Here is a 144,179-nt window from a genome sequence, read left to right on the forward strand (position 1 = left end):
GTTTTTATTTCCTGATAATCAAGTGGCTACAAACCAACTCACCTGTTGTCCTGCGGAGAGGAGAATCAAAGCCGACCTCAGGTAAAACAAAAAAAAAAGATATAAATGCACTTGTGCTCTTGTCAAATTTGACCCGCTCCTCTTCTGTTATTGAAGAGAAGTTCCCCATGCAAGATAAAAATAAGTGTTCCTATGTTTGTTCTGAAGTCGTGCACTGTTCGCAGTTAGAGAGATATGGTATGTGGGGGTTAAATACCACTAAAGTGTTGCTTGATTTGTTACCCTTAAACCTCTAACCCTCAGCCGGCTCCCTTCTAGGCCTTGATCCCTCCATGAGGAGGCCACTGGGTCACCATGGGGTCGCCAGGCGGCCATGGCTTCCTCTGCAAGGCCCCCCTGCTCCATGTGGTACAAAACAACTGTCCCCATGTGTCCAGTTAAACTCGGCTCTACAGCCTGGCCGTGGTATGCTTAGACATCAGTTTATGGCTCCTGTTGGACACAAAAACAGAGCTATTTTACTCGGGGAGGGAAATTTCTCCATTGAATAAGAACAGAAAAAATGGAAAACAGCAGATTCAGTTCCTCTCAAGTTTCAAGCCTTCCTGCCATTGTTTTCCAAGATGGCTGTTGCACAAAAGAGGAGCCAGGGTCAGCGCCTATAAATTAGGTTCTGCACACAATGTGCACTAAATACAGCTTTTTTTTTCTTCTTTTTTTTTTTTTTTTTTTAACCTACTTCAAAGGCGAGTGCCGGCATCAGCGTCGGCTGACAAGATTTCCATGATGTGAGTGCAAATATAGAAGAAAAAAAAGAAAAAGCTTCCATCTGATGAATTTTAAGAGCCAGACGTCTTTATTTTGTGTTTTCCTTGCCCTTGTCTCTCATCCCGTTTAGATTCATTGTTCTTGTTGCAACAATGGGGCACTCGAGCACTTTCCAAATAAGGCTAGTTTGTAGAGGTCACTACCTGGGACTAGGGACGGCCGTGTTCAGGAGAAATTTGATCCTCAGCAGACATCCCGCACGAACAAATCTGCACATATTCTATATTTTAAGAAAATTGTGACTTCTAGTATTATATGATGACTACTAATTATCAGATGAGAGGAAGGATCGAGCATGTCATGTGTTACCTGTGGCAGTGTTACCAAGAAAAGGCATGCAATGAGATTTAGTTACACGTTTTATTTTGTAATACAGGTTATAGTGCTTAAATCTGTGACTCCCAGGTGTCAGATTTGTTTGACAAAGTTCACAGCATTTCCTTTGCCTGGCCTGGGCCTGCAGGCTATTGGAAGTCCACTATCCACTCAGATGTACATCTTGGCCCAATCACTTATAGACCCTGCTGTTTTATCTCTCTTCAGCCAAGTTGCTAGATAGACCACTGAGACACAGTGAATGAGAAAAGGACGGAACCAGAGACTGAGGGGTAGGTTCTATCCCTCCAGCAGACCACCAAACGGACTTCCTCCACGCTCCTGTGTTATTTATGTGGAGAGAGCTCTGGCCTGTTTCTGCCCCAGGCAGCATAGTGCTTTTAGTAGGGATCCGCTCAGCCTCCCCCAGCCAGCGAGACATCACAGGGTGGAAATAAATAAAGGTTCTCCTGGAAGAGTCAGAGCAGCCAGTTTGAAATTAAGAAAGGATTTTTTAGAGGGCTTGAATAACAGCACTGGGAAAAAGAGGCCTCTCCGCTCGGAGCTGCAGCAGATACGAAGATATTTCATTTTTATTTTTAGGAAGCCCTACCCGCTAATCAGAGACTGTTATTTAAAAACAACAATGGATCATGAGAAAAATGGTTGGGGGGATTTTAAATGGCAAAGCGGTGGATGTTTGATTGACAGGATGGAGGACAGATGGTATGTTTGAGGGAAACTGAACAACTATGACACATAAATTCATTCAAAGGGGTGGGGGGGAGAAGCTGCGGAGGATAGTTGAGTTTCCTATGATTCACTGGCAGTGTTGGACAAGCGGAGACATGGCCGAGAGCTTCAAAAACCAACAAGGTCGGAGTAGCGAACGCCCTGCAAAACGTCTCTTGTGACGCTGACGTGACATTGGATCATGTACCCAGGGTTAGTCATTGAATTGTCAGCTCAAAAAAAACCAAAACAACTCGAGTTGCTTTCCGTCAAAGTGAACAGCCTCGCAATGGAAACCTCATGGTATACTATGTTAAAGAGAAAGGTGTTGACTGGACTCCGTGCTAATTGAGGTATTCCATTTAAAGCTAAGCCCCCATTTGTAAAAACAGCGATGCTTGCTGCGCAACCCCATGCCTTTGAAAAATCCAGGAAGCATATCTGGAGTTCCTTCCAGTGAGACCTGATATACCACGTGTCAGCGGCCATCGCTGAGGCCTGTCACGGTCCTGAGTTTAGCCAAGGTGTGTCACACATCGGGCGTATTTTACAGGGGACTATTTTTGCTCAGGTTTAATTCATCCCCATTGTTCTAACATGTATTGTCACGACTGAAAAGGAGGAGGGGAGTACTGCGGAGAGTACCTTTGAGGTTGGAACCACAGGGGTGACAGCCTGCGCGGAGGCTGGCTGCTCTAGCATCGGCCACCGGAAAGGTCAGCCCCCCTGAGTGGCATTTGGTCTGTGACAGAAGTGACCCAGAAACTGTGCCTTCTCCTGTTCACAGCGAGGGTCCAGGGGAGGCCCGGTAACATCCACAGAATCAGGTATAGGCCAAGCATGCTGATGGGTAAGGGGTGAGGAGAACAAACGGGGGAGAGGAGAGGTGGAGGAGGCGAAGGAGACAGCAGAAAGGCAGCGGTAGACGCGTGATCACCAGTGACATTCTAAAAGATTAGAGCTGTGTCGTTGGAAAATATGACTTTAGTTAGGCGGGGGGAAAAAAAAGGTTAGTTGCAAGAGGCTGGAGAGAAAAAAATTGATCCGGTCAAAACAAACCTTGGCTCACCCTTCCCCTTGTCCTCCATTTGTAAGCATGATGGCCTGATGAGAGCTGTCACAAGCTTGTTATTATGAAATAAGTGCACTTAGGAGGAGGTGGGCTACTGTACATGCTGGCGGCAGCCATGGAGACGAGTGTAGCTATTATGGGATGCATGGACCACATGCTTTGATTGGTGCTCAGAGCAAAGCTTGAATCCGGGGCATAATCAGAGCCACTAATCCAGTTGATAACAGTGGGTCTGGCCCTGCGCAGTGTGCCAACGCTGCGCTCATTCAGAAGTACCCTTGCATTTGTCAAAACAAGCCTCATGATCATTTATCACGCTGCAATAAATCCTGGCTCGAAATCCTAACGCACAGATGAGACGGCTTCTCCATTATGTACAGACTCAGCTTAAATTTGGAAATATTTGAAAGAACAGATGTGATTGGGTATTTTATTGAATTGTTGCCACCGGCAACATAATATTTTTGCGCTGGGAAACTGTGAAGCGAGGGGATAGAGGCAGTCGTTTAGCCGTTGGTGTCGAGAAAGGGAAGGAGCAAAGATGGAGGAAAGAGGAAGAGGCGGACTGGACTTAACTTTTTTTTTTTTTTTTTTTTTAATTTATTTATTTATTTATTTTGTGATGCTTTACGAGTATTTTGCGGGGCCTTCTCTGTGCTGAGCAATTAACTGTTCGGCTGAGAGCTCGGTGCCAGCTCCAGGGCTCCTTTAGCTAGAGAAATGTGGGCCATTTGTCATTTTTACAACTCATTTTCACCCCAAAACACTCCACTATGTGGCTGGATACAACCTTGCTGCTGCCATGTCCTTGAGTTCCTGTTGACAGGTAAATATACACTTCCATCCAAACACATGTCCCACATCGTCCACATTTGAGTTATGGGAGGTCAGCCTGCGAGGGATCGATGTTGCAGTTCACTTTTAGAGGCCTGATGATGTCATGTTGCAGTGTACTGTGGGTTATGAGGCTATGAACCTGTTGCTGCAAGAAAGCAACAATCACCTGTCTTAACGCAACATCTGTGCCAGGGTGTTTTTTTTTTCTTTTCTTTTTTTACACACACACTCCGAGAGAGACTTGAAACGACCGAATCGCCCACACTCACTACTGTAACATCAGCACGTCAGCCCTCTGAAGACGTCCCAATCCCACAGGGATCATCATCAGGTCACACAAGAGGGAAGAATGAATGGAGCGATGTGATGTTGTCATTCAAATGCAATGGATCACTTGAACTCCATTGCCCTGTTGTAATGACCCTGTGTAAGGGCCTGTAATGTGGTTTTCCCATTGGGTTTGAGAGAAACCCTACGCCGGGCCATTCAGGTGCGCAATAAAGTGCTTTTCACTTTCGGAGGACTTCCTGTCTCCAGTGGCGTTCTCCATTAACTCCTCACAGACAGACAAGAGCCTTTCTATTGGCCCAGACGCTCTTTATCGCTGCAGTTATTCCCCCCAGGTATGGCGCTACCTGGCCTGCAGATAAGATAGGATGCCGGCTGCCTGTCATTATTGGCAGATGAAGGCTATCTGAATATTGACAACGGTTTACACTCCTTGTTGAGAAACAAAGTTGGACTTGTGAGACACAGTCGCACACAGGGCTTTTGTTGTGCAGGGGAGATATGAAAACCCAGCTTCCCCGTGGCCACACACCCAAATAGCCTTATGTCACAGGCTGCAAACCCCCTCCACCCCCTCCACCTCCTGCTCCTCTTCAGTTGGCTACTATTTATTCCCACCAGCTGTAGTGACATGCTAAAAAAGTTCTTGACACCCGCTATTGCTTTTCATCACTGGAGCTTCCGACTGCTAACAGGGGCCGAGCTAGCTCTTCCTGCCTGTCTCGTACGCTGGTGAAAATACTCACACACAAAAAAAAACAAAAAAAAACTGATCACTGCGATATTACAAGATATCGCGTTAAAATAAATAAATAAAATAAAAAATTAATTTGCACAAAATTAAATAAATATATGGAATAAATGACGCTGCTTTGAGTGGAAAAAAAAGTTTATATTTAGCATTATTTGATACCTGCGTTATGTATGTATGCGAATGAAACGCAACTTAAAACGTTTCAATTTATTTTATTTTACCGTTTTTGTTTAGGTTTAGAGATTTACACGACGTCAGATAAAAAAATAATAAATAAAATAAAAAAATAAAAAATACGGTTTTATTTTTATTTATTTACTCTTTTAATAAAACGTCATTTCAGACGTCTGATTTCTACTTCCGGGTGGACAAATTCAAATGATTAATTCCCCGAAGTCGTTATTCGCTATTGGAGATGATCACAGCTCCACACTCGGTGACATTTTGCTTTTTTTTTTTTTTTTTTTACGGATACGGATATTTATTTTTGTTCTAGTTTTATTCTATTTTTCGTAAGATATATTTTTAATAAAATAAAATCACGTTTAACTTAATCTCCAAACGAAAATATTGTAATTCTTCCTTTTTATTTTAATATTCATCTAATGCGGACGAATTATTTTAAAAAAAAATATGATATTTTCTAGGTTAAAAAAATAAATTAATAATCATTATTATTAATATATAATCATTAGCAGCTGTTTTTTGTTTTTCTCTTTTAGTCCGTTATTCTTTAAATAATATAATGATTATTAGAGCAGCCTGGGTATTGAAGTGGACCACCTCTGTCTCTCCTTGAAGCCTTAATGTGGAGCTCCATCCTAGTGACAGCAGTCTCCTCTTCTTCTTCTCTTGTCTTCGGTTCCTTCCCTGTGTGGACCTCTGCGCCATTACACTGTTTTGAAAAATAAGGAGAGGTTTTAACTGCCACCCGAGACGATAATGGTTACCGATTCCGTGCTTTCAGTCATAATCTTCAAGTGGGTCGTGATTAATGATGTCAGTCTTAGCCGGGTCCTTCAGGCCCCTGGCTGGATGACTCCAGCCCTGCTGCCCCGGCTCTTCAGACCTCTTTTCTTTAAACATGCACACACGCACGCACACACACAAACCCGGGCTGCAGAGATGTTGCGGTCGCATATTATGAATTGCTCATTTCTCTTTCTCTGTCACACGCATACACTCAGGAAGGGGAGCCGGGCAACAAGTCCCCAGGTGCAAAGCATAATATTGACCCTACAATCCATCTTTATTGATTTTACCATCAACGTGGCCTCCTAATACATGCATAAGGAGCTTTATACCTGTGAGTAAATATGAGATGAGAGTCTCTGGAGGTCAGATTTGCTGCAGCAGGTCGGAGTCCTATCACCGCAGATGCTGAAACGGGGTAAAAATGGTGGGTTGTCTCATGAGGTGAGGAGGAAATAGGCCACGGAAGAGCGCGGGATCTGAGCGCTTCTCGGTATTTAAAGCAGAAATGAGATGAATGAAAGCTCCCCCAGAGCTGGTGTCACAACAAGAAACTCAGACGACCCGCTTCTTCTTCTCCTTCTTCTCCTCCTCGCAGAAACACACTTACTCTGGCCTCCAGAAGGGGTCGCCATCATGTAATAACCGTGCGCCCAAGGGTGTGGTGGAGAGGGGGTCTCCAGCTTTCTCTCTCTGTGTGTCTCTCTCGCTTCATGAACATTGTATCAGAGTTATTAATGAATGCATCTGGCTTTTGGAAATGTGCGCATTAATCAATAACCCGGAGAAAATTTCACATTTTAGAAAATCAACTGTGTCCGCTGCGTCTCCCTACACCTCCTCCTCTCTCTCTCTCTCTCTCCTTCAGCCCTCTTCTGTTATTTACAGTTCTTGTGAAATGTCTCACTTTGCTGCCCTCGGCTACCCGCAAGATATTTCCAACCTTTTTTTTTTTTTTTTTGAAGCTCTCCAAAATAACCGAAGGAAATTAAGAATAAAAAAATAAAAAATCAACTTAGGACAACAACCCATAAATTAAAGGAATCGATATTTTCGCCGCTCACATGTGAGGACTTCCGTCTCATAATGGAATAATGCCGGATTTATTTGCTAAATCTTATGGCTTCCCAAGCCATAAAGCGTGATTATTTCACCGGAGAAAAAAAAAAAAAAAAAAAAGCCGGTCAAATGTTGACAACCTTGGAGAGGAGGGGTTGGAGGGGGGGAGGCATTGTAACACGGCACTGGAAAAAGCCAATATAATGAGGAAAAGGAGACAGGGCCGGGCCCGAGGCTCGCCTAATTAAATCTTAACTGATTGAAATAAAGGTTTGAGTACCTCAAGGCTTGACTAAACTCCGGCTATTTCCCTTTTTATTGCGCTTTATTTATTCCGCGCTCCTCGCGCTGCCCTCCTCTCCCGCCCCTCGCGACTGGCCACTGCAATTTTCACTTTCTGCTAATTCCAAACCCCTGTAGCTGTGTTATTTGACTAATTATAATTTTTTTTTTACATCATTAAGATTTATTTTTGTGGGCTGAGTGTGTGTGTGTTGGGGAGGGAGGAGGAGGAGGAGGAGGGGTGGAGAGGGTGACAGTCGCTCTCGTTTTTAAGAAGACAACCACCACTGAAGTGTGAAAAAGAAAATCGCCTCATGCAGTCTTAATCTGAAATATATATATATATATTTAAAAGTACAAAAAAATAAAAATATATTTAAAGCACAATTACGCGCCTTTAATAATATTCCAGTGGTTTATTTTTTTTTTCCAGATAAAATCCCAAATTTCCTGTTTATCAAAAGGCCATCGAGTAAACAACGAGCGTTTGTAAACAGCCAAGACCATCTGTAGGCGCGTTTCTCCCTCCATTGTCTGTGGAGAAAAAAAAAAAATACTATCATAAATGATAAATAGATAATGGAGCTGTCTCCTGCAGACACGTTCATCAGCGGTAAATGGGAGCTGGCGCGCAGCACCACGGAGAATTAAGGCGAAAGAGTTTGCAACATTCCTGCAGGGGATAAGTTGTTGACAATTAAAGAACACACATACACACACAGACAGAGAGGGAGGGAGAGAGAGGGGGAGAGAGAGATAGCGAGAGAGGAAGAGGTCAGAAATGCTTTTACTGGCCGCGTCTTTGTGGGTTATTTGGTTTATTTCGATGTTTTCTCTCTCTCTCTCTCTCTCTCTCTTTTTTTGCGTTTAATTTGAGGACTTCCTGCGGACAGCGCATCCGGTGTTGCTGCTGCCACCAGGACGCAGACCAAATACTTGGTGTAAATTTATATTTGTAGGTGACATCACGTGTTAGCTATGAGGTGCCTGGTCTTGACTCTGCTCACTTTGACTTTTGGTTATCAGAGGAAATTTGAATTTATGGAGCTCTGAGTCGTTCTCACTTTTAAACCGTGATTGTGATTGCCATTTTATCCATGTGAAGCAGACGGGGTATGAATGGTGTATTGTGGATATCTCGCCATAAACAAATAAAAAAAGAATTTAAAAAAAAAAGGGAATGATTCGAGCAGTAAACCACGAGGAAAAATGGGAGAATATTGAGGACAAAAATAAGGGGACACGTTAAGGTCACAGCATCCAAACTGCGTCCAGATGAAGTTTTAACCTCTCGCACATTGTCTTTGTGGAGTTTGCACAGACCAACCCTGCCTTTTATTTAAAAACAACAAAACAAAAAAAAAAGAAAACAGCCAGTCTTCTCTTCCAGAAAGCCTTTTCGGCGGTGCTATAATAAACCATTTTCCCTGGGCTTTATTGATCAGTCACTCTGAGCTAATGTAATTATCCTCATCAATAGGGGGACTGCAGGGAGAATCATTATGCGGTTGACATTGATAAATGATCAGCCAAATGCGGCCCTTTTCTCCCAGGGACCCCCGCCTCTGACCCGCTCTCACAGGCCTACATAACGTAGTCATAGAAACACCTTATGGCAAGAGGAGCGAAAAACTGCTGAAATGTTAAAAAGGAAAAAAAGAGAGAGAGAGAGAAAGGAGGGCATCGTGCACACTCACATACACAAAAACTAAAAACTGCCCCCCCTCCCTCCCCAAGAGCATGCCATTTTGGGGAGAGCCAGCTGCACAGCGAAGGACGCACAGCCCCTGCTTTATGACCACTATCCAAATCAGCAATTTGAAAGAAAAACAAAAACTTTTGTCTTTCTCCTCTTGCTGCTCTCTTGCAGATGCACTCTAAAAATATATATTTGCAGTCCCCTCTCTTAGATCATAAACCCCACTTAAACAGATGCTCCGCAGAAGAGAGAGAGAGAGAAAAAACAATAACATAAGCATTATTAACATGTCGCCTCTGTAACGCACACACGCGAGTGTTTCTAGCGGGAGAGAGCTGCATGTGTGTGTGTGTGGACTTTTAATATTGTTGCACGGGAGGAGAGTGTCTTCCAGAGGAACGGGCTGCATTGTGCAGCAGTGCAGAGGGAATATATTCCTTATTTTATTCCTGCAGCAGCAGCCCGGACTGGCTTTGACAGGGAGGAGATGAAGGGGAGGAGTTGTTTAGCTCGGCTGGATCATCCATCATCCCTGTCACACCGAATCGGCAAAAGGAAAGCAGCAGAGGCAATCTACCTTCTGTCTCATCGGGGAAGAGAGGGGGGGGAGTGGAAGGAGGGAGGGAGGAAGGGAGGGAAGGAGGAAGAGGGGGAGCGCGGGGAGTGAGGGAGGGGAGAAAGAAAAGAAAAAAACTATTAATATTAAAATCCTCTCCATCCACAGTAATCCTCACGTTTTCTCTCTTTTTCATCTGATAATCTCCGCACAAAACGGAGGGCTTCTTCCTTCCGTTTTATCCACACAGAATAATAGACCTCTAGAAAAACAAAAAAAAAAAAGGCAAAGCTTTTAAATAGTTGAGAGGAGAAGAGGCAGCATTAACCAGACTCCGCTGTAAAACCAATAAAAACAGGTTCCCCTCCCTTCTACCTGGTTAAGGCCTTAACATCCATTGAGCGAGTATATGGGACACAAACATGTCCGCGTTGTCTGCAAAACAGCCGTTCACACGCAACCTGGAAATCATTTCAACCAAATCTTAAAACACCCCTCAAAGGCCGGCCACCAGTCCTGAAACGATTAATCTTAAATAAACGTGCATTTTAGTTTTTAAAATATATTTTTTTTGGGGGAAGAAGGGGCCTTCCCATGAGGAGGTTTGTGGGAATATTTAGTGCGCAACAGTTTTTTTTTTTTTTTTTTTGTTTCTTTTAAAAAAAACATACAAAAAACCCCAAAAAAACAGGAACATAAAAAATCCCAATAGTTAAACATGTGATCAGGCCTGTGGCTACTTTGCAAATTAAAAAAAAAAAAAAAAAAGTGTTTGCAGAAATAATAAATATTACATAACAGATAGGCTGATATTTTTTTGAGTAGGTCATAAATATCAAACAAATAATAATATTAATAATAGTTTTAAAATAAAGGATTGATTCATATTTAAATGTCAATTAAAACTAAATAAAAATCAAGAAAATTCCACGTGGTTTAGAGCATTAAATACAATTAATAAAATCAACTTAAATTATTATTATAATTATTATTATTATAATTATTATTGCTGGGTTTTATTATATTTGTGCCACATGGGAATTAATCAGTGGTTTGCAGTAAAACACTTCAATAAAAAAATAAAAAAAACAGAAGCAATAATAGCAATAATAATAATGTTTTAAAGACTTGAACGCAACATAGAAAAAGTTTCCACTCCTCTGCGGAGGAGAGAAAAATATTTCAGCCAGAGCGATGTTGTCATTTCTGCTTTAAGGCTGTGACTTGGATGGCCGCGGGCAGACACAGGCGAAGAGATAGAGGAAGAGAGAGAGAGAGAGAGGAGATAGCCCATCAAAGCTCATCTGTGTGTGTACCCCCGGACGGCAGTGCCACATTGGGCCGACAGGCGGCGCTGCAAAACGGCAGAAACGAGCACACACAGAGAGAGAAAGGGGCCAGCCGTGGATCTCAGAGCAGGAGCAATTATTCTGGGGGAAATCATTGCTCTATTGTTTGAACGAGCAGAGATACAGTTAAGGATGATTATATATATATATATATTTATAGATATATATCAACTTAATATTCTGTCTTTAAATGTTTTATATGATACCTTTGAATAGTGGCATAACAATCTAAAATCTTTTTTGCTACTTAAATCATTTATTTTTAAACTCAACCAAATGAATCATCAAATATCAAATATATCCCCTTCAGAAAATTGAATTTATTTTTCTTTACTGTGCCAGTGGACCAGAGTCCTCAGTCAGCTGTTCCCATTTACCTCCACTTACACCATCTTTTGGTCTAAAACTGAGATGGGTCGCTGATGAATTTGCTGTGTAATTTGCACCCTTAATTTGCATCTCCTGCTTATTTATCATGTGGAGGATGCATTTGTGCGCCTAAATAAATTGCCTTGGCACGACGTATTTCAGCCATAATTTGTTATTGTCATTTTAAGAGGGCACTCAACACATCAACGGGCAGTCTGGTTTCAAACAAGCTTCTGCAAACAGAGTGCTGGAAGGAAAAGTGAGAGCTGGTGTGTTTTTTTTTTATGAGCATCGGCAAGAAAATGACTCGAACAGGCAACAACGTCCGTAAACAGCTTTTCAGATTGTTGTTATTGTTGTTAATAATGATACTTATTAGACCAGTCCGGTTGGTCAAAATGTGGAAAAGGTGAATTAAGACTTTGCATGTAACACAGTTAATCACACAAAAATCTAACAAAAATCAAAAATGAAATATTTATTACAGCATTTGTGACTGAACACCTTTTAAACATTACGTCACAGTCCTCATACAAGTATTTAATGTATTTTTGACAAAGCTTAAGGGAGACGGCATCTTATCATCTAGTGAGGAACACGTGCTGAAAAAGGAAGGAATTCATGGACATACAATATCAATGCCACAGCAGATCTGAAACTAGCAAAAACATTCTTTTTCAATTGAGGTAAACACATAGAATATCTAACATGAAACAATTAATAGACTGAACTCTGTACGAAGTTTGTTACAATATTCTCTCAGCTTTTTTTTCTTCCCGCCCCCCTGTCCCCCCCCTCCCGAAAAAAAGCATTGAGTTCATAATTTAAGTTTTTTTTCTTTCTTTTTTTTTTGTTTGTTTTTTTTTTTTAGTTTTTTTAGTTTTAGGTTTTTTGGTGCATCAACCATCAAAATGCTTCTCCAGTGCCACAGAATCAACGTTTGTGTCAGCATTGTCCTTATGGCAAGAGTGTTGATCCGCAGGTAAAGAAGCGCCGCAGGATGTTGCTTTTCCACTATTAAGCTTCCTTCAATAGGCTCTGAGCGATGAGAGTCCAGGGTACAAAAAAATAAAATAATATTAAAATAAAAATGTATAAAACCAACACAATCCAGTGCTTGGGCAAACAATTTTTTTTTCCTTTAAAACCTACAGGGCAACATTCATTCATGAACGAAAGAAAAAAGAAAAAGAAAAAGAGAGAGAGAGAGAAAGAGGGGCATGACAAATGTTCAAACTGAATCTTCTGGAGAGATCCGGTGTCATTTAGCAGCCTTTTCCCATCATGCCCTGTTCTTATGGGGGGGGAACAGGACCTGATTGCCCTCTGTGGTTTGGAGCCTTTTTGAGATGTTCCATCTTCTTATTGTTTTTTGTTTTTTTTCTTTTATAGTGCTGTGCTGCGAGACAGTTTCTCCTCCAGGAAGGAGCACACACAGTGTGAGAGAGAAAAGGTTAACCTTTAATTCTAAAACTAGCTCAGGAAACATAAACCATGTGATCAAAAAAAAAAAAAAAAAAAAAAAATGCACAAGTTTTAACTTATTTATCTATACTTTTTATACTACAGTAGTTATAACTCTTGGAGTCTTTCCGTTGTTTCTTCTTTTTTCTGGTATTATTTTTAGGAGCGTTTGAGCGCGTCACATGAAAGTGTACTCAACGCGTTGATGACGGCGCGCGGGTGGCTGTGCGAAGAGAGTGTGTGTGTGTGTGTGGCGTCTTTTCGAGCGTGTGCATCTGTCCGTTCTTTCGCACACGTGTACGTCAAAGCATCCTCTGTTGATCTTTACCAAAAGCCCAAGACTTTACAAAGTGTTCTTGTCAGCTTGGTCCTCCGTTCGGATGAAAGTAACAAAATTGACAAGTGTTTTTTTTTCTTTTAAAAAAAAAAAAAATAATAATAATAATAATTATCACAGCTCATCTGGAATTCTGTTTCTTTAGTGTCAAATTCTGGTCAAAAGGGTTTGCTTTTTATTCTTAAAAATAGTCTCAAAATAGGATTTATTGTGGGCTGCTGCTTTCTTTTTTTTTCTTCTTCTTCTTTTAGTGTTGTCTTGTAGTAGCTGCTGTTGTCTTGGTAGCAAAGTTCCCTTATACTATTGGGCATGGATGTCCAGGCCTTGTCCTCCAGTACTGGGGTCAATGGGAGTGAGCAAAGGGGGTCTCTGTGCAGACATGGCCATTCCCGGGTGCGACGAGGGTCCTCCGTGCATCAGCATGGCGTGGTGAGGGTGGTGGTGGTGGTGGTGGTGGTGGTGGTGAGGGTGGTGGGCGTGGGGGTGATCGGGCAGGTACGCGTGGAGAGGGGGTCCGTGTCGGAGCTGGGAAGGGTGAGATGTCATCTGGTGGGGGTTGGCGTAGGTGGATGGGGCCATGCTCATGCCCATAGGACCGCTCTGAGGTACGTACTCCCCTGGCATGCCTGGCAGACCTGAGAGAAAGAGAGACATTTATTTACACGGTCAATAAAACAGTTTTCCTCGCTGCAGCTCCAACATGCTCGTTCTCCATTAACAGGCCTTAATTCAATTTAAACTCAACTTCACCAACAAAGAGCTTAGCGGATTTTATGACACTGCGTCTGTGACTACAGAGCTTTTAGCCTCTAGAAGTAAAGAGAGACATTATTGCGCTGGGCTATTTTAGGCCATGGTGAGTGGTTTACAATGCCCAATAGCGTTGTGGTCAGGTCTCAGGTTGGAAAATGATCCTCAGTCATCCACAGACACTGTAGTCCTGGAGGATGTGAGGAAAACCAAGCAGGCGTATTGATGTGGAGAAGTGCTAATACTTTTACAAGTGGAACAGTCAATTCCCCAGCTGAATTTAGTGACAAACCGAACAGGCATTCTCTCATGGGGCCGTGGCTCTGTGAACATATTTGATTTAGAATCCCTTACAGAAGTTGTTAAATAATTTAGGACTCAGTTAGTTGTATCACCAAGACAGCGAACATTAAAGGCTTGTTTCCAGCCCTGAATGAGAGCATTTTAAGCAAAACAAAGTGCCGCTCATGGATGCACGGAGTGTGGGTTTTGCGAGAAGAAAGGGAGCGGGAAACAGCCGCAAAGACAGAGCAACAAAGATAAAAGGAAGCGGGAAGAGAAAGGAAAGGAAAAGGAGGTGCGGTATGTTGATGTCCCTTAAGATGGACTCTACTTCATATGTGTGGAGACCTCAGCAGGCTGGCATCTCTCACACTGTGACAGGACCCGGGACACAGAGCTGGCTCAGCAGTGCCACTGTTTGGCTTTTCGCATGGCTGTTTGTTGTAATCAGGAAGAAAAGAGTAAGAAGTGGGGGGGGGGTTTGTTCCTGGAGCCTGGGACTGGAGTATGGGAACATGGCTGGTCCAGAGGCCTGGACCTTGGGGAGAGACAAGTGAGCAGGAGGTCCCGCTGGAGCCAGGGGGCCTGGGTCTGGGATTGGGTCTGTGCTGGCCTGCTTTGTAATGTGAACCCCTGGGGGATTAGAAGCTGTAATAGGAGGGGAGAGGTCGCTGCAAGGTCACTAGGCATGCTCACTCTCTGCATTCCTCCACCTTAGTACACTGCAATTAAGAAATTACACTGGAGGGCCCCGGTAAGGGGAAGAGGAGGAGGACAGAAAGGAGAGAGGGACAGCAAAGGCCAAGATTAATGACCAGCCTCAGTGGTTTGAAAGCTGTGCCGTTTTCTTAAAAAAAAACTCCCTTTCCATGTCAGTTCATTTGAAATGCAAGTGTTTGTCAGGGCAGGTCTCTTAAAACCTCACTACCGGGGTCATAAAATAAATAAATCATTCAGTGGGTTAGGGTATGATGGGCGCCCTCACCTCCATATAACCTAGAGCAGCTCCTGTTAAAAGGCCCGGCAGATGTTTTTGACACTGTAAGCTGGTAATCTCTAGTCTTGTAAGCTGCAGTCATTCCGTTAAGTAGATCTGAGACCCCCCCCCTCTCCTTTATTAACAAGAGTGGTAAAACCATCCGAAGACAATAACTGAGGACACACCGGGCCGCTCTCTCTCCCCATCTCTCCCCATCTCTGCGCGCCTGCCTCCCTATAGCCGCCTGCGCACGTCTGTTATGGCGCAGCGCTCCTGCTCAATGGCTGGCCATAATTAAGTACCAAATATACCATATTGTGAGGCTGTGTAATCAAATCAAGAGAGGATAATATTCCTCTGTATTAAGCTATTAATGTAATTGGTCATGAAGCATAAAGTATGTTACGTAATTAAATAGTCTCAAAATTATATAGGCCTATATTAAGAATTAGCCAACCTGAGCAAATGTTGTCTCTGTGTGGCTGTTTTAGGGAACATTGCTTCCTGATTTGCCTTTTTTTTTTTTTTTCTTTCTCTCTCTCCCCCTCCTGCTGCCATTAGCAAAGACAGGAGGGGACGAGAGAGACAGAGGGAAACGGAGGAAGGGAGAGAGAGAGAGAGAGAGAGAGAGAGAGAGAGAGAGAGAGAGAGAGAGAGAGAGAGAGAGAGAGAGAGGGAGAGGAAGCGAGGACTAGAGGGGTGAAATGATCTTTGTCGGCAGAATTGCCGCTGTGACCCTTCGGAAAATCCAGCCTCCATTTCCATATAAAGGGTTCTTTTAATCAAGGTAAGTGTTATTATATTGTGCCTCATTGGGCAAGGGAGTTTAGGTGTTAAATAAAATCTCGTCTGCCCCGCCGCCTTTGGGATGTGATATGTCTTGATTTTTCAAATGTCAGCACTGTGGCATAACGGCCGGCTTAATCAGACCGCCGCCATTTAGCTGTGTAAGGTCTGCGCTGGTGTGTGAGAGAGAGAGAGAGAGAGAGATTGAGAGAGAGACAGCTAAACAGTGACACAGAGAGACGGTGTCTGTATGTGTGAAAGATGTCCACTCCGTTATAACACACACGGTGTGCATTGCTTGTGTGTCTAGAGCCTTATAAATTTATCCCAGTGTCTCACAGCTCTTGTCTGCGAGTCTCGGGTCAGGCTAGTCGCTGGCCCCCGCCCCCCCCTTAAATCGTCTCCCTCCAGTAAAAAATAATCAAAACACACGGCCAACCCCCCCGCCGCCACCACACCACTGCCGCCGCCGCCACGCACTCATTCCTCCCTTTACACAGCTCAAACCAAACCCCCAGTGAAGGATCGGCCGTGTCACCCACGGCCCGTATATCTCGCTCAGGGACCGTAATGTACTGCGGTGTTCCCGTCTTTGCATATAAGATAATTTGGGCATCAATCCTTCCCCAGACAGATTTATGTCACTCGGAGGACAGTTTCACTTCTCCTTCTTTATCGCTTCACTGGAGCCTGCTTAATTTCTCCCTGTCAGCCCCTTCCCCAGGAGATGTTATTTTTTCCCTAAATGTCCAACATTTGCATTGGCTGTCCAAGATGGGGAGAGCGATGGCGCTGTTGTGATAAATAAATTTGCGCACGCCATGCCAGGTTTGTTTCTCTCCCCCCTCATCCCCATCCTCCCCCCCCCCGCACTTCTTCTGTTGTTGTTCCCGTTGTCTGGCGCCACAAGTCGGGGTCCTCTCTGTCCCAGGATGGCTCCGTCTTTTCTCAAGTCTTCAATTCATTCTTGGCCCCTCTGTCTACTCTTAAAGCATCTTGCTACAACAGCCCCTCCTGTGTGCTAGCTGATAGTTGTTGCTGGGGAGTAGGAGGAGGAGGAGGAGGAAGGGGTGAGGTGGGGTGGGTGGTCAGAGCTTGCTGTAAAATCGCGGCCAGTGTGAGAAGCGGCTGTGCCGGTGAAGTGAAAGGGAATTGTGGGTGGAAAATAAAATAAAAACCCACAGCCCCAAAGTGTAAAAAAACAAACAAAAAAACAAAGAGAAGAGCCCAGTACTTACTTCCCCCTTTTTCTTTGCGTTACAAGATGGATGTTACATGTAGTGCCATTGCCCATCCATGCCCATATTCATCCCCATTCCACTCATAGGCCCTGGAAAGAGGAGATAAATGCCAGAAAAAAAGGGGTCAGCGGGAGTTTGAATCACAGAGAGGTCAGAGACCCACTGATAGAAAGGTCGAGGTTGGTTAGGTTCAGATGGAAAACGACGAAGGAGCAGAAAAGTGTGAAGACTTAGGAGTTTTTTATTTTGCATCCCATTGATCCCTTTGTTATGAACATTAGTGATTTACCCTGATGTGTGTGATTAGAGGTAAAAAAAACAAACAAAAAAAAACACAAGCAAGGCAGGCAGTAGACTGGTGAGGGAACTTTTAAAGGGAAGTGTTATCGTGGTTAGTATTAGGTTTGTGTGGCTGACTTGGGGACCTGCTCCATGCTGAGGTGACTAAATCTCATGCTTACAGGCAAGAGGATCAGTGTCGATCAGCTCCGCGATAACCAGCGGTTGAAAACTGTTGAAAAGTGTCTGGTAAAGCAGGCATGACGGGGCGGGGAGGTGGGACGAAGGTGAAGGGAGGTGGGGGGCGGACTTACCGGCTGGTCGGATCCCCATGTGTTGCTGACCGTCCAGCACGAAGCTGCCCATTGGCTGGCCCTCTGGACTGTACGCTGCTCCTTGGCTCACTGAAGGATCAAGAAGAAAACCTGATTGTAGTCAAAACGTGGACATGAAAAGGGGGAGGAGGGGGAGGGGAGAAGAAGAGAAAACACACCAGACAATCAGCAATTGTCTCAGCTCCAGCCCAAACATACTGTAAGACATTGTGCTCATGTTTGTGGACCGCATTGACTGACGCGTGGCATGCAAACACGCATACAGTAGGTCCTTACACGTGCAAGTGCACACACACACACGCACGCACACACAAGCACGCACTAGTGCGTACGCGCAGCCAGTGTCATTCAAAACCACACTCACAGGAGATACATTGTTCTCCGACCGAGAGAAGGAAGCATGCAGTTTGACAGGATGAGAGGAATTTCTGCCATGGCAGGCAATTCACCCGGAGTCTTCCTCTTAAGGAGAACATGACATACACTTCTAAACACGTAGATAATCCTCAAACGTCCAAATTATTCCACGCTATCAGCGATTCACCTGATTATCTGCCGAGATACAGAGGACACAGTAGCATTCGTTTTGCTTAGCTGCATCTTGTTTTGCTTATTATTAGCCTTAATGAACTAATGCTCTTTGGAGACTGCAGAAAACAGTTCATTCTGGTGGTATAACAGCATTATCTTGGATAATCTGTAATTCGCAAAGATTAGGGGGAGATGTTAGTCATGCTGCGTTTGTGCAGATTGCTGATCGGCGCACATTAGACGCACGCGTGTCAAATATTCACCACCAGAGGAAAGAGACGCCCACATTCGCGAGCGCATCTCATTTTTTTATTTTTTTATTTTTTTTTAATCACGGCTCATGTTGTTTGTTTGAGCGATCTCCACCCCAGCGCGTAGGAATCTTTACGAGACGGTGAGCTTGCTAATCAACAAAAACAGCTTTTCCCTCCCTGAGACAAATTGCTCGGCTTCTTCTTCTTTTTTTTTTTTTTTTGGTAATGCCACAGTCAATGAAGCTTACAGGGTGACTGAATCATTCCACGGGATCACTGAGTGACGTGTGTTTACTGCTCGGTTTGTGCTTTTTGCAATCTGACCACAATAGATATGGAAAATGAGTTTGTTATCAGCGAACAATATAAACCTTTTCTGTATCGGATAGATGGCAAATCAAAGCGCGAGATCAGATTTAGTCGAGGGATTAAAAGTCCTTCTCCTTCTTAAGGGTTGTTTACGTGACTATAAATGAGCCCAAAAATGCGATCTGCCTGAATGACCATTTAAGATCAACATTCAGATGAGGGTATTCTTGGGGGAACAAACTAAAAAAAAAATGCAGCAGAAATAGTAAGGGGAACCCCTCCTTAACCCCGGACTGAGGGGGGAAAAAAAAAATCAAAAACAAAGCAGACTGAAAAAGGAGATAACTCATAAATTGCTGCTAGCGTTTCTGGCACTCCTCTTGTGTCCAATTAGTAATTCACAGAGAGAGTGCTAATATACCTCTCTCTCCACTTAGACTGGGAAATCTCCAATTAGAGTCAATCAGCAAACGGCCCGCACCACTGCTGAACACATCTCATTGAGAAAATGGAAGAGGGAATGAACGGAGGGAGAGGAGAAGGAGGGAGTAGATTGGATTTTGGGGGGTAGAGTGGGTGTAGGACGCTCCCTTAAAAGAAATAAAAGAAATAAATAAAAACCCGGGCTCCAGGCATGATGCGCTTGCCAGTGAAGAATTTGGAAAAGGGTGTCTTCATGCAGGAGGAAAGAAGCAGCTACACTACTGCAGAGCAGCTGGACGGTTGCGTTTCTCTCTGTCTTTTTGTTTACCTGCTCGATTTGACTGGTCAATCATGGGTTGTACTATTCTTCTCCTGGCGTTAATAAACCTGGCACAGAGAGAGAGAAGAGAGAGAGAGAGAGAGAGAGAGAGAGAGGAAAAAAACACAAGAGAAGAGGGAAAACAAACGTTAAATCACTCCTGCATTCACACTCGGAAAGATTCATCACAAGCCTCCACAAAGACAAAACAGTTTTGCATGACTTAATGGCTACATTAGCCTCCGAGTCCTTGAGAGAGGCGCGCACAACAAAACAGCAACAAACAAAAGGGCAATTGTGTGCTGACTTGGGAACCCAGTGAGGGATACTTTTAATGTTCCTTATGATCTATTCCCCCCTCTTTTAATAAAGCTTTTGATTACGTTTGGTTGCTATGGGCACCTGGGAGACATTCCTCAAGTATTAAGTGCAACTTGGGCACAGAAGAACCCTCAACATGGCACATCTCTCTCTCCCTCTCTTTCTCAGTCACTCCTGCAGCCAGTTGCAAACAACACACTCCAACTTTACACACAGCGTACAGTATCCTGCCCACATGTCTTTCTCCAAAACGTAGCAGCGTTATCATGTATCGGCATTTCAAAGTAAGTAAGTCGGGTTAGCAAAGCGCAGGATACAAATGGTTCCTTTCATTGCGCCCCAGCGCTCCACCCTATAACCTCCACCTCCACCCTCCCCCTGTGGGACCCCCACTCTGGCCGCATTGTAGGGGGCTCCGCTCCCCTTCCAGCTGTCTAGAAATGAGGACCAGGCATGGGCCACTCCGTGCTTTCACAAGGTATTGTTATGTCAGTGAGCCCATCAATTAGGCTGTCTGAAGTTTTATCACCGCCACAGCAGCGAATAAGTGCAGCTCCACAAAGCCTCCCCGGCCAGCCTTGCTCCTGCGGCTTTTCCAGCGTAGAGCCGGAGGTCATCTGGAGGTGACTGCCAGCCAGGGGCAACCTTTTTAACTTAGAATGGGATGCCTTGGGCTGTGTCAAATCCAAGCCGGTCAGTCAGGCCAAGCAAACTTTCCACCTTTCTCTCTTTCTTTCTTCCTCTTTCGCCCGCTTTTCTAGTTCAGGCCCACTCTCATTCACTTTCATGAACTTAGTAATACATGGTTGACGTAGCGCTACATGTACCACCATGTGGTTGATATTAAAGAGGGGTTTCAAATCACGTCGGAGCCGTCCAGCATGAAGTCCTTTGCTGGATCCAAAAAAAAAAAAAAAAAAAAAGGCCTCACCGCCCTCTTCTAACATACGGGCCATGGCACCATCAATACAGCTGAAGAACTGGTCATTAGAAGGCAGGGAGAGCTGGAACCAATTTGGGCTCCTAATCCCCCATGAAGCCCTGATACCTGCCCTTACCTTCTCCAATGAACTTAAACGCCTGTAATCTGCCTGGCTCAAAGTGACATGGTTAAACGTACAAAATGCACGGTTGGGAAAAGAGAGACGCTGTGCTCATTTGCCAGGGGGCATCCAGAGTGCAGGTACGCAGGGGTGCTGCGGGCCCCCGAGAGAAAAAGATGAAACGCGTCCACATGAGAGTAAGGGAGAACGAAAAGAGGAGGAAGGAAGGAATGAGGCTGGAAATTATATGATTGTAATGCATGATTTAGGATTTAAGGGAGGACTGAGGATTATGTTTTATTAACTGTGAAAGTATTTTCTCATAGAACAAAGGGGACAAAGCATTGTTAGACAGCTATGCTGTCAGAAATGCCTACAGTGCTTAAAAGAGGAAGACGGTTCCAGCATCAAAACCAGCTGAGCAAGTAAACAGAGAGACATTCCTGGTATCATGCTCACTCTCGAAGCACAGAGTGCGAGGCTTGCCAAAATATATGTCCTGCTTTCTCCTTTTCTAGACGCACAAAATCACAACCATGTGCATTCTTACCTATTCTAGGTCATAACCATAAACACATAATATTAGGAACGTTCTTCCCAGGTGCTAAATTTGACCATATGGTTTCCAGTGACTGAGAAGGTATATCTGAACATACTGGAGGATCAAAGAGTCGTTTTCAGATTACTTTTACAGAAAACGTATGACTTAAAGTATACAGATCGTTTGTGCTCACAGTTCATTCCCGTATATACATATAATAACATAATATGGATATTCAAATATGTTCCCTACAGTCTGCTTCCAACAGGCTGTCTTCTTGTCTGCATTCCCTATTGGCTAACTACAACCGTATCACACCACACGGTCACAAAGGCTCTGTTTTTGCACGCTAAACAAGTTGCCACAGTAACCGGCAGGCGATGAGGTGCACTGAAGGGAGTGGGGGGGTGGTGGGGGTTGACCAAGGGCCCCTCTCGTGGCCTTAGAGCACCTTTTATCAGTCTGAGTAAAGCCAATTGAGATTATCAGAGCCAGGCCTGATAACACTGTTTTCCCTCGACCCGTGAGCTGCTAATGGAGTGTGCTTAGAACAACACACCAGGAATCCTCCAGAGATGACGGCCAGTAAACTTGGACGGACGGTCAGATGGATGGATCTGAGGACCCGAAGCCCTGGGAGAGACACAGAGGTTGACCGCAGGGACTCAGAATTCCTAAACCGCTCGCTAAAACATACGTGCACGCTGTAAATCCACACATCGACACCATGAACATGACCACAACTACCGCCAGTGTGTCCGTAGGCTAACCAGAACACAGGAGGCTCACAGGGGACACTAGCTGAAAACCTCCAACCCAAAGCCCATGTTTTATTATCTACATCTGGTGGCCTAGCTTATTATGGCCTGCCTCTGCTCAGTGTTAGAGCGCAGAAACACACACACACACACACACACAGTACACAGAGTACCTCTCAGCATGGGAACTCCATGCTGTCTTCAAACAAATAATTAAAGGCAAGGTTAGGGGGTCGTGTGGAGGTCATTCGTTGGGATACAGCTCAGAATGTGTACAATACCCCAGGAGAAAGTGGGCTAGTGGGGGCAGCAGTCCACTGCTGTTTAATGCGAGCAGCTGGTTTAAGCCAATGAGTCTTAAACACATTTTCAAGTTGCATATCAAAAACTACACTTGCAGTGCTAAGTACGCTTTGGAGCATGCATGTGAATATGTATTCACGTGTCAGTCAATATGTGTGTACGGTGCATGTCAGCACATTCTTCACACGCCACCGCCAACTGGCCCACAGTAGCACTTCCCGCTGACATGCCCTGAAATGGTGTGAGGGTTGCATGTGTACCAACACATGCATACGTGCAAATGCAACATGCGTCGCCGCCGGACGGCCGACGGCCGACGGCGACCGGCAAGTTCACCGGTGCGCCGAGCGTTGTCGCTGTGCAGGTCGCAGAGGAAAATAACAGGCAGCTATGAATGATGGAGCCATGGCAGCAGGAGGCCACTTGACACAGAGTCTCCACTAGGCTGAATCAACACAGCATCCCTGACTACTAATATGTGCTCTCTCTCGCAAGGGGGGAGCTTCAGAGAGTGCCTCTTTAGGTGTTAAATACCCTGGCTAGCATTCAATGTTATGCCATACCCAGTATGTACAGTATGCGAGTGTGCTGGGGGGTGAGGGTAAGACGTAGTAGGACACAGAAGATTTGATGGGGAACTTACATAATACTTAAACATACACTGTGCTTCGCTTTTATGAAGTCAAGTCCTTCAGCTTTATGAGACTTCCCTTCAATGCAGCAAACTCACTGCATCGCCATAAAAGAGAAGGGCTTTGCATGTTGACAAATGCTGCGGGAGACTGTAAGTTCGAAGATGTAATCACAGCAAACCAGTCCGTCTGACTCAGCGCTCGTCATTATTCTTTTTTTTTTTTTCTTACTTCCTCATCTCAATCTGTCAGAAAGGCCTTGTTTCTGGTTAACTGACTTGCAGCCACACCTGGTAACTCGCTCCTGTTGTCAGCATTCCTTCCCTGAGAAATTGTCATGCCAAACCACCCTAGCCTGGAGCACAGCCAAGAGACAGAGAGCGAGAGAGAGAGAGAGAGATAAAGAGAGCGAAAGAGAGAGAGAGGGAGGGCGGGAGACGAGACGGAGAGAGAGCCTCGCTGCTCGGCTAGCCAATTGCCATGGAGATCGTGAGGGGAAAACCCAGCCAATCAGGAGTGGGGTCACTCGTTTGACGAGTTTGTGATGAAAGAAAGAAACCGAGCCAGAGCCGGAGTGAGACAGGAGAGGGAAAGAGAGAAACACTGAACATATCTATTCCAAGAAGGCTGCTGCTCGAAACGTAGCGCCGTAGAGCGCGCAGCAGAGGAGAGGGCCGCTTTGAAATCGTGACACAGAAATCGTTGACAGTTTACTGCCTTCATGGCTGACCTGCACACACCCATTTTGAAAGCTCATATGCCAAGGAGAAGGGTGGGTGGAGGGGGGGGGGCAAGTTTCCGTTTGTCAGTCAAATTCCTGGGCCCCTGTCTGTCTGTCCATCTGTCTGTCTTTGCACGAAGCTTAGACGCAACACAATCTGAACAAGAACGTGCTGAACTCAATCCATGATCGCTGCCTGCAAACACGACTGTCCTCTGGTTCCTATTAAAGCTCATTGCTTCCATACTTCCGCTTCAGACAGAAATAAAGATTCCAAACCCCCAGCAATTGAGTCACAACTGAATGGAATCAAAGAAGGAAGGCTTTAGTTTGATCATCACCACCCCCCTGAAAAAGAACGACTGAGTGCAAGGAGTAAAAACTCTCAATGTCCTTTGACCAGGAAGTGCATGCAAATTAACCCCATGAGGTGGGTGTGTTTAGTATAAGCAAACACTAATTATGGTCCGGTCAGGCGGTGGGGCAGTCTGGGGCTACTGAACCTCCAACACTGATCTACTGTAGTGTCAACAACAGTGATTTAATCAGCTCACATGGTCCAGGCAGGCCCCTTTTAACAGTTTATACACAGTTTGCCACCAGACTGAACCCACAATATCTGTGGGTTTATCATAAACTATCTCAAAGGAGCTTTTCACGGGCTCCGATGCTCCGGGATGGAGATAGAGGACAGGGAGATAGGGAAGGAACGAGGAAGCTTCCTCAAGCTCATCCTATCAGAGACAGAGTTTCCCTTTTTCTATCCCTCCTTCCCTTCTTTAAGTTAAAACAGGAGTCAAGAGACATGCGCCGGCTGAACATTACCTCACCCCCGTGTTTGATTTAGTGCAGATGTGAAGCGAAGCGAAGCGAGGCAGGATCGTTTTTTAGGAACGTCAGAGAGGGCCCACGTTTAGGGCAGCCACTGTGTTTACATAGTTTTACCTCTGTCTATCTCTCCCTCGTTCTCTCATCCACCGTGCCTCCACAGCCCCCCCCCCCCAACCGCCCCCCCCACACTCACTCTTTTGTCTGCCTCTGAAAGGGGGACTGTTTCACCTCTCCTCCATGGACTTTCACTGACCTGTTTTTCTTTCCCTTTTTATTACTCCGCTCATTGCCCATTTGTGGCATCCCCCCCTCAGCCCTATATGACTAACATTTGCGTTGCTCTGTCAGTCTAGCTGCAGAAGTCATTTCTCTCTGAAACCCGGGGAGTACGAGTCATTAAGACTCCAGTGGAAAATCAGACAAAGAATTATATATTTGTGTTGCAAACTGACAAGATTTAACGAGGAGCTAATTAAAATAAATCAATAGCACTGCGGCACGCTCGCTCTCTGTCTCGCTTTTCTCGCTCCGATTCTCTGTCAGCACCAAAGAGGTGGAATACTGCAGTGTGGGGTGCAATGCTAGGCTAGTGATCGCTTAAAATCTCCAGCCTGTGCATTATGATGAATAAGTGGGAAACTCACTCACTTGTCACAAAAGAGTAAATATCTTATAGAAATATGGGGAAAAAATAATCCTGGCAGCAGCACCCTACTGAACTACAAACATAGACATCTCCCACTATTTACCCTCCCATCTAACACCTTCTCCCCTCTTCCCCCTGTCCAGTGAGGGCATGTCACCTCTGGGCCTAGCAGTCCAGCAGCCTGACCCCTACAGGGCGGGCTGTGCGGCCCCAGCTGCTGACTGTCCGTCAAACACCTCCAGAGCAGCGTTGGGCCAGGAAGACCACGCTTGTTGCCCCTTTGATCCGTCAAGCAGCAGCTGCTGCTCCACACAGCAGCACTTTGTTCCTCTGTCTCCTCACCACACTCTGTCCTACGGCACAAAATCCAGTACAGAAGCGGAGGGAGAGAAAGGAGAGGAGGGAAAAATGTGGGGGTTGCGAGGGTGGGGGTTTTTTAAAAAAGAAAAAAAAAAAAACATTTTTTCTTCCTCCCTACAACATCAACAAGCTCTGACAACGGCAGCGGGGGTTTTTCTTGGCCCCGACACAGCTTTCAGGCATCTCCGTCTTGACGCTTCACCCTCCCTTCTCTTTTTAAGAGATATGATAGTTATTGTTCAAATCAGCCAGGGTGAATGGAATGGACTGAGGCCAAGCCTGCCCCAGGCGTCAACACACCTGTATGAAAGAGACCTTATTGTAGCAACCCGGCATGGCTAACCTGCCCCAGCTCTACCAGTTTTCTAAAATTAAGTGGAACGATGGAAATATCTCTTCTTATGTTTAATTCTTCCAGACAGTCCCCTAATGTTTACCTTAATCGACCTCGTTTTCCCAGGAAGGTTGGCGCCTTTGCCCATGAATTCTGTATTATTATATTACTATCACCAATACACATGGGATTACAGAAAGAGTTGATCCAAATCTACCTTGTTAGCGAGGTCCTCCTTTCTTATCTCCCTTCAGACAACACCTTATTAACGTTAGCGTGGGTGCACAAAAGGTATTTTCTGCCAGCCCAGGACCTGAGGGACCAACAGCTGCGCTCTCGATTGTTTGAAGGGGTTCCTGAAAACAACCAGCATACCTGGGCCAATATTAACTTGCGTCAAATGCTTCAGCACACGGGACATGACAGAGGCCATCAGCGCTGGAAGGTAAAGCTCATTCCTCACAAGACAGCTTCTCACCTTGCGAGGGCTTCCTGCTTTCATACAGGGCCAGGAAGAAATTCAAAAAGAGACATACTAGCAGTTTAGCTGACTCACACGGATATGCAAGTAAGACACACGAGAGAGAGCAGGAGGATAAAGCGATAGAACCCTGCACTGCTATCACCCCAGCGTACTCATCGGTCCTCCTTCTCAGCTGAGAAGAGTGCCACTTTGACCAGATTTGCTGTCCCTTTGTAGGTCTTCTCGGGGAGGGATGGTGTGATCTCAGCTCCCTCCACATCTCCCACGCTATCATACAAATGCATGACTTTTTTAGCTTCTCTGCATTATCTTTCCATCTCCGTTCCTCTCACCCTCTCTTTGTCTCTTGCTCCGTCGTCTTCTGCTCCCTTTCATTCTCAAACCCCCTTTTTTTTTTTTCTCCTCTCGCTCTGCCTGGTAATCGAGTGAGAGATTCCATGACTCCGTGACTCCCCCTTATTGTCAGATATCAAACAGGGCGGCTTTGTGGATTACCAGGGGAAGCTGATAATGACATGATAGAGGCGTGATATTTCAAACAAAATTGAGTGTCAATTGCCTGCATCGTCTAGGCAACACAAGTGTCTGCGTTGCGGCAGCCAGGCAGGAAATAAGGCCAATCTATTTCCTTTGCTTCATATCAAACGTCTCTCTTCTCCCACTCCTTTATAAGACTGTAATGGGTTCGGCTCAAAGAGAAGAAGAGGGGGGCCCGCCATGAGCAACAGTTACATCCCCACGCAACACACACAAACATGCATGTGCCGTACACATGTGTGCGCACAGTTTCACGGTCCTGAATCTAAAAATGCAGAAAGCAGAGGCAATGGGAGGTTGCACGGAAGGTGCCCCCATTTTCTCCACCCCGCCCTCAAACATATATAAACATGCTCTCCCTAGTTTTTTCTATTAATGTGAATGTAGGGCAGTGGAAATGCACAGCGGTTTGAGCAATTAAAAAGTGACACCCAAACCTAGAGGATAGACTGTAGAGATTCTCTAATGCCTGGGTTTAGGTGCCTCTGCGCTTCTTTAAGAACCTGGGGAGCGGAGGACTCAGCGTGCATGTTTGGAAAGGATCCTCCGTCCCACTGGGATGTCATCATCTTCTCATCATTGTGTCCCCGGCATGTGACGGCAGTGTTTCCATCAGGCACGTTTCCATGATGTGTCTGAGTGAGCGTCTAGCACATATTAGTGACCACGAGAGTCATCGGTTAAATGTTGTCAGCTTGCCTCCGACTTCCCTGCTGAATAATTAATCGGAGTTTCAATTGCACATAATCGCTTTGACATACATACGTTTGAACACACGGGTGCGCAAGCAGACACACACACACACACACACACATACACACACATGCGCGGCCACGGTCAGAAGCAGGGTTTAGGGCCAAAAAGCCCAGCAGCAGGCGAGTGATATAAATAGCCGTTGTTTGTGGAGGGGACTGCTGGCAGAAACAGCCCTGACACTGTGGAGCAGACCACAGGGACTCTGATGTGCCTGGTGGCCTGAAGCGAGCCCTCTGCCTCTCAGATCAGCTCCACCACTGACTGTGTGCAGCTTTGACTGGTCTCCCTCATATGTGACAGCCTTAAACAAATACAACAAAGCTGTAGTCTATTCAGCCCGCACTGCAGAATCCGTTGCTCGAGTTTGAGCCTGTGAACTGTCAAGAGTGATTCGTTTGTATGAAGGGTCCAGAACAGAGAAGACTTAAAATCTCATTTCATTTTGTTAATATTAAAATATCCAGATCTGCCACAGTTGTCGAAATAAATGTGAATATTTTTACCAAATGGCAGATTTATCACTTTAGAGACTTGGTATTTTCTCCACCTCATACCTTTGACAAAGCTCTCTCATACGCCGTAACGAGAAGATGATAGAGCAGATATATCTTGGGGGGGTACAGGCAGACACCCTTTACCCTCACTACGAAAAAAGGCATTTCAAGCCGCCCTCCCTCCCACCTCACATGCTCGCAGACTCCCAATTGAAACATCATCGTCGGTAATGGGGGGAATAAATATTCATAAGGCTGGGAATAGAGAAACCCTAGATTAGGGTAATATACTCCACATTGTTCTCCCCCTGTTCTCCCTTCTCCGGCTTTTCCTCTGTATCTCTGCATCTTGTTATGCATGTTTTATACGGGTGGCTAATAGCGGCTAATTCCTCCTGCTACCTCTGATAACTTCATCAAAGTGCGCGCCCGCGTTTCCGTTTGCATGGAGGGAACGTGGCGGCAAGCTGCAGCGTTTATTTCTCACCTCTCCCAAATTGCAAATTACCGGGTTGGATGTGTTCGAGAGTTTGGGCCGCGTTCCAATTAAGGTTGGATTGTTTTTGCGGAGAGGCCCTCTGACTCCCTCCCTCCTCCTCTCCCTTCTCTTTTGTGCTTGGCACCAACTCTACCGATATCTCATCCATAACAGGCCTGAACTGGGGCAGAGCATGGCTTAAACCAACATAGGACTATATTGATTTATAGTGTCCTCCATGATGAGCTTATTGGCCTACACCTCAAAGCCACAGAGGGCACAGGGCCATGAATCACAGCTTCAAAAAATCCGCACACACAACAGGTAAGATTAATACGCTGTGGTGTTGTTCAGGATGTGATTACAACTCGCTCTCTCCGGTTCTGTATCCCAACACACACCTTGTGCTTTAAAGCGGAGGGACGGCGGGAGGGAGGTTAAGTTGAACGTGACACCGCGCAAACAAAGCTAAGATCAGGCTTATTTACACGGCGTTGCAGCACATCCAAACAGAGGGATGGAGGGAATGTGAAGTGTGTAAGAAGGAGGTAAAGAGAAACAGAAAGAGGGTGAGAGAATGAGCATGCCTGGACAAAGAGAAAATACCTTTTAGAGGTTCACGGAGTTTAAAGTGCTCAGCCAAAGAAGGAGCTCCTGTCCTCTGTGGCTCCGACACACACACACACACACACACACACACACACACACACACACACACACACACACACAAACACACACACACGCCCTCAAGGCCATTCTGTTACACCTGGTCACCTTTATCCCTTTTAGTCCTCCACACCCCACCCCTCCTTCCAAACACACACACACACCGCACACATGCACAACATCCAGTCGCCCGACTCACCACCATAGCAGCACCCTGTGGCTAACACACATCTCCTCTGGCCATCTCCCTCAGCAGATAAAACTAATTATTCCAAATCTACTCTGTCAGGTTGTCTGGTCCTCTGGGGGCCTCGGTTTAATTCTCTCCCTCTCTCTCTCTTTGCTCTGTGTGTGTGTGTCACTGGCTCTCACTCAGTCATAAACCACAAAAAGGCCAAGAATCTCTGCCAACTGACCTCCGGAGTAAAAACATAAACAGAGTGACGAGCCGTAAAGACACATATAGCATCGCCGTACAGCAGCTGAAGCACACGGCTTCCTTTGTTAAAACACACCATGCCAAAACTGATTTAGATTTTTCTTGAAATGCATGACCGCACTGAATCCTAATCAAATGCTCTATTAAAAAAAAAAGAAAAATAAAGGCAGCGATCAAGCCTGAACAACTTTGAAAAATCAGATGAGAAATCCATGACATCATCCAGCATACAATCCAAAGGACTTATGCACCTATTCAAATGCTTAGTCCTTCTGTTGGCACTTGCCGCTGGCAGCCGTGTTAGGTTTTAGAGCTAAATAACAGGCCAATATGCCAGGCTTTCCAACTGCACGCCCTGAAAGCCTGTGGAGGAACCATTCGTCCCAATGAGCTCTAAAGGCAAATGGAAGCTCATAAACAGAGACTTGACTGTATAGACTTTGCATTTTATCTTTCAGCAGTTTCCCCCCTTTTATGAGCCGGGGACCTCTATAACAAGGGGAGGAAGGGAGGCATGAGCAAGATGGGAGGATGGCAGAGAGAGAGAGGGGGAGAGAGAGAGAGTAAGGATGACAGTAAGCATGTTAAGAAAGAAGATGATGGCGGAAAGAGCGGAAGAATAAGAATGAGGCTCAGGTTGGGAGAATGAGACAGACGAGCGCGGGGGTCACAAATCTTGCTGCTATTCTAGTACGTGACATCTTCGCTCGTTTGCGGCTGCTCATTAACAAACAATACTGCTGTGAAATTGGTTTAATGACAAAGTAATAAAATTGCTATTCTGCTCACAGATGGCCTCAGGCGCAGGGAGATTCTAGCAAGCTTACTCCGGCTGCCCGTGTGCATTAAGCTGCTTGTTCATGAAAACAGCATCCTACACTTTCTTCCTCACTATCACTATTTTTTTTTTTTGTTTTAACTTCTCTTAGCACAAATGAAATAAATTAACCTACTTTCCTCCCTTGTATTCTCCTTGAATTCTCCCTCTCCCACACTCTCACCCTCTTGCTCTCCCTCGGAGTCTCTCTAGTGTATTCTCTCTCACCCCTAGTACAGAAATTACCATCTTAAAATAAAAAAAAAAAGAAGGGGAGGCCAGCCCACGCAAACGCAGCCCGACTTCATTTCAAACGCAGAGCCCTTGTTATTAAACGACCCACCAATAAAACCAAGCCGTTGAGGAATAAAAGAGCCAAAAGGAGCAGAGAAGTACAAAGACCTCCCTCCTCCCATCTCTCTCCATCTCTCTCTCTAATGCTTTCTCGGTAATGCCTCTTTCAGCTCTTTGCCTCTCTATCTCGCCGCGTCTGGCTTCGCTCTCCTCGCATGCCGTCTTTGCTGGGAGAATTCCACAGCCTTGGAGAGTCTTGGGCTTGTAATGGGAAAACAAGTAAAAAAAAAAAGGCGCTCGCATGATTGTGCATGATCGCCCGACATTGCCAGTTTTATTAAAGCGCCACCTGTTTTTCATAACTCTCGACTCGCACAGAGGTGGGCACCGGGGCTGCTGCGTAGCCTCAGTGGGCGTCCATGCCATGCTATGACCCAATGCGCCCCTTGTGCGAGCTAAAGCGGTGAGCGGGCCCCGTTAAATCACACTGAGCATTTCAACAGGGCTCATGTGCTCACACGCAGCACATATACCGTGAGTGCGCACATAAACACAGTGGCACACATTACCGTCAGCTGTTTAAGACTCCTGTGGCTTATCCTGTGAGTAAAGCATGTGTCTAGATTGCGCCGTGAACAGATATTTGGCTCGGCAACAACTGCTGAACAAAATGAAAAACTAAATGAAACCTGCTACAAGAGGGAGTCTGTTCTATTCTGCCCTGCCAATAATGAGAATATGTTTTTCCAAACGTGTTCCTCCCTCCAAAACAGATAAAATGGGATTATTATTACAGCACAGAGTAAGCAGCCAGATCAAATGAACTTAGCTTGTGGAGGGTGTTGGTAGGGGGGCTGGCACTTGGGATCTGACAACAGAGTCAATTCTGCTAATTAACTGCCAATTAGCGGTCCCTAAATGAGAGGGATCATGATGCCTGTGTTGGCAGTGCCCCGATAGTCTCTCTTTTTAGTTACACACACATATACATTCATGCTCGCGCACACAGACACAACTGAGAGAGATGCACACACACATAGACACACGGCCGCAACCTCTCCACACTGCAGCTGTATATTTAGAAAGCCAGGGGCACGAGATGGCCACTGCTGGGAGTCCCTGGTTGCAGCCAAAAAAAGCCATGACATTTCCATCTGGGTCAAAGTTACACAGATAACCAGCAACTTCTGTCAACTAGCCCACCAATGTGGCAGAGGCAGAAAAGAGTGAGGAACAGGCAGAGATACGGAGCACAGAGAGGGAAAAGGGACCTCAGAAGTCTCTGCGAGATTCATGAGACTTAAAGACTTATAAAGAATGTGGAAAAAAAAACAGGCGGCTAGTGCCAGTTTCATAACTTTATGTTACATTTGGAAAATATTAGTTATTATTTTGCATTTCATAATGGTGTCGTCTGCCAAACCAGAGAATCATAAAAGAAAATCATAAAAAATCATAAAAGGCAGTGTTCCTAAGTGTCTCATTGGACCGAGAACGCAGTTTGGAAACTGCTTCGCTAAGTGGAGGAACAAATTTGACTTTGTTTTTCTTCTTGTTCTCAGATACTACAAACTCATGCGCTTTGCTGTTTGGATTTCGCATGTAAACCTGCAGAACGGCCGCTTTGAAGCTCCGTTGAGTCATATAAACTCTGAGAAAAAGAGAGGGAGAAATCTGGAGAGGATCCATGGAAGGAAAGGGAGAGGGGGGGAAAAGAGAGCATCTGAATGGGAATGGGGAACCTGCTGTGAAGAGAGCCACAGAGCAGTCGGTTTATCTGCAGGCTGTGCTACAGCAGGGCGCAGTCCGGGAGAAGAATCAAGATGGGCTGAAGTTGGGAAAGCAGAGTGTAATGACTTTTGAAACATGTGTCTTTTTTAACTGTAGTATCCTTTCAGCATCTCTGCTTCACCATATACCTGTCTGGTCGCAGACACGTCAATGCCATTGGTTGCACATGTTCGTTTCAGCGCTGCTCAAACTGAAAACGATCGAAGTTTTAATGTAAGGATCCGATAAATGCATACGCAGCGATGCAAGGACTGTTGCTTAAGTTGGAGTTTGTCCTCCTGGTGAGGATAGATTATCAAAAAAGAAAAAAAAAAAAAAAGCAATCAGTGCACCATGCCCTGCTCTGAATGGCCGCAGAGATTGAGCCTATTTCATCTCCTCAGTGGGCACAGGCTGCTTGGCGCCGACGTCTGGCGGATATCCTTCCCTTATCATGTGACCTGTGCTCCGACCGGGGGCAAAGGTTGGCCGCGATCCGCCCCTGTGTCTTAATAACTCACTCATTGTATTCCTTTCTGCCGCTAATTAGAGCCTCTCCCCTGTGCACGTCTGTGTGTGTATGCGACTGCGCATGTAGTCCCCCCTGGGCTGTAGAGTGGAGGCAGAGAAGTAAAAATAGAGTGTGGCTTAGTGCCCTCTTTATTGTTATTAGTGCTCCAGTGGCACAGCAGTCAGTCATCATAGATGCCAAGAACTGACATATTCGCCTCTGACTTGTTCTGCCCCTCTCTCTCTCTCTTTCTCTCTCTCTCTGTCTGTCTCTCTGCCATGAAAATGACCAACTGGCTGCCTGCGAGATGAGGGAATAATGACGGGACGATTTCCTTCCTTTTTTTAGATGCTGTTTCTCTCAGTCATCTGTCATCGGCCTCATCTCCCAGGCCCCGTGTAATAACCCCGCGTGCGTGTGCGGTAACATGCATGCATGCGTGTGTGCGCGCAAGCATTGCTGCAGTGGTAAATAACAGCAGGATGGCTGGTGTGTGTGTGTGTGTGTGTGTGTGTGTGTGTGTGTGTGTGTGTTTATGGCAGTGAGTGAGGGCACGTCGTGCTGGGCCCGACGCTGAGACATGAAAGGATTCGGTCAGGCTCCATTTAGCCCAGACTGATAGCAGGACACCAGGAGCTGCTGAGGCAGGCAAATACGCCGCTAGATACTGTAAACTGTAAACGCTTCTTTGGACACCCGAGTCTGCCGTTTCACCTGCGACACAATCCCAGAATGCCCGCGTGTGACACGGCCCTCACCTTTTCCCGCAATCTTAAACAAATGCAATTACATGTCAGACCACTCCCTAATACTGTTAGCGTGACGCCAGTTGTCTCAAAATGTAAGCAGAGCAAACAAACCGACACAAGCTAATGGTCAACTAATGGCGTCCTGACACGCTGTACACACACAATATCATATAGGGAGAGGGCATGCTTTCCCCCTTATAGTATACATGCGGATATTGTGCACATACAGTACACACACACACCAGCGCAGTGAGATTGTGGACTTTAACCTTCTCCTTTGCTCCCTATTAACACCGGGCAGCTAATGGGGTGTGGGCTACAAGCAGGTGAGGCTGTTAGCTACTGATACAGTATAGGGTAGATACAGAACCAGGTGGAGACAAAAGCTTTCGAAGCGGGTTTGGTTTTCTGTGTGTACAGGTGAGCTGCAGGTAAACGTAAAAAAACAAACAAACAAAAAAAAACGGAGGTGTCAGTTGGATATGGTTCTGGGAGGTTTGACGGGGCAAGAGAAGAGAGAGCGAGATGCACTGTCTATTGACTATCACACAGAGCACCGTTGTGCCCTCGCTGGGCTGCGATTGTGCCGGTGGACAAAGCCCTGATTCAGCACATCCTTTCCCCGAGGGAGAGCTCTGGAAACCGAAGACGGCGGCCGTGCCCTCCCTCCCTCCCCTCCCCTCCCACCCCACGCACACCCCCAGTCATCCTCTACTTCTGTCTCTCCCTTCGTCTCTGTCTCTCTCTCCCTCTCTTTTGGCCAGTAACACGGCAGCAACCGTGCATCAAAGGGAAGTTCGGAACAATGCAAGGGGCCAGCCAGGAATTTGAAAACCTTTTTTTTTTTTTTTTCTCCTCCCTCTCTCTCTTTATCAGGAATTTCATACGGCAGACTTCTGTCATATCCGGGGTGGACCTGCTCGGCAGTCATTAGAGAGAAAAAGCGAAGAAAGATATATTTAACTGTAGCTCGCTATCGTGCCTGGATAGTGAAAACTTCAGCATCCCCTCTCCTTCTCGTCTTTCCCTCAGTGTAACATAACCAATAACGTGGCAGCATCCTCCCCAGGCGTGTGGACAACACCCGTAACATGCCACGGATAGACTAGCACAGTCCAAGCCTCTTCAGTGACTTTATTTGTGAAAATTGATTCCCGGTGTGATTTTGTTGACACGGCTGGTGTAACATTAATATTCGGCTCCATGGCTATCTGTGTTCATGTGCATGTATGTGTGTGTGTGTGTCTTGATGAAGATGTTACACAGTGCAAAGATTCTTCCAGACCAAATGGATCTGAGGCATTTCAGTGCCGGGCTTGGATTTCACGGGCAATGAGAAGAAGACAGGGACTCTTCCTATATCTATCTCTGTCTATGTCTATGTCTATGTCTCTCTCTCTCTCTCGCTTGCTCGCTCGCTCGCTCTCCTCTCAGGTTAGCAGAGTATTTCTGCATTAATCACCATGACACAGGCAAGGCAACTCAATTTTCTGCTCCTGTAGGTAAGGTGCATGGCGTCCCGAAACGGTGGCACGAGGCATGAAACAGGCAAGCGGGGGCTAATCTTTGGTTACTGGTGTAATTGAAATGCTATCCACACTGTAGGGTGCATTAAAGTCTGATAACAGAGGTTCCTGTGGCCAATTTAAGTAGCTTGACTTCCCCTGGCTAGAAGGGAATAAAGCAAAGGGTGTGGAGAGAGAGAGAAAAAGAGAGAGAGAGGGAGAGAGAGAGAGAGTATGTCAGGTTGGATTGGATGGGGGGAGAATGAGGGAGGGGGGGGCTGATAGATAAGGCCGACAAACCAGGCTAATTCTCCAGGCATGTTTCTCATTGTGATCCAGGAAAAATGAGAAAAAGAAAAAAAAAATGAATCACAGAACCAAAAAATCAATTGACCCTCGGGTGGCTTGTCAGGCTGCGAGTCTGATAAACCTAAAAGCTTCGTTAATGTCGGCCTGCCTGTACCCAACAGATAGAGCACTTTGTAAATGAACCCGCTTTGATAAATATATTAAGGAAAGCTGTGAATAAAAGGCACAGACTTGTCATTTGTAAATAGAACCCCCGCTACATGGAATTAGAATGATAAAATGGGGTTCCATATAATTAAGTTTGTGTAAGACCTGAAATCCGTGCAAATACCTTCCCGGAATTTTGAAAGGAAGCTGTCAGTTCAATTAATCTGAACATCACCCTGAGAATGTACTGAACAAAATTAAGCTGCAGATAAAACCTGGGCTAGTATTTTGATAAGTAATTCCTGTATCATTTCTTTGCTTCTGTGATCATTTTATTTAATCCACCACCCCCAGTTATGTGCTAAGCCATCTACAAAGGCCCTGCTGGCCAGGCCACCAAAACCTTAATCCACCATATAGCTTGTGTAAAATGGGGAGGGGGTGGAAGGCAGTTTTGCCTTTTGTGGGGGCACCAGTGGCGGCGCTAGGTATGGTTTTGGATCAAGGGGTGGGGTGGGGTGTGGGGGCTGTAGAGGTAGCTTATGATCTTTGCCTGTCTCCCTAAAATATATCCCACTGAATACATGCGCATCAAACCACAAAGACCGCTGACTTAGCCGCACAACACTGAACCGATAACACCGGAACATCCCGGTAGCTTACATATAATAATGTTACAAAGGTTGTCTGTGTGTACGTCTGTGTGTGCATCTCTGCGTGTGCGTGTCAATACGCGACTGGGAGGGATGTACATAAACGGTTTTCACACTTTAGGAGTATTAGCCGCCTTGGCTGGTGGGGAGAGGGAGGCGAAGGCTTTTGAGAATGAAAGGCAGAGCGATGCTGGTGGTGGAGATAGGATGAGCGGAAATCTTGACTCACCAGTTGTTTACTTGTAAGATGGTGAGGCCTGTGTCTTGGGCTAGCTGCTTCTTCTGCTCTTCAGAAGGGTATGGGTGCTGCAGGAGCAAACAGAGACAGAAACACACACATGAGCCTCTTTGACACACAAGCGAACGGAAATATTCTCAGACAGAGAGAAGCGCAGGAACAGGAGCGTCGAGTTTTTGGCCGTTGCCTTTTACTGTATGCATTCAATATGTCCCTGTGTTTGTAGCATTGTGTAACCCAAGACTGCACCTACTCATGACCTCCGCCCAACCCTGTCCCTCCCTCGCACAGTATAGACATTCACAGAATACACGTGTCCGCCCACCCACACGCGCACACACACGCACACAATTCAGCGCTCAACCTGTCAGAGCTGGCCAAACAAGTTTGTCAAAACTGTCAGCTACGATAACCCCCTTCCGTATCCCCACCCCGCCTACACACAAACAACATATAGTGCACCTACTGATCGTACGCACCGGGAATGAAGAAAAAAAAAAAAAGACGTGAGCTCACACACTTTGACAAACAAGACTTTACAGTAGGCCTAACACAGATACTGTGGCGTCTGAGAATCCTTTCACAATAACAGGCAACAGTGTGGGTGCAGATTTGCGGTGAATACGTTTATCTTTCCTTGAATGTCTGACATGAATCCTGGTGGTGGCTCTTTCATAGAGAGCAGCTGAATACAGACTAATGCCGAAAGAACAGAATGCTGTGAAATCTCCTCCACGGCTTTGCCAAGATTTTTACCTGAAAATGTAATTCTCCAACAAGGGCTGCAATGATACTATTTGTGTCAGGTCCAATCTAGAGAACATTGGCTGATATAAATGGCAGACCTTGGGCTGCCTTGCTCCCCCTGGGCTTGCTATGAAGCATGACAAAACAACAGTGATCGCTGGTGACAGATGTCTTTAAGGGCCAGATTAGGAGTCGGGGTGCACGCAAACGAAACAAATGAGACACTACGTGTTTCATTTAGCCGCTGTAAGCGGAGAGCACACCGAGTTGCACATGTATGCACGCATGTGCAAACAGAAATGCACATGGACACAAACACTCACGACACCTGCAAATCAAAACACTTTACAACTCCTTCTTAAAGGTGATGTTTACGTCCCCTGCATTGTCAAGCGTTTCCAAGCACCATTAACGCGCATTCTAACCTTCGGCCTTCAAAACTTTTCAGCTCGCTTCCTTCTCTGTACTCATTGTGGAAGCAAATTGCAAAGCTGGTAATGTATGCCTGCCCTGTGTTAATTGAATTCCGTTTAAACCTGAAATGATAACAGTTGCTCAAGAAGCATTTTCTCATTTACTGCTGAAATAATTGACGTAAGTGAGAACACATATCAGCAGAGAGGAGGATTCCTCCTTTCAGGTGGCCTTGCCTGTTTAAATGCAGGCTGTTTTAATTAAAGGGGAAATGAAAAAATGGTTTGAGGAATGTGCACAATTAATAACAAACAAGGCTAAGATTGGACAAATAATGAGTACCGGCTGCGGAGAGGGATTAATCTGATTTGTACTTGTGTACTTAGCCCCTTTTAATATGCTAAAATCATTAACAAAGGAAAGATGATAATGCTTGCATAGAAATACATTTTTTTGATTGCCAGGTGCTGACATTTCCTTGGCTAGCTGACACAGAGTTGCAGAGTTACTGTGTGTGTCTGCGTGTGCGCATCTCTGCATAAACATGCTCAAGAGAAGGCACAGTGTGCACAATGTCCTAAGAAAATTTATGCATGTGCATGCATCTTTAGGTATGTGTTGTGGACAACAATATGCAATACGAGTTTTTCCAGTCCTTCCCTCCCCCTTACACTCCTGGGCTTCCTTTGTGTTTTCACATGACCTCGGTCACCATCAAAATACAATTGCAAATATAACAGAACACACTCTCCCTCCCACTCCTTTTTTATGTACACATAATACACAAACCTATGCACATATGCAAAGAAATATACACAAGCAGGGACTAGGCTAAAGATGATACGGTATGGAAGTGTGGGGATAGGAGCAGCCTAGATTGGAAATGGGAGTGGGTCATTTACATTGTATTAAGGCTTCCTCAGCCTCTCAGGCCCAGACCTGGTCATCAATCGCGTACTGTCAGCCAGAGCGCGCTCTAGCCTGGTGATAAATACGCCGGCCAGCAGCACAGCTCGTCCAACAGCCACCACGTAATGAATGGTTTGAACAAACAAGAAAGATGTCTCATCAAGGAGAGTGGGGACGTTAAAGCCCCCCTTGCACACAAAACCCCTGAGTAAGGAGATTTACTCTGACCACATAGACACGACACTAAAAAAAAAAAAAAATCCTATTTTGTTCCGCTCATACCTCGTCCACCCCTCACTCATTCCTTGCTTCTTGCCTCTCCGTGTCAGATGATCACAACCCTGCGACCTCAAGACTTGCATGATTTGCACATATGCACAGCCAGCATGCACGTAGAGAAGCACATTTACAAACATTTAGACACAGCAGCGCTGCATATAGCCTTCTCTTGTTCTTTCGTCATCTGTTCTCAGCTCTCTCTCTCTCTCTCTGTCGCCTTTCTTGCTGATCCTCCCTCCCCTACATACATGTGTATTTTTATGACCAAGTCTGCGGGCCACCCAGGCTTTACGTTGTGGCAGCTTTCCCTAATACATGGCACTCTGAAATCTCAGCTACAGAAAATGGTGTGCGGTAACAATGGTGATGCATAAACACACATGAGAAGCAAGCCGACATGGTGGGTCTAGTGGTTACAGGGCTGCATCAGCCGTGAAATTGGAGTATGGCTTTGTAGACCTCTGAGTAACCTCTTAAGGCTAATTACCACAGTTTAAAAAATGTTTGTAAATCACCCAATGAGCACTAAAAAAAAAATCAGATATGAAAAGGTGAGACGGACTGGAGAATAAATGTTCCGTCTGAGCTTCTTTTAGAGATGTCCTTCTCTACCCTCAGGGGACAGTGTGACATGGTTATTTAATGGATGAAACACAAACACAGCCCAAGATCAAAGATGGTATTGATAACCTCCCCAATAGATTTGGATCCACTCAATATGTTCAGCTACAAACACCAAGGCCAATATCCTTAAAAGTGGATTGACCGCAAAAACAGTCTATAAATAATTAGAGACAGAAATGAACAGTTTCAATTTGCTGTCCGGGCAGCGCTGGTCCCCGATCGAAGCAGGCTCTGTTAATTACGCTGAAACCTGTTAATGGAACAAGGGCACGTCATCCTGCTGATGCACATGTGTTGTGTCCAGTTCCTACAATCTGACCTACAAAAGCTCAGCCAAACACCAACACAAGCAGGCACACGCGCAGGTGGATCCTGCTCCCACCATTTATCGAGAATCGAGCGCACGTGTGACCGACCGCTGGCTAAATTGCGGGGTTTGATGTGCTCTGTGCTCTCTGATAGTGCTGGATGTAATGGCCCCTGTGGTTGCTGAACATTACAAGCTGAGGTAGCTCTATCATCTGCCGCGTACGGTCCTTAAACCCCCACCCCCCCACACACCTCCTGAGCCCAGCTTGGCATTTCACCATACACAATAACCACATCTACCGCTGGGCTGCTCTTGCTTCACACCACACCTTTCGCCCACCCTGACTCCTATCTACTCATTCAACATCCAGTTTGCTATATATCACTTTCATACTCTCCTGACACCTATTTGCAGCCGTCATCAAATCCCACAGCCTGATCATTATCCTGGCTGTTCCGTGCAACCCCCCCCCCCCACATCTCCTGCTCTGCTGCTTCCTCTCCACCCACTGAACCTGCAGCCGCTGGTGGACCCCGTTGATGAATTACATCATCAGTGTGTGACATGAGTTATAGAGCCGGGTCACAAGGTTGCAGTGGCTTGCAAACCTATTCCATGCTAATGACTCACAGGAAATCACAGGCCATTGGCTGTTTACCCCCAGCGCCATAGCAACACAAAGGATTTGCTCAGGGTGACTGGCGTGATTTACCTCCAGTGATTTTATTTTAAGATAATCTGCCTTTTTACTTTTAATTCAATTGAAGCGTTGAAATATTAAACTTAATCAAAAGTGACTTCTAGCACAGTAAAGCCTTTTTTTTATGTGTTGGCAGCACTGATGGGCTTTATTGTGTCTTTCTTTTGTGTCAAATTTTACTGAAGTATTGTATGCCTGTATTTCTTTCTTGGAAGGTATTTGTTTTTAATCAAAGTGACTGGAGGATGATGATAATATTCACTGTCAGAAATGAACGCAATCAAATAAAGGGATGACATTTTAATATGGATTCCTGCATTGGGCCGCGGTAAGATTGGCACATTTTAAATATCAAGTTGCCGTCGCTAATAACGTCACAATCGACTCCTTTGGCAAATGACAATGATTGAATGCATATCGGCATTACTGGGAGATCAGACAGATATGACAAATAAATCCAGTAGGAATCCATCCCGAGTGTTTACCATGCACGGAGCCCGTCTAATGCTCGGCTTCCTGGCTGCAGGATCTGAGTTAACTTTTCCGACAATGGAAGAATTGATTTTTCAAATTTGTCAGGATGAGCTGCAAAGAATTATTTATATCAAATTGTACTCACTATTAGAAGTAATTAGTGGGTAATCCAGATATGTAATTGGAACATTGACAATTGATTTTTAACAGAACCTGAACTGAGGACAGCAAACTTGTTGTGCTGGATGTGCTGTCATCCACTGTCTTAATTTCCATTTTTAAACATTGTTCAGCTTAACCAGTTCCTGTGCTCTTGCTTTCTCCCTCTCTTTGTGGGATTTCGGGCAGCTGGAGGCTGGAGGCAGGAGAGTGTTTTTTTTAAGTGTTTGTTTTATTCTACTGTGAACTACATTGCTTCCTGACAACAGTCTGAAAACAGGCAAGAATGCCACATGACTCAATGACTCAACCCTGCTGTTCAACCCGCACCCCTGCCCCCCCCCCCACCCCCATTGATTGCACACATACACACACGCAGATACAGCCAACTTATAAACAGAACTCACATGATGCCAAACAACAAACCGCACGCACTGCATGCCAACCTCTGATAACAGAAAATGAAAGTACATCCATATCTGCACCTCATACCATTCAGAACATACCACTACACTTCTGTCTCTCTCACTCCAGACTCCAAAGCCTCCGCACTAAGTATAAGAGCTCTCAGTGGACTGCCCTCTGACAGTAAAACAGTGATGATTGCAAATACAAGGCGGACTGGCGAGGCCTGCGGCATCTATTATAGAGCGAAAGGGCCCCCAGTCTGTCTGTCTGCCTCTCTGACTGGCTGGCTGGTTGGCAGTGCATCAGTACTACTACTGCTGTTGCTGCCACGGCCCCCCACAACAATCGCTGGCTGGGCTCCTGAAGCCAGCTCCTGGACCCCAGCCAGCAGCCTGTTTGCTCTACACCATTAATTTATGTTCACTGGAGACAGTGCAAGGTTGTAGAGAAGCTCTACGGCATAACTGCCCCGCTCGCCTGCCAAGCTACAGCAGGAGAAAAGTGGGTGAGGGGAGTCAGAAGCACGGAGGAATGAATGGAAGGATAGGTTGAAGAAGGAGCCCTGGAGGATGTGCAAGATAGAGGCATCTGATTGCACCAAGCTCCATGAGGCTAAATAGCAATCACTCCCACACAATCCCAATGCACCTCCAGACTTAGCGATCGACCAAGAAAAAGAGATGTTTTACGGGAACATTTCCAAATGCTATCATGCATAATGAAATGATAAGATATCACTTTTATCCAATAGAGAAAATAAAATTGTAAAAAGCATATTCATTATGTGCTTCTGCAAATCTGCAAAAGACAAGAATCAATTGAGCTCAACCCATAAATCTACCAGAGTTTGCCAACAGTTATACCTACAAACTGTGTATGTGTGTGTGTGTGTGAGCTGCAGACCTGGTCCCGTTTGCGGCCTGCAGCCATATAGATGTGCCTATTTAATCGTGAGATCGAGTTCATGGCTTCGTTTTCCACCACATGGCTGCCCCTCCGCTTTCAAGAAGAGGAACACGATCCCTCCATTCTTACAGTGGGGGCCTGGTCTCCTCTCGTTTCCGTCGATCGCTCCATCTCCAGCCGTACGCTACAGGCCCCGGCAGCCATTCCTTTCACGCTGCACACTAACCCCTCTGCCCTCGCCTCCTATCCTCTTCATTCCACCTCTTCCCTTCCCTTCTCCTCTCCTCGCATCTCATCTCGTCCCCCTTTTTCAAAGTTTCCGCTCAAGCTTTAAGCCAGGTCCTAGAGGGCAGGAATTTGGCCTGGTTTTTCAGACCAGTCTGTTGGCTTTGTTGTGGTAACTGCCTGCTCAGGGGCACTCAGCTCTGCACTGCTCTCTTTTCTAGCTTTGCCTGATGTTAACACACAGCCACGCTCAGTACTTGCTCTCAGGAAATCTTTAAAACATCTTGTTGCAATGACTACAGCTGAGCCAAAGGATCATCGTTCTACAAAGGGTTTTGTTCCTATTAAATTTCAACACAATAAAATGTTCAAAAACTTTTTCATTTTTTTTTTTTTTAAAATAATTCTCTAAAATAACCCTACCGTTCCTTTACCATCTCTGCTCTTGCTTGTTGGACGTGTGAAGTAATTGGTGTGTTGCCTTTGCGAGGTACTTTTAAGACCTATAAGCAGATCATTAGAGGCCTGGTGGGCCCGTCAAAGCAGAGGACCCACCCACTTTGCCTGAATGGGATAACCCCGTATCCACGCATAGTTACTGTTGCCAGTCATAATATCATTGGGAGCACAAGCTATAGCTAAAGAGTAGTGACCAAATTAAGCCTCTGGATAAACAGCAGCACTGGTTTAATGACATGGGTACACATTGTAAAAAAAAAAAAAAGGATCCTAAGCTCACTAACTCGTTTGACCTAAGAAAACCTCTAACACGGGTTGCGGGAAAGGAATGCAAAGGACCTCGTCATAGTATTACACATTTAATTCCTTTTTCAGTTTGCTTTTCTTTTTTAACACTTTTTTTTTTTTTTTTGCATTGAAGCGATCTCTTTAGGCGCACCAAAGCTTACAAGCCACTATAAAGAAATGCCGGGAAAGCACAGGGGACCAATGTCAAGACAGTAAAGCACTTACAACCTCGAGCCTGTTGATAAAGTCTGTTGGAAAAAGTACTTAATATTAACATACAGAGTCTCTCTAAGTTTATCCTCTTTCGCTATTGTGTTCTTTCGACTTTGTTTAACTTCCTAAGTCAAAGTAAAGTGGGGCTGATCTTCAATTGAAATAGAAACAAGATTCATTTGTGGCGAGATGGACAGACTGAGCTAGAGGAAAAGAAAAAAGGTGGTGGGGGGGTGGTCACTCTTCAAATAGACGCTTCTGAGAGTTTCCACTTGACGGTTCTCCCTTTCATTGTGCACTAACTTAATGAGAACAAGTATTCGAATACACAACCAGCACCTCTTTTAGCCCCCCCACCCCCCTTCTAAGTCTCTGTCTCTTTAAGACTCTACATTCTCAAGAGAAAGGCCAGTATGTTCTAATAGCGAGCCTCAGGACACAACAACAGGAGCGCAACCACTTACAGAGGACAAACAAGAAACCCCCGGGGCCAACTATGGAATGTCAAGCCAATTTGGAAGACATCATAGGACATTTGTAATGTCAATTTTTGTTTTCAGGTCAAAAATCAAAGGCAAACATGGTGGGTAACATTTGTCCATTACACTGCGGGCAGGAACACCCCCTCCCCTGCCAGAAAACAGCTGCAGGGGACACTTCCTGTTTGCTAATGATGCTAAATGTGTTCAAGTCAACCATGTCAAATTTTCTCCCCCTCTGAATGGACAGCTGGGGTGGAAAGGAACATTTTCTCCCCTTTTTCCTGTACCCTCTGCCAGTGAGAAAAGCTCTTAGGTCCGTGACAGACAGACAGACAGACACTTCAGATCATGTCCCTGTCAGTGAGACAGAGGGGCATAGCTGATGTTAACCATAGGTGCATTCATCTGAGATCACAAGTACTTCCATGGAACAAAGCCAGCCAAGCCCTGATCAGTCACCACCCCGTCCCTACCTGTTGTGTCGGTTCTCTTGTGCTGAATGCCGTTTTTGCCTTTCAGAAATGCAAGACGTCTGAGCTCTGCTTTCATCGAGGAGTGTATGAGTCAAGGAGATATCTCCTGTCATTGCTCAACACCCAGGGGCGGCTGGCTGCATGGGGCTGTGTGGACTGACAAATGCCCTCAGGATCTTTCTTAACGTTGCTCAAAGGATATTCGACATGTGACGGGAGTTAAAATGCCTTTATGAAGTGCTGCCAGGGAAGGGAAGAGAAGGGAAGAGAAGAGAAGAGAAGAGAAGAGAAGAGAAGAGAAGAGAAGAGAAGAGAAGAGAAGAGAAGAGAAGAGAAGAGAAGAGAAGAGAAGAGAAGAGAAGAGAAGAGAAGAGAAGAGAAGAGAAGAGAAGAGAAGAGAAACTGGTAGGGCTTAGGTAGCGTTTAGGCCTGGTTAATAGCAGCCAACATTTAAGTGCATTCTTCCATCCTCTCTTTCTCTCTCCTTGTAGTGCTCTTAGGCTCAATCCTGCCCGGGGGCCGAAGTGACCTTTGACCTGGCTGGCCTGCCTAGCTACAGCCCTCTCGTTTGTTAGGCGCTTTATCCACTGACAAAGCAGGCAGGAAGCTGGCAGCCACCCAGCATCCCCATGGGAGGATGACCATCAGCTAGCTCAGCTTACCGCTTATTACAGGATGGTGGGGAGCATGTGTGTGTTTGTGTCTGTGTGTGCACCGGTGAACACGTCCTTGTGCTTATGCTTTATGCATCTACTGTATTTTTGCATGCATGCATGTTTATGAATGTGCTTGTGCGGACGCAGACATATTCAAGTATGGCTGCATGTGTAGAGGAGCGACAAAATCAGAAATGTGACTGACCTTTTTTCTTTTCTTTTTTTTTTTTTTTTCATGCCAGCGATTTTTACTATGCTAACTAATGATACGCAAAGAATAAGCCTGGAAGCTACGAACGTCCCTCTCTCCGAGCTAACCAGATCAGCTACGCATGTTAGCAACAATCAGGCAACCTTCCAGCCGCTGGACTCAAGGGACCCCAGCACACTTCAGTCTCTCTCTTCTCTCTGCACTCTTTCTATCCTCCTCCTCCTCCTCCTCCTCCTCCTCCTCCCTGCAGCCTGCTCATCAGAGCGCTCAGAACAGCTCACTAAAACATTATATCATAAGACACTCCAGTTTCACTCTCGCCACTCCATAAAAGTCAGGTAATTCATACTTCATTTATATACCTTCCCATTAATAAAGCTGATGAACTTTTACTCCTTAAATCTAATGGGCCATTTTAGCTCGACTGCCAGCGCTTCTCCTCCTTCTACTCTACCAGTGCCTTGGCGAAAGATAATCCACGGCCACTCAGCCGCTCACGTACAGTGTCATATGGGTGACGAGACAGAGAGCAAAGACTTTTGAGACTTTTGACTGATCTCTGCCACAAACGAGCAGCGACACGTACCGTATGGTGTATATTGCCCCCCCCCTCGCTGTTCCTCTCAACCTCTCTCAGTCTGGGTGCAACAGAAGGTCATTGACCTACGGGCCTAACGCAAGGCATGATGGCTCCCTGGCTCTGAGGCTGTTGACAAGCGTCTGTGTTCTTTTCAACAACTCGTTGAACCACCCCCCCCCATCCTCCATCCCTTCCCTTCTCAGGAATGTAACACTACCGCTCACTGAGGTAACCCAAGCCCCTCCCCTCTCCCATCCTTCATTTACAGAAAGAGAAAGAGAGAGACGGAGAGAGCAAGACCAACTGGGGATGTAAGGCAGCTGTCCCCCATCTCCCCATCTAACTCTTGCTCCCTCTCTATTTCTCTTCCTCTCTTTAGATTTGCTTCTAGCCCACTGCCTGCGGAATAATTAATGATGCAATTGAGCCGAGAAGCGGACTCTGACCAGCAGGGGCCATTCCTGAATGCCTGGGTAGCCGTTTTATGGAGGACCGGAAAATAGAAACAGAGAAAGACATGAAGAGACAGATAGGCAGAGGAAGAGAAGGACATAAAACAGTCAGACGGTGAGAGGAAGAGATTGTTAATAGTCTGTTCCCCAACAGTCTTCCTTTCTGTTTTCGACCTCTTTAGTCTAATCCTCCACCCCCATCCCCCTCTCCTCTTCTCCATCCTCATGGCGGGATTGGGGGGCCTGACCTGTCTGGTGATTGATGGTAATGTCTCAGGAAGTCATTTTCCCCGACAGCACCCCGCCGCCTTTCACCAGGCCTGGTGCAGAGGTGAGCCCATCACATGGACGCTTTTAACTCTTTGCTCACTCACCGCCCGGCTTCTCTCAGACCCTTCTACCTCGCACACCTCATCCCGACACCACCTCATCCTTCACCAATGCAATGCCAACCACCAACACTTGCCACTCACACCATAGCAGGGGAAAGTGGTCAAGCGACAAAAAAAAAAAAAAAAAAAGAAAAGAAAAAGAGAGATAAAAATGGTTGCAGAAAAAAATCTTAAGAGGAAAAAAAACAGGCCATCTTGAAGTGGATCTGCCAAGCAGCCCCTAATTCAGGTTGCTGGGGAAGGATCCCCACGACTCCATTACTGTCAGCGCTTACCACCTCCATTATGGCAATTAGGACATGGTTCCAACACTAGGAATGCTTTGCTGTGCTCTGGAATTGCTAACATCTGCCATGTCTCCGCTCCATGTGTCAGCGTAGAGTTGTCTTTTCTTAAACACACATCTTTTTACAGTCGCACTCTTCCTCTTTTTTTTTTTCCTCCTCCTCCTGTTTCTTCAACACTGCTCTCCACATTTATTTTCTTAATTCGACTCAAACTGTGCCTTAAAGAGATCCCTCTCTGTTTGAGTCCAAATAACCTAAAATGATCCGTGAAGAGACTTGCGGTTCTCGTTTTCAATAGGCTTCATTAGTTTTTAATATCTAGCCAAGGAAAGAAGAGGAAAATGGCATTGAGATAATCAATGGAAAGGGGCTGGTAGCCTATTAATCTCCCCCAAAGGATTGTGGGTTAATACACGCTCGTGCATAGGCAAACATGGCTGTGTGGTGAACACATCTGTCTGCCTGGATGGGCTACTTAATGAAACAGCCAGCGTTTGGCTGCTGAGATGGATGTCGTTCCCCCAGTGAAAAATGAGTTCCCTCTCCCACTACGCTGAGGCAGAGCCACACATGATAGGGCTCCATTCAATTCACCAGAGACCTGACTGTGCCCCTGTGTGAGAGCAGCTTAAACAATGAAGGTGCCGGGCAGGACAGGCAACGCATGGCCACTAGAGCAAGTCTTCATGGAGATCATATCAGGGAATCCTAATGTGAACAAGACTGATCTGGGAATGGGAGACGACTTAGAAAGACTAGAGGAGCAGCAGTACAGTAGGCAGATAAAGAAGAACAAGTAGGGAGAGAGATGAAGGCTGAGCCACCTGGGGCAGATAAGCAGGCTCAATGTGTTTGTCTGTGAAAACCTCAGTGTGTGTGTAAAGCAGATTGTGTGTATGCATGTGCAGGCATTATTGCCTATCTGCCAGGACATGTGTGCATTTTGTGTGTGTACGTGTGTGTGTGTATTCCGCCAGTGTCTGAGGTGACCCCTGGTCAGGGAGTCCTGTAACAGGAGCTCACCTCCGGTTCTGCGAGCTCTCCTCTCACTGTGCTAAACAGCCACCTGAAGACAGGATTAGCCATTGTGACCCAGCCCCAGAGGTAACTGAGATACACCTCCGGGGACAGACATGAAACACACACTGTCACGTGTTGCAGGGACACGGCCAGGTGGGGAGAGACAGACACAGATGAAGATAGAGGTTTAAAAAAGAAAAAACTAAAAGCAGAAAAGCTGTAAAATGGAGACAGTTGGGACAGGTGGCGGCGGGGATTGTAAGTGCAAACAGGACACTTATAAGAGGATAAGTGCAAGTAGGTACAGTGTAACGTTGAGCAAGCTAAGGTGAAGGTGTCAGTGGTGTTTGCCGTTGTATGGTGAAAACAAAGCATCAGAGCATAAGAGGATTGGGCGGCCTAAGCTAGTGCCTTGGGGTAGCTCTGAGATTTGTGTCTGTATGGAAATTGATGCCTGTCAGCCTGTCTATGACTCAACTCTGACAATATGCGTGCATGTTTCTGCGCACACGTACAAATGCGCACGCTGTGCTATGACAAATGAGCGGTGCTTAATTTGTGACTGATTATGCGGGCTGCGGGTGCCCTAAACCCCTTTGAACTTGTAATTGCCCCTGGTTTCAGTAATGAACATTAAGGAGGATTCAGAAACGTGTGGCTAATTACACATTTGCCCCCACTTTTACATTTTTTTCATCTTCATGCGAGATGAGAAAAAGAGGAAAAGGAGGAGAAGGAGCGGTCGTAGGGATGAGAGCCAAGGAGGAGGCATACACTGCTGTTGTCGCCCTCTTTATCTAAATAATTGTACAAGCTGGTTTATGGGCTTTAGAGAGGTGCTTTGTGTGCCAGTCGCTGCAGCCCGGGGATATGGGGGACTAGCTTTCTCCACGATCAATATTCAGGGAGATTCACATCTGGAGCCAAGGCCTGCTCTGCTTAGATTTGGATTTATATATTTATTTCTTCTTTTTATTTGATTTTTCATTGGTTCTCTTGTTCCTCTATTCATCTGCTTGTTCTTATCGGTGTGTGGTACAGCTATTTCTGATGCACTGATTTCTATATATCACATATGCTCATTTGGGTAGCCTTACATGATCTTAGGTGGATGTGGCTACAGAGGAATCCAAACGTTTGAAGTGAACTCGGGCTTGCAGTATGCGGAGGGCAGACACACACACAAAAAAAAAAAAAACACATGGCTTAATATACTGTATATGCTAGACAGAAATGCCTGAGCGATGAAGCATTCTGGGTAAATGGCTGCGGTGCAGGGAGGGTCCGCTGTGGCTGGTGGAGGGGGAAGAGTCGGGGAAAGGAGCAACAAATTGACCCGCTCAGCCTCGGCCTTTGATGTGGACTGGGCTCCCTTTTAAAAACCGGTCCATATGTTCAGAGAGGGAAGGAGAGAGGATATCAATGGGGGAAAAAATGAAAAGGTGAGGAAGTGGGGGGAAGAGGTGAGAACAAGAGACATGGCTCCCAGTTATAAGGACCCCACTGTGCAGGAATCCCGATGCCTGGCCCTGGACTGAGCACTGGGCAAAACAAAAGCACGCATTTGAGCAGAGGAGGAAGGGAGGGGAGCGAAATCACACAAAATGGCAGGAGTGGGATTTGGTGCACCTTGGGTCCCATGACAAACCAAACAGTGAAATACATAGTCTGTTTTTGATTTCTACTCAGTGCCTCCATCCCTCAATATTTTCTCTTTCCCTTGCCTCCCTCCCCTCTTTAGCCTGGTTTGCAGCTCCACGCTTGTGCTGCTCCTTTTCCCTTTTGCATTTTCCTCCCTCGGTGTGAGATGAATATCAAAGCAACAGTGGGGCAGCTTGGAGGCCTGCAGCAGAATCTCATTGGCCTCCATGGTCCCCAGCAAACAGCAGCCACCGCTTCCCCGGCAAGCGCTTGCCACAAACCCGTAATCAACCGTGGGGGCAATGAGACTTAGCCTTCAGGGTGGAAACCCTGGAAGGGTAAGGAGTAATTTAAGGCAACTAGCTCGAAGATGTGAAACCCAAATCCTCTTATACATTTTGTTATGGGTAAGATAACCCCAAAAGTTTAGAAAAGGGAAAGAGACACAGAATCAGCTACCACCATCTTAATAACCCAGTTTTTTTTTTTTTTTTTTTTTTTTCACCAGGGGCTTGTACGCTATCACATATGACTACAGGGGGTGCCTTATTACAAATGACGTCATACATTCCTAATTCCCATAGAGACGGCTCAGCCAGGTCCTAGCACGGATCAGTGTTACAGCCACACGGGCAATGTACAGCGCAGAAGGCAGAGAGACATGCTCCCGAGCCCCGGTCTATTCTCAGCGGAGTGTAGGGCCTTAAAGAAGTCTCCACAGTCTTGTGCATGTGTGTTCTTGGAAGAGTCTCTCACTGTTCAGAGCAGGGAGTTTATAAATCTGACCGCCCTCCACAGAGTCAGCTCTGTTTGTAGTCTGCTGTGGTCAGGGCATGTGCAGTCACCTCTGCAAGGGGCCAGTCAAACTCACGCTGCGCTCCCGGTCCTCCATGAGGACACCCCGATTGAAAACCCATTATTTTAAAACAGCGCAATGCATCACATTTAAGGGAAATCTCTTCTATTTTTGTTGTTTTTTTGTTTTTTTTTATTGCGCTCCTGCCTTACCGAAGGATATGTTTTAGGTTGCTCCTTTTTTTTTTTTTTTTTTCTTGGCAAACACTGTGCAGTTTCACACAGCTTAATCACCTCCATGCAGTGGGAATGCGCCGTAAACACTCCCTTAGCGAAAGCACTCATTTCTGCTACTTCATTAAACAACCTGCATTAAGATGCAAACAGCAGGAATGAAAATTAACAGGAAGCGATGGAAATGAGAGCAAACATGAAGGAGGAGAGGCGGCGGGGTTATGAAGGTATCCCTACATTTACAAATGCACAAAAACATGATGCTCGTTTCAAGGAGAAATCAAGCCTGTGGGAATTTAAAAAGAAAAAAAAAAAAAGAAACTGCAAGCCCTTTCTCTCACCCACATTGCATGGTGTATGCAAGGTTAATGTGCCATGCTTTATGTGTCAGTGGATTCCACGTGGGGTTAGCTGGCTTTGAAGTGGAACTGTGACAGATCTGGATTAGGGGGCAAAGTGTAAAGGTCTGATGTCGGAGCATGAAACGAATTAGGTCTTATTACGTTCTAATGCAGCACTAAACAGCTACCATCTATGCCAAAGCACACTGTAAACAAGGCTTTTGCCACTCATAAGCGATGTGACGTACTAACACTTTGAAATAAGAGTACAGATGCTCTTCAGTTGATCCACCTTCTAAGCTCTCTTTCTTTTTCTAATCCATAAAATAATCACACGCAAGGTGAAGCTATCGAGTAAAACAAAGAATTTCTGAGGTATCGTTTCTGTGTAGGGTCCGCATTTCGAGGGTCTGTCAACGCTGTGGTAGCCCCTCGGTGGTGGCCTGGCTGGGGAAGAACAGATGGCAGACTGAGATGGCTTGTGCCTCTGTTTTCCAGGGTCGCTGAGCAGCCAACATTCGAACACAGTGACTAGACAATAGCTATGCAGCAAACCTAACACCCCCACCACCCCCACAAAGGTCCTCCTCCACGCTCATTATCAGTGACTCCTGCTCCAAACATCACCAAACTATCCTGTCATATTGTCGCTAACATCTGTTTTGCAAACACACACACAAAGCAGCGGGTGTTGTCACGAAAGCAACGTGATGACTCTTTTTTCCCCCTTGCGTCTTTCACTGATAGTCTCGCATTCGGGCGGCGGCAGTGAACCAAACTGTCGCCCGGGTTGCTACGGGTGACTGGAGAACTGACTTTTGGGCTCCAGAGGCAAACAAGCACATGACAGATTAGTGTGTGGGCCTCCTCCAGGCTTCCACCTCTGTGACCCTTAGGAGCCCCCTCTTTACCCCCTCCTCACCCTTGCTCTTACCCCTAAACCCACTCCCTGCCTTCCCTTTGTCTCCACCCTTTCTTCGTCCTAACTCACAACAACCTAAGGAGATAGAAAAGGCCCACCGATATGCAATTTCCTTGTGATATTTTTGCCTTTAAACTTTTTAGTAAAAACTTTTTCTGATAGCTATTTAAAGAAATTAAAAAAAAGCATAATTATACTCGATTACAAGCAAGTGTATATTCAGAAAAACAGAAAACAAAAGGACTGTGGCTCTGTGCAAACTGGAAAGATAGAGTAGGCACTAACAAATATGGAATAAACAGCTTTCGGCAGTTCAATGTAAAAGGAGGAAGGGCTTGGGTGTTTCAAAGTGTTTGCAGATGTGCGTCTCCACCAGTTAAATGCTGCTTGAACAACACGCAAGGATTACAAGGACTAGAAAAAGCTTAAACAAAACTGGTGATACGACAAGGCCGGCTGTTTAGTCTACTCAAACAACGTGCCCTCTCTTTTTGAGGGATGGACTCGTACACTTGTTTATCGTATGGAACAAACATCCGTTGCCAGGGTTTGGCCTTGCCTGCGCCCATGTCTTGCGAATGACCCTAGCTGCCTCTTTTATGTGCGTCTATAAAGGGCGGCGGAGGGAGCAGCTCCCATAGGAGGGCTCGACCCGACGATGACACCCTGTTGTCATGGAGACTAATGCTATGTTGGGAGTGCGTGTGTGTGTGTGTGTGTGTGTGTGTGTGTGTGTGTGTGAGAGGGTTGGAGGGGGTAACCGCTGTCACTAGTGTATCTAATGATGTTTGCGGCACAGTACTCAACTCCTCACAAAGGTCCTCACTTTGGTCAACGCCTGTGTTTGCAGGGTTCACGCTGCTGCTCTGGCACGTTTGAGCCCTTGACATGTATCGAGTCAATACTCATTACATTTTGGGCAACAAATGCCAATTAAGTATTATATTTTTAAATCTAATTCAATCATGCATAAGCATTTCTCATCTGAACACTCAGTTCTACTTCACAGTCCAAGGACTCTCTAAATGACCAAAGGATATATCGCTTCCCTTTCAAGGAGCCCAGGGGACCAATACACCTGGCTTAGCAGCTTAACAGCATTTCCCCAAACACCCAGGCCAAAGGGTGGCCCAGCACAGAACCTGAGACGCTTGATTCTTGAGAGGGCTACCTCCTTACTCATCTGACTGACCACTCTCCCTCTTTCCGCACGTGATCCCTCCCGCGCGCACGTCCACATGCATGCAAACTTTTTTAAGCTGGCCCCGTTTGCTCCTGAGGTCCCCTATTTATTTTCATAGGTGTTTGAGGGTTTACACTAGTCAAAAGACAAGGCCGTAGCCCAGAGTGGTATCTTTGTATCTGAGTGCTTCCTGTTTTCATTGCAAGGCCGACCCTTGTCTTTACAGGGGTGAGTTAGGGCTAGCGGGGGGTGAGAGGGAAGCAAGGCCAGGGGCGCCAAGGGGCTAATTGCAATTTTTTGGGGTTTGCTTTTAGCCAACACAAAAGGGCACCACTTTTGCAACAGTGAGAAAAATTTCCGACACTGCCTTTTTTATTATTATCATTCTCTTATCATTTCTATTCCTCTAACTAACATTTCCTTCCATCTACCTATCCAACTCTGTCTTCCTATCCTGAATTCTGTAGTCCACGCTTTTGAAGTACAGCAGAACATTTTACCCCTAACAGTGAAGTTTACCTTTCTGATAACATAATCTCCCTGTAGTATTGAAAAGCTTATACCAACAGTCTGGGATTTCCCTTCCCCTAATGTGGCTGGAAGACATCCAGAAACTCATGGCAAGGGAGGGGGTGGTGGTGGTGGTGGTGGTATTAGAGTGAAAGAGTGGGAGGGAGGATAGAAGAAGGGAGTGCAGAGACAGTCTGACCCTCTTCTGCCAGCTCACGCCAGCTGATCTGTCCAGCCGTTTGCCAATTACATATGAGGCGCTTAAGGTTGCCAGCTCACGTGCTCTCTGGTGCACGTACATATGGCCTCAACATAAAAGAGGTCGGGGTTATCACAGCTTCTCTGCGGAGTAACAGCGGAGTCTTTTCATGTTGTTCGAGATAAATATAGTGCAAAAAAAACGTATTTCCTCCCCAGCTGGGATTTTGGCAAGGTAGGATTGGCGGCAAACTTGAGGTTACGTTCTGTATCTCACATGAAGAAAACAATCTCGGGATTTCTCCCAAGAGAGTGTGAGGTCAGATTAAAGCAAGGGAGGGTGGGAGGCGAGCGGGAGAGGGCAATTTTGTTATACTGAATCTAAAAGCCAACAGTTGTTACTATTGGCCTGTGTTGTTTTTTTGTGTGTGAAGGGGGGGGTCCCGTCCTTTTGAGCTTTTCAGAAGATGTGACAATGGCTGGATGTTGAGAACATATGTAGAGAGACCCCTGTGGCTCATGGAAGAGGAGCTCCATGCTGGCCCCTCAGTTTGAGAAAATACAAGGCCGCTCCTTTCACTCCTCACCCCTCAGTTAATGAATGCGTGAATAGCAGAATACCGCTATAGGCCATTCAGGGGCCAAAGTCCCCAAGAATTCACCCTTGCACAAACGCATCCAGCTATGGCAAATACATTTGCTTAACAAATTAAAAGAAAGGAGAATGGGTGTGTGTGTGTGTGTGAGTGAGAGAGAAAGAGAGAGAGAGAGTTTATGGGTGGGAGAACTGGATGGTGAGAAGAGAAGGGGGATAATTCAATTAGTCCTCTTCCTCAGAAGAGAAATGAAGGCAGGTTAAAAGGGAGGGATTATTATTTGTACAAGACTAGCCAGGGCTTTACACAAAAGAAACAAATAAAGATTGGAGAACATCTACAAGCAGGGGATGTGATAAAGGGACTGAGGGACGGAGAATAAGAGAGCCTTGGAAAAGTGCTGAATTAACCAGCTCTCTGAAAAATGTGCCCAGCTCGGGTCTTTGCCCCGCCTTCCCCTACCGCTCTTTCAATTTTAAAACAATTCTAAAGAAAATTGTCGGCGACTCCTCCAGAAGGTCCGCGCAGACGGGAGCGCTGGAGCCGTGTGTGGCTTTCCCCAGGAAAAATGCCAAATCATGAGTCTAAACATTACGTGTGTTTATGTACTTTGAGCATGTGCGTATGAACATGAACGGTAAATTCCGCCTCAATAAAACATTTTTTGTTTGTCCCACTCGTACACAAAGGAGGCCTACCCCAAACACAAGAGAAGGAAAAAGACCTTAAGCAGAAAAGAAAAAGTTCTCCCAGATAATAATGATAATAATATATATAAAAAAAAAAAAAGTTTAGCCTCCCGCCCGCCTCGAGCCTGTGAATGAAGCGCGGTCTTTACGGTTTGGTGAGAGCTCTCCAGTCAGGGAGCGATGGAGCTGTGAACAGCTGTGAAGTCATTTTGATAATGATGAGAATAATAAGCGTGCAGACTGGCGTGGTGGAGCCGCTAAGGCCTGTGAGGCTCAGGGCTTTGCTGTTGCAGCTTCACTGCTCCTGAATAGATAAAAGTGATTAAAGCACTCCTGATTATCCCTGACCAATATGTAATGGATTTACAGCCCTTTCAATTAGGCTGTATTTGCTGGCCGCTTATTACTGGGGCTTTTGGTTAGGTAATCAGGGTACAGGGGCTTTGAGAAGGGAGTGGGCACTGTGGCGGTGGCGGCGGCGGCAGTGGTGGGGGCTGCAGGGTGCACAGGGGGCACCTGACCCTCTTATATGTGTGGACGATCTGCAAGACAGGAGCTCGGAACTAAAGTCTCTTCTACTTTCTCTTCTTTTAACTTTGCCCATCCCCCTGCATTGTCCCTCCATCTCTCTGGGACAGGGAGGCACGAGCTCAGGCAGCTTATGTGTCCCGGCGTGGCCACCTCCTTCTGAAATCTGACCTGTGTTGCAAAATCAATACAGCCTGATGTTCTGATAATGTCCTGACATTAGCAAGGGTGAGCGGACATGCAGACCACCCCCTTTTTACCAGGACACACACGGGCAGGCATGGACAGACACCGAGAGAAAGCAGCCAATGAGAGAGAGATTATTTTACAATTTTTTTTTTAACTACTGCAGCATTTAAATACTTAATCTAAGCAGCATCTCAGTATGAAGTGAATGAGCCAGTGGCTGACTGAACTGTTTGACAAACAAACAATTTCCCTGCGAGAAGTGTGCAGGAGAGGTAAATTTGAATATCACCAACAATCGGGTTTTAAACTGACCAAGAGGTGAACACACGGAGCCCAAAGAAACACTGCATCTCAAAACACAAATCTGTACCCCAAATCTCTGCACACAATTACACTCACACCAGTAACTACCACTCCTTCTCCTAATCTCCCGACAAACAGCAGATCTCATATTAGAGCAAATGTCCTAGACGGTTGGGCCCTCTTACCCAGAGTGTGCTGAGTAGAGTAAACAGTCCAGTCTGATTAGATTGACCTGGTCACTGTGTCCGTCTGACAGGTGTCTGACAGGTGAGCATCACATCACTGCCGTCACTCACTCCCACGCTGCCTCAGTAGCTCCAATGTGACAAGTGTGTGTGCGTGCGCAAGTGGGGTTTGTTTTAATGTGTGTGTTTCTAGCCGGGTTGTTTCTCCAGAATGTGTAAAAAAATCCAAAAATCAAATGCTTACCGTGAGATGCTGGAACAGCCACGCCCTCATGATGTTAGTGGCCACCTTAGGGAAAATGCCACGCTTTTTCTGCCTCTTCTTATCCTTGTCCGGATCATCGTCATCCCCTGTTCCAGGCGATGCAACGCTGTTGTCTAAGCCATCTCCTGGACGGAAACCAAACCCAGGGTTAAATAACATCCCCGACCACATCGCTCGCTCACTCACTCAAAAAAAAAAATCCTGGTGTAAAACCCCCAGAAGCTGAAACAGAAGTACAGTCAAAACTGAGTTTAAGGCTCATGAAAGATGGATAAATGGACAAATACCACGGGCAAGTATGAGGGAATTCGAAAGTGCTGCGCTTAGGCCGAGAGAATTGCCGGAGCAAAGCCGGTGTTGGGTGGTGAAGATGTGGAGGTGGAGGGATTTAGCTGGCCTTAGACGGAGGCCGGTACAGAGAGAGAGGGGTTTACACAGAGGCCTAGCAGAGCTGTTCTATACCCAAGAGCATGAAGGAGGGGAATAGGGGTTAATGACTGCAATGTTATGGTTGGACGCTGAAACACTAGGGTCCCCCGTTCCGTCCGTACAGTAGAAGAAAGAAAAAATGGACAAGGAGCCTTCAAGTACAGACTCGGACTCATGTCATTAATTCAATTAAATTTGCATGCTTGACATAACGTGGAGCATTTTTTCCATCTTTTGAAGAGAGCCAACGGGGACGGGATGGAGTTATGCAGACATGTACGTATAGTAATACACAAACATTCATGAATTCACGACACTGAGTATTAAACTAGATATGTGATTTGGGGTGGTTCATTGTTGCACTTCGATGCACATAATGGACTCGTCGTCTGCTCCCCCCCCCCCCCAGCCGGCTCCCAACCCTGGACCCCCCCACCCCCGCCCATTCCGCCACAAGATTAGCATGACAGGCCAGCGGCGGCTTTGCCTGCATTAATGTCCATCAGCGTTTGATTTCACGAGGAAAACATGCACACACACTCTGGCACGATTTCTCCTTTAAATTGAAGTTTCCATCTCTGTCCCTCGCCCTTTTCTTGTTCCTCTTCCCCGGCATTAATTGTGCATTAGCAAAAATGATTTACTTTTAACAGTCATAGTTATTTTTTCTTGCCCCCGGGCACGAATGCCTTGAAAGCCTTCCTTGAGGGCATCTAAATTATGTATCTGAAAAACTCCTTCACTAAGGAAGAGAAGGACCCTGACATTCTCAAAATTCAGACTCGCACGTCCTCCTGTTTTTGGGGAGGCATCAATCACGAGCACCTATACAAGCCTTAATCTCGCATAAATATTTGAACTAATAACATTAAAAAGGGGGGAAAGAAAAAGGATCCGACTGGTGGCGTAATCAAATGCAAAATAAATGAAGAATACAAGGACAGCAGGGGCCCGTACTTCTAACTACTTTTCCCACTTTTTTTTTTTCATTCCTCCCCCTTGTTTCCCCCTCTCTTTTCCTCTCTGTCTTTCCTCTCTGTCTGTGCACACTGTTTTCCTTCCACATCATTAGTGTGGAGCCACACGAAAGAGGAAAACAGAGAAGTGCCGACTTTGCGCTCCCTGTGTGAAGTTAAAGAAGCAACAGCCCTTGTGAAGGACATATGGGAATAGGGACAGAGACTAGGGGTGTTGTAATTGTAGAATGGGCATTCATTAGTTGCAAATGCCATAAATCCCAGGCTAAGTACGAATCCTTGTTCAGGAAAGCCTAAAACAATAAACGCAGGTCTGGCAGTAGCCCTACCCTGACTGTGAGGGGCTTCCTGAGAAATGCGACCCAGACGGAAGCTAAGTCTAACTCCCCCAGTTTGCTTCCAAACTTCAATAAAAACACAACTAGTGAGCTGTGAATTTTAACCACCCTCCCTTTGTTTCTCGGCTTTTGAGCTTCGCTGAATAATGTTGATACACAGTTTGGTGTTTGTTTGTATGCCGCTAGGTTTTGTGTTGATTTTCGAGCTAGTCTCCAAATCCCTCTCCTGCTGTGAGCAGTCAGGCTCATCCAATAGAACCACACAGTGGCCAAAAGGCTGGCAGATTAATTTTATTGACGTTTCCATTTTCACTGCAATGCGATAGCCTCCCCCCTGGCCAGGGCCAGAGCGACCCGTGCGTATTTACAGACTGACCTGTCACTTCATTACCCAGCATGCTCGCTGCCTCCTGCCCCAGCCCGCAAGGATGAAACCAGACTCCGGTGCTTTTCAGCTCCTCTCCCTCCCTAACATGCACTTGGTTACTGACATGTGTCCACAGATCGGGGCATGTGGCACTCGAGCATTAATTCTGTGCACACTTCCAATAGTTGTTTTTGATTAACCGTGTATATATAAATGCGGAAACGCGTGTATTCCGAATAGAGGAGCGGCGGAAAGTGTGGACAGAAGATGAAAAGAACAAAAAAAAAAAAAAGAAAAACAAGAAGAAGCAAGAGCAATAAAGAAGGAGAAGAAATAGAATAAAGAAGATCCAACTTGCACAACCTCATTACATCTAAAGGAGAGCTGGTGCTTTGCATCCACCCCCACTCCTTTCTTATGAGCGAGAGAAGGAACGCTCCAGGGCAAATTGTCCCAAACGCTAATGGCTCCTGACTGTTCCCTGGCAACTCTGCCATTCTAACCTGTGTGGATGTGCACTCTGGAAAAAAAAAAAAAAATCGGGTGAGGAGGAAAAAAAAAATAAAAAAGTGCAGGGCAGAGCAGGGGGAAGCGTCCCATCATCTGGCCATGTGACACAGATGGGGGTTGGCTATTAGGAGGCAGCCGAAAGGCCTAGGGGAGCCGAGGTGCTGGAGTGTAGCCCCAGGCACTTTTGGAAAAGCAGCGCCCTTGGAGACGGAAAAAAGACAGCCCCCCCACCCCTCTCGCTCGCTCGCTCGCTCTCCCCTCTCTCCGTCTTCCCCTAGCTTGTCCTCCTCCTCTCTCACTCTCCCTCCCTCCCTCACTTTATCAACATCTTGACTTAAAGTGCTCGCAATGAAAGTTTCGGCGCATATGAAAATACGCACGGAAAGCCGTAATCAGGCAAGATGGAAGACAATGACCGAACGCAACGAGGGCGGGAGAGCGAACGAGCGCACTGGCAAACAAACAAGTCCAAGAGCGCATTACGCTCACATACATTCCCTCTCTCATCACCAGTGGGTGGTTATTAAAAATGCATTCAGATATATCTCCTTGTGAGTAAATTGGTCTCAGGGCTGAGCTCATTAACGGGCTGGGATAGGACTGTAAACACATTGCAACTCTGCTTATCTAATGTTGGCACATTCAGGGTCGCTTCAGGATTTCTTGCACGAAAAGATTTGTTTAGTACAATGTGTCCTACAGTCTCTGCTAAGAGTAAGGGGGACTACATGGGAGTCCTAATGACTCCAGAGCCTGTCTGTGCTTCACGTCTAGGAGGTACCCTGCCCTTATGGGAGACACTGAGGTCTACTCAGCCCTGGGAGTATTATGGATATGACCACGAGCAACACATATTGCAGCTATCAGTACACCGAGAATGGCTTCCCTCTGCTGCTCTACCATTCTCACATACTCAAGTGTGAATAAATAATGACATGTCAATAGCTGGAAAACACATTCGAACCCAGTCATGGTTAGTTATCAAATAACACTCCAGACTGCTCCCTATACCATTAATACACAGACTGAAGAGGCTCTAGACAAGCCTTAGATATTGAGTGTGTGTATTATTCTAAGGGCTGTGCAGCGATTTTGCTCTGGGAGGCCCCGGCATTTGTTTCAGGGTAATGAAGCAAGAGTGTAGAAGCAGTGGCTTATGGAAGCTGTGGTTAAAGTGACTAATTACAACAGACCCCCTACGCCCCCCTGTCAGCCCAAACTAGTCAGGCATGTTCACCCAAGCTCACCCAAATAAGGACAAGAGGGGAAAAAAAAAAAAACTCACGAGGAGAGCAAGGGGGAAAGACGAGTCGACGGAGAACAGAAGCTAACAGTTCTGTTGTCGCGGGAGTTTCTTTAGCCTTCTCTACCTTAGCACGCCATAGTGACCGGGGCCCTCCACCTCTCCCTCCGACACCCTCCTATTACACCACCTCTATCCCGGCAGGCTTGGCCGCAGAGAATGAAGAGAAAAGAAGAGGGGGGATTTAGAGCCTCCCTTTTCGCTCTTTTTCTCCTCAACTTTTCAGCCAACATAAGCGGCGTTTAGCACATTCAGTCCCCCAAATGGCAGCGAATGAGAGAAGCAGTGGGGGCTCCTCTTTTGTCCGTCTGGTTACCCCTTTTATTTACTCTGGATTTACGAAGGGGTCTTTGCCGGCTCTGAGACCACATGCTCTTGACGCACACACACACACACACACACAAAATCTCTTCTCACATACACACATACACAAACATGTAGAGGTTCTATTCACACCAGTGGAACCGCGAGGCCTCTGTTGCTCTGAGGATTACAGGTCTTCTCGCTATAACCGCATGCTTGCAATATGTTTCGCACTGACGTGACACACAACGCAGAGAAGCGCTACCGAGTGGTGTATAATCCCCTTAATAATATAAAAAAAAACACACTCGAGCATCCAGTTTCTATCAGTAAGAAAAGCTGTCAGTGTGTTTGTGTGTTTTTCGTGTGACCACACACCATATGGTTTACTGCACTCATTCAGATCCATACAGTAGATGAGGGCTCTAAACGGAGCTGTTTTAGTGTGGCTGCACCACTGCAGCCAGTGTTTTACGCTGATTATTTCCTGATCTGTGCTTAAACAAGCAGCAGCCCCTTGCACTGGACCATAAAACAACAGCTTAGTAAACAGCAAGCATGCTGACAAATTGGTAGCGCTCGGGCCGGAGTCATTAACAGCCTTAAAACCTGTCAGAGCAATTACAACAAACTCTCTCCTTCAGCAAGTCTCCCTGCCAAACTCAGATGTCACCACCCACCTCCCTCTTTACCACCACCCCCCCCGCCCGCCGCCACCACCAGGACACTGGCTAAAGGTGAGTGAGAAAACGCTGCCATTTTTGTCCTCTCTCTCCTCCAATAGCCACGACACCCCAGAGAAATGAGGACAAACTTCTATCTCAAACACAGCTGTATCTGCATCCTGGGGGCTACAACTGAGTGGTTCCTTTTGCATGAGAAATAATGTGTAGTTGTCTCCCCCCAAAAACACATCATTAAGTGTTCCCTTAAATGAAGTGGAATAAGAGCTTCTAATTAGATGTTTTTTTTTTCTATGTGTGGGGAAGCGAGGCAGTCAGGCAGCAAGAAAGGCATGGAGGGAAGCAAAGAGGGAGGTGGTGGGGGTGGTGGTAGTTGCTCAACAACTCCTGTACCTCTTCTCCTCCCTTCATTCTCCGCCCCTTCTCTAAGCCCCCTAACCCTGCCATCAGGCAGATATCTCTCTGTCATCCCTGGAATGCTGGAGATAACTATCGCCTCTCCACTGATACAAGGCCTCTCTCTCCTCTCACGGGCACAGTGTTGACCCCACTGTGCACATCCCCACCATAGAGGGCGAGGTTGAAGTGGAGGGAACAGAGGGAAAGAAAGGGGAGGGGTGAGGGGTGCAGGGTTGGAGGTAAAACTTGTTTTTAACAGCCAGTTAGACTCTTTTACCTTTTAACCCAAAATATAGGCTGGAGCACAGCCACCTTCCCCTTTCAGCTTCTCCCCTGGAGCCAAAGAATACTGGTCCGTCCAGAAGCAAAGGGTGGCGGCGAGCTGCCTGGTTACTTACTGCCTTTTCTCCAGACTCACTGCCTCTCTTGATCTTTCCATAAGAATATAATCTGACAAGAACCTAAAATACTAGAGTGATTAACCTGCTGCCTGCAACAGGGATGATCTTATTACATCATAAATTAGGGCTTGGAGGATCTCATAATGATCGGTTATGCCTCCTGGGATCTTTAATTTTACTTTTCTTTTTAGTTTTTAGCTCTGCACATATACGTGCGTATATAAACATACAAAAAAAAAAAAAAGTGCTGCTTTTACACAGATGTGGATTATGCATATAAAAGAATGCATGTCAGCCGCGACAAGGCCCTGCCATCTGAAGGGGGCTTTATTTGAGGAGAAAAAAAAAAAAAGATCCAAAGAAAAGAGATGGAATAAAGATGTATAAAAGAAAGGAGGCAGGCTGTTGCAGATGTCAGGACCCAATTTGCATGAATGGCAAAGGGCTAAATTGCAGGGGATGGGGGAGCTACCCTCCACCCCCACAACTCCGCTTTATTTTGGGGGGGGGGGGGGACTAAAAGGGAGTTGTGATGCCCATGACTGCCCCTCACTCAGCAGACAGGGATCAGTGGCTAATGAAGGGCTTTGGGTCTCCACCAGACATTTCACACTCTCTGGCTCCCTGACAACTCCACCCCGCTCGCCATGCACTCGAACGCCGCGGAAGAAACCGCCGCCACCGTTCTTCCCTAGCATTCGGAATCGAATGGAGCTAATTGGTCTCGCAGGTAATCTCAGTTTCTGCATAAACAAATTTACAAACCTGCCGACGTACCATCCCAAACCTTGCTTCTGCATTTGTATTCTTCCTTTATATTCTTCCTTTACATTATTCCCATAACATGTTGCAACAAAGCTGTTCTTAGGGGTTAAAACTATATATCGACACTAGTCACTCTATAATTTATAATTGTTACAATAGAAAAAACAGTCCTGTGCACACCTTCAGAAGCTTCCCTAAATCCTAAGGTTTGATGCTGCATTAAATATTTAAGGAGAGGTATTTCCCAAAAGTATTTGGGGCTACATTGAATTGAAACAAGCACGATCATTAGTCAAAACAAGCTGCTTCCACACAATACGCTTCCTCAAAATGACTAAGTTGCTCAACTTTGGAATGATAATGTTAACGTGGAAGCAGGGAATAAGGAGATGAGACAGAGCAAAAGTAAACAAAGAGACGGAGACCTCGCAGACACATCATATGGATCCATCTGCGAGCAAAGCAATGGCTTTATAATCCCCGCTAGGAACTATTGTATATCAAAGTCTTCTACTGAAACCACCAGAAAGAGCAGCTGCATGCTGGTTGCCAGTTTTTAACCGAGTGTGGTTTCGTGATTCGAAGAACTTATACTGTTTGAGGCTATGTACGACAACAGCAAACGCAGTGATTCTCTACCCTCAATTACAATTTGAAACCAAACAAACAAACTTGATGTTCTCAAACTGAACGAGGACGGCTTGGATTTATTACAGGCATGTTTGCCTCACCTGATGGACAGCGGGATCAAAGGGGTTTAACGGAGAGGAGTGTTTTTCTACGTAGAGCCGGGGATGTAGGTAGAGTAAATGAATTAAAAGGTTTATAAATCAACAAGTCAACCATCAGATTGTAGCCTCTGCTCAGCAGCCCTCTCATCAGCCAAATGCCATGAAGTTTTTTTTTTCCTCCTCGCTCTCCCTCTCTCTTTTTTTTTTTTCTTTTTCACACGAATGTCCTGGAGGCAGGGAACAAAGCGAGCAGAACTGATTACTGCACTGTTGCTCCGCTCCGCCAGTCTAAACTCTGTTTGGCTTCCTAATGAGCTCACTAAAAACCCAATTCATCACCCATAACCCCTTCTCAACCTGCCTTGAAATCCCCCATTATGGGGAGTCAAGGACAGTCCGTTTACAGGCTTTGGTTCTGGGGTCAAGGGCTGCGAGGGGTGGATGGCAGTGGCCGTGACAACAGCGCGGCCAAGGTCATTTTGACACAAGGGATACTTCCTATGCATCCCGTCCGTCCCCCTCAGTGCAGGAATGCGTTGCCCATTCATTCATTTAATAACGTGATATTCTCCGGTGATTGTCACGCTCGATCGATACTTTTCCTGCAAAAAAACAAATCTGTATTTGGCGTGGTGGGTTGTTTTTCTAAGTCTTCCACCAACCTCCGCTGTCTCTTATGCCCCCCTATTTCACAATACCAGCGGCGTCCCAGTCGGAGCGGAGGAATGTCTGGCTCGATGGCTGCAGCAGCGGGAATGTCCCGTTCTAGTCAGCTTTCGCACCAGAGATTTCAAGTTTAATACCCTTTCGTCCCATCCCTGCAAAGACAGGAATTTGGTGGGAAGGGAAAGTGGTGCGGTGGGGGTGGGGGTTTAAAAGAGTAGGAATACAGTCGGTCTGTTAAGAATGGGGCAAGGGAAGGAGAGAGCTAAAAACACAGAGCATTGAAGGTATTATGACAAATTAGCTCAGAAGGTAGGAAATGGGATAAAAAAAAAAAAAAGAGAAAGAGCGCTGATCAGTCCGAAACAGTGAGGTGGAGGAGGAGGAGGACAGCCGAGGGTTGGGGTAAACTCCCACAGTTCCTCATTACATGGAGCTGAAATGATCCTCCTGACACCTGAGCTGTAACCAAGAGATTACAGAATTGATGAATCCTCGGTTTAAAATGCAGCTGTTTTATTCTGCTTTAGTAATTAATTCTTTTTCCGATAGCGTATTGATTAAGCGTAGCCCCTGATAAAGTTCAAACTGAGAGAGATCCCTCCAGGGCTTTGGGTTGGCCTGCTCTGGAGAGTCAATGAAAACTTCCTCCCTTCACCTGCATCTCTTTCTCTCCCTCTGTCAGTGCCGTTTACCCTCATAAATTAGTCAGATCTGTGAGGAGTGAGGATCTTGCTTAGCTGATATTTGCTAGAGTCTGCCCCTCATGTAGATATATATCTGTGTTATTTTTACACAAGACACCTACAAATGCATAAAAAAAAGTCCAAATTACACAACTCGCCAAAGCATTAATTAGCCGAGTTTAGTTCTGGCTCACTGACATACTACATGTACTCATGGACGCCGCTCTTTCACGACCTAACTGCTGACTCCTCCACTTCCTTCGCCCTCATTCTCGCCCTAACCAGGAACCACGGCATACAGAACGGGAGCCTCTCTTTATTTGTTTCATTTCTTTTTACAAAACTACTCTTTCATTCTTTTTATCACCGCGTTTTTCCATACAGCGAGCGAGAGTCTGATCAACAGAGGGTAGAGTGGGTCTCTCTCCGGGGAGGCAACTAGCAGAGAAATCAGATACAGCTTTACAAGAGAGTCAGCCGCTCATGTCTTGTCAAGACCCCTCACCTACCGGCTCCTTTACAAGTCAATAACCAGGGCCCGGTGTCCTCCACTGGGCCTTGGCACACATTCACCTCCTCCTATGGAAGCGGAGATGGGGACAGCTTTTGGATCCATGTTATGCTACGATTTGAAATTGCGGAAACAATGCTCCACTTCATTGTTTAAAACGTATTTTCCGCCATCCTAGCTGTTGTTTGAGCGCTATATTTATCCCCGATATACAGTATGACATGACATTCCCATAATACATTGTGACAAATAATCGGTGACCCCGCGGAGACAAGAGAGACGGTTAAAAGCCTTGTTCAATATTAAGAACTAATGAAAGAGTGAATGAATTATGAAGGGAGAAGGGGAAAAAATATAATTAGAAGGTGGAAGTAGTGCTTAATACATTTACTCGAGACTATTTCCTTTCGTTAATGGGACTGCAGCACGCGGAGAGAGGGTTTTGACGAGGCTAGTATTGACTGTCCGCCCCGCTCCTTAAGGTAAATCCAGCAGGTCATTTCATTAAGGCCCAATTCCATGGCGCTAATTTTGATTTTAGGGGCTTGACAGCTGTCGGCAGTGGAAATTGCTATGGCAGGATCGGCGAGAGAGGAGCCTATTACCGCTGCGAAAAAATACAAATTGCAAAGCCTCGGTTCAAATTACCGCCGCGCTGACCCAACAAAAGTCGGCATGTTTTTGGATTTTGATTAGCTGCATGAAAAGAGGGAGCAAGAAAATAAAAAAACAGCAATCTTTTTGGAAACAAGCGTACAAAACCCAGAAATGCAGCTAAACAAATTAGAATGTACCTGCACTGAATCTATAGATTGTGCTGATGTTGCATTGGACTACATTACAGTAAAGGGTTTTCTTAATATTGCTTTGGATGTGGAGGAACTAAAATATTAGAAATGTCTTACAAGATTATGTAACTGCTGATGCTAGCTTTTGCAAAAACTCCTGTCTACCATATTGATTGTGGAGGGTTGGCATGTGTGGCAATTTTTTTTTGTTTGTTTTCCATTTTCAAAAAAAGACCAATTCTTCATCTTCTGGACTGACAGGAAACGGACCTGACTCGCAATGTGAGCTTTTAATCACCCCTGCCTTGCATGTTAATACACAGCATTAAAGTTCCAGAAGGAAGGAGAGAAAAAAAAAAGGCTCCTCTTCTGATGCTATTAATTAGCAGTGCTTTATGGCTCTCAGCTTTTTGAAGCTCTCCATCTCCTTTTGTTTCACCCTCTCTCTTCTTTTTCTTTTTTTTTGTGGTTCGGTCTTCGCTATTGACTTTTCAATTTTCCCCTCACATCCACCCCCTGCACTAGCTGTAGCACCGTTGCTTCTTCAGTGGTACCCAGCCCCGCCAATACCCCCAAGCCCGCTCTCTGAGACGCCGGCTGGGGAGCCCCGAGAGCTTGGGCCAGCCCCGCAGCTCCCACCAGCCCACCACTCGCTCCCCACGAGACCAAAATCAAAGAGAGAGGCCCTTAAAATATAACCATGGGTATAATGAGGGTGCTCCAAAGAACAATAAGCATATACACCAAAGGAGAAAGGAGAGTAGGAGTACAAAAGAATGGGAGAGAGAAAACTATAGGAATGTTGGGCCGAAAGTGTTCAAGAAAGAAAAAAAAAACACAACGATACTGTGCTGTGGGAGAGAGGGCAAAGGGCCACAGCCAGTGGTGATGGTAGCCGGGGCCACGCATCTATCCAACCACGTATCTGAACCCGAAACAACAAGGGGGTCTGCCACATGCCTCTGGAGCCGAAGGGAGCCAAAGGGAGCACGACTAATTTCTGCACAACAATGGGCCTGGATGAGCGCCCACACAATGGCAGGTGCTTTGAATAGCAGCAGGGCCCTTGCAGCAGGGATCTTCTCCTCTCTTACTCCGAGGGCTCGGGCTCTGGCTTGTGTAACCTTTCATTTTCAACCAGGCTTCCTTTTGACTCATAAAGGAGGAAAATGATCTCATGGGGGGCCAAAGGAGTAAGAGACAGCCAGGCCTGTAAGGCACAATTCAGACCAAGTCCGTCTGTGTTTCCCGTTACATGTTATCTGGTTCCTATTTTTTTTCTCTCTCCCTGTTTTTTTATGCTTTTTTAAGAATTCTGTTTCCGTCCCTTTGCATTTATCTCTTCCTTATTTGTTTGTCTGCCTTAATATACATTAACTCCTATCCTAACACCTATTTTCTATGTCTTATTCCATTCTTCATTGACTGCCTGTTGTTGTTGTTGTTTTCTGCTGCGGTTGCGTTTGTTGTGCTGCTGCTGCTGCTGGGCCGTCCTGTAGGCCATGATGCAGTGGAAAAGGCAGTTTTCCCCCACCTTAAGAGCATTCTTTCCGGGGTCACAAGGTCAGGCTTCACAGATGTCTCCTGCAGACACTCAGTTGTCTAAGGACTGCATCCCTGGGAAGTAAGCATTCGTACTAAACAATGCAGCTTTCCCCCCGTCTCTTCGGAAAATGTTAAATGTTTTTTTTGTTTTGTTTTGGTCCTGCTTTTTCCTACCGTCCTGTATTCATTGTTTTATTTTTGAATGAAGCAACAGAATGAGAGCGATTTTTCCGAGGTGGAGGTTTTCTTGCGTTGAGATAATGAAAGAAAGCACTGGTTATCACAAGATAGTGGTGTTTTCTTGCTTGCTTTCATTCCTTTAAACACTCCCCGTCTCCCTAAGTTTCCTCCAATTGTTCTAACGGGGCCTTAGTCATCCTTGCCTAATGGCAGAGGGAAAGATGCTTTTAAAGGTCTTTTTTCTTCTCTCACTGTGTGTTGCCAGGAGAGCAAAAATGAAAACATGTAGTAACTGTCCTGAAATCCACACCGAGAGACAGACACAAAAAACCCTTGAGTAAGCAAGAGTTGGAGCCAAACAAAGAGCGACCCTAAATGAACAGAAAGACAATATTTGAACGAGAACATCTCAGTGTAGCCTCAGTCTCAACAGAAAATCTGTAGGGGAGAGGATTCCTGAGCCAAAACAGCTTTCATTAAAGGGAAATCAGCTTCTGCTCTTTTTGGGGGGCGGAGCGTGACACTGGTGAAAGAGAGGAGATTGCACCATTTAACATGCAAGTTCTGCCTCAGAACATGGAAAAGTGTGTAATTGGAACAACATTTTTTCTTAACAAAAAAATAAAAAATAAAAATCCAGGCGCTGAGCTATCCTTGAATATCTCGCTCCTTTTCATCTCGCTTTCCCTTGTTCCTTTTTCTCTTCCTTCGTTTGATATGGTGCTCCTGCTTCCCCCTCCAAACATCTTTTCTGTATTCTGCAAATTGATATCCCTCTAAATGAATTATGGTAAATGCATAATGAAGGTTTTCTCAGCTTCAGCCCTGCAGCCAGCCAGGATGGAGCATCTCGTTTGGCATGTTTGATTCGTTTTGTTGCGCATTTAGCCCCAGTGTTCCTTCAGAGTGTTCACTGCTTGGGGCATGTAAATAAGAAATTATCCTTGCTGACTAACATGGCTAATACCTCCTCTGGGGTAATCAAAAATTATTAGACGCTTGCTTCCAATAAACATTAGGGCTCATGGCACTAACCACTGTCAAATCGCTCACCTCCGCCTGCTCCCCAATAGCCATAAAATGGGTGAACAAAAGTGATCAGGTGTGGAAAAAGCACCCTGGCTACGTGGAAACTGAGAGACTAGGGGACTGCTATTATGCCTAAAAAAGCAGCCCTTGGCTTTAAGAGTCATTAAAGCATGTAGTAGAGTGGGAATCAGACTAGAAAATGAGCTTATCTTGCATAATGCCCTCAAAAGCTTTGCATAAACGTGAAAGATGTGCGCGTGAAAATCAGCAGCAGAGAGGGAAAACTCGGATTGTAACACACTTCCTTTATCATCCTCCCACTCTCTTGGACGGTGGCAGCATGGTTAAAGCACTACCTGTAGGGTATAGCTGCTTTGCTCAATTCCAAATACGCTCCAGCGTGTAAACCCTGGTTTACACAAGAGGAAAACCACACAGCAAGTGAACATGCTACGGCTAGCCTCGGCTAAGCCACTCTCCTCCACCGCGTGCTGTCTTCTTTCGGAGGGACTTTTTCCTGTGATGTGTGGTTCGGACATTAGGGGGAGGAGAATTGGGAGGGTGGGGGTGGTGGAAGAGATTAAAGAGCCAAGGGAGGCAGAAGAAAGAAAAGAAAGTAAAAGAGCACAAGGCCCATTGGTCAAACACAAAGGGGAAGAGAAGGAAAGGACATTTGAAGTCGGGGTTAAACTCCAAATAAGCACACCTTAAACGGGCCTGTGTAAGCTGGCAGTGAGGGTTTTTGGAGTTTCCCTGCAGGTGTGCCTTTGACAGATTTGGCCTCCATAACCTCTCTCTGATCTCCAATGGGGCCCGCGGTTGGACACAGAAACCAGTGGCATCTTGCTGTCTCTGCCTCCCATTCTATGTCTATTACACACACACACTCACGTGATTACATTCTCTATAAACACACACACACGCACCAACGCACTCCCGGGCAAGGGGAAAACAAATCTGGTGAGGACTAGAGCAATTGGATTATCACCTCTTAAGGGTGACTTCTTGGCTGACCCCCTTCAGGCTAGCCCGCCGAAACAAGACAGAAAATTTCCTGGGAAAACAGCGTCTCCCTTTAAAGAACCGGAGCACTGTCAACCTGGCAAAAACGCAGCGGCGGCAGCATTAATGGACGCGGAAATGTCCTTTGGGGCATGTGCTCAAATCCCTTTTAGCCATATTACATCAGACCCCTGAGCACTCCTCATCATCACCGCATGCACCGTTGTAATCAGCAGTGGAACATGGGTGTGTAAACCCGCTGTAGAATGAACTGACACAACAGCGCAGCACTCCTGTCTTTGTTTTTGGCCAAAGCCTTTGGGTGAAAGAAAGAAAAAGTCACTCCCCTCCTTTTACTGTAGTTCAATCCTGATTACATCCCTGCGACACCGTTTCCTCTGCTCTTTGTAACTGTGCTCGACTCACTTCCAGATAAGCTGGTCTTCATCTATTACTCAGAGGAAGACAGAAGAAAGAGAAGAAAAGAAAGAAAGAAAGAAAAAACACATTTCCCCAAAGCTTTCCCTTAATGGCGCAAAACAGACATTCTCCTCAGCTGCTGTCAGAATAATCTGGGTAATTTTTTCCCTATGTTCTCCAAACATTAGTTTGCACATTAGGCTGACCCAGTTAATGTGCCTTTCCTGCTGTGTAGGACCCAGATCCTGGCCAAGCTAGGCCAGGCTGGGTTGGGCCGGGTCGCGCCAGGGGCCTGTTCGTGATTATGGACCAGAGGGACCAGGCCCCTTCTAGGGCTGAGGCAGAGAGAGAGAGAGGGGAGAGGGGGAAGGCAGAAGAGGGGGAAAGGGGGACGGGAAAGATGGAGGGGCGAGGAGTGATGGTGATGTTGTGGGGAGGCTGTGTTACTGGAAGCGGAGTCGGCTCTATTGGCAGCCCTCGTCCTTTTACAGTAGCTTTTCTTTTGCTGTTTTCAAACTGCAACACGCAGGCTCAGACGCAAGACAGAGAAACCAAAACAAAAAAAAAAAAAAAAGGGAAAAGCGAGCGGAAGGGAGGAAGGAAAGAGGGAGCTGAGGGAGCTGATCATTCTCTTTAATCACATTTTGGATGAGGGCCAGGTAGTCTGCGGTACTGAGAGCGAGACAGAGAGGGGTGAGTGAGGAGAGGAGAGCGAGGGAGACGGTAAGAGAGGGAGGCGGGTGGGAGAAAGGGAAGGAGAGATGGAGGAATAAATGGAAAGGAGAGGGAGGATGGGAAAGGGACTTATGGAGAGAGGGAGAGTGGGGATGAGCCTGAGAGCAGAGCCCCTTGAAACAGCTTGAAGTGCAGCAGCGCTTAAGCAAGTGTGCACATAGGCCCACACATACGATGTCTACGCGCGCGTGTGCGTGTACACGAGAGAGAGTGACAGCCGTTCCCGTAAATGCCCGCGAATGCTGAATCCAGCAAGAATCTGGTGTTAGAGCAGAGAAGGGGGAGATCCATTTTAAAACTATGTGCATTAACTATACTTTTCCCCATAGATTAAGCACTCCACATGAATAATTTAGCCTCTTTTATGCTAATGGGATCATGAAAGTATCCCCTCCGTACCATGTTTTCTCCCCCTCCACAGCAACTCTTCTCGGCTTTCAACAATGGCCCTGCCCCTTCCCAACAAACCATCAGACAGACGTACTGCACTGTTTCCATAACAGACACCTGACTAACATGGGGCTGACATGTAGCGACAAGGCTAAAGTTGCGCACAGTAGCTTCTTGAGAAACACAACGCAGCACTGTTTGGCCCGACTGAGCAGGTATATCTTTAGCTCGCCTTCCGCTAAGTGCAGTTCTGCTCGCGGCTAATGAGCGAGGTGTTCCACGTCACGGCGGCTCCTGTGTTTATGTGATCTCTGCTGGTTTTGCAAGTGACTACAGAGGCGGGCTGCTCCTCTTGCACTTTCTGACTGCTTCACTGTGGTTCCCTGTGTTTTCTTTCGAGAGGGGAAGTGGACATATCCTGTGTGTTTATGTGCTTTTTTGGCCCTTTTCTTGTCTCGGCCTCTGCCATCACACACTCAAACACGCCCACGCACGCATTCGCAACACATCCACGCCCTTGTTGCTTCAGCATTGTGTTGTGGTGAGGTGGGGGCACTGTGTAAAAATTATCAGCGCTCCAACAGCTGGGAGTGAGAGCCATGAAACAGCAGGGCTTGGGTCTGCTTTATTGTTTATCTGTTGTTTATGGGCCAGTGTTCAGCTTTAATTACTACACTAAATTAAACTCTAACAGGCACTTAGAGGGAAACAGCTAACACATTCACATGTGTGTCCATGCACACACGCGCGCGCATGCACTCAAATCGTATATTTTATATACACAGACACACCTCAGCGATCACTCCAGAGGTGGAGTACAGGCTGCTAAAATGCAACAAGGCTTCCATCTTGTGTCTAGCAGGGATTGTGGTGTTCTTTCTATTGCGGTTTGTTTCTTTTCCTTCTCTACATGCATTTTTGGGTCTTGTCGACTCCAAGGCATGGCTGTGAAAAAAAGCTGTTGAGTCAAAGGTCCACAGCAAGCAGGATTCAACAGGCCTTGTTTATGCTGAGACACCAGGAGTCGTGTCCCCACTAGGAATGACCCCCCTCTGGTGAGCTCAACCACAAAGACCTTGCTGAGTGGGGCCCCCAGCCAGGGCCAATAGAGCTCACCACACTCCCCACACATACACACACACAAATGTACCACAACACCATCAAGCGCGGCATGCTCCCTTGGAGCTGAACACTCAAGCTCTCCCTCTCTTCCTCCCTTTCTCTCCATCTCTGCCTCTCCCGGCCTCCCTGGGGAGTCTGTCTATCCGCAGAGCGTGGGGATTGTTCAATTGCTGAGAAAATGTACAAAATGCTTTCTCCTCTCTTCTGTTGAGCCTTTTCCATCTACAGTAGAATCTGGGAATTGTCGAGAAAGCCCCTTTGCTCAGCACTCAAGATGTCAACGTGGATTTGGTCTTCATGCATAGCTAATAATTACAAGTGTGGACTGGAGCTGAGACATGTACACACACACACACACGCACTCTTGACACACACACGGATTCAGCAAGAGGGGGAAACGTTACCTACCAAGCTGAATCAGAGTTGGGGATTTACAGTTCATGACTGAGTGCATTTGACTTTGCTGTGTTTGGTGTGGGCAAACGTGCAGAGCATTTCATCACACCGCTCCATCACACTTTCTGTGCTTAACATATTACAGACACCTGCTTGGAAATGAGCGCTATCTTAAGGCACGCACATTCATCAAGTTTAACTCCCTGCAACTGATGTCTCTGATGTTTCCAGATAAGCTTGGAGGAGCTCCAAAGAACAGTTAATCAAAATGATGTGCATGCAGAGCCAATGAAGTTATTGTGCGTTACCTTCTGAACCAGCTCGCCTTAACCGCTGATGTTGTTTATCTAGCCAGAACATAGGGAGTCACTGTGTAAGAGTCAGTAAGTGAAAGCTCAGAATTTGCCCTGAGGGTGATAATTCATTTTTTCTTTTTTTGGAGGGAATTTCTGAGAAAAGTTTTTTTTTTTTTTTTTTTAAATGCCTGTTAAGGAGAGGGATTACAGGGAGGCTGCGGATACTGTATGGAAATCTTTTTTCCTGTATGTCAGAACCTTAACTGGCAGTCTTTACTGACAGCTATGAACATGCTTCACCTTGGTTTACTGCTTGACAGTAAATTATGCCACAAGAGGGATAACACATATTTGCGCACTTGTTAAATAGTTTTTTTGGCACGCGTTCAGAACAATGCTCAGAGCTGAGATACAGGTCAGAGATTGAGGAAGCGAATTCTGTTCACAGCAAACATTGTTATAGCTATTTGACTGTATATATGATGTATTTTTTTGGGGGGGAAAAAAAAGGATCGTACTTTGTCATTGTCAGAAATGCTTCGGTACTTTTGAGATAAATGGACTGGCATTATCTATTCAACGCAGCGATGCTTCTGGATCAATTTCTGGGTTAAATGTTTTTCAAGCCACAAGCAAAACACACCTTTGAAGGCGGAAGATGTCAGAAAAAAAAAAAAAAGTTGATGTTTTTCTTGGCAGCCGAAACCAAAAAGCGCCGTGCGTCTCACGCACTCTTTCGCTCTCTCCTCCTCCTCTCTCACTCTCCTCCATCCATTCCGTCTTCCTCAACTGATCCACGTTGTCACCCCTTTTAACAGGGGCCAAGCTGTTAAAGACCCCATTACTGAAGTGAAGCGCACATTTCACATTTTCTCCGCGGACTCCAGAGTGTAGACTACAAATTTTATGTTGAAACGCATTGAGATACGAGGCGAGTTCATGCGTGGAGTGGAGCAGTGGAGTAGTGGAGAGGGAGGGGAAGGTGGAGAGGGAGGGGAAGGTGGAGAGGTTGGGGAGGGAAGGCTCTGTCAGAATGGAAGGGCCAGAGTCGGGAGTCAGCGAGCGCTTCAAGCGTTAACGTAATTGCAAGAATGTGAAAAATGAGGCGGCGGGGCTCCCGAGCGAAGCGAAAGGTCAGAGCATGCCTCACACAAAACAACTGGCTAGAGGACGGCCTCATTAGACCATTAAATCAGCTGCCCTTGGTCTCTTTCCCTCTTCTCTCCTTCTCCTTTTCCTCGCTGTGCCTACTCTTTCTCCTTCTCTACTCTTTCACCTCTGCACTTCAATGGCTCTTCCTTCGCCTTTGTTTAAATCCGCGCTTCTATTCTAAACTGCTTACTTTGTTTTTACCACCAGGCGTTCTGAGCCGGTGGGCTTTGCATTTAGCGCTCCTCGGTGTAGGTCAGGCTCTCGCCCTGATCTAGACTAGGCCCATCTTGGCCCGGCGAATGGTGCTGTACCGTAACTGTCTTTGGCCCGTATTGATCCGCTGTTACTGGATACGGTGGGGAAAGGAGTCGATAAGTGCTCTGTGGATTACAGGTCACTTGTACTTATGTGTGTAAGATAATCAATAGCTAGTGCATTTCTTTCTCTCATGCCCCCCTCCCCTTTCTGTTGCTCATCATCTCCCATGCGCCATGCAATTGCAGAGATGAGTGCTCTGTCTTTTGATGTGCTGCTTTTGGGACTAATATTATTACTACAACTCAGAAAATGCACATTTAAACTACGGCGATCTCTCAGTTTGTTTTCTTGAATTTAACGAGAAGGCACTGTATATTTCATGCTCTGCATAAAGGAGAGGCTCCATCAAGTGTCAGATTATTATTAACCGCTGCTTCCTCGCGCTTATACTGTCAGACAGACGTATCCTGTTACTTAACCAAGGATTAGTTATCGTTTCTTCCCTCCAACTAGCCTGACAGCTCGCGATGCAACTAGTCCTGACACAGCCGACCACAGAGGTCTTCTGCGGCCCTCAATCTGTGGTCGGTAATGGTTCAGAAGCTGCAAACGCCGCTTCTGTCTAAAGAGGAGAAGATGATTTAAACAGCCCCACCACAGAGCGCACGTCCCATCAATACATTTGATCGCGTATCGGCAAAACGATAGCCTCGAACAGACACAACAAAGCGGCCTCGCTCCGCGCGTGAGAGCTGCTGGAAGTGTGCAACCGAGTGTGTGTGTGTGTGTGTGTGTGTGGTTTTATTTTTTGCTTTTTTTTTTTCGTGTGTGCAGACGGTGTGATGAAATTTCGTGAAAAGCTCCGGACACAGCCAGAGGGCACACGCAGATACAGAAAGAAGAGACCCAGGGAAAAAAAAAAAACTAAAAAAAAAAACACGCACACACACGGAGGAGATCTTCGGTGCACTCGAAACGGGGCGGAAGACGAGAAAAGAAAAGGTCAGGAGCTCATTATCTGTTTTCTTAGTTGAGGCAGGAGTTGCACTTCAAGAGCAATTTTCGTCTCGTAACGTTTTAATGCTTGCTCTCATGTCAGAACTTACCTAACAGCATATGCCTCTGATGATTTACATGTCAAAAGTGATACGGAGCGTGACAAAAATAAAAGGCAGATAGCTGTGACTTAAACACACAATCTGTAATAAATTCAAATACGTTTGTTTTGAAATGCATTATTACTGTTTGGCAGGCCGTGTGCTAGATAACACAAAGCTCAGTGAGACATAATTAGGGGCTGTTGTGCGGGCAAAGTTAATATGGTTTTAATTCAAGCAAGAACTGGCAGAAATATACTATTAATCACCAGCTTTTGTTCATCTCTCCAAATAGCAACATTCTGGAAAGCCTTTTTACTGGGTCGGTGCAGTGGATAAGCGTGTTCATTTTTAGGTGTGACTGTGTTGACATGGATGTCAGTCAAGAAACGGGATAATCCAAAGTGCACAGGAAGGACTGGAACATGTGTAAAGAGAAATGTGCAATCTATTTACTATAGATCTCGCATTAGGCAGGGTTAAAGTGTTGGCAGCTCTACCCATGCATGATGATTAATATGTCCTGCATGGATCTGTGCCTGTCCTGCACAAAAAACTACGTATGTTTATGCGTTAGTGCTTGAGCGAACAAGTGCACCCCTGTATATGTGTGTGCGAGCGTGCATGCGCGTGCCTGCCCGTTTCTGCATCCGCTCACCTTGTTCGCTGCTGTTGTCGCCGCTCTGTGAAGCGTGTCCCCCGCTGGAGGGCCCCGGTGTGCCGGCTGAGTGTGTGGAGGTGGCGTCATCGTGGTCTCTCCAGGAAGCTGGGTTCTGAGGTTTGAAAAAGGAGAAAGCGAGCGTGGGATCCATCCATCCATCCGTGCATCCAACCACATTCCCCATCCAAACCACAAACCAGGAGCAGAGAGAAAGAGAGAGGGAGAGAGGGAGCAGGCAGGGGGGAAGAAGGGGAGGAGAAGAAGGTAGAGAGGGAGAAACACAGAAAGAGAGAGAGTCCATATGAGTATTCTGGAAACGTTAGAGTGACATCTGTAAGAGTCTACCGGGCCCTTGGCCTGCTTACATTCTCCTGGCAAGTCCAAGAGCCCCACTGCTTATTCCCCATCTAGCAGACAATCAAAGAAGCTACAATAATCATAGATGAGTAGAAAGAAACTGATGCACTAAAGCAGCTGGCTATAAGTCAAAACACTGTAATCAAAGTGTTTCATTAATGCATGAGAGCAAAACACAGCACTGTTAATGTGGCGTTTGATTTTGAGCGCTGCGAGTAGAGCACTTGTGAGTAATCGTCTAAACACATATGGCAGAGCCCAGTGGAGTTCATTTATACCATAACCAATTGAGACTTCCGTGTCAAGTGAGAAATATAGAGGTAAAAAGTCCAAACACACCACAGCCGCCATTAATCATTACCACTGTCAGAAATGAAAATAAGATATGACAGTGATTCTCCTGCTAATCTGCCAAAAATGTGTACACGCCCACACTGACACACACACACACGCCCACAGAGGCCTGCAGATATACACACATGCTAATGACATAATAGAGTAAGGAGTATAAACACACATGCACACACACACACACACACACACACTCTGCTTCACGTATACAAAGACACGCTGAAAAAAATGTTAAATCTTTGCCGGCTGACTTCAAAGAAATCCATAAATCCATAAACCAATTCAGAGATTTTAAGAGGACTTTCTTTCTCAACTGCCCTCCGTAGAGCTAATTTTCTTTCCTCCTCCTCTTCTTCTTCCTCTCCTTAGTGGTCATTCCCACTGCCCTGTCAGTGCACACGGGGAAACAGGATTTTCTACTGTACAGGAAAGGCTTTATCAGTGCCACATGAAGGCAGGCTAGAGGTGGAATTTCCTTTGCCATTCAGGCGACAGAAGGACAGACCGATCACGTCATTTACTACACTTGAACCCGCGAACGCACAGGCCCGACCGAATACACGCCCCAAACAAGCTCTCACGCAGGCTCGACGCGGCCCCGTAGCCTCGCACAGCCCGGGCTAGTCTTTCCCAATTTAACATGTCACCTGAGCACGATGACAAAATGTTGGCAAACGCGGGCCCAGCGTTGTCTGGGGCCTGAGAGGAGCAGCCCCTTGAGCAGAGCCCAAGCCAAACAAACACAGGCCTGCACCAAGGCTTCCCACAAACCTCAACCCACTTCTCAGTTCCCGCTATGTGTTCCCTTTTTTTTCTCCTCCAAATACACATAAACACATATACGTACATGTGAAAGCCGAGGGAAAATGTACACGCCACCGAATATTCCAAGAAATGGACCACTTTTACCATTTTGTCCAACTTGAGCAGATTTCCTGATGGACTTCTTTTCCCTCGGCTCCCAGAGAGGCGGCCTGCCTGCCTGCTTTGGTGCCCCAGTCAGAGTGAGCTGTACTGGAGGAGGACAGACAGGATAGAGCCCGGAGACTAATAGAGGTTTGCAGGGAAACAGAGGCTATAAGACAAGCCGCTGCCGAGCTCCCCTGGGCACACAGTCCTGATGTGCTGCTGCTTGTTCTGCCGCGGAGGCGAGGCTGCTGCTATGCCTGTGAGCGAGGCCCTTTTATCTGCTAAGTTTTTTGGGGAAGGCGGGCTGTTTTCTCAAACAGCTCAGAGCTGAAAACAGCAGACAGAAACACACAAGACCCTTCAGACCCTGCGCTCCACTCAAGGCCCTCTCAGCGTCAGCTGTTCACCGGATGGCAATCAGATAAAGAGCTTGGAGAATTACTCAGAAGAGGGGTAAGAAGACAGGGCGAACAATAGCCCATGCGTGGATTTTAGCCCTCCAGAGTGTGTGCTGGGGAAAAATGTCCCTGCTCTAAGAGGGATGGATGATTGTGATGTGTTCATTCTCTGAGCAACTGATCAACACATGGTACACTTCATGGGAACGAGGTCTGTTGTTGTAGTAATTTTCAGTTATTCTCGACACAGCATAGGCCTAGTTAAATCACTAATGTGAGAAAAGCCCATCAGCCCCCTGAAAACAGTCTAATTCTGTCTTTGTCATATGCAACGCGGGGGGAAGGAAAAAATAGAGGTAAAAACCCAGACTCCCAGAGTGCATAACGTATTTAAGCAGAGCTGGGCTCGGTGCTCTCGGAACGGGCTGTTGTTGTTCCAAGAGAAGAAAATGACTGGGTTCTACTTCCTCACAATGAGACACCCACTGCCGGCGAGACGCAAGACAGACCTGAAAAACTATGCTCGCCGCTCTCACACACGCTCGCTCTCTTATTCTGTCTCTCTCTCTCTCTCTCACACTTGCCAGCCATGGCCACAGCATGGTTTTAATGCAACAGCGGAATCGATAGGACTTAATTTAGCTATCATTGCAGAGTAATGTGTCATTTTTAATGGCGCTGGCACTAAATTAAATTCAAAGACACCTCAGCTAATGGTGTTAAAGGGAATGATATTTTGCTGTGATTTGCTACCCTGCGGATTTAATGGCCCTGTATGCAGGGATATAGATAAAGCTTTGTTAGTGTGGCTCTTGTAGGGCAAAAAAAGAAGACCGCAGCACTTTATATGACCTAATAATACAGTGTATATTAGGCCCAGTGCATATGCAGTGAGCGCACACTCCGGCTTTAATACCTGTAAGTCGCCCCTCATTCATAACCACGTCGGCAAAACAACAAATATCAAAACAACGGTGTTAACTTTCCACGCTCAACAAGGCGACAAAAGCAACAGCCTTTCCTGCCCATGAATAATTTAGAGGGCCTCTCTGAGCTACGGAGGGTGCATCATCAGACGCTGCACTGCGCAACACAAACACATACAACCATTTTGTCGCAACCCCCGTGGGTCTGATAAAGTTCAAACAAGTTGTAGGGGGGAAAAAAATCATGTCACCCAAACAGTCTTCTTCAACCTACACGAGAAGTCCTCGAAAAAAAAAATAAATAAAGCGAAAGACGTGGAGAAAAAAAAAATAAAAGCCTCCAGTCCATGTGACTATTCCCTAAAGCTGAGCATAATTAGGAGTCAAACATGGTTCACTCCATGCTCTTCACTAATTGTGTTAAAGAGCAGTGTTACCAGGAAGAGGAGGAGGAGGAGGAGAATGCTAGCAAGCAAATACACATACATGCGCAGGCGGGGAACTCACACGCAAACGCACACAATAGGACTAGATAGAGAATAAGATACAAAAGAAGCATGGTCTCTAGGGGCAGGCTTTTCTATTTGCTGGGGTTAGCAACTGCCGGCTGATAATACAAGTTGTAATTAATATAAAAGCAGGAGACAATATGGGAAGGAAGGCTCGTAGTGCAGCCAGGCCGCAGGAGAGCGGGAGAATGCTGCCGTCTCCTTCGCTCCTGTCCCCTGTTTCTCATTTACAAACACCTGCCTGGCACAATCTCACTTCCCTCACTGCACTCTGCCTACATCCCTAGGAATTTCAAATAAAATTGATTTAGCAGCATCATTGAATTTCCCTCAAATTCCCCCGAAACCTGCAGGGAAGGAGGGGGGTAATCTGTCGGCGCAGGAGCAAGTGTAAGTCAGGCCCGGGAACCACTCTGGTGTGTGTGCGTGTGTGTGCGTGGTACACAGCGAAGAGGAGCCACAGTGATCCTGCTCCGAACATGTACAGAATCGCTGACGCACCAGAAAACGCGCGGGGGCCGTAAATCATAAGGCGAGCTGACATTTCAAGACACATCTTGCCACATGGCATAAACAGAGAAAAACTCACTGCGCACGTTCTTTTTTTTTTTTTGTTGGGTTGACCTCGTAATTACATACAGCCACTTTAGAAAAGTGTAGGTGCACCTCTATTGAACAGCTGAGTATTTACAACACCCTCAATTATCCAGAATATAAAGAGTCCTTAATTTAGCAGCTAATAATTCACCACGCCGTGTTTTACCAGACAAGGGGGATTGACTGATCGTATTTATGCCCGAAAACTTTCTCCGAGGCAAAAAAAAATAATCTTTTTTTACGCGCGCTGTAGTAGTAGTAAAGCCACATTGTGTGTGTAAAGATGTCTCGGGAAGAATGAGATGAAATAAATAAAAATGTGATCGCTATTGTGATTCATAGCTTTGGCACGCGTCAAAGTGGCATATAAATGGCAATATGAAACTGACAGTTCATTGCGGATAATTCTTTAATTTGTACCTATAACAAATAAATCAAAAATACGGGCTTTCTAATGAATTTGTGCCTGAAACTACAGTTTACTGTATGTGCTGTGTTTCATTACAGTTTAACACACACACGTGATGTAGAAACTACTTTTCCCTGCAGTCATTTACAGCTGCTAAAGAAGGGGGGAGAATGTGAGATGCAACAAGTGAGCGTAGCCTCTCTCCAGCCACAGTAGCAATGATTAGATATGCCTGCCAACAGGGCCCTGCCTCTGAACACTAATCAAATAGGAAATGTAAAGCCAGACGTCCCACCATCGCTAAACAATTGTGTGGAACAGACAGCGCGGCCCAAGTCAACAATGCGCTGTTTTCAAGAGATCCAAACGTAGCCGGTCCCCGAGGAGAACAAAGCCAGCGGAATAAGGACACCTCCGAAAACTGAGAAATTCCACGCTCCAGCGGGCCGGCTCGACCCGAGGGGCTCGCCGTCCGCAAGGCGGAAGGGGCCCGCGCGCGCACGCCGCACGGTGACACGCAGAGACGGGACAGGACGGGACAGGACGTCCCCCCAGCACCCGTCTGCAGCGATACACAGGAAATCACTGCGGAGGATCACGATGAGCTATTGCAATTCTTGATCGAACCTGTGACGTCAGCGCGTGACTAATGGCCTGCAGCAGCCACAACCTTTACCAGAGATCTAAACAGAGGAGGCTTGTTTCTCTTTTCCCCTCCACAGCCGTGCAGAGACAAGATAAGCTACACCCTACAGGAGTTAACTCCCTGAGGAAAATTCTCCAAAACAAAGCACTGGGACCTGGAAATCCTACACAAGTTCTCTCTAACAAATCTGGAACTGTGCAGAGAGTGAGCCTCAGCAGTGTATACAATACATATGCATAAAGGAAATGGAAAAAAGCCCTGTGCCAATATGTAAGCTTGACAGAGGAAGCGGCACAATGGCACAAGAAGACACAAAGGCTAATTCATTAGAACAGATAATACTCAGACACTGTTAATTCTATTTGTCTCCCTAATTGGATGTAGCACAGAAGAGATAGAAATTTTATTCATTAATTAAAAGACAAGCGACCAAACCGCTGACAAGTCCACACACACACCAGCCATTTAGAAGACTACACAGCTCCGTGTTCCTCGCTATCACCCTCCACGTGTAATGCCATGTTTTTTTTTTTCTCCTCCTTTCTTTTCAAAATGGGATGGAGTTGATCTGAGGAGGGGGCAACGAGCCGGGGGCCTTGGGTGGGCTACACCGAGCCTAGACAGTCACCGCGAGCAAATAAGGGAAATCAACAGTGTCAGCGAGGCCTCATCCCACTCTCTCCCATACTATAATCCAATCATCTCTAAGACAATGCTGCATTCAAGTGTAAATAAAACCGCGCTTGTTATGCTCCGCTGTCAGGTACGAGGAGGGGAGAGGAGGGGAAAGTGGTAGGAAAGGAAGGAGACACACAGGCATACACAAGTAAAAACAAGCTCAACGGGGCAGCCTCCTCCTCCTCAGTGAAGAGCCTCATCATCTCCAGAAAAACCAACTTTCACCCAAATGAGATGTAGCCCGGGGCTATATATTAAAAATGCATATCAAAGCAAAGAAAAATGGACGTGAGAGATTCTAACTAAATAAATTAGCATATCTAACTATCAAGCCTCCTTCCTCTTCTGCGCGAGAGACGCGAGGACAGAAATGAATAATAAAACACAGGCAAACACAAGCGGAGACAAAAAATAAATAAATAAATAAATCACGACAAGTGGGAGAGAAATTGCTTTCCATCCTAGCGGCATCACTTTTGGAGCCAAATGCATTTTCGGTGTATTGTTTCCAATATTCAAAACACATTTTGGGCAAAGCTGGACTCCTTTCAATTAGACGCGGAAATTGCTCCTAAAGAAGTTAACTATTTATTACAAGGCCCTCAGATCATGGCTGCGGCGTGCACAGTCTCTTTCGCTTCCCTGCAAATATTATTTTCCACTCAAGGCTTCACACATGCCTTCACACGCGCTAATGTGCTTTTATATTAATTAGGAAAAAATAGCTAGTAATCCGGGTAAGTGTGTATGTTTCTGTCTGAGGTGCAGCCCGTATTTAAAACCTGTCTCGGCTCAGCTCTGAGAGCAAACAAGGAGAGAGAGGAAAAAAATAATAAAAGTGAAAATCAACCCAGCAGTTGGGTATAATAAAAAGTTCATTGGTGCCACAAAAGTGAAATAAATCCCTCAAACTTCAAATGCCTAATGAGGTGGTCATTCCAAAGGACTCCAAGATAAATGGCTTGTCACGCATCCCTCTTTGTTTATTGCTGCTCCTGATTTGCTTTATTGGCATATTTAATTTTCTAATTATCAAAATATTTCTTACAAGTGGACCCGGATGACAAAGCTGTTGTCTGTGCACTGGAGGCACCATTGGAAATTGGCTTGAGCATCAGCCATCTGCCATGGAACTAAACAGGCTAGTTTATCTAATCTCTACAATATAAACAACAGCATGCCTCATTTCTGCACTTGTGCTGAAGGACCACAGGGTTGCCGTTTTGACCGTTCCCGAGACCAGCGTCGGCATCTTCGCTCTAATTGTGTGTCAGTCCACCTTGTGCAGAGCGCTGCGTGGTCCTGTAAAGGCGACGGGGCTTTTCAAAGGGAATGCACTGCTATTAGGCCTATAGCCAGACCCAACAGATGCAGCGGAGGGACTTTGCATAACACTTAAATCTGCTTTAATTCCTAATAGGCTTGGCCTGGTGCTGCACAGATATTAACTAGTCACTTTGTTACACTAGCAGCTCGTTTTTTTTTTTGCCCTCCTCTCCACCAAAACATTAGCTTTATCACAGGCATGCAAGATGCAGCAATTCACAGATATCAACTCAATACTACACTGTCAGCTCAATCCATCCTGTGAGTGGAGGGGGGGGAAGGGTGGTGGTGGTGGTGGAGTGGGGGGGTATTCTGTGTTTATTACGCCGAAAATGCACAATTTTAACCAGAGAATCGATCTTCAAATTTAAAGCTACTGTACTTCAGGTGCATATAATTGAATTCAGCATTATGGAGCCTGCAGCCATAAAGCGGGGAGCAGAGGAGAAAGCAACTGCAGAGCAAACCACACGGCAATCAATACGAAACAATTAAACACATTAACATCAACGGCAATGGAAGGCCTCCAGACGAACCATCATATGCCTTGTGAACTTGACATTGATGGTAAGCCTTTAGCTCTGAGATCTCTTTCAATAGGCTACCACTTTCTCCACCTCTGCAGCAAAATCCACAGCTTTACGCGCAGGCCATATCCAGCTCCCACAGCCCCAAATATAAAGCCCCTTTCTTTTTAAATATTGGCCTAAAGCTATAAAGCTTAGCACTGATACCCTGCTTTAACGTTAAACCTGCGTAACAGATAATTGCCTCGCGTTTTTTTTTTTTTTTTTAATTTATTTATTTTTCTCCTTCCAGCGTGCAACTCTCCATAATGCAGGGCAGCGACTTACACACGCGCACCCACTAATGCACATACACACCAGCCCCTCAGCACACAAGCGAGCACGGACGCATTACGCACACATGACTGGCCCTAATCAAAAGACTAAAACAATAACTCAGTCTATTGTATCACATGTAGCTTTTGACCTTAGAACATCGATCGGCAGATTTCCCTTGCAGAGCAGAGCATGCTCTATTTACAGCAGGGTCACACACAAGCCCGAGCTGGAGCTAAAGTAAAAGTTGCCTTCACGAGACACATCAAACAATCGGATTATTTAAGAACAGTCCCTTTTATCACTCGCATGCGTAAAATACATTTGCACAAGTGTCCTCTGCCAGCAGCGTGCGCACGGACAAAAACAAGCACACAATATGAATATAACAAAGGTTGCTACTTACGTGATCTGCGAGGTTAGTCGACGATCCCGAGAGTTCTTCGTGATCTGATTTTGAGCTGCCATCCCGTTCGTCGATAACTAGATCTATTGGCATTTTTCCTTTCAAACAACTGATGTACCGGTGGCAAAAATTGTCGCAGAGCTCATGCACCTACAGAAGAAGAAAAAGAAAAAAAAAAAAAAAAAAAAAGAGGAAGAAAACACCTTTTTTTATTCCAGGATGGAGGAAACGCTTCAGCCAGTCCAAGAATAACTCCAATTAAGGGGCATTATCGGCGGCGAGGAAACAATAGCGAAATTGTTGCAGAGCTTATTATTCTCCTGAGACCCGAGCAACAAGTTGGACGACAAAAAAATAAACAGCACGCCGTAAGCTGGCGAAATAATGAGCATGCTGAAACTAAATCTGCGGATCAATAACAGCGTGCAACGTGGAGTAAAAAAAAAAAAAAAAAAAGGGGGGCTCTAACATATTTTATCAATAGTCACTTCAGCTGCAGCGGTGGTTGGGTAAATAAAATGGCATATTTTATGAAAATGAAAATCCTTAAACTTTCTCTAATTGCATTTCAGGTTATTTTAAAACATCTCCAAAAATAATAAAAAAAATTGAAGCATGATTAATAATATCAGTTACATTCTATACAGGTGGCGTGATTTGTTTGGCACATGCAGGAGCCTAAAACGTACAGATTAGTCAAATTTACCTTTTCTAGTTCCAAGAGATGAAACCGTAATACTTGTATGGCTTGTATCATCTGGGGGGGGAAAAAAAGGAAATAAACATAATTCACACGACAGAATTCATGGGATTCATATTTTTCTTTTATATTTCTGCAAGACCGTAAAATAAAAAAATAAAAAATCCGCCTCTCATCACAGTATGGGGCGCACAACAACCAGCGAGAGATTTCTATTTTTCCCTTTCCTTTTTAACAATAAAATAAAGTTGCATCTCACAGTCTAATAAGTAATTACACACACACTGGTCAGCTGGGTCACTCAGATGTGAAGACCGAACAATGACAGCGGCAATTGTGGTCACACAGCTTCACTTCAAAACTGATCTGACATCTGTGCGGAAGTTTAAATCATATGTTCGCATATTTACTGCGGGATGCTGTGGACACTTCAAAGAGTCGGCGGGGAGCAACCGCACCGAAGAGAAGGGAAATTATCGAGAGACAGAGAGGTGCGCTTACCAAATTGTCCAACTCTGGATTTGATGAAAATAAAGGTTTTTCTGCTCGGACCTAAAATAACACACCAAATGTCAAAGTTAGTTTGGCATGAAACGTGCGGAATGGGTGTCTATATTTATGCTGGACTGTAACCTGATAATATAAATATCATATTATGAAACAATTAGGTGGAAATTCTGCAGCGAACACACAATGATGATAGTTAATCATATCAAGAGCTCGAGTTTTTATTGCAAAAAAAATATGTAGGCTATATGTGAAGCACAGAGCTATGCGCCATGACGCAGCCACATCATCCATGATATATATATATATATATATATTTTAGCATTGCAAAATAATAAATAAATTGACCTGTTTGGCAAAGACTGCAATGTCCTCATTGAAGGAGTCTGAGGAGCAGACATCGCCGCCTGCTACGCCGGGCTCCCTCGGAGTACACGTCGCCAACTCGCACTTCTCAAAAACCAGTGCGAGCAGTGGGAATAAAGGGTGACTGCAAGAGGGGAAACACAGCCTGAGTAAAAGCAGCTCACCGGCTCCACGGTGCCCACTGCAAAAAATGTCCAATCAACCTGCAAATCTGCCGGATCCCTGGTCCTCAAATTCATATTTTTTCTTGTTCCATATAAAATATATATAACACAGTTAGGTTATATATTTTTACTTTTTCTCTCGCTGTTTAGTTGTAATGGTTTTCTCTTAAGACAAATGACAACATGTACAACTAACACAACAGATCTGGCTTCAAGATGATACTTTTTAGCAGCCGTTTTGAGCTGGAAGTACAAGCCAGCGTTCGCATCTGGAATATTTTACTCCTCGTTTGGGATATTTGAAGGTTTTAGGCTCTGTGTGATATTAATCGACTTGTTGAGACTGACATTTCTTGCAGCGTGCACAGAGAAACGACTGGGGAGAAGTCAACAAAACTCAAACAAAAAACCAAAACGGACGCACTCGACAGATGCCACGGGAATTTTAGGAATTATACAACCTGCGAATGCAATTAAAATTAAATAATTTCGCAGCAGCGGGGAGTTCCGCGTTTCTCCCTCGATGGGCCTTAACAGTGGTGAATAAAATGGGCAAACTCTAACTTCCAGCCACTGAAAATCAGGATAAAATCACAGAAATAATTTTTAGAAATAGATTATATTTTCAGAAAAAACGGGTATTTCTGTTAACTACGTAAAAGTGGCAGTAGGTGCTTCGTTTATAAAATTTTGATTTGTGTCAGTATAAAAAAATACTGAAGGCACTCTTCTCCCCACATAAAAACGTGAGTACAAGAGATGAGGTGGATTTAGTTTACACCACATGCCAGATTATACTGTATGTGTGGATTATAGCACTGTCTGTGTACGTATTAGTAAGCGATATGCGTAATCATATTTTCTGTTCTGCAGTGATTAGTTAGGAGAAGGGTTTTCTTTTATTCTTTGAGAATAATCTGGTGATATAATTTTAAAGACACACGGTGCGTTGCTACGCGCCTTGTGTGTACGTGTGTTACGGCAAAACACATTTTGAAAACATTTCTGAAGTTTGTGCCGGCAGGAAGACGAGAATGGTGATATTAAAGCAAACTTCACAACACGGAACAATTGTTCTGAGGTTGGAAATTGTTATTTTTTTCTTTCTTCTTTTTAAATATATTCCTTTAGGTCTCAGAGTTTCAAGATTGGGCTATTTGAGAAGTGAGCCTTGGTATTATTTTATAGATTGGATTTCATGCTCAAGACTTATACTCTTACTTACTGCAGGCTTGACTGTGCCTTGTACAATGAGTGTAAAATTACACATCAACAAAACTCCCCTAACCAACAATAGGGCTCCAGATTGTGGTCAAATCGGCACTAAACGCTATTTAAATTTAGTGGAGGGAGAGCAACTCCAACCAAACAAACTTAGAGAAAAGCTAAAAACTTCGGGAAAAAAACACTATTTGAACGCGTAGTCGGTCCATGCAAACCTTACCCATAAATTTGATCTTTATCCCTCTTTAAAACGTCGTTGACAGCAGAGCCCATGCTGGTGGGCATAACGTTTGGATGAGGAGCGTGGGCTCCGTAGTGCTGGCTGGCGTGCAGCGGCGGTCCGTGGTTCAGGTGGTGGACCTGGGGAAGCGGCCGGGGAGCATGCGGGTCCCCGTACATCGACGCCGGGACTCCGTCCATCCCACCGTAATGGGCCAGCTCATCGTACTGGGAATAAAATTAGAGCAAAAGTCAGCGGACTTATCGCTTTACTTTTTAAGCAAATGTGAAAAGTACAAAAAGCATGCCGTCTCATTCTGAATACAAAGGAGAAACTAATGAGCTGTTGCTGTGAAAATACGCAGCAGCCACGGCAGAAAAGCGCCGTATATGTTATATTTGATACACGGTTTGCCATTACCAAAAACATTTTAACTTAGGTGCTCCCGGACACGGAGTTTGGTGGGCGAAAAGAGCGAATTAGTTTGGAGTCCTCTGTGAAACTGCTCCGCGACTGTCGGGGAGGCAGTCGGTAGAGGCAGAGGCTGTCACTTTGCTTGAAGAGTGAGTGCGCTGCAAAAATGTCAAATATAGCGGCTTTGATATGAATACTTTGTAAATTTGCCACCACCCGACAAGAGGTTAGCGATACGAGGGCCTCCCTACAGTGGGTTTGAACAGGTAAGCGTAGGAGATTTAAAACCTACCCTTTGCGCCATCAGGCTGCGCTCCAATAAACTCCTGAATCTGTCGTATATTTAATATCCCAGTCCCGGTTAGAAAGTGATTTAGTGGCAAGATTCCTTTTTCAACCAACTTTGCGAATTCTCCTATTCGCCAGTGTGGTTCAGTTGAAATCGTAGCATCGGAGAGTTTTGCAATTTTTCTTGTTTTCCCTCTTTCCTCGAAAAAAAAGAAAAAATGCGCCAAAGTGAAGGTTACAATCGGCCCATCAACAACCTGCATGTAACTAAACTGTCGTGTCTCATGGCTTTTTGCCACTCCAGCTGTCAATCAAAGCCAGAGGTTGTCAAGGTAATGAATGAATGACGGTTGGTGATGATGTTCAAGAGAAGGACGAATCTTTTTAGTCCGTTTTCATCCCGCAAGTCCGCGTCTCCTTTAATGCCTCCAGATCGCTATCTTGTTTTATTATCACTGCAAAAAAGGGAAAAAAGCAGAAGAAATTAAGAGATTGCGATTCGGATCTTTCCTTTCTTTCCCCCCGTAGGTATTTCGTCTATCTGGCGAGACTGAGATGAGTGAGTGTCAGCGAGTGTTGGCAGGTTGGCTGCTAGCTTGCTTATAGAAACAGAGTCAGTTCGCAGCGCTGAGCGGTGGGCGAATGAAATGACGGATCCCGGAAGTAGTGGTGGCCATAGCCAGTCCTACAGCAGCTCCAGAAAAGAGAGAGGAGAGACCAAATCTTGTGATATGCAGAGTATATGCGAGGCACAGGGACGGCTTCAACTCCACACTGGGGGTAAAAGCCAATGCAACACAGCTCCAACTCCCTCCCAATTTCTTTTCGCCGAGAAGAGTCCTAAAAGAAAAAGCAGAAAACGTTGAATGAGGGAGGTTTACCAGAGCGGACACTTACACTGCAACTGCTCCGAGTTGATTCAAACACAACACCCACTGAACTAATGGATTTAGAGCAAAAAGTTGATTTTAAAGCAGAATTACGCATTAGGAATGCGAACTTTTACGCACGCAAAAATGAAACCTTATCAAATGATACACGTTTATAAATATTTTAACAAGTATTTTTACAGTCAGTGATTGAAAAACAAAAGATTATGCACAATCTCCCGGAAAGATTACCAAAACATCTTATGAATGCTGAGTTTAATATATGAGCATGACGCGTACTTGTTATCTGTTTTGTGGGTATAAGCCGGTGTGCATACTTAATATCTCAGTAATACCTTCTAATCTCACTGCTAATTATTCCTCTGGTCTTTTTAGCAAATTAAACGGCACGCAGCACCCCTCTAAGCCCAGAATGAACTTTTCCAAGAGGAAAAAAAGCTTTTGTGGAGAAAGTAATTTTGTATGTTTCTTTCGTCCAATCCCCTCTCTTGATAGAAACCCGTGCCTTACCTCAGAGTAGTCAATTATCAAAGCTCCCCGAGATCATCAATCATGTGAGGAGATTGAAGTTTAGAGGAGGAGCAACGCTCCGGCCATCGATTGCAGTGGAGCCCTTTTTGGAGCCTGAGCACTTTTACGCACAAAACAGAAGCAGGCCATCTATCCCCTTTAATATTTAGCTCCATCAGTGCTAATATGGCATCATGGCTGTATTGATAGCTTCTCACATAAAGGCTCCATTTATTGCTCCGTGACATTTTTGATGGTGGAAATTAATTATTCACAGGTTAGGATTAAGGTAGACACACGCTCAGGGAGATGGGCTGTGGCTACCGTTGGAGGGTCAATAAACTCTCCCAACAAACAAAATACTAAGCAGAGTAACTCGGGGCTTGATTACAGAAATAGCAGAGGGTTTTTTTTTTTTTTTTTCTTTCTTTAAAGGAGAAAAGATTTAATAAATGAAACCGTGACAACAGTTATGTTTGTTGGCATAAAGGGGGGTGGGAAGTGTAGGACTGCAGGGTTTGACAAACGGCTGTGTGGACATTTCAACGTTCAATTCCCCGGGAAGGAGCTGCAGAGCGGTGCGCAGAGAGCCAAGGCATTCACCGTCTCCAAGTCTCTCTCCTACACTCTGTAAACACAACCAGCCCGGCAGACTCTGCTATTGAAGACTGATATTTTCATAAGCTAAATACTGTCGTTCACATTGATTTGTGCACTAACGCTTGACTTTTTTTTCATCCTCCTCCTCTGGACAACCGTGGTAAGTAACATAAACCTTATACTGTCTCTGTGGCTTTGTTGAGGACGCGCGTCCGTTCACGGCGCAGCAAGGGCGAAGTTTGTGCGCTGGATTATATATTTAAAAAAATAAAATAAAATCAGACAAGATGAAAATATGTTTCATAATCAGTGTTAATCTTCCGTTAAAGCGTACAGTTGAAAAAAAAAAAACCGACAGAGTGATTCTCTTAAATTTGCATACTTCTAGATCTTGCGATTATTCCGGCATTTTTTTCCGCAGATTTTGTGGAAATATGTGATTTGCCCCGGAGGAGAGTGATGTAAACACCCGAAGAGCGTGTGAAAATAGGAGAAGCTAATTATGCGTGTCCAATGCACGGCTCCACAAGACACACATCCTTCCCTATAAAACTTCCAGCAACGACTCCTAACGACGTGAAATTTTGAGCTCGTTCTTTTGTGAACTATTTATTTGCGTAATTAATGGAGGCTATAAACACCAGCTTTTATATTTACGCCGCGAAATGGGTTAAATTCGCTTGATAACAGCCTCTTTTTTTTATGTGGCATTACACAAGTCGGTGTTTAATTTTGCAATTTCATTTTAATCATCATTCACTCAATAGTTAATTAAAATTAATTCCCCTCGTAAACAAGACATGTGCCAACTTAAACTCCCCTGCTTATAACCTGAGCGCGTTTACAAGGCAGATCATTCCAGGAGGACACCTATCACAGACAATTAGACTTTCTTAAAGTAGTTTTATATTTCTTCACTTATTGCGGCTCCTCTCAGGTGCACACTCTTACGCGTATGAAAGAAAAAAAAAAATCAGTAGATGGCATTAACAGGCGGTAAAATTTCATCTGGTGGTGTCAAATTGAGGTCAGTTTAGGGTTAAAGCTCTCGGTGTCCGTGTGGGACATGGCCAGCTGCGTTTGGATTCATTAGAGGGAGGGGGGAGAGGATCCATTTCAAGGAAAACACTACTGGGACAGTCACCAGGCTGAAGATCCTCCGCGTGTCACATCCTAAAGGTGCACCAGGACCGCCAGCATGCGACCCGAGCCCCAGCACTGAACTTCCACTCCTCTGTTTACTCTTTGCAGGACTTACAATCCCCTCTCCCCCTCTCTTGCCCCGCAGGGCTCGGTTGTTCACACACACACACAAGCCTGTTGCTAAATATGGAGAGAAATGCATTGTTGATTTAATTCCCTCAAAAAGATCACTGATATGAAACGAGCTTCAAATCCTCTTAGTGACCTTAAACACTCCTGGAGAAACAATTGGCGCTCAACCGTAGGAACAAATAAAATCGCTCTAATCTTGTTTGTAAGTTTGTTCTTCTTTGGCCCTCTTCAGTATTTGAGATTATGTAAATTAGCAAAGCTAATGTATAGAGGGGCTGAGATAAGGCTGGATCATAGACTGACTGCAGGAGAGAAAGTAAAAACCTTGGAGCCTGGGCGTTTCTTTCTTTTTTATTTTATTTTATTTATTTATTTTTTGTGCTAAAAATAAAAAGAAACAGAGGCACAATTTAACTTAAATGTTAAATTCTGCGCACAATGCACCGTGCGCCGTGCCTGCCAGCTGTAAAGGAGACGACTAATTAATTCCCATTAGCAGCTCCGCAAACCGGATTTAAGTTTCTCCATTTGTTGACATATTTTAGATGATTTTATTCATGGCTTGTTTATAATAATTTGTCTCCTCTTGCAGAAAGCATTACCTCAGCCATGTGCATCTGAACTCTTTTTGACCCCGTAGTGAAATGTGACTATAGGGTTTCAGAAAGTGGAGTGAGCAACTCAAATACTTGTAAAAGTTTCGCGACTAACTGTAAATTCTTCAGCTCCAAAGCCTCATTTTCCCCTCCACCGATTCTCAGAGTCTGGTGTCAGAGGGTTAGTAAAGGGAGGAGGGAGACAGAAAGAGAGAGAGAGGGAGAGAGAGAGAGAGAGAGAGAGAGAAAGGGGAGGCCAAGACAAAATGTAACTGTGGCTTTTCCCCTCATTGACTCGCCACGGAAATATGCGGCCTTCTAGCGACACCTGGCGGACGCAGCTGATGCCTAGAAGCAGAGAGCGTTAGAAGAAATCAGAGAAAGGGCCACAAAATACACCAAACCTTAAATGAGAAAATTCACAATAAATACATCCACAACAAAATAGCAAAAAGAAAAAAAAAGTGTCTTAAAAATAAAAATCGAGCGTTTGCTATCAAACGACCTCGATTCTGACGACCAGGAAACGCGAGTCTAGACATTATAAAACGCAGATTTTTGTTTTCTTCAAGTCAAGCGTTTGTTTTGCTGTAGTTTTTAATTTATTCGCCGGCGATGCCCCCGACCATAAATCCAGGTTAACTGTTTACACCCTTCACCGCTGCCGCCGTAACAAGACTCTGACTGTGTAACACAAACTAGAAAAATGTGGTCTTTATTAGACGTAGGTTGCCTTTAATTTACGCGGAGGGAGGGAAAAAAAGAAAAAAAAAACATTTTGAAATCAAAAATGTGTGAGACGTCGCAAACATGTAACGAGTTTAATAATAATTTTTTAAAAAAACGTAAATTTGAACAAAAAAAAAAAATAAATCTCGTTTGATTATTTTATACTGATATAATCCGGAAGACTTTTATTATCTGTGGTCAACGTTATTGCATGCTGACAACAAAAATGAACGAATCAAGCCATTTAGACTTTAACTACCATCACTGAAGTGAAGCCTAAAATAATATTAAAACCATTATTATTTGCGTAAAACGGTGCGTAAAAGTAACCAGCGTTATCACAATAAAATGTTAATACGAGAAAATCTCTGAATTTAAATGATTATTTATGTTATTGGTGTCAAAGATGCAACTGGATTTTTTTTTACCTAAACGAATTTCAAATACGAGTATGTTTTATTCTAGGATTAAAAAATAAATATACATTTATTTTCCTGCTAAACTATCAAAATGAATGGGACGTCTCCTCCCTGGCTGCAGCCTCTCCGCAGAGCCTCAGCTCTGCTCGGCTGTGACACAGTTTGAGCAGGTCACCGCCGAGATTAGAGCCCGTCGTTAACGCCTGCTCGGATACACCAAATGCTGATTTAATGAGCTTGCATTGGGTGTTTGTCCCAGAATACCTGGTGTGCATGCGTTAGGAACGCCACAGACTATAATCCCGCTGTGCGTCTCCTCTCCCTTTAACACGTGGCTTTATGGGGACAGCCTAAAGCACCGTGCAGATTCGAGTATGATTTCTTCTCCCTCTTTTTTTTTTTTTTTTTTTTTTTTTTATTTCAGTTAGATTGAACAGCCTATAAGGCCCGTATCCAGCCACATTACCAGATGTAATTGAGAGAAGTTTAAGTGGAGGCCGGGAAACCGAGGAGTTAATAGCGGTGACCCTCTTGCTGTGCCTCTGTCGCTCATCATTTATCAGGCTTAAGGGGCTTAAACAGGCAGCACAGACCCACCTTTTATTACATATCAAACCCTCTCTCTCCCTTATCTACATTATAGGAAATACATGCATCGTTGCCTGTTATGCGGATTTGGAAATAGAAACATGTCCAATAAAGTCGCCCTCCTCCGCTGATCAGAGGAAATATGTCTTTAGGCGCTTGCAGAGACAACCCCAGCGCTTTAAGCCTTTATTAAATTGTCTTAATTCCCCCTCTCCACTTACTGAAATATAAATTCGGCTCTTCTGTTATTTGTCCAGCGCGGAAAAAAGCGTGTGTGTGGGGGGGGGGGGGGGGGGGGGGGGGGGGAGGAAATGTGAGAAATGCAGAGGTCTTCATGGTTCAAATATGATTAGGAAGGGGGATAAAATTGCGCAGGGATAAAACCATGATGCCTCGAGTTGCCAGGAAACTTGTGCAGATTTTAAATGAGTGCATGCGTTAGTTAAAAGCCGAGCATGAGAGACAAAAAACAAAAACAAACTTATACTGAAGATGTCACAGAAAAACACAAGTTATTGCAAAAAATAATTAATTAAAGGTGAGAACAGGAGACGAGAGAAAGGATATATTTAGCCTGCCCCACGTGACTTCCGTCATTCCTCTTTATTTATAGCGAGCTTTAATTAATTAGCACTCTTCCTTTAAAGGCAGATCATTAAAACAGCTGCTCTTTAACCTAAACTTTGCCTTTTTTTAATATTTTTTTTTCTGCGGTTTAAAAATGCTTCTGTGGCTCAGTTTTTAGAAGAAGGAAGAAAAAAAAGTTTAATGGTACAAGAGATGGAGATGTATTTAAAAATAATAATAATAATAATAAAATAAAAAGAAATGCTGGCACAGTTCAAACTTGAGGTCCATGCCTCAGTTGTCTGCCGGTTTCCTCCAAGGAGAGCTCAGTTAGTCAGCCTGAACGCAGCTGCATTCACGTGGAGCGACCGATTTTGATATTCTAGTCACACAACAGAGTAAACACTGCCCTCCTGTTCAATAAACATCATTGATATATCCAGCCGCTTGACATGACTTGGGCCAAGCATGTTGCTGTATGCAAATAGAAGAAGTTTTTAAAAAAAAAAATGTTTAAATAAAGTTTACCATGTGATTCTAACTATTTATGTTTGCATTTTTAACTCTTGTAATTTCACGATTTGTACTTTTTTGAATGCATTAAAGCATTTTAAAACCGATTTCCTCTCTCCTGTTTATTTCGGCTTCATTGCACATGAAATACCAACAAGCTTTCATTGAATCATGACTCTCTCCCTCTTCCTCACACACACACACACACACACACACTCTATATAAGTTAATCAAATGACTCACCCCGAGAGACAAAAGCTATTCATTTAAATTATAATAAACATGCACTTAGTGTATCTCCTTTCCCTTTCATGCATTTCCCGTGTAGTAACCTCCGCCGCCTGACCTCACGCCTGCTCCCCTCACAGCATGGGACGGTCCCACTAGGAAGAGGAAGAAAAAAAAAAACACTGCCGAACATTTAAAAAAAAAACACACTTGCTTAACACAACACTCTCGCCCCGAGACTCCCCTTGTTTGAAATACTTGCAGCAAACAATGCGGGTAAACAAATGCAGAGGGTTTTGTTTGTTTTGTTTTTGTCCCCTTGCTTTCTTTCTTTCTTTCTTTCTTTCCTGTTCCCATTTCCATCTTCTCTCCGATACCCACAGCCCAGCTCTCCTCCCCCTCCCCTCTCCCACCCTCCCTCCCTCCCTCCCTCCCCACACTCTGGTTCTGCAGGAGTTCACATGATCAAGCAAGGTACCCAGGTAATTACCTGGCATTGTCAAATAAAGCGACCACTGATTCAAATGAGGAGTGAAATATCAAAGACCAGCATTGCCTTTGCAGCCACTACTTATCCACACAGGAGACAGAGAGGAGATCTGAGAGCTCGGGGACCTGCAGGGAGGCAACAACAACATTCAGCCTTCCCTTACTAGATAAATATCACCAATGGGAGCAACAGAGCCAAACATGCCCAGGTTCACTAGTAACTGCATATTTATTTGTATTACATATCCCACTTATCCATTATGAGCTTGTGCATCCTTTAAAGCGGCCACAGTGCAGCTTTAACAAGAAGGAGTTTTTTTTTTTTTTTTGTGCTTTAGTTCCAGACCCTTTTTTATGTGAGTCTCTCTCAAAGGTCAAAGGCTGGAAATTCACGCATGGGACTGCACTCCGAAGGCAGCCGTGGCCGTGCCGCGTCTCCAATCTTCTGCTCTATATTCCTGGATCAGATACAAAACGGACGGATAAAGAGAAGAAGCCAGTCACCAGGATTAGAAGTGAATGGCGCATTAACGTCTGGCAGCGCGAGCCCTCTCGGCCGAATTAGCCGCACGACCACATTCGTCGAGTGCAGCGTTTGATTTTTCTTCTTTTCTAAAAGTTGCACAGATAAACTTTTTTTTTTGTTGTTGTTCTTTTAAACCAGCCTGCATCCCCCTTTTTTCCTCTCGGCAATAATTTATTTTACGACACGATTTAATACACTGCGCAATCTCTTCCTCCTTGATTCGAAGCAGCACACGACAACAAGACCTTTGACACTTTGACACGTAAGCGGAAGGTGATCTAGATGAACAATGTCATTGCTCTGGAAACAACACCTTAAAAAAAACCACTCAATTCTGATCCCTTCAACGAGACAAGCGGCGTCCTGGGATTTCAGTGCCGCGCAGAGAGAGAGCACCTGTAATTTGACTTGCCACGTCTAAATGGAAGTTGAATAGGTTACATTGTGCGGCAACAAATAAAATGCTTGCAAACGCTTTAGTGAGTGTTTCTTCATGGTTGGAGGCAAAACGGGGCTGGCGACGATATTTGAGTGTTTAATGCTATAAACACACAGACCTGCTCCCTCTGGCATACGGATGCCTCCTAGGGACACTTTGCATGTTAATATTCATAGAGTGATGGGATGAGATATTAATAATTAAGCACAGTAAAGAAGAAGTGTAATACTTCAGCATTAACACATGTATCTTGTTTTTTTTTTCTTTTCTCTCCCATTATTTGCTGCTGCACCTGAAGATGAACCCTCTGAGTCATATTTCAAGAAACGGTTCCAAGGCTGAAGAAAAAAAAAAGCATGAGGATGTGCAGAGTGATAAACACGAGCAATAAATATGAATATACATAATTAACACGTGAGCCAAAAGGCAAAGAAAATCCGCAGCGGAGGATTTAAATGTTTCTCTTATATCAAAAGCGTTGGCACGGCCACTGTGAAATTTAAAGTCCTGCTTTTCCTTTTTGGCTTCACCGTGAATAAGGTGGAAGTCTGAGCGCTTCCTGTTTAACTTTCCAGGTGAAGTACATCAGCACACATTCCTGGTGGAGATTTTTTTTTATTTATTTATTTTGACCTCCGTGCAGCTTTGCGGCCTGCGGCTCGTGACAGACTGTCACACCGTGATGGAGCTCGAGTGGGGCCACCAACGATAGGCGGTTAGAGGTCCATACCTGAGCCTCACACTGCCGACGTTTGACGACCGAGGAGAGAGCCGGTCCTGTGCGACTGCGAGCATGGATAAGGGACGGAGGAAGGAGGGCACACACCACAGACATCGCATTTGCCTGTGTAGAAATATGCAGTTTCCGCATGAGAAATGAATTCCTATTGCACATACGACATAAAGGGCCTTTCAATAATGAGCAGAAGGGGGGAAGAAAAAAAAAAAGACCTTCACACGATCCAAGTCCTTGAGACAGAAATGAACCATTGATCCACATCATGTGTGTTGACACGACACAAAATCAAAAAGGACACAGCCGTCAAAGATCCCCGCCGTTCGATTCATTTGAGCCCCGGAACACTCGGTATCTTCTGAGTGGAATTAAATTAACAATTTCCCCAGCTGATTTGGTCTTTTAAAACCCTCATTACACAAAAGCATTGTATATATTATCAAATCCCTTCGAGGAATGTGGGACGTAGACTCTATCCCATCATCACCAAGTTGTAATATTATAATCAATTAGCATGGATGAGCTAATTGTCCAATCTCTCACTTGCTAATTAGCCCCGGAAATATAAATGGGACAAACTAATGCACCATTTTTTAAAGGGGATGCACAAATTGAGCTCATGCTTTAGTTAAGGCGGTCGGTTTCTCCAGCGCCTTCGTCAATATGCATGAGCTACATCAAAGAGCAGAGATAGAAACTGGGGCCTGCACAGAAGAACACGTTTAAGATCCAGAATATGCAAATGCTCCGGTTCTTGTTGAACTCCGGTGTTTGCATAACATCGGTTGACACAGTCTACGAGAGCTTTTCCGCGCCACTTGTGTACAGACTACAAAACACACTGTCCTCTGGGATGTTTTATTTAAAAAAAAAAGTCGCAAGGACTTTCGACGCATCTGATGACACACAGCTCTCGTTTCGGAACGGCACGCAGCCCAAATGTGTCTGAAATTACATAATTGCGTGCAAAGCGGGCTCCGGCGTTTCCCGCGCGTTCGTCATTATCACTCAGCCGCACGGATGTCAAGCCGTGATGGCGTGTTTGTCAGGCCGCAGTTTTGTGTTTTGCCCAGACAAAAGGGTGTCAGCGCGACTGGTGCTGCTACGCCGATGATTAGAGGAGAGCGAAAGTTCACAGCGACTACAGACAACAATCAAACACTGAGCGAGACGCTCCAGGAAAATCAGGCAGACGTTTGCTTGTGTAACCGTACACTTACGTTTCCAGGGAGTCGCCCTTCGAGTTGCTCGGAGTGCGAAACAATAAGCCTACTGTACTGAGCGCGTAGACGGTGACTGAAAGGCCTTTAACTCACGTTTAAGCACGGCGAACATATATGTCATTTAACCCAGAAACACTAAGATAATTATTTTTCAGTTTGCGGCCGTAAAAAATAAATACATAAGTAAACGCCACGCTCACACGGGACTTCTTTTTGCACAAAACAAAAAACTGTCCCAAAAAACGGGAGCCAACTTTTAGTTCTTGCTCTCCGGTTCTTTGTTCTGTGCTGTTGTCAAATTTGAAATTTAATCCTGTTTTCACCTGACGCCATCTGTAGGAAAGATATCCCACATTCTCCTTTAATATTCACTAGTGGTTAATTATTAAAGGTATGTATTTGAATTATAAATATACTAGTTATACAGAAGTAGGCAAAGCAGGCATATAGCCCCAGGCTAAATTCCTCCATTACCCATTATTTTCCAGTCTGCCGTCTCCATATGCCTGCCTCCTATTCCTATGTCATCTCCAAAAACACTGAGGCATTCCTTTGTACTTACCTACCCCTCCCCACTTCGGCCACCCGAAAAAAAAAAAAAATCCCCCCCACTCCCACCCCTCTCCATACATATGTGTGCTGCTTCCTTGAAGTAGGATGTCACACTTGTCTTAAATATAATGAATCACTATCTTCAAGGCATCCCCTGGATCCCAAACACTCCCCACAGAAACCTGCCTCGTCCTCCCCCGTTCCGAGCCGTCCTACATGTCACAAATCATCCGCTGTGGAGGGCTCTCCACTAAATCATTAACATTGTCAGAAATGACTGGGCCAAGAGCGGGGAGAGCCCGGAGACGCAGCAGAGGCTAACGCAGTACGTGTGATGGGAATATAGAATGGTAAACAAAGACGCAGCCTCATACCTGGTCTTGCCTTTTCCACGCCGTTCCCCTTTGCCTCCTCTTTGTTTTGTTTTTTCCACTTCTTCTTCTTTCGTCTTCCGTGGGATTTCTGCACAAGAAGGAAGTACAGTACAAGGAAAAGTAAAGAAACTGTCAAAGAAGTTTAACAACTCACATGAAATTCTTCCACTCTCTAAAAAGCCGTGGAGTTTCTTTTTTTCTTTTTTTTTTCTCTTAAAAGCCTTTTTTGTTGCAAACATTGCAAAGATCTGTGCCGTGCATTATGTGAGCTCATGTCTCTGGACTGTTTTGATAACAGGTATTTAGGAGAAAAATCTAAAACTCCTTTCCCCAGGTTTATGCAAAACTGTGGCGGATAATTCTCCTGTCACACAGCATTAAAGTTTGGCCCGTATATATGTATACGTATCTCCTAAAAATCCAAGCTGCTCATGCGATGCTACCCATAAGCCGATATCCTTTTTAATACTATAGCCACACTTATATCTTAAATGTACACCCCTACCTGTGCTATCATCCATCAAAAGGATTACTAATTTTCCTTCAATTTCCTTCGCTCTCTTAAGAATCTAAAGGATGATTGATAACAGATGAAGGAAAAGCACAGCGGTACTGTTTTTAACCTTGCTCAAGTCATTAATCTGCTTTATACCCATGAAGGTAGTAAAGGAGACAATGAATTAGTCATTAAAGCACAGGTCAGTTTATTAGAATTCCTGATTGAACTGTAAAACGACTTCTCCCGAGATGCCCGGGCGGAAGGAGGAATCCGCAGGACCGGGGGGAAAAAGGGAGCTGAGGGAAGCAAGCAGAGGGGCTCCCGTTTCCCAGTGAAGAAAATGACAGAGGGGCGGACGGGTGGCAGAGAGTCGTGTGTCGAAAATTATACAAGAAGTACAAATGTGGCGGTGGCTCAAACGACGAGGCTAATGTACACACACAGATGCAAACACACAAACCCCCGTATGTATTTGGCTTCACGTCTACTGCTTCATGGCGTGTTCTTGGTGCGAGCTCTGCTTTATGTTTGTCACCGTTTATTAAGCCGAGCCGTTGTTGGATCCGCTCCACGGGAAAAGTTCAGACGGACGAGGATGTTTGCCCCAAAATGGGGCAATGATCCAACGGCTGGTGAGGGGGTCGCGCACAGAGACCCGACTGAGATGGTGTAATGGATAGGATCAAACCAAAAAGACCGAACAAAAGATTCATTCTGCACAGGTTTCGATGAGCAATTCTTGTATTTTAAAATCTATTTTTACTCCTCAACGTTACGCAAGCAGAGCATTAATATTCCGAAAATAGTTTTAAGAGTTGCGCCCTCCACTCCCGACAGCCTGGAAAAACATCCCAGCTGGTTACGAGAAACCAGAACGTGACAGCTGAGATATGCCATTATTAGAAAGCATTCCCAGGCATGTAAACATCTTGCTCTATTAAATGGTGATTTCTGAGGCCTGTGTAAATTCTGTTGCCATAGCGGCGAACGTGAGATTGTTTATTTATGTAAACAGGAGTGTTTGTGGATGGGATATGAAGATCAATATAAACAGCCTGTCCTAAATGACCGACCCCGGACAGGGTTGTGGAAATATTCCGTTATCATCGTGCATCGCTTGCAGGATTTTTAAAAAGTATTTATTTTATACCCCTGCTTGAACTGTCGGGGCTGTTTTGAGGCCAATCGCGGCCCGGGGGCTTTCAAGGGCTGATTGCGGCGTGTCGTGCTAACCGGGAAGGCCACTTATCACAGTGGTGGACTTCAGAGGAGCTGGCAGGCCTGTGGGGCTCTCCTTTTTTTTAATGTTTTGTCTATGACGCGAGGAGCGAACTGCGTCAGTTTAAGGAATGTTTGAAGCAGCCACACCAGGTGCTTCGAGCATGTGGGCGCGCAGCCTTGACTTTACACTGTGGTGATTTCTTGTTTACAGTCGTGTCTACAGACTGTCATCCCGGTCTGTCTTACTCCCTAACTAAATGGAACTTTCATTTCCTGGTTTGTAAATGAGTCTCTCCCTCCGCTTTGTTTGATATTTATTTATTCAGTTTATGTGACAGGAACAATGCACATTAATCAACATCTCAGCTTTCACATCACTGTAAATGTGTCAAACCCCCCCTCCCTCCCTCCTCCCCCTCCTCTCCCCTCGTCTCCCTCCTGCTCTCCTCTCCTTCCCTCACAGTGCAGTAGCCTCGGCTCTAACTCCAATCAGCAAATCAGCACCGTAACTCTAATGAGTGAAATTGCTTATGAGGGGAATCTGTTTCCGATGGTGGGGCCGATGATTAATGCGCGCTGACAACATGTCTTTCCTCGAGGAGCTTTGCCGGGCTATGGCAGATGTGTGACGCCACCTCCTCAAAGATGGCCCCCGCTCTTCCTGTGAGAAGCTGACATCCCATAGGGAGAGGGATAAACTGGAGATGCTTGTAAAGGATGTGCTGGGGGAGTCGTGCAAGCTCAAGGGTTCAGGACAGCCCAGCGCTGGATACTGATAATAATAGCAAAGTACTGACCTTACTTTACTTTTCTCAAAGTTACGGTATGCCAGCACGTCCCATGTAGAAGCTGATTTACTGTATATGCTGCATTCACTCAACATCAGCAAAAAAAAAAGAAAAAAAGGCCATTATTCCAAGTGGGTGTTGCACATATTTCCAGGATGGTTCCCACTCTGTGGCATTTCAATAATCTGAATTAGAAACTTTTGCTGAGTTACATGTTTTGAGTAGTTAGCAAGTGAAAGTAGATACAAAGCGTCAGGTCTGTTGACACTCATGTACTTTATTTCTCATCCAGAGAGAGATATAGCGTCGCTGTCAGAAATCTCGCATATCTCCAGCTCAAAATTACAACTCAGAGGCTGCTGGGAATGTTTTCTTCATCTCCGCCGCTTGTAATCGAAGTCTGAGTGATGTGGCACAGGCCTGATGACGAGCTGCACAGAGGGTGACACTGTATACAACCTGGTGTGGGTGGTTAACTGATGGGAGTTTACACTTAACACTCAAACACAAGTGAAACAACACCAACAAACTGGAAGTATAAACCGTCTGGTCGTAGACACCGTTTCTTTTAATTTCAACTCCATTCTCAAGTTCATAGTCAGACTACAGACGATGACTAGCACACGGAAGAGGTAGTCCTTGGCCTGAATATCCATAAACCAGAAATCCATAAAAACTGACTGTGGAAGCTAAGTCAACAGCTGATAGGTACCAAGATGGACTGTATGTATATATATATATATATATATATAAATAAATGTATACACCAATCAGGCATAACATTATGACCACCTTCCTAATATTGTGTAGGTCTCCCTTGTGCCTCCAAAACAGTTGTGATTCATCAGAGAATGGACATGGGCCTTCTGAGGGTGTCCTGTGGTGTCTTGCAACAGAATGTTGTTAGTGGGGGGCTTTGGGTCCTATGGGTTGAGGGGAGGGGCCTCTGTGGATCAGGCTTGTCCCAGTGTATCCCACAGATACTTGATCAGTTTGGGATCTAGTGAATTTGGAGGCCAAGTCAACACCTTGTGCTGTTTTCATGTTTTTTGGAGTTGTTCCTAAACCGTGTTTGTGCCTGTTAGGGGTGGCTGCTGCCATCAAGTAGTGTTATTGCTACGGGGTGGGGGTGCCTGGTCTGGTCTAGGTGGGTGGTACATCTAAGTAACATTCACACGAATGTCAGGTCCAAAACTTTCCCAGCAGAACACTGAATTGTCACAATATGGTTAATGTTATTAACTTCATCTGTCAGTGGTTTTAATGTTGTGGCTGATCGGTGTGTATAGTATAGATTAGGCAACACTCCTTAGAGTTTTAGACTTATAAGGTAATCTAAGACAAGCTGTGGGCATTGATTGTGTTTTGTTTTGTTTGCATGATATATTAATTTTAGTCGACTATTGCACTGATTAGCTAATACAAGTGTTACCATCCAGTTTAGTATAAAGTGTGCTGCATCATATTTAATTTTGATGTCACAATTTAAAATTACTTGTATTGTAATATCGTGATGAATGATTTCATCCCCGTGATACAATTACTTAAAGGGCAACTCTGGCTGCAGCGAGTAGCGAGGCACGCCGCCGCGACGTGACGGTGGTCTTAGAGCACAAATGAAAACATGTCACATGACACATTGTTTCATGGACGGGGAATCTCTGGCTTCAGCTGCTCAGCTGTTTCCATTTCATCGTGGGTGTACATTTTCACCAGGCTCCTGTTAACGCTGAGAGATTGCTCACAACTAATGGACGTTTATGAATGTGTTATTAATGCGACGTGAAATTCGCCACTTATTTAGACAACCGCTTTAAACAAGTAAGACGATAGCACGGACAAGCTTCTAACTGTGTCGGCTCTGCAGGTAAAAAAAATAAAAAATATACTTTAAGCCATACATCTTCTGTAATAAAAGTGTCTTGGGCTGGTGTGTGTTGGCCGTCGCGTAGCATGTGACGAGTTTGGATTAAAAGGGAACTATTCATCTCCACACTTCACACCCAAAGAGAATTTCTTATCCACCATAACCATTCTGTAAATTAAATTACACAGACTCGGGAACACTTATCCTTGGTTTGTAAGGGTCTAATGTAACATGCACCATTATCAAAGAATTTCTACCTAACGATCCAACTAACCAGAACGCTCCTTTCTTCATTGCGAGCCTGCAGATGAGACGAGACCCCACTGAGCCAATGAGCTTCAACAAAACTGCCTTGATTGCCAGGGATTTAGCGTCAATGATCCTAGAATAACAAGGAGCATATTGTACCATCAGCTCAGAGCTGCACAGCCGGGCTTGTTCCAGGTTAACAGCCTCTCAGATGTGTGGGCTCAATGATGGAGGTAATGATCTCATGATCCGGCAATACAGGTGAATAGGGAAGCCATATGGGCAGAGGGGAAGAGAGCGTGCAGCAGAGCAACTGGACATGTTATACATTTCAATCGTGTGAACATTTTGATTAGAAATAATGGGGGTAATATAATCCTAAATCAAAGTAAATGATGGAATATTTTTACATAATAACTTCTGCTGATTCTATTTTGAAGGGTTGCAGGCTGAGTACACCAACAAAGTTAAACAAGAATTACGTTAGACGGGACTTTTAGGCGATGACTGACTAATAACAAATAATTAACTATCAGAAATGTGCGTTTGTCATTGTGTCTATGAGGCGCATGCACAGTATCAGCTTGCAAGCGAGTCATTATCACAGTGAGACCACCGACGCTGTTACGCATCCCTGTCAATATTTTGAGCGGGGCTTCAGCACTTTTGCACAACTCTATATGAAGTGGTTTGACACTCCCACTAATTGTGCGCGACTTTTATCAAGCATTGAAAACCCATTTCTTGTAATTTCCGCTGTAAAGGCACCTTGTCAGCGCGTCCCTGCCAGATGCCACAGCAGAGGCGAATGAGTGGAGAGAAAACAAGGAAGGAGAAGAAGGAGCTCGTTTCGATTATTAAGATATGATTGACGCCAAAACAAAGAGCAGTCATAGTGCATTGTGCATTTGTTTTTAATTTTCCAAGAGTTTTTAATCACAACACATGACATCTGTCACGGGGAGGCCTCTGTGATGGGAGCGAGATGGAAAAAGGACATGTGGCTCCGTTTGCGGTGGATGCACGACAGCGTGGGTATATGCGGTTTTATGCATGTGCGCATTAAACCGCCTGCAAATGCGTAGATACGTGCTTGTATGCATCTGTACGTGGTCCCTTTTTTTTTTTTTTCCTGGTCTGTGTATGTGGATTCAGGTGGCGCTATCATTGCTCCACATATCTGCCTGTCTGCTACCACCACTCATAAGCTTAGTCCCTGTCGCTAACCGCCTTGGGAGTTCAGATAATGTTCCTTGGCTGGCAGAAGACAGGTTGATAGCTGTCAGGGACAGAAGCAAAATAGATGACAGGATTTCATTGGGGCACCTCTAAGGCGCATTAGGGACCTCAGGATCCCAATCCCCAAACAGGGGATGAAAAATCATTTTGTCACAAAGGCACGGGGTCGCCCATCACTGTCTAATGCATGCCTTGATTAATCGCAGGGATGGATCAACATTATGTCCTATTCAAGGGAGATGCTTAATTGCCTCCGCCATCCGACTCATCCATTGCCCTAATGATTGCGTGTCCCTGGACTCATGGTTAGTCTGGCGGACTGTAAGGCTTAGCGGGACAGGACCCCCTTAAACATCGCCAGCTGAGAGCTTACCCCCGTCAGACACCTTTACCTCCCCCTAACTGCGAATGTGTGGATAAATGGAGCCGGCTTCATCGCCCGTAGCCCCGTGTTTATATTCACAGCAGAATGTCTGCGAGTGTTAATGTATGTAGATTTCATTTCTGATGAGTGATTATTTGACTGCTCATTTTGCCTGAGATTTATGGCACTCCCTCTATCTCCTGACTGCAGTGCCACTCTTATCTTTAATAAAAGAGATGAGGACATTAATCAGGTTTTGTTGGCGGCCCTTACTAAGACATTAAATGTATTGTATGGGGTAAGTAAACACGCTTCACATCCCTCTCTCTCACCGTGGAGAGGGTGAGCGAAGGAAGGCGGGTGAGGGACAGAAAAAGCAAGGAGGGGAGAGGAGTGGGAAAAAAAAAAAAAAACCCTCATTATATTTATCATAATTTCACATCTGCTGTTTTTGAAGCAATGTACCATGAGCCCATAAAGTGTATTACAACTGGGCATAAATTCAACTGATTTGTGGCTGGAGTAGCTAATTCCTTGAGTACATTTTAGAAAAACAAGCACTGAGCCCTGAAATTGCAATTCCATAAAGGCTTTAAATTACTGAGTACAGAATCAAGAACTTGCCTGATGTGCTTCGCATGGTGACCGTGTTATATGGAAAAAGCCGCACTTCCCCGAGATAGAGACAATAAAACCGGAGACGAGTGAGCCGTACGCTCAAACAAAATAAAAAGAGAAGATGGGTTGGCTACATGATGATGATCACATTCCTGCATCTTATTTTACCATTTTAACCACGAGGATGAATTCAAGAGGATGCGTTTCGTTCTCCCCCCCCCCCCCCCCCCTTAATATGCATCTCTCCTACTTCATCTACTGTATGTGGAGGAGTCAGTGCATGCAAAGCCCCCTCATTCAGAAGCAGTAAAAATCGTATGATAAGCACAAAGGGGAGGATGTGTACTGTGAAACACTCCTTGGCGTAGTCAGGAAGACACACAAAACACATTATTTGCATGTATAATATAAGCGTGTGCACACATCCAGCCCCAATTCACCCATTCGTTAATTTCCTAGAATCACTAATGAACATTTATGTCTTAGCTGACACGTATGACTCAACAATGGCTTGTCCCGAATCAATCTGAAATTCCAGCACCCAAATTTTATCATCACGCAAACTCCAGGTGTCACGTCGGCTCACACCGTATTAATATTTCATGTCATTCTTTCTAGTCACTCTTTTTTTTCGCATTCCACTCACCCCCTCCCCTCCCTCCCTCGTATTCAACTCCACTTTCTCTCGCCACCCCAGTTTCTATCTGGAGTCATTTGGGATCGGCGCGAACAAGATTTTCATATCAGGTAAATGAATATCTTTATCACAGAGGCAGGAAGCCGGGATGCTCGGGGAGCTGGAGAGAATAATCACACAGAGCAAACAGTCTTGGGGGAAACAGAGAGGCACTCAGTGATAATAACCTCTCTCGGTCTCGCGCACACTTTTCAGTGTACATCTAAACAGCAGGCTTGCTCTGGCGGATGCTGACGGATCAATGGTTACGCTTTGGCTTGGCACTGACCCGAGACCTGTGATGATTCAATGAAAGGATATAGTGATAACATAGAGTTGCATCAACAAATGAAGCATAAGTGTGAATGTTTTTGTCATAATTGAGTTGCAAGGGGTTGTTCCAGACTGAAACATCTAAACTGATACTGCAGGAGTGACAAAATCCTCTGGTCCCAAGAGGACGAGTCTCACGTACATTAATGGTACTTTTGGATTTAGCACCAACGTGATGTTACCGTTTCTGTCGCGCAGGGTAAAACACCTCAACAACTGGGCCGTTTAATTTTATGCGAACATTTGTGGAAGCCATCACAAGGTCTTTGGCGTATTTGGGTTTTATGCAAGCTGGCAAATGCTAGGGATGCGGCCACGCTAAAGCAAGATAGCGCCGTTGCGAACATCACCCGCTAAACGTTAGCACTGTCGCGTGTTATCGTATGGTAGCATTTAGCTCAAAGGAGCCACTCACAAAGCTGCTAGCATGGCTGCCAAGTTTCAAGGCTTTCTGTAAAAATAATTAAAATATTTTCCAGAACTGCCACACAGTTATTTGCGTGTAAAATAAAAATTCAGACTAACAATATTTTATCACCACTGTGTGTTCAATATTACGAATGATTATGTAAGTTTTAATAAATTAACTATATCGGCTCGTGCATATTTTACAGTTTTGTTGACATTTCATTTACTTTTGGCAAAATTATGCACAGTTCCTTCTTTCCTAATGCGGAGCGCAGGAAAAAAAAAATAATAAAAAAAGCGGCCATCTCACTTTATTGCAATGCCCAGTAATAGTTGATTTAATGGCTATAAAAAGTGTTCATTAGAAGGTTATAGTTAAGAAATATTGAAAGTATACCTAAAAGTGTCACATTTATAGTGAATGAAAAGGATAATATAATCTAAAAAGGGTGTGATTATAGTCGAGTCTTGTCCTCCAGCATTATCATGGAGCTCATAAAGAGATGAATTTTAATATGATGCTTTCAGTCAGTTTAATTGAATTTTAATTGCCACTTCGGACAGAAGGTTTACATCTAATCGATAAAATATTAAACTTTTGGGGCCTTGACGGGGGAACGGCGTTCCCGTCGCCCCTCCGGTGCGGTGCATTCTGGGAAGGGCGGGGTAGGAGAAAGCCTGTTTATGAGCTGAAGTAGCTGAGCCGAACGCCTCGCTGTTTTCCACAGAGTTTCAACGGGAATGCGGCGGATAAATAACAAGGCGGGCGAGCTGAGATTCTATTAATTACACTGGTGTGGAAGAGCGGTCGGTCACCTTCAAAGGAAGCCCTTTAATGTGCCAGAGCTATAAATATTTTGAAATGTCACACCTTGGGAAGACAGCATCAGGCCAGAGCTGTAGCGATAAATCAGAGCCTGAGAAGAACCGGGAAAGAAAAGATGGCTCTTTGGTATTTTAGAAATAATTACTAATACAAAAGGGGTAATGAATGAAGCTATAAATTACATTAAAACAGACCATTACCGGAGAATTAGTTTATAAAACTCGTTCTTGCTCCGTTAAAATTACCCTCTCAGAATAGCGCCTTTATTACTCCATCCATAACTCACAGAAAAAACATGTATTCATAATATCAGTAACTCAGTTGATAAATGCTGAATTAATTGATTTTGTTCTTGTGTTTTTGAACGGGAATATTGTTCATCTCAAGATGCCAGATATGGCTTCATCACAACTGTTCCTATAGTGTAATAATGTCCCCAGCTATGCATCAGTGCACGTTTTGCAGCCTCCTATCCGTTTTGGTGCAGATCATCTCGGAGTTAGAGCCGGCGTGACCCAATCAGAGACCAGCGTTCGACGCGCTGCATGTAGGCCACCTTATTGTCCGCCACCAGCATCACCAGCATTACATACAGTTATAAATCTGAGGGAGCCTTGGTTAGGCTGCTGCACGGATGGAAGGAATTTATCCTCCATCCCTATAGAGAGAGGCTGGGAGAGAAAAATGACATGGCCCATCCTCTAAGGCTCATAAAAGTCTAAATTAAATATCAAATGGAACCACTGATGGATAGCGTCCCTTCCATGGATCCCCAGCGCCGCCTCAGCAGCGCAATCCCTGACACGACAGGTGCTGCTCACATGACTGGAGAGCCAGACAACTTTGTTAGCAGGATTATTCTTGGCCGAGTGTAAATCTGCTGTGTACAAAATGAGGGAGTGAAGTAAGTGAACGTAAGAAGACGCCATTATTCGCCGCTGGTTCCTTCCCTTTCTTCCAGAGGATTCTTCAATATTACACCGTGCATGTACAGTATGACTGAAAGAGGAGGTTTCTTCAGACGACTTAGAAGTACAATTTGTCATCTGAATTACAGAATATGTGATTTTCTATATCCATATTTATAAACTCATGATTCTCCCATCCTCAGCAGAAGAACACTTCCAAAGATTGCTGTCAGGCGGGAACACCTCGCTGGGAGATACTGTAATACTAATGCCAGCCCCACCACAATAGCTGGCGCTATCGCCAGGCTAAAACTGTACATTATGAATCATCAATTGTCCCCCTGCTTTGTATTATCCCCAGAGAAAATCCCAATCTGGGCTTGAGCCCACGGCTGATGGACACCCCATTATTCACTCGCGCTGCTTCAGCTCCGAGACAGGAGTGGGGATAGGCAGTAAAACGACGGCCTTAAGATTAATCCTCCGCTCTTTCTCCTGCTTCCCGAATCAGAATGAAATAGAAGAATCCGTTCCCTTAATCAAAAAGTTTTTATCATCCCCCCCCCCCCCGCCAACTCAGGAAGTGGGGATAATGCTTGTTTCATTGCTCGTCCTGCGAATTGACATTGAGGTGGGTGATGAGAGGGATTGGCTCTTGCAGTCTTTTGTACTGTAACAAGTGAGTACAATTTAGATGAGCCGGTGATCGTCGATCAATACATGAATCATCTCCTGGTACGATGCTTTGCACAAGCCTTAATAACGGGGGTTAGCAATCCTTTACAAAGCTCCCACGGCACCCACATCCCTGAACGGCCTTCGAAATTAGGATAATGACTGCAGACGTCAAACGGAGCAGAAGTTCAGGGTGCTGCTGTGCAATGGGGGGAGAATACAATGATGAAGGAGTTTGCTTTTAATATTAGATAAGAACAGCCAATTAACTAACTTCGCGCTCCTCTTTCTGCTAATAAAATGTAATGCGTGGCGCAAAGTGAGACGTGATTTGGCTCTCAGCGAGATCACAAGCATCAGGTGAGCTGTGAAGCTGTGGCTGCAGTCACCTGAGTCCTGCCTCGCACACACTTAGCTCCGCCGAAGCCTCGATGCCATCACGCCTCGGCCCGCATCACTTAGCAAAGGGGTGTGAATTTGTTTTCACCCAGGCGTTAATGAACTGTGGGCTTTGTGGGCTTAATGAGAGCGTGCTTCTATTGAGCGGAGGTACCTGGGAGGATAATAAGAGCTCACAATTCACAAACTTCTCCCTTGCCACGGCTTAGGAGGTGTTCCAACAAAAGGGCTGTTGATGGCCGCCGTCGCAGTTCATCTCTGACCTGCCAAATCAGCTGCACGAGGAAACAAGACTCCGGGAGTATTCGTCATCCATCAAGAACATGCAGTTTTGTGCCACAGCTTCTGGCTTCCAGCCAAGTCCAAAGCGACTCATTGTACAGCAGCCAAAAGACAAAGGCAGCTCCCCCTCTGCTCTGTGAGAGCAGTGCGTGGAGGTGTGGGTGGTTATGCAGATCACTAATTGTACAGGCCACCGGGGGAAAAGAGGGAACGGAATGGCAGCCTCTCTGCAAGACATGCCGAGGGAGGGGAGGAACGGACTGGTGTGAGCCACCCTCCCTTCTCTCTCTCTCTCTCTCTGCCTCTCTTTCTCCTTCTTTTTCACTCTCTCTACCCTAAATTGGCAGCTGGCAGGCAAATGAATGCGGTGTGAAGTGAGCCCACTGAAGTGCAGGGTCCTGCTGTTCAGGCAACAAAGGAGCTCCATGCGAGACATCTGCTGTTCAGTTATCAGAATACATTTAGTCACGTGCCTCCCTTCCCTCGCTCTTTCTCCATTCCTCTTCCACCACAGCCCTGCAACATCCATTCTGTCAACTGAGAGCGCAGCCTTTCTTTCTCCCCTCTGCTCTTCAACGGCATTCTTCCTCAGATCACTCCTCCGCTGACACCACCACCCCCTCCACCACCACCACCATCCCCCCACCATCCCTTTCTCATTCTCTCATTTGCTCCCATAATCCCTCTCTCCACCTCTTCTTTTGCTGCCTTTATTTAAACAGTTTAGGTCTGGCAGATAACCCTGGAGTGCTTCCTATCTGGTCCAAAATGCGCGAACCCCGCGTGAATGATCACAAGACGGCCCGAGGAAACGGCAGACTGAATCTTAATGAGCCACACTCGCACAAGCAAAAGTAAATTGAGCTTACCACCATGATAAATTAAGCTAATGAATGCAATTGTTTTGTGGCACGCTAGCTTGGGCTGGAGCCAGATGGTCAATGCTTAGCGCAGAGTTTTTTCGGCTGTCGTCTCACTTTTCCCTTTTTTTTTTCTTCCTCTGAACAAAATCATTTTCGAGTTTTATATTCTGCTGTGATTCATTTAAATGTTTCTTAACTCAGTGCCTCTGAACTGGTCTGCAGTGGATAAGAAAGCATCCATCCGGGCGCCGCTGACCGGAGACTTGCAGCTGCGTAAAACAAGCAACTACCGTTACATGATAGCGGCCTAGAGAACAGAGGTGTGCATTTCTCCCCATTTCCTCTCCTAACTCACGATATCCGTGTTTACTTTAGCACTTAATCCGTGTAAAGTGTGTCACTTGGTTTGCACGCTCTTCACTCCCCACTTTGTCCTCCATCCTCTCCCAGTGGTGCAGGCTAGCATGAAGGTTGCACATCCAGGAAGGGACAAACCCCCTCCTGTACTGCGTGTAAACTAGATGACTTCCTCTAGGCAGGTGGCACATATCCAGATGTTCTCTCAATTTCCTCTGTGTGTGTGTGTGTGCGTGTGTGTGTCTGCTTATGTGTATGCGTGCATGTATTGCTTGACACACCCCGAGATGGTGACCTCTGCGATCTCTCCACAACATCACCACTGGAGCAGTTTACACCATAATGACTTGTATTGCCCGAGGCCCCGCCACATCTGTGGCTCCCTTCCTCCATTCTTTCAGTCGTTCTCTCTTTCTGTTTCTGTTATTCCTCTCTTTGTCTGTCTCGCTTCCTCACATAAAACTTGTCCATATTTCTCCCGCACATCCTTTACGCCTAGCCAGCCTTTTCGCTTTTTAGACCTTTCCAATCACTTCATCCTCACATTGGTCACCGCCGCTATTACCTGAGGTAAAAAAAAAAAAAATGGCAAGGCTCACTTTGCAAGGACTTAATGCATGTTTAACATGACACCTATCCGATATAATAAACAAACACATCATTCAATGTCAGCGGGCTTGAGAAGGTAGTTGCAGCCCCTCATTGGAAGGGCCAAGTGTCCGAGGTAAAGCATGGAGTCTGCTCTGGCAGCGCCGACTGAGTCTAATGTCACATGGAGTGACGTGTGCTCCACCAACAACAACTCAGCTCATTACACACCCACACACACAGGAGGGCACAGAGGGAAAACGGTGCATCCAAAATGTGACCGTGTGCTGACCAGGCATTCTGTCCCATGCCTCCCCCCTGGCTGAATATGGAGAGCAATGACCTCTCACTCAGACAGTGCTGCGCCCGATCAATCACACGTGACATTTGTGACATTGCATGCATCCGAGGTATGCGTCTCGGCGGTGTCAACTTATCAGTCAAACCACCTCACAGGCAGGACATACATATCACAATACGTGTTCGGCAGCTCTCGTGCTCCAGAGGGTTTGACTCGCATTTTCTCACGTGGTAAACTCTGTCTCGGTGAGGGAGGCGAGGTGCCAATGCCCGTCTCACCTTTGCTGCTGTCATACTGTAAACACACAGACAAATAATTGACTTCATCATAATAACGCAGAGGGCCCATCTCTCACTGGAAATGCATCTGTGTTTTTTTTTTTTTTTTTTTTTACATATACTATGCCAGAAGCAGCTCTAAGGAACTATACTGTACCCATCTGGATTTACACGCACACACACACATGCATACACACACACAGTCCCCTCACCACACACAGTGTCTTGTTTTCAGGTTCATTAAGCCCCAGTGTTACCCAGAGTGGCTGACAGGATGAGGAACAGTGCAGAAATCTCCCCCTGCAGGTATCCATTCACATTATCATTGGGAAAAAGCCTCTCTCGTCAGTGCCCTTGTTAAGGCTCGAGGGGGGACCACTAATTAGAGAGACAAGAACTGCTTGAGAATAAGTCCATTACACCCATGTGGACCCAAAAGCTTAAAATACCTGGAATATCAGCAAACTCCCAGCATCCCCCCCAATCACTCTCCCTCTGCCGAGGGCATCTTTTAAAACATGGAAAAATATGGCGAAAGAGTTGTAGAGGTAGACAGAAATGGAGGGCAGAGGCTGTCAGCTGTTTGAAAGGCTCTGTGAAAATTATCTTCCAATTAGAAGTGATGATCAAATCAGACGGGAGCCCCACTCCTGAGTTTCTCGACGATTTCTCCATCTCTCTCTGTTTTTATTCCTCCCTCTCTCGTTCTCTCTGTGTGCGCCGCTCAACCTGCGTTTCAACGAGCGGGAGTGCCTGTGTGCGTGTGTTGCTGCCGCTCAGATGAACTCATGAAAGGAAATTTGGTTAGTTTTCTCATCACTGCTAATTATACTAATACAGCGAAAATGCCTCCATCAAAGTGCACGTGCCATGTGTGGCACCTCATTATAGTAATACAATTTTGGCTGGAATATATCAAACTGATTATCACCACTCAATGTTTATTCTCAGCCCCACGTACACAGAAAAGGCAGGAGGGATCCAACTGTAAACATGCAACTTCATTTATAACCAATTCTGACTATTCTGAGTATCTATACTATACTATACTATAGAGTAGTTTAAGTGCAATTTTCAGGTGCTTCCATGTACATCTTTTCAACCTTCAGATTAAGACTCACAGCAGAAATATATGCACCAATCAGCCACAACATTAAAACCACTGACAGGAGAAGTGAATAGCATTGACCATCTTGTGACAATACAATGTTCTGCAGGGAAACTTCTGGACCTGGCATTCATGTGGATGTTACTTAAACATGTACCACCCACCTAGACCAGACCAGGCACCCCCACCCCATAGCAATGACACTCCTTGATGGCAGCATCCATCCCCAGCAGGATGCAGCCTGACACAGGAACACGGTTTAGGAACAACTCAAAAAAACATGAAGAACAGGACAAGGTGTTGACCTGGCCTCCAAATTCACTAGATCCCAAACTGATCAAGTAGCTGTGGGATGCACTGGAACAAGCCTGATCCACAGAGGCCCCCTCCCCTCAACCCACAGGACTCAAAGGCCCCCACTAACAACATTCTGTTGCCAGACACCACAGGACACCCTCAGAAGGCCCATGTCCATTCTCTGATGACTCACAGCTGTTTTGGAGGCACAAGAGAGACCTGCACAATATTAGGAAGGTGGTCATAATGTTACGCCTGATCGGTGTACATATTTCTTGTATATAAAGTCATTTCTGACAATGTCTGACATTCCACCTAATGTTTGTTATTCTGCACTCTCAAACACACAACAAAAATGGAGAACACCAAGTGTCTCAACTTCAGGATTAATAATATTGCTGTTACACAGCTACTTAACATGCCGTACAACACTGTGCAGCTTTGGAAATAAATGCACAGGGAACGCTACTAATTTCTACTTAACTTCAGTCCTTTATATTTTGATTTCATTACGATCCATTAGACTGAACGGAAGCTCTAAGCAGGCAGGTGAATTCAGCCCGCACTTGGCAGTATTTATGCGAGTTGATTTAACTGCAGGATAGGGTTCTCTTGTGAAACATGAGTCATTTCCAGCATTTAACCTCACCATACTAATTTATGCACCATGGCATGGAGTACTTTATCATCTGCTCTTTGGGGAGAGACAGTCATCTCATTAGGCAGGATTTAATGAAATGCAAGGATACACTTCTTAATTCCATAGATGGCTGAAACAAAAATCCAGTGTAAATCCTGCACTCCTCTGCGACTGTATAAATCGTAGCAGCCAGAGGAGGAAATGTGAGGGAGGGAGGGAGGGGACTTGAGGTGAGGAAGGAGGAGATGGAGCCGGGTATGCAAGTCCAAATGTGTTTTTTAATTGGTAATTTCCTGGCTTGAAAGTTGTACTAAACAATGTCTCGCAAACATGTGGACTTAAGATATAGTGCTGTACATTATAATGCATTATATGTAATATTTATTGTCCACAAACATTTACGATAATAACGGATGCAGACCTGCTGCAAGCTTCCGCACAAATGTTCACATTAGTCGCAAAAAAAAAATAATTGCATGAGCAGCGTAGCCATCGTGTCTACTATTCCTACAAAGTCATGCTAATCTTCTGGCCTCGAGCCAGCTAAGATATGTTGAACTGTTTTGCACGTACAGACGGCAGATAGGAAGAAATTAGGGCAGACTGTTGACCGTTCTTGGCAAATGTGCGTGTTCACTCTGCAGACGAGAGCCACCAGACACGCCAGCCAGCCAGCCAGCCAGCCAGTCATCAACGGCAAGACACAGAACATTAACACCGTCATTTACATAAAATTACTTACATACTGGTGTGGTAATTTAATTTGTTTGACCAGTACAGTGCAACAGTGAGAAATAGATTCATGCAGGCACCACGAGGGAGCTCTCGCTTGCTCTTCCACGCGGCTAATTCTTTCATGCAATATTATGCAAGAACAAAAAGACACTGTAGAAAATCTGATTTTCATTCAGTTCAATTCAATTTTATTTGTATCGCGTCAGTGACAATATAAATTGTATCAAGGCGCTTTACAACATCCGGTCTGAAACGTGGCCTGAAACCCCCAGAGCAAGCCTGAAGGCAATGGTGACAAGGAAAAACTCCCTTTTAACACTGAAGAAACCTTGAGCAGAACCCAGCTCATATGGAGGGAGCCATCTGCCTAAGGCTGGTTGGGTCAGATGCATCAGTGATGGTGACAACTAGGTCACGGTGCAGGAGTACGAACATTTAAGGTGGTTGTATTAAAGATTATCTCAATCACTACACCAGTTTCACAGGTAGGCCATGTTGAGCTGAATGTCACCTATTGACTACTGAAGCGTCAGCTCTAGAGAACATCTCACAATCACCACTTTGATTAGCAAAGCAACCCAACAGATGCCAAACTGCTGATGCATCAAGCCTCAAAATCTGCAAAATAACTTGACTATGACAATCAACAGCCTCGGAAAATACGACAAAACATGCATACAAAAGAAATGACATGCCCTGGAACCACCTGTAATATGTTTATAGGCACTAGCCCAAAACCAGGTACAAGCACGTACCCTGAAGCAATATAAAATGTAATACGCTTTGCTCCCTTCACACTTTTGCCTACATTCAAATGGTTTTTAGGCTCGCCCCACAACGTCTGTTGTCATCTGTTAACCAAAGTGTCTGGACTGGAACGGCACGGTCAGCCAACATTTCAGAGCCATTAGCTTCAATGATCACCCTGCAGGGTACCATAACTGCAAAGGAATTGGACTCGAAGGAACGTTGGGTGCCAACACTATTCCCTCATTATGTTTCCAGAACTGATAAGGCCCCTCAAACACACAGCTAAATGGACACAAAGGTGTTTTCATGAGCACAAGGACGGAAAACATTATTCAACATTACATTTCTGGGCTCATGGCTGATGATACTTTTGGTTTTATCATGAAAAACACTGGAGGTTGTTTGTGTGTGTGTCCTGATGATATGATTGTCTCTATTAGTAGTCAGGCAATCAGACTGGTTTCAAAGATGTTGTGCCCTTTCTTCCTGTATTCAAGCGTTAATGGTTCTGTTATCTGGTATGGACTATGCCATGGTTTCCAAGTTCCGTGCTTTTGGTGTGAGTCACACGCTTCTCACCTCTGTCTCGCTTTTCTGCCGCCCAAACAAATCTAACGGCAAATATGAGGAAGCCTCAAAGACCTTCCTTCCTGAAAAAAGGTAGGTTAGACGGGTTAATCACCGTCGGTCCATAAACATCAGAGAGTGCAAACGACACAGGTTCATGTGACTCATGTGACTCTGGCTGGTGTTTTCAAGGATGAATAATGAACGGGTTGGGTTCATTTGCACACACACACGAAAATGGTTTAGGAACAAGTCAAAAAAACATGAAACACAGCACAAGGTGTTGACCTGGCCTCCACATTCCCCAGATCCCAACGTGATCATGTATCTGTGGGATGATCCACAGAGGCCCCTCCCCTCAACCCACAAGACCCAAAGGCCCCCCACTAACAACATTCTGTTGCCAGACACCACAGGACACTTGTGATCGGTGTAAGAATACAGAGCCTGTAACAGAGTAGATTAGCAAGTCTCACTGTAATGCATGTAATCTGGGTTTTAGAAAACATTAACAGAAACTGAAGTTTTGTTTGTTCATTCCAGCTACTTGTAAGAGTTGTTTGAGTTTATTAAAATGCCTGCAGCATCGTGCAGCAGCAGGAACCATATCAGCAGCGTCTTCAAAACAGGAGAGTTGCACACATTTACACGTGAACTACGTATAAATCTCTGACATTTTACTTGGAATTTTGCTGGAATTTTACAGTTAAATCATCTGTTACTATGCAGTGACAGTTTGAGTTCTGAGTTCACGGTTGTCAGGATGATTTTTAGTTTACTTTCAGTAGTAAAAGCCTGATCAATTTACCAAAGTCAAAGATAGGTTGTTGTCACGTCTAGGTTTTTATATTACAGTAAGCAGGATATTTTCAGTAGTGATGTTTACTGAGCACATTGGATGCTTCCCATGTAGAACATGACCTCTTTAATAATTAAAGTAACCACCAAAATATGAAAACAGGTAGCCTAGGAACAACTAAAGCACGTTTCATGGTTTCATCAGTTTCTGTTGGTATACTTAAATGACCATCACAAAAATCACACATTCCCAAAGTAAATTATAACGGTGAATATATACTGTATGGTAAGTAAAACAAAAAATCGCAGCAGATTGTTGTTGATTATTATCAATTATTTTTTGTCGTATTATTGTTCTTTATGCGTGGGCTTTGCTCTGCTGGGCTACTCAAAATTAAATTCCAGGGTCCATTTCCTGAATCTCACTTGAAACTAAAAGTTGGCAACCATGACTATATGCCAAAGATGATCAAGATTTAAATATTAAAAAGCTGCAAAATATATTACACTTTATGGGTCATCTTGTACTTTGAGGTAAATTCATCCAATAAAATGGGACTTGGGACAACTAGCAGCCAACCATTAGCTAGTGGGTCAGGCAGAATAGTGTGTATGGACCTCAATTGGCAAAAAAAATTGGGTAAGAAAAGAAATAGTTGAGCTTTAATTGACTGATGGCTCATCCTCTGACTGACTATCTAGATTGGTATCAGTGTCCATCCCTGTATCTCATTCTAGGTCTCTGTTGCTTGGGAATATATTCAATTATCAATTGCACATTTTTGTCTTTAAATGCTTAACTTTTGATTCGTTCAGACCTCACATCCACACAACTCCAGCATGCTAGAACCCCTGTAACTTTTGGAAATGCTGCTTACCTTGTTTTATTAACCAAAAAAAAATGCGTTTTAGCCTGGAAGGACAGAATTTGAAACTTTTTGGAAACAATGACGCAGACACTCAAGTTCACTTCCTGGCTGGGTCCTATCGGTCGCTACATGTCTTTCCGTGCTTCAACAGGCCCCAGTCGCGTGACATTTTTCCGGAAGAAGCCAAAGAGCCTTTGATTAATTCAACATGGATAACAAATTACGGGCGTTGCTGACCTTGCGGTGTATGCTAGCAGCTGCTGTGCAGTGAAAAGTCTGCCTTTTATCATGCGACTATAGCGCACATGCGGAGCAGGATTCCGGCTACTATCCATGCAATTCAGAGACAATGCCTGCACGAGGTCAGCGCAACACAATACGTCTTCGGCCTGTTTTCTTTGAACTTAAGGGAGATTTACAGTAGCTCTTTTTCAAACATCCGCCATGGCTAACCTGAGAGGAGGGCTGTCACCTTCCTGTCAACCTGGCTGCTGTTAGCTTCAACGTCAGACCCTGTCACCGTGACAGGAAAAAAAAAAAACACCCCAAGACCCACCACCACCAGAGAAAAGAACTTAATGTCCTATTCACCCCTCCACTCTGCACCGTTTTCAAAATTGCTCAATTTTATTTTTTTCCCCTCCCGTCCCTGTGACATATTATTATACATTGTTTCGGAGGGGAAAGGCATTTTCTATTATTTCCATTAGAAATATGAAAGTTTAGGGGAGGAAAAAAAAAAAGAGAACAGAGCACGTAGGATGTGGGAGAACATTTGGGGGAGAGAGGTGAGGGTAAAAAGCGATTGAAAGGCTGTAATTATTTGAAATAGTCTGCTAATGTGTATTATCATGTCATTAAATGTAAATGAGATGGAGCTAAAAGACCCGATGCGGAGGACTTGTGGCTGCTTGCTGTACAAAGAGAAAAGGAAACTGGAGAAGAAGAAGAAAAATAATAAATCTGCAATAAAAAAAAGAGAAAGATGTCAAGGCTGTGATCATTTGTGGGAGCATAAACATTTAATAAGTTGACCAACCTGTGACAGCGAACTAGAGGACGACGCTGTGATATATTTACAGCTACAACTTCTTGTGAAACCTTTGAGGATGCCGCTGACACGCAGATAAAGAGAGGGCGGATGGTGGGAGCGATTTAGTGGGAAGATCCTGATGCTGTCTGAAGTCCCAAAGACGACTGTGAGTGGGTGTGTGCGCGAGCGTCTCTGTGTGTGCGTGCATATGTGTTTACTCTTGCATTTGATCCCCGACGTGAGCGAGCATCATTCCACTCCAGCTGCTTAATAAGGCTGTCTGGGCCAGCAGCTCTTCATGGCCCCCAGCCCTGTTATCAGAAACATTAAGCTGAATATTAATGGCCTGGCCCGAGACGCATGCCATTAAGCTTGGTTGGCCATTTCTCTCTGTCCTTTCCCTACCACTGTACAGGAATTAATGAATCGTGGGTAAAGCAGGGTACACAAAAGAACAAGAGAGATAGAGAAAGTGAAAGAGAAATGGGGAGCTGGCTCAGTGGCTATTTCTCAAAAGCAAAAGATAAATATGAGCAGAAATGCAGCGCGTCAAGTGCGGACAAAAGAGAAATAGGAGAAAAAGAGTACGGTGGCGATGTATCTAAAAATAAACTCCTGGTTGTAGTTCTCCCTTTTCTCGCTCCATTAATAACACACCCATGACAGAGCTTTGTGTCTTGCTCAAAGAAAGAAACAAGGAAAAATTATTTGGTAATGATTTGTTCATCTCTATTTCCTCTGGCTGAGCAGGCGCACAGGTTTACATTTGAAATGGAACGAGGAGAGGGGAAAGCACTTATTACTCCCTAAGTGCTGTGCTGTTGCAGCCTAAGCAAAGTGAGCTGTTAACGGATATAATTTGTGCAGAATAGCCAGAGGAGAGCTTTTGATATGCAGAAGAGCTGACCTCTGGACTGCCACTTTAATTGGGTTTTTAATTTTCCAGGCCATCTGACAGTATCAAACATGATCCCTGAGCTTTGCCCCTCTGATTGGAACCACCGTGACAAGAGGAGCCTGACGTTCCCGTCGCTTTTCAAGGGAGGGAGGACAGCAGAAAAGAAAAAGCAAAAAAGGAGCGAGCGCAGGGAAATAAAAGCACGCGGGCCAAAGAAGATTGGAGGGCTTGGGATGGAAATTTTCCTTAATAGTGAGGACCTGAGTGTGGTATTGTACGAGGCTGCGGCTGAGGCTGAGGCTGTGCTGGTGATGGGATACCACCCTCAGAGACGGGGAGAAAAGTGCAGACTGTTGAAATATAGGCTGTCACTTCTGACTAGCGACAGCGCACAAAAGACCAAACCAGACTTCGCCACTCGGAGAGGTGCACCAGTCGGACAGTTAAAAGTGACAGCCTCTGGTTCTGTAAGAACTCGAAAGACAAATTTAACTATGCAGTAATTTCTTTTCTGTTGCTAAGTAGATAAAAATCCCGTCGGTGTAAGTAATGTGTATGTATTCATGAGCCGAGTTGTCCAAATACTCTGCCTCGCTCCGCAGGAAAACTTCAGCTTTCATCTGGAAACATTATAGCGGAATGGCTTTCAAATGAGGCTGCGTCGTCAAATCCTGACGCGGCCCATCAACGCGCCAACCACCACAATTATCACCTGCACCAGTCCATCTGGCTCGCTATCGTCACACAGACAAGAGTCTGTCTTGTGGTTTTTGGACAGGGGTTCCTACTGGTGCCTGTTTGTTCAATCTGCAAGACCACACAAAGAGTTTCAGCCCTCTAATCTCCTAACCAAACAAGACAGCAATTACACAGGCAGATAACTAGGGGACATTTTCATCCGCGGTGACAGTGCTGGCACAGAAGTGTGTCTGTTGTAGACAGAAGAAGAGGGAGAGAGAGAGGGAGAGAGGGAGAAGGAGACTGTTGTCCTGTTTGAAGAAAGGAGAGGTTCACCTGCCAGTCAGAATATGCAGAGACAACTGTGACACTAGCTGTAGTCATTACAAATGGACGGAGTTATCTCAAGGACCACTGGAGGAGGTTGAGCGAGTCCCAAACCTGCCAACAGCATGTGGCAGTTTATTGACTAAGTGACATATTTAGCAGGGTATATAAAGTAATAGAATTTATTAGTTGCAGGCTTGAAAATCTGTGTCTGAATCTTGAATCTAGATCCGGATTTCCCTAACTGAGCCTGTGTTAAACTCTTTGCACCACGGATGTGAAATATAAAAGACTCTTGTCCTTGGCAAGTTTGAGAATGTGAATGAAATCGGCGGACAAGGGGTCATCATTCAGAATAAAGTCAGTTCCACGACATGCATTAGACAAATGTAGCTATTTTTCACAAGTAGCGGGATACATTAACAGCCGAGATTGAGAGTGATGTACCTTTCCTGGCACCACAGAGATTCTTCAACCTTTAGTCATTAAAAAGTGGGAACTTTTCCACCTTTTCCTTAAAGTTCACGTTCTCATTGAAGCTAAATTACTCCGTCCTGAGACGCTCGTAAAAAACCCGCCGCGGCGAAATGCAGAGCTGTTATATATCCGTACGTGCGCCGGCTATACCCGCCCGCCGTACAGTCGAATCTCCGACTCTCGCGCGCACACACGCATTCAAACGAGGCCCCCACAAAGTAACGCGCGCATGTATACACAGAAATCTCATTAGAGCCTTTGTTAATTGCGGCAGACAAATGCTAATGGTTCGGGCAACAAAGCAGCTGTGTGTATGAAAAATGAGAATCCACAAAGTAATTATTACATCCAATATTAATTTAATTATACCGTTTTATGCGATACAGTAATTTAGGGGGGTTTTTCTAATCACACACACTCTTGAAATAAATTAGGAGTTACGGAGGCGCAGGGGAGCTGAGGATTTCTCCAAAGACTCACTAGGGGGGAAATGGCATCATTCTCCTTCAGAGAGCTGGGATTTTCACATTTAAATTAAAACGCTACTGTTGCTCTCTCATCAAATGTGAGAGTAGAAGAAAAAAAGATGTGTTTTCTTTTTTTGAGATTTGAAAAACACAAGCCTTTTTTTTTTTTTTTTCTTCCTCTTCTCCTGGTCCATGCTTTGGCTGATGAGAGAACTGGTGAGACGGTGTGGCTGTCAGTGCATCGGCTGCATCTGAATAAAAGTACGAATATTAATCATCTCTCCTGGGCTCGGTTTTGCCTCTTACCCTCTCTCTCTCTCTCTCTCTTGTGAGCCCAGAAATGTAATTGCGGTTGTTTTCTATATAATCAGTAGCCGGAGAGTCGGTGCTATTGCACACTCTCGACGAGGGAGCTTTTGTTTTAATCTTTTGATTCCGAAGTCAGGTTCTTTTTTATCTGCTGTGGTGTACACAAAAGCTAGTTTGATTGGCGGGGAGTTCGCATCTTTTTTTTTTCTCCCTTCTCTCCCTCTCTCCCTCTCTCCTCCTCTCTCTCTCTCTGTCATGTAAATTGTTATTGTCTTTTACCTCAAATTGCCTGAGAAGTTTGTCAGATGAATGGATCCACAACAGCACCCTTTCTTCTATGGATTTGTACGCCACAGAACGCGCACGCCGGCCGGTTATAATTCAAACAAACACACCTCGGCCCCGGCTGGTGCGAGGCTGTATCGCTGCACGCACAAATTGGACAGATGTATGTTAACAGTTCTCTGCCATTCTACCTCATGCGTGTCTCACCCGCTTTCCCGCTGCAGCTTTTTTTTCATATTCACACTTTTTAATAAAGCGGAACATCTCGCCTCTGGACGTCACATGCGATGGACAGCTGTGCCGGTGGTCGAGGTGAAAATCAACCCCAGGACATGTCAAAGAGTGAGATTTCCAGTCCTAAAATTAGATGAGAAACCTGGGTGTCTGTGAAGGGTGGGAAGGAGAAGGAGTGAGAGAGGAGGGAAGGATCGCAGAGGGGTGAAATAAAGTGTTAGAGAAGCACGTCCACCCCTGGCCAGTTACTGTAAATCAGGTCTCTGAATGGCTAAGGGTTACACCTCAGGAAGTAGCTTCCTGGAGTCAAAAGTGCAATGGTATTTATATAATAACACTGTTTCATTCCAACATCCCCCCCCCCGTAACAGAGTAATGGGGCCTCTGGCAGCAGCGGCTTTAATGCTCTAATGGCAGAATTAAAACCAGGGGATGGCAATGAACGGATGTAAATTAACAATCACCTCACTATCACAAACTCGTACGCACACACGCACTCTCAAACACACACACACACACACGCAGGAAGTCAGCACGCCAACTTACTCCCTCCCTCCTCATTCGAGCCGGTAGGGAATTAAAGGAGCATCTGACAAAAATGGGCCATTGTTTTCTTAGCTGCTTGAAGTCCTTTTCAGTTAGCGCCACTTGAAAAGAGCTACCTTGACGCGGAGCCAGTAGTGGAATAAGCACTCTGATGTTTTACTTAAAGTGACAATCTCGACCGTTTCAGTCCCGGTTTATTTGCAGACGTCTGTAGTCAGCGGTGGTCGCGGTCCAACGCCGCGGGGTCACAGAATTCTGGGGGCCGCAAGACAAACTGTTTTGTTTTAATAAAGAAGTCGGGCGATATGTGGTCGTTTTTCATCGTTCTGTGAGTGGATTTTATGCTTCATCTGCAGCTCTTCATCTAACCGCTCACTGTGGCTGCTCCTTCTTGTTCCATTACAGCCTGCAAGATTTTAAACTGATTCACCGTCGGAAATTACTACTGTCATTTCTGATTATTGAACGATAGCATTACTAACATTGCACTTTCTGTGGCTACTTTATAATAAAATTGAACTTGGGTTTTGCCAGTTATTTGCTTTTTATGTCAAGTCGCAGGAAATCAGGACATTTTTCGGTTTGCATTAGCAGCAATGTCTGAACTCATGTGCAATCATCCGACAACGATTTAGCAGTTTGCATTTATATCTAGATACACTGATCAGGCATAACTTTATGGCCACCTTCCTAATATTGTGCAGGTCTCCCTTGTGCCTCTAAAACAGTTGTGACTCATCAGAGAATTGACATGGGCCTTCTGAGGGTGTCCTGTGGTGTCTGGCAACACAATGTTGTTAGTGGAAAGTTAAGGGGAGGGGCCTCTGTGGATCATCCCACAGATACTTGATCAGTTTGGGATCTAGTGAATTTGGAGGCCAGGTCAACACCTTGGGCTGTTCTTCATGTTTTTTTAGTTGTTCCTAAACCGTTTTGTGTGTGTGCCTGTGTCAGGCTGCATCGTGCTATGGATGGCTGCTGCCATCAAGGAGTGTCATTGCTATGGGGTGGTTGTGCCTGGGGTGGTTGTGCCTGGTCTGGTCTAGGTGGGTGCTACACGTAACATCCACATGAATGCCAGGTTCAAAAGTTTTCCGGCAGAACATTGCATTGTCACAAGATGGTCAGTGTTATTCACTTCTCCTGCCAATGGTTTTAACGTTGTGGCTGCTGCACTGTTGATTTGGGTCTTTCTGAAAACAATGTAGTGGACTATAAGAAGAAAGTAGCGTAAAATAAAAATACTCAAGTAAATCATATTTGTGGGTGCGATTCAACATTGTGGTTGTTCTTTTTGGAATAATCTTTAACATCTACTCTTCTTTTGTCGTACTACACAAGTCTTGAATCCTTTTCAGTCTCCAGTTACTCTTATGCCGTTGATGCTTGCCCTTAAATAATTTATGACGCAGAAGGTCAGGCAACCTGTGCTGTTAAAATACTTTGTACATAATTAACTACAAATGTTATTGTAATTAAAGGAAATCCACACACGGGGATTTTACCCTCCTTTCACCACAGAGGCTTATGTTCTCTTCTGGGACAGGAAATGTTTGAGGGATCAAACTTAGTTCACATGTTACAGGTGGTTAAGATATAGCTACAATTCAAATGATATTCCTCTGGGGAAACACTAACCCTTGAGTATTTACACTAACAATGGGTCTGGCACACTGCCCATGTCAGTGCCACATAGCCATGTGTGAGTGTTTACGGGCGGGAGGGGGGAACGGGGCCGCAGGAAAATAACAGACAACCAGTGTTCAGACGTCGCTGGCACAAAAGTATTTAGGATGCTTTCTCCTCTGCTAAGGTTTTAAAAGAAGATCCCACCGAAACAAATGATGTCAATTTTTCAAGAACTTATCCGTGCTCCCCAATGCTCCTTCCAGGACTGATATTGCGCCATTATTCACCACGCTAAGTAGAAATAAATTGATGGATTATCATTTGAGTTTATTCAATGGCTCAAACCTTATGGAAGGAGAAAAGAACAGTCCTTGCCATTTAGGATAATGGTTAAAAATGTGTATGAGTGTTTAATGTCCCCGCCGTGTTTGCTCTGTAGGGGTCTCGAGGGGCGAGGAAGATGGCTGTTCTGGGTCACTGGGGTGGGGACGGCGAGAGCTTAGTCGATTAGCCAAACTCTTTTTAACCACATCAAGCCCGACTGGCAGGCAGGCACGCAGGCAGGCAGGCTGGTAGGTTTGGGCACACTCAGGCTTTTTGTTGTCCCATTATTCCGCTCAATGATTGGGATAATAAGCAAGCCTTTCTCTCGCACCTTTTACACCCCCCTCCCCGCACTTTTTCCTGTCTCGTTTCTCCTTTAAAATGTCCTGTTGTTCCACTCTGTCATTTCCTGTTGCTATTTGAATTTTTTCCTCGTCTTCTTTCACAGACAAGGTCATTTATAGATTCCGAGTGGCCGTTTTTAGTTTTCCTTATCTTCCTATACAAGTACATTTGTTCTCTTCAAAACAATACAATCGTCAAATCTCATCCTGACACTCTGTTTTATTTACAGCGTGCTATCCTTTAACCACGTGGTCTTGCTGTGGATGAGTGACTCTAATTACGTGCATTAATACTGGGAACGGGGTAAGTGAGTTCACTCAAATACCTTGCTTGACTTCAGAGGGCCTTCCTATTAAGAAACAAACAACAGTCGAACATGCCAACACACGTCCACAGATGCGCACATTACCCGCATTAGTTCACCGGCGAGGCTTTTCCCCGATATTAAAGTGACAGATGCACAGTGAAACCTAAACTGTAATTAAAATGTGTTTCTCTTTAAGTGTTTGCCCTGTTTTTCTCTAAACCCTTCCATCCTCTAATACGTCGCTAAAGCCTTTTGACCTCAGATGGCTCCGCGTGGATATGGACAGAATGTATGGCACCACCCGGGGCACACCAGGGCGCCCAAACCTCTTTACTGTAACAGTCAACATGGTAATGCTGAGCTAATGACATTACAAAAGGAGCTATTCAGTTAAACACACTCAAACAAACTGTGACACAGAGCTGAGGTCCAGACTACATATGCTGAGGGATTTAAATACAAAGTACTTTAAGGTTAAGTGGCTGCCAACTCCCCCGCCCCACCCTATCCACCACCTCCACCAGGCCACCACTCCCTCTTTCCCCCCTGCAATGCGCGGTTTTCCATTTGCTTGTGCATAAATCCAAATAAGGAGATTTGAAGAGATAAAAGTAAAGGGCAATTCAATCTGCTAGCACACTTATGGTATTGTACAGTTTAGTCTGGCACTGTTCAGCGTATGGTAAAAGGTTTAAAAGGAGGAGTTTTAGATTTTTAAAGGGGATCAGTGGTATACGCTGATCAGGCATAACATTATGACCACCTGCCTAATATTGTTTAGGTCTCCCTTGTTCCTCCAAAACAGTTGTGACTCATCAGAGAATGGACATGGGCCTTCTGAGGGTGTCCTGTGGTGTCTGGCAACCAAATGTTGTTAGTGGGGGGATTTGGGTCCTATGGGTTGAGGAGAGGGGCCATTGTGGATCATTCCACAGATTCTTGATCAGTTTGGGATCTAGTGAGTTTTTTGAGTTGTTCCTAAAATGCTTTTGTGTGTGTTCCTGTGTCAGACTGCATCCTGCTGCCATCAAGGAGTGTCATTGCTATGGGGTGGGGGTGCCTGGTCTGGTCTAGGTGGGTGGTACATGTCTAAGTAACATCCACATGAATGCCAGGTCCAAACGTTTCCCAGCAGAAAACTTTTTGCATTGTCACAAAAGACGGTCAATGTTATTCACTTCTCCTGTCAGTGGTCATAATGTTGTGCCCGATTGGTGTAACTGTCCGGTTTGCTGATAAGGCAATAGCTTGCAAACACACACTGTGTGCACTCTCAAGCCTTAACACCCTGAATCCATTTCCCTGTTTACATACATGCTCGCCTACCGTGCATCCTTGCACTCTCTCACCTTCACCGGCACATAGCTACATTTCATGCTCTGTGTAATCGCCTGGATATGCTGCGGTGGATATCACTCTGCCGTTTATCCGGCTTTAGAAACCGAAATGTTTTCGACACTTTTCTCGTCCTCTGCCGCTGCCGATGTCTGCCTCTCATCACAGTTGCCCGTTTTAATTTTCTCTCCTTCCACGTGTCAGCCCGTGTAACCTTGATGCTACCGTATATGCTGACGGTGCAGGTGAGGGCTGACCCAAATAGACCAGATGCATTCATCTTATGTTACTCATCAGTTTATTATCCATACCGAAGCACTTTTTTTTTTATCTTGTAATAATTATTGAGACTGTTTTACTGCTCAGCTCTAGTGTCAAGATTACACATTATTTAATTTTCAAGATCAGATATAGTAACATACTGAGATTTTTAAAAACACAATAATATGATGAACTTGTCATACATCGATACACCACATCCTGTGAGGTTCTGTGATCTAATTTCTCTTTCTCAAATTTCTTGGTATTTAACAACTGATCATGCAGATTGGTCCAGATAAATACTGGGTGTCAGGTAGAGTTGAAAGGTCAGCTGAGGACAGGTGTTAAAGCCGGAGTCAAACCAGGCCTACTAGATGCAGATACCATCATGGCTAGAGGGGACCTTCATGTGACCCCAGCCTGCCATTAGGGACTACACAGATAGATGTCCTTATCTTTCCCTGCAGCTCCCCCGCAGCTAACTGACAGAACTGGGAACTGTCAATCACCGCTGACATGTGATGTCTTACTCAGCCAGGAGATGGGACAGCACCAGACGAATCACTTCTAAATGACAAATCACTGTCGTGTTGGTGGTTTATCACTGTTTTGTCTTGGTCCTGAGATATGTCTATCACTGATTGAGGATGAACATGTTTGGTTAGGAGTGATAGTTGTCGATATTTGATGGGGTTGCAATCTCCATCTCTACAAAAAAGAAGAACTTGAAAGAAAGTTGGCTGCAGGAAACAAATTAACGGTATTAGGCTTTGGTATGATGTGCTGAAAACGCTAATTTCCATAACAGGTGGCATAATAGGAAGCAAGATTCCCTTCAGCTAAGTGGTGATAATTTAGTGCTGATCGTCGGCCGCCTCCCCTCTGAAAGTGACAGCCTCGGTGACCTCCTCTTTCTCATCCTAGCTGCTTCCTTATATGGCAGGCTATAATGATACACGTTGTAAAGTCTGTGTAAGCACTGCCTTCAGACACTAAAAGTGACCCTCAAGAGTGTAATGGGGCTATATTCCTTCTGGCATTGTGAAAAGGTGAGAAAAAAAACAATTTATAACTCTTTGTACTGCCACTTAAGGACTTCCATCACCGGTTTATTTGCGGTGAATGAGGAAGCTTGTAATTTTCAGCGTTTCTTAAGGAAAATAGGTATGTTTAAGAAGGTGAATAGCAGGTTAAGCTGCGAGATCAGTTGCCGGTGTTTTTATGGCTCTTGAGTGCATGTTTGTGTGCGAGCGTGTTTTAGGGCAGGGATTAAGGCTGGGCCCAATAAAAACATGTAACGACTATAGGGGTACACATGACCTGCAAATGTCAACATACCGTCGCTGCATTGTCATTTCCAAGTCCAGTGATATTCTACATGTATTATTGTCAAAAAGTCTGATGAAGAGTGTGAAAGAAAAAAATGAAAGGTTGACATATCCTGCATCCTACTTTTTAAGGCATTCTACAACATTAAGATTCTGATATCCAAATTAAAAAACCTTTAAAGGGGAACTACTGTTTTTTTTACAACCTGGAACTTATTTCTGGCATAAAATACGATCGTTTACTCACCCATATAACTTTGGTGTCATTTGTAGTCGTTCGGGAGATACTTAGATCCACGTATATCCATATAGTGGGAGTGACTGGGGCACCGAAACTCGTTCATTTCACCAATATTTTGTTATGATACGCTAGTGGTATTCCTCGTTGAGTCTGGAGTTACCTGTTATCTATTCGCGGACGTGCAGCGGTTTGTTGTTCTTTAGCCAGCTGTTCCTTTCTCTACCTCCGCATCCTCCTTTCAACGAGCTGCTCATCCGTATACCCTGGCTCAAAACGGTAAGGACGTCCATCATAAAGAAAGTCATCGTCCACAACCTGAGAACCAGAAAAATATTCAGCCATGTTGCAAAAAACTAGCAGTAGCAAATTACAGGTAAACAAGCCAACAGTCGCGGGTGCGCGTGGCACTCAGAGATGACATCATCCAAGTCGGAAGTTAAGTTTCGGTGCCCCAGTCACTCCCACTATATGGATATACGCAGATCTAAATATCTCCCGAATGACTACAAATTATATGGGTGAGTAAACAATTGTATTTAATGCCAGAAATAAGGTCCAGGTTTTAAAAAAACGGTAGTTTCCTTTTAAGACTTTGCAAGACCTTCATCATCGTCCTTAAACACATGAATGAACCTCTTCACTGCAGGGCTGCAACTAACGACTATTTAGACGGTCGACTACAGCAACGACTAGTCAGGTTATGAATTGCACACGTTATTTATTATATTCATTTACGTGGCAGAAGCAATAAATTAAGCTTTCTTTCCTTTAACAAAAGGAATTTCAGACAAAATTACAGCATTACTCTTTGACTGTCATGATCATTCACACAAATAATACAGACGACTGTTGCCTTGGCTTAACACCAAGAAAACTCCGTCTGCACTAACCGTAACAGGCTAGCTACTAGCATGGGAGCTAACTATTTTACCGAGGTGCATCTGAATCTCACAAAATGTTTTACCTCATTAAATGCTCATACATAGCTGAGGTGGCACCGTGGTGCGCGAGGTTCATCTTGCAAATTTTGCATTTGACGGTTTTCTTGGTCGTTTTGAGAATGAAATGTTCCCAGACTTTGGACCCTTTGTTTCGCGTTGGTGCAGCTTTAGCCGTTTCCTGGTCACTATTTTGCATGTGCTGTCAGCGCGTCAGCGCGTTGGGAAAAGTCAGATGTCTCACTCTGAGCTAGTTCAAATACAGTTACGATGAAACGCTGTTTAGCGTGGCACTGTATGCGACTAGTAGTTGCACCCCTACTTTCCTTGTAAAAATGAACTACAATGTAATTTTGGGTCACTGCAACATACAATATTATGCTGCCATAAATTCTCACTGGTGCACATAGTTCCAAAAATATAAACCTTATACTGGAGTAACATTTAGGGGAATTATTTAGCCTCTCTTCCATTTAAGATATATCTTTGTGACCCACTTTGAAAAGTTTACACCTTCAGTAGTAAGCAACAGCAAAGAAACTTAGAGAGCAACCAAGGGTGGAATAGAAAATTTGAGCTTTCCATGGTGTCACAAATATTAGAATATCAGCTGCCAAATCCACTGAAGAAATGCTTTTGCATCTAAAACCATTATAAATGGGAATATATAGCAGGAATTTAATGCTAAACTGTCTAAAGTGTGAAAGAAAAAAATAGAATTTAGACGATTGGATTGAGCATAATCGACCATTCGCTTCTGCCAAGTTTCTCTACACGGCTTGATACATGAGTCAACCGCAGTAAGTTTTTAGTTGGCCTTAAAACTTTCTGAACATTTTGCAGTATTTTAGTCATGGCCGTTTTTATACTCAAAAGGCTTCCTCGTCTCCAAAGCTGGTTTAATTCTTGATCATATTTCTCTCGGTGCTCATAAAGATTACATTGGAAGTAAGACACCCAAGGAGCTGTTGGTATTAACAAGCCTGGGAAATTACATCTTTTCTGTTCAATATAAGTGCTCGGGACCGTTAATCGGCCCGAGAGTAAGACTACGGTCCACAAGTGAAGTGAAAGCCTCTGAAAGCCTAGTCCACATGTTCGTCTGCGAGAGGAGAAGAGAGGATACTGCACGAGCAAGTTGGAAAGAGAAAAGCTCCTCACTATCAGCCGAGGTTCCCATGTATTTATATGAAAGATATTTATTCAATTTCTGAACTCGGGGGACGGCGGATGATAATCCGTTAAATGTCTCCACATACCTTCCCCGCGACTGGCACCTTATTAAAATATGTAGATTAATTTGCGACCGGTTCTGCATACGATTAGAGCAGGAGGACCGGGCGCTCGAGATTCAGCTCATACTTGTAATCTTCTAAATTTAACAACGAGTGAGAGCTTGTCAATTAAATGGGATGAAATGATGGGGAAGAGTAAGATTCATCTTCATCTCCTTGTTTTATGCTTGAGTGGCCACAGAGTTATCATTTACAGGGCTTCAGATAATTGGCAGCAGTTTTGTTGAGCACCTCCGATTTCAGGATGAATTTGTATTCTCCGACCAGACAGCAGCTCAGTGCTCTTTGGCAAAGTGTAGCCGGGCTTTGTCAATTATAGCATGTGTCACGGAGGAAAAAAAAAAAAAAAATATATATATATATATATATCATGTCACTCCAGATGAGAGAAAGGCATTAAGAGCAGAGTGAGGTGAAATAAGATTTTATGGAATTTAATGGTATTTATGTCATTTAGTTTGAAGGTGATTGATTTGCACTTTTCATTCATTGTGTGTCAGGCTTCTTCCTCTTAATTTGACAACAGAAACTCGATTTAAAATACTGAACGCTTACGTGACAAGCTAGCAACAGCGATTAAAACTGCATAACTGCTGCACGTATTGTCACGATTACTCTTGGTGGAAAGCAGGCATAAGACAATGAAAATTTTGAATGTGAAAAAGGGACGATGTGAAGCAAACTAGAGGGATTTTTGATTTTGTATTACCTGGTAATTAACAGATTTTGCCTTGAAAAAAAATAAAAATAAAATGCATTTATTGGATTCAGCTACACTGCTAAAATTTTCTGTACTCTGGCATTGCAAAGTCCTCTGGAGTGGACAGAGCTATTCGACAGCAGAGGACTTTGCTGCAATGAGAAAAAAGGAGGCAATAAAGTCTTATCCTACTGCAGACCAGATCTGATGTTTTCTAAACCAGCTACAGATGTTACAGGCTACAGATGTTTCGTATTAGGCTACGTTTGAGCTAATGCCGAGGTCATGCGTTACGGTTCTTTTGCTTCACCTTTACTGTTCCGCTGATTGAATAGTCCGACTAATTTGAGGTATTCTTCCGTCGACCGAGGTGTTTTCAAACGAGTCCGGTTTAAATAAATTCTCCCTGGAAACCTCGATGTTAATGTTGCACCAGTTTCAATCGACCTTATTCACTTAATTAATCGAAGCGCACCCTGAAATACAACCGAGCTTTCCCATTCTACTCAATGCACAGCGTCTCCATTCAGGTGCCCGGTACCCGCCCCACATTAACAATAATGTAAGACATTCGTTTTCCCTCTGTAGTCTATATTGGCAGCTGGTCGTTCTTTGTCAACCTTTGACTGATCTGAACGAGACAACGGAACAATGATCTGACAATGAGGTTCCCGCACAAAAAACCTCTTTGTCATCAAACACAATAACGCGATTTGGGTTAATTAAATCTTAGCTAATAGGCAGTGATTGAGCCCCACATTTGACTCAAATCAAATTGGCTGCGCCTTCAGACAATGCTGGCGCTCCGTGGCTGTGGTATGGAGAGGTCACGTAGGTCTCTAGAACAGGTTTGAATTGATCTGCCCAGAGGGAATCATCTCCTGCTCAGGTCACAATCAATACGGGAAACAGTTAATCACAACAGCAACATACGTGCCATTCTACCTGTGGTGTTCCTAATTAATTATACTCTTCGGATATTATTGCACATACCTTTTCTAACTTTATCCAGATATGATACCTAACTACTTAAACTCAGCAAAGTTTTCAGGGGAAGTTAAAGTTTGACCCGCTGTGCTCTGTGGCAGATATAGCCATGGGGCTCTACTCGTCTTTGACCAGACCTCAGTAAAGACCCCAGGGCTCAGGAAAGACGGAGGTGAACCACACACATACACACACATGCACACATGCGCGCAAACACAGACAGAGCTGTCTTGACAGTGTCTAGTTTCACCTCCCCTCAGCACTTTTCCATCCCCGCGGCAGGATTTTGCAATGCCACTTTTCACCCACTTTGACGGTCAAAAGTTTCAGCTGAAAGTGAAAACTCTCCTGCAGCATCATTTTGTTATTGTGTTAGAGAGAAGAAAAAAAAAAAAAATCCTCCAGTTGGTTGACCACCAAGTATTCAGGTGGAGTAAGTAGGTGGTCCTCTCTACGTGCAGGAGAGCCTGCAGCAGAGTTGAGCTGAGGTTGCTTTGTAGGTAGTCTGACACCGAGCAGATAGCAAGACAGGATTAGAGGCCGCTCCTGACATTTGGCACAACACCCGACTAGGGGCAAAGTTAATTTAACGGTAAGGAGTCAGGGGGTCACGGCCTGACCCAAATGCTGCCGGGAGGGTGAGGGGGACATAAGACGTGCTTGAGTGAGAAATAAATTAACGTAAAGGAATAATTTGCCCTCGTAAAATCCACAAATATCAAAACAATACATCACGCAGATGGCCACGCGTAACTGTCAGGTATACAGTAGACGAGTAAAGTTGATTACTTTCGGTCTGAGAGGCAGAAAACTTGTGCGTGTGTGCATGTGTGCGTTTTCACATGCGAGTCGGTGCATTAGTGTGGCTCACAGTTGGGTGTGTGATAGGTTCAGAGCAGGAGCGGCAGGGCCTCCTTGGTCCTTCAGTCCTTCAGTCAGTCACTTCCTCGTGCTTGACTGCTCTGCTCAGCCAGGCTGAAAGCTGCTCCGTTGTCAGGTTGGAGTGTGCTAATTAGGCTCTGGTTTAATTTTCCAGGATGCTCTACTGCCCTTTAAATGGCCATTTCAAATTCAAAGTGATGGTAATTGTACCGTGGCATGCTGATCTTGTAATCACCCTGGGATTTTTTTTTTTTTCCCTTTTCTTTCGCCCCCTTTTCTTTTTTCTACTATTACTATTTTTTGTCACATACTCTCTCTGTTTGTTTTATTTTTTTTTTCTTCTTCCTGGACCTTTGTTTCTTTCTGCTGAGATCTTAAGTGTGGCGCTCAAACTGTGCTCCCTGCCTCTGCAGACTGTGGGTCAAAGCTACCAGGGATAAACCGCGGGTCTAAATTAAATGTCAATTAAACATCTTTCTGTTAAAAAAAAAAAAAACTAGGGAATTTGGTTAAAACCATGGTTGCATGCGGCAAGCTGCAAGAGCAAAGAAATGTCTGACAGTTCCCCTTGTCTCTGCGCTTTTGCCGCTGTAAAATGTAATTCGCGGAAGTCACCGGGTCACAAACTTCACTAATCTGCTTCAAAAAAAAAAAAAAAAGCGACGTCCAACTTTTAATGACGCATTCAGCAGAGTGGGAGCATGTGCAAAGTACAAGAGAAGGCAGAAAAATGGACAAATTGCATTACTTGGAGACTGTATTCAGGGTGATTAACCTCATGTTACATTTTTTCATTTGGCTTACATCCCAGTCTAACTCACCCAGATTAAACTGGTTGATGAGGAGACCAGCTGGAGTTATTAGAACGGCGGCGGGAAAAAAAAAAGTAATTTTGATAGCCTCCTGGAAGAGTAATTGGGGTTAATGAGTAGTTCTGTATTAGAGGAAATTATTACATTTGCTCCAACTATGAAGAATCACAGTGGCAGACATTGTATGAAGAAAAAAAAAAAAATCCAAGGCGACTTTGCCTAATGTTACAAGATTTGAAAAATGCACCGGCATGCATTAGCCTCTTTAACAAAATGCCTTTCATTTACAGTAATGAGACTGTTTGCCATTGAGATCACCTCAACTTTTCAATGCGAGCGCCTACTTCCTGCATTTCTTTGAACCCTAGCAGAATAGTTTCTGTCTATTTATATTTGTTAAAAAACAGACCACATGTGGCTTAATCATTTATTTATTTTTTTATTTTTACTTTTAAGAACACAATCAATTTCACTTCCTGAATCTTAATTGATTCCAGCGGGTGCATTTCCTTTTGTTAAAAGTGGAAATACCCTCGCTGTTTGATGCTATTTACTCTTGTCCGGGACTAGCTTTGCTTTGTCAGGTGCGGTTTTATTTCTTCTTGAAAGGGATTCCTTGAAGTGACTCGGGTGTCAGGTTTGTGACGCTTCCTCTTTTCAATTGTCTTTGCACTCGGAGGAGATGTGAGGACGGGTGGCTCCTCAGCCGTCACAATATTGATACTGTACGATGGCTGTCGAGGCACAAGCCCCGGCTTCTAATCTGCCCTGACAGACCATGCAGCACATGAATGATAGCAGGTGTGACATCACAAATAAGAGAGGAATCAAATGAAGTGAATAAAGAGAAAGCTGAATAAAAATGAGGAAAAAGTTTTTGCTGGGGAGTTTTTTTTTTTTGTTGTTGTTGTTGTTGCTGTTGTTGTTTTCAGTTACATTTTTATTTCTTTCATAGCTAAGATGGGTAGATGGGAAAGAGATGCTCCTTTCTCCGATCCATTATCCTCCTCTCCTTCTGTTCTGAGCTACAGGAGATGGTTGATGGGACAGTGGCCCGGGCCATCCATTGTGGCAGTGTCAGCGGTGGATTTATTTTCTCTTTAGTGTGCACGGGGAGACACGGGACAGGATGCTTAAGAGTGTAGAACAAAGGCGCACAATAGACTTCTTCAAAGACACCTTGAAGACACTGATTCATCAGTCAGACAAGGAGCCTGTGGGCAGGTGTCTGGCCACAATGGGTCACTCACAGATACACATGCGCAGGCAAACAATAGCCATATAGAGGGAAAAAACAACATGTCAGCTAAATCTACCCCTCGCTTTCAATGTGACGCTGCAAGATGGATGGGTCAGGGGTGGCACCTTTGTCCCAGGATGCAATAGGCCCAGCAGCTCTTTGTTAAGTTTTGGATCTCAGTTAGGAAAAAGCCAATACCTTCACTGTCAGTGGAGTCGCACGTATGTGGTTAAATTTCATCAATACATCCTGGATTCCTAACTCTTTAATTACCAACATGTAGTAGCACATATTAGTAGGGTATTATATACTGTAGGTGTCATCTACAAATTTCTAGTCCAAAACATGAAACTGATAATAAGAGAAACAATCATTACTCCGTTAAAGTATTCATCAACCAGCGGAAAGTTAATGAGCAACTATTTTATGTTTGAATCATTTTTCTCTGTCTGAGTTAAAACATTTGAAATTGGCACACGGTCGCTGGATGTGATGAAATTTTTTGACATTTCAAATGATTAATCAAGAAAATTACAAATACGTGTTGGTTCAAGCCCTAATTAACAATAATACAAAACAGGGGAAAGGCGGTAAATCATCATTTGAAACGCTGCAACAAGAGAATGTTTGGCTTTAATAAAAAAAAAAAATAAAAAAAAAAACTAATTGCTGATTAATTTTCTGGAATTCAACAGAAAAATTAATCGTTCCGAGCTCTGGCGAGACTGAATTTCATGAACACGGCTTTGTGTTGTGTTTAAAAACAGATTAATAACTTGCTTTTTAATATAACGAGGCCAGGCCTCTGTCGGAAAAAAATCGAAACGTCAGCAATAAATTGCAGATTTATCCGCGGTGCCGTGTTTGCTGGTTCTGAAATTGCAAAAGCCTAAAATGACATGTGCTCGTGCGTCGGAGCAGGTGAGTAAATGCGGAGCAGGAACGTATCCGAGCGCTGTCAGAGTTTGACGTGACAATAAGAGGTTTGCTTGGTCATATTGTGTGTGTCCAAGGCTATTGTGGGGCTATGTAGAACCGGGTGCGAGTGACAAGGTGAGATTGGGTAACAAATGTCTGATCAGGTACCATTTCAATCTAAGCCCACTATGAACAGGTTGGCAGTTCTATTTTCAGCGTGTTGACTTTACAGCCGTAGGTCATGTGAATTTATTGCACGATAAGGTTGTGAAATAAAAGCAAACTTATTTGTGTTCATAGTTTTCACGTGTGAAATGTACTACTGAAGCGTGGGGCGGTGATATTCCTCCAGTAGCAATTGCTTACATTTTCAGGCAAAATGCAGACTGTATAACCTATATGGCTTTGGTAATAATAGCGAAAATCTTCTCCTGAGAAAATTATGTTGTTTTTCCTCTTACTTTTTTTGTCTCGTTGCCAACGTGAGCTTTCATCCCCCAAGTCCCACAGGAAAGACTCTTGAAATTGTTCATTTACCGAAAGGAAGAAGTTGAAGGCCAGGACATTCTTTTTTTTTTTCTGTCAGATTTGTAAAGATTATTCCCATCATGATCCTATTAGCCACAGGGAGAATGTGACTACTTAAGATGGATTTATGGAAAAATAGTTATCCCCAAAAAAACATTGGTCGGCGGATGAATCCAACTCCAACCGCCCCCTCCTCCTCCTCCATCCCCTCCACAGAGCCCATTCCCTCTGCAAACTCAATTCAAGAGGCTACATTTGTGTTCTCAAGGCCAACAAGTCTGAAAGTCATAATCCCAGACCACAAGTACCACTTCACGTTCCCAGCAGGCTCTTTTCCTGGAACTTTGAGATTGCTGAGGCGGAGCTGATTTGGCAAGGGATTAATCTGCCCCAGCACCTGCAGTCTCTGAAACCAGCCACTGCCTGGCCCAGGGAGACCCCCAAAAAGTGGGTTACTAGAGGTAAAAACATAAAGGTATGAAATTCTGAAATCTAGAAAACTTCCATTTCCTGCATGTTGTGTTTTCATAACATTTCATTACTTGTAGAATAAAAATATACAAAATTCATTGTCAAAAACATGACCCTTCAGGCACTACATGTCAAATTCTAATCCCTAAAAAGTTCATTCTTGGTTTGCTGATGAAGAGATTCATTCTCATGCACTCATCCTAATGAGTGAGGCTTACCTTCCCCTGCCCTTCCACAGTTTATTTTCCTCAGGTCAGAGCCCGAGCTCAAGGACCCCATGGCTGGCGCCATATGTGAGCGAAGCAGGGGGTGGTGCAGTGGAAGCCTGCTGGTCATGCCACTGAGCTCAGGTAGGTTCCCCGAGCCGGATCCCCCCCACCCGGGCACCCAGGGGAGAGGAGGTGTTAAAACCTGAAGGGCCTTTGCATGGTCCCTCTGAGCATGCAGCCATCTGCTCCCTGCCCCCGCCCAGCTGGCCACCTTTGATCCCTCCAAATTTGAGCTAAAATGAGGATGATGACTGAGGTCTTCCAGTTTGCTCTGGAGAAGAAGGGGGGGAACGGAGGGAAGAGAGGAAGAGCAGAGGTTCAGGGACTCGAGATGGAGAGAAACTTGGCGGTGACATGACCGCAAAGCCCATTTTAGAGAAAATGCATTCTCTTTCACGGATGTGTTTCCAGCTAAAAACTGCAGATTGTTGAGAACATGCAGGCAGATGTGTCTGGCGGAGCATATGCTGTAAAGCAGCATAAAGATTTTACAACTTGGAGCCACACTGTCAATGTCTGAGAGAAAATACAAAACTTCAGGCTGAGAAGAATTACAGGTAGATTGTCCATTAATACATGAAAATATATGGAATCCTACCATTTATCTCCCTTAATGGCAGAGAACACACTGCGACCGTGGCGATGTAATTGCAACATCTCATATCTCTAATTAAAACATGTCTCTCAAACAGATGTAAAACGTGACCCGGGGTCAATTAAAATTGATATCAAAATGATCAGAATTGCTCTCTCACACGAAAACATATGGATCCGAGCCAAATGGCTTCTACTCCCCGTGATTAAAAGAGGATTTTGAACTGAATGACCAATTCAGTGATGAATCAGTGAGGGAGCACACAATCAGCATTTGGCGCCAGCGACCCAGGACCAAATTGATTCCACCGAAAATATCATGTGAATAATTAACCGCATTGATTAAACAGTGAGATAATATTTAATTAAGGTGGCTCATTAGAATTCCTCGCGCACCGCCATTAATGGGTCATTAACACAATTAATTAATTAAGCACCCTCTAACTACCAAAAGGAATTCAATCTATAATGAGTGCGCGTTTTTGAAGAAGTTAATTAGGTAATCCCGGCTCACACAAAGTCTTGTGTACGGAATCTAATGTGAACTACAATTACCGCTAAAAGTTGCTGGAGTCTTTGTCGAGGATGTGGCCTAAATGGTTGTAGGAAAATGTGTTACACAATGAGGTGTTTGAACAAATTTGGAGAGGAGTTTCTCCATTTATACTGAGCTGCTCCCAAAGTTTACAACCTGGGTGTTGCATTGTTGGATTTTAGAGACGACTGAAGAAGTTGAGGTCACCAAGTGGGGTTTAAGGACGTTGGGATTTTCAGAGTGGCCTTGACCAATGTTCTTGTTCTTGTAAAATGTTTTGCAACCATTATTTAAGTAATTTTTTTAAGTAAAACATCCCTTAATTGCCTTTGTTATGTTTCTCAAATGTAAGAATCTGCTGCTTTTCCTTCTCTTTATAGAAACGCTGATATATTTGTGTTTTGGACAAGACATTTGATGACGTTGAGGGCGTTTTCATGAGTATAATTAACTGTTTTCTGTGATATAGAAAATAATTATTGTTAGTTGCTACCCTACAAAATAATTACATACTTTCAATTTGACAACAAAGGTCACACCCCAAGTTTTCTGCGCCAAAATAAGTCTTTACAAAAATTACAAATCCAGCGGAGGTCTGCCATCTCTGTTTGTAAATCCTTGACATGAAATATTTTGGGAATGCTTGATCTATATTCCACGGCGGGAGGAAAGCAAGGTGGGGAAGTGACAGCTAAAGCAGCCCTGTGTGTGATCAGGGGTGAGCTCCCCCGGTGAGATCCCTCACCCCTGTAGCGTGAACAATCCTCAGACGTGATCTGCCAGGCTAACCGGCTTGCATAAATAAAAATCGGTTATCTCCCCATCCCTTTGCCTCCCTGTCCGCACTCGGGCTGTATTTAATCACGCGGGGGCCGATGGGATAGGGCCGTTTTTCTGCCGGAATAATCAGAGGGCCTCCATGTGTCCTGGTCATACGTATTAATCCTGCCTTCCTATGGCTGGCCTTATCAGCTCCCAAAGCCTACCTCTCATGGGATCTGGGCTGCTGTCTCAGCGCCCTTTAATCTGCCCTGAGAAATTGTTAACAGGATGTAAATGCGCCCAGGGATGATATATGGCTTCTTGTATAACATACATGTTATTGTTAAGCGTTTTGCATGCAGTCTCCGAGATTATGCACACAGAGAATGGGAGAGATGGTATTGATTGATGGAATAACAAATGTCGAATATCGTTTTAGATGCAAATGATCACACAGGGTTATGGGACAAATCTCTTTCTGCTGCTTATGGATATAGGCAAGGATGAAATAGTGGAGGGACAGGAGGACTTATCTCGGGGAGCTGTTTTAGTTTAGTGGAATGTACCGTACCAAGCGGAAAGAAGAAAAATGCATCTTACCATTACTATTATTTCATTACATAAATGCATGCATCGCTATGACCTGATGAAAATTCTGATGAATTTCCTTTAACTGACCAAATGTTATTTATTTTTTTTGTAAAATTACAGGTATCTTTGGAGTCATCTGAAATTAGTGTTTGAGACACAGTACATGCTTTGTTTTTGTGTCACCAATCCAGAAATGTACTCACTACTTCTTTCCGGTGAGATTTTTTCTGACAAGAATCCCATCCTGTCAATTTCACTCAGAGCCTAGTTTGAGTCAAAGTCAAATTAAGCTCTTCTATTTTGATGTGCTCCGTTTCATCTCTGTTCTGTCAGCAGGAAGGACGTGTCGCCGATGAGTGCTGGAAATGTTCGAACAAAGCTGTCAAGAATTGCATTTTTAAGACATCAACAAAGTATATGTTACAGTATATGCTGTCAACTGCATCTGTGTACTGTATCTTATCGGCATCCAGTTATATTTCCAAAGAGAAAGCTCGAATAGGAATCGCTGCGTCTCCACTCTGAACAGAAAAAGAATCATTAATCTACACCCTCCAATCATGAATTTCCTCAGTTTTGTTGTCTTTTACTTTTCTTTGTTTTGCAGTGCTCAGAACAGAGAAAGTCTTTGTAGTCGCTTCCTGTCAAGGTTGGTTAGGACTCGGCATCAGTTCCAACGGACAGGAAGCTGTGTGATTTTTCTGCAGTACAGTAATTAGACCGCCCCCCCTTTTCCATTCTGCAAATGCGATGCAAAGCATCTCAAAGTACTGTCTTCCATGATTAAAGACATCTCATTATCTGTGGCTAGTCTCCGTCTGATTCAAGCCCCCACAGAGGAATGTATGCAACCCAAAGAGGAGGCACAATTGTCCTTGTCACCCAAGAGAGAGTCTGCCTTTTTCATATTTCAGGTTCCACCCACTCTGGAATTGGTTACCGGGTTTTGTCTTAATCATTCCCAGTGAGGGGTTTTGTTTCTAATGAATATTTCAAATACATTATGTGACAGTAATGGGGACAGCAAGTTCCTGTTATTTTCAATACTGATTATTGACAATTATTCATTTTTATTAAATGATGAAAACTGAATTTTGACGTCTTCAAATGGCTTTGTTGAGGCAAAATAAAAAAACTAAATACACCCTAAGGAGTTTCCTCACTTACAAAACGACTAAAATAATTATCTGATTACCATTATTAAACAACTGACTTATGATTTCATGTATACACTTAATATCGTCATGACCTGAGGCCAGTTGTAATGCCTGACAGTATTCCCAGCATGCAGTGCTCTACTGGGAGACCCTGACAGCTTCCCAGGGCAGCGTACCTGAGGGAGCTGACAGAAAGATGCCACACCTTAAAGGGCCTCCACTGGGATACAGAAACTGGGCGTTACATTTGTCCAGCAACTATAATTATCAAAAATCAAACGTTGCGCTGATCTGCATGGTGGCAACCCTTAATGGAAATGTTACAAATGAAGCCCTCACATAATGAATAATTTCTGACCA

At 44.8% G+C, this 144,179-nt stretch overlaps 1 protein-coding gene across 5 annotated transcripts; it reads right to left on the reverse strand.

The window, feature by feature from the left end:
* Positions 1–11,322: 11,322 nt before the first annotated feature.
* On the reverse strand, positions 11,323–90,200 carry meis2a (Meis homeobox 2a). 5 transcript variants are annotated; one of them, XM_084568611.1, is made up of 13 exons: positions 89,364–90,200; positions 88,658–88,884; positions 87,032–87,173; positions 86,678–86,728; positions 86,183–86,233; positions 85,477–85,626; positions 77,120–77,234; positions 56,965–57,110; positions 36,730–36,806; positions 19,411–19,469; positions 17,545–17,634; positions 16,949–17,040; positions 13,409–13,548 (listed from the first exon to the last, which is right to left on the reverse strand). In XM_084568611.1, the coding sequence occupies exons 1-12, from the start codon at positions 89,373–89,375 to the stop codon at positions 16,982–16,984; spliced, it is 1,179 nt and encodes a 392-aa protein (XP_084424737.1). In that variant the 5' UTR covers positions 89,376–90,200; the 3' UTR covers positions 13,409–13,548; positions 16,949–16,981. The 5 variants fall into 5 exon arrangements, with proteins under 5 accessions (XP_084424734.1, XP_084424735.1, XP_084424733.1 ...); XM_084568610.1 differs by having other exon boundaries at positions 17,545–17,655; XM_084568608.1 differs by lacking the exon at positions 16,949–17,040 and having other exon boundaries at positions 11,323–13,548; positions 17,545–17,655; positions 56,965–57,107.
* Positions 90,201–144,179: the final 53,979 nt, after the last annotated feature.

The sequence above is a fragment of the Chelon labrosus genome (assembly GCF_963514085.1).
Source record: "Chelon labrosus genome assembly, chromosome: 20".
Taxonomy (NCBI): domain Eukaryota; kingdom Metazoa; phylum Chordata; class Actinopteri; order Mugiliformes; family Mugilidae; genus Chelon; species Chelon labrosus.

What these genes read in the sequence shown, in the direction of transcription:
- meis2a (XM_084568607.1), bottom strand. An exon ending in GATAAAGATCAAATTTATGG is followed by an intron (nt 87,174 to 88,657) that starts GTAAGGTTTGCA and finishes CCCCTCTTGCAG; the next exon opens with TCACCCTTTATTCCCACTGC. An exon ending in ATCTCTTGGAACTAGAAAAG is followed by an intron (nt 85,627 to 86,182) that starts GTAAATTTGACT and finishes CTTCTTCTGTAG; the next exon opens with GTGCATGAGCTCTGCGACAA.